Genomic DNA, 144,179 nt, shown 5'->3' with positions numbered 1-144,179 from the left:
ATGAACCACATAAATGAAAGTCTCCCAATCCCTTTAAAGGCTCGAAGGCGTATTCTTTCGTTGTTTCTGAAACATGATGACAGAAAAAGCGTAGGAGCTGATGATTTGCCGAATGCTTTTTGAAACGTTTTGCGAAGTGGATATCTTTATACTTACAACTTATACATAGAAAAGCTTATGAATCTCGTATGGTCCCTAATGCCTGGAAAATAGGTAAGGTTGTCCGGTACCTAAGAAGGGCAATCAGTCTAAGGTGTGAATCCACCTACCTATTTCTTTAACTTCAACACGTAAGATTTTTGAACATATTCTCAGTAGTCATGTGTCAGCCTTTTTTTGAGGAACACAGTATTATCAATGGTTGTCAATATGGGTTCAAGAAAGCTTACTCCACCATTTTTCAATTGATTAAGTTTGTACATGACTTATGGATGTTCATCAATTCGCGCAAACAAGTTGATGCTGTTTTTCTGACTTAAAAAAGGCTCTTCCAATCCAATACAATGTTACTGCATAACTTAAATGACAAGAATAAAATTGGTAGGTTGTCTTTCGTTATATCTAAATGGCCTCCTGCAGTTTGTTGAGTTCAACAGGATAGCAACTGCTCAGTTGCCTGTTCATTCAAGCTCCCCTCAAGGATCTGTTCTAGAGCCTTTGTTGTTTTCAATGTATATAAATGATATGGTCAGTGCTATAAACGTTAATATAAAATTACTTGCTGATAATTGTATTCTGTACAAGGAGGTAAGATCGTGAGATGATGCAATCTGTTTACAGAATTATTTAGATGAGATAACGAAATCGTGCAAAAAAACGACAGAAGGTCAACAACGAGCAAAAGTGTGTCAAAGTGATATTCACTCGAAAAACAAAACAAAATGTACTTGTAACCAACTATATGACTAATGACACCCGTCCAGTACAGCTGAAGCATTTAGGTTTGTTGTTTAGTGAAGATCTTAGGTGCAACCATTAAAAAATGACGTGCTAGCAAAAGCAACCGCCAGGCTGTGCTACCTACGGAGAACGCTGAAAGATGCTGACAATGATACGAAGCTATTTGCATATAAATTTTTAGTTCGATTCATATTACATTATGGTTCCGTAATATGGTATCCAGCAGCCCACATAAAAATTAATGACCTCGAGCAGATGCAAAGAAAAGCAATTCGTTTGGTCTTTAATAAATTTTACCGATATGACTCACCGTCACAGCTATTGGATGTGGCCGGGATTCCCACGTTCTCTCACACAGTAAGGGTTCAGCGTTTGAAGAGCAGTTGGTTAATTATGAATCATCAAACGTGCATCAATCCTTCGTTGTATATCAACATGGTGTGTAGAGGAAGCTCCCGCAACAAACACACTAAACATATTGAACAGTACCGTTTTCGATCGAACTGTTAAAAAAATATATTTTTTTAAAACTTCGATAACCGACTGGAATTCGTTACCAAACGAAGCTGTTGAATATGAATCGTTGCCCTCTTTCATCGCCTTTGTTGCACGATTTTGGTGTTGAGTGTTTCATGCGCCTTGTTTGATTTGTAAGGTTTCATAAGTGAAGTTGTGCCCGTTGTTTGTGCTGTTTATCGCCCCCCCCCTTCTACGGAATTTTTAAAATGCCAGAAGTATTCTAAATAATAAAGCGTACTCGGCCATTTTTGCGCTTGTACTGGTAAGCAAGCACTACCCATGTTGCTCTTCCATCCGAAAGTGGATGTGGAAGGGTTTCATCCCTTTACTAATAAAAAAAAGGGGATGGCCGACCGTTGCTCCTCCCTGGTGCAAACCTGAAGCGTGGCAGCCATCCTTAATCAGTTGTCGCGTGCCTGCATGTAGCACACGGAGGTCGCAAAATAGGACATGCAAAGAAGAAAACCTCCACAACTCCGCGCAGCAACAATATTACCTACAGTTCCAAATTTTAATTAATGGTTTGTGGTTACTTATTAATCTCGTAAACAACGGGAATTATCTGAAGCAGGCTCCATTTAAGGACAAACACAACACGTAAGCCTCCGAACGCCGAAGAATCAATGGAATCAAACAACTCAGGAAACAGGAGCTCATGCCAGGATATCTGACAGCATATATGACCTAGAATAGGAAGGCCTATGTTCGGATCCTGATCTCAGGAACTTTTTCCTGGGTTGTTTGATTTCATTGATTAATCCCCCTCGTACAAGTATAAAATGGATCTAGCATGTTTACCTCTACCTGCGTTTCAAGGCCAAGAACTTTTGCGAAACGGAGTAATCGATGGATTCACTGTATCCTTAATCACCGGAAAGTTTACGTAACGCCATATAAATAATAAAATAGAACTTCAAAATGAGGCTGGTTGATTTACCTCTACCTAAGTTACAAGGCCAGGTACTTTTACCAAATAGTAATCTACGGGTTCACTGTACCCTTAATCACCGACAAGTTAACGTTAGGTCAGACTCAAAATAAATCCGAAATGAGACTGGAAGTTTTACCTCTGCCTACGGTAGAAGGCCAACGGCTTCTACGAAACACACGGATCGATGGGTTCACCGTATTCTTCATCGCCGACAAGAAAACACAAGTATAAATACAAAATGAGACTGGAAAGTGTATTCCTAGACGAACGTCTCTCAAGTCCGGCTGTTGACCCGTGATATCGATTGCAGTTTTTAGGAAACTTCTTCTTGGAACTGTAGTACATGGAAAGAACAATACAGAAAAGAGGGATGAGCATAAGTTGATAAATAAATTAGAAAAAAACATGAGGGGAATGAGGAAAAATAGATAAACCTTCGGGTTCCATTTAAATTTTATTACAGGCTTTTGTAAGGTCCATTTTCCTGAAAAGGGTAGCGCCAGCGAGGTTGGCAGAAAAGCGTTGAATATTGGGTACCTTTCCCGCATTCTGTCAAAGTTGAGTGCTCGCCCGATAATGCTGTCATGGCCTCCCGTCGCTGGTCTTCTGAGGGACCACATGAAGTGGTGCCGACCAGTGAGAGTACGCCTGAGAAGCAACACCGGTGTTGACCAGGTGGTCGAATTCTTTTCGAGCAATATGGCAAGTTTTTCCATCGCCAAACGACGTGGATGTGTAGAAGCGGACCGCGGGTAAGGACACTTGGCAGGCCTGGTCCAGTCGAACGAACGAGTCAGTGAGGGGGCTCCTTCAAGATGTCGCTGTGTTTCGACTGGAGTTAGGGAAGGGTTGTACCTCCAACACCGTTAGCAATGAGGTAGATTGTCGGCCCTCTCGATGAAACTCCCTATTCATCATCTTAAAAATAAAGTAGTTGTGGTACCTCCAATCGTCGGCAGTGCGATGATGTAATGCAGCTTTGGCGAAGTGAGTGGTCTGGTCTGAAAGGCGTTGACGATATACGTAGTTGGAGATAATATACGTGTGTAAGAAATCGGATCCCATGGCCCATATCTTCAGCTTCACGGTACCTTGTAACGCGCGTTAAAGAAACTGTAAAGTGAAATATAACCACAATGCTTCAAGATACCACCATTTAGAACTTGACTGTGTGATCACACACACACACACGTCATCACCTCTCAGTTCTTCATAGTACTTACCGCACTAGTTAATTTTGAACACTTTTAGACACTGAAAGGTGGCAACCCTCAACTTTCGCAAAAAACAAAGTTGAAGTCGGCCCCGCATTGGCTCCGACGACTTGCTGGCAGGGCTGGGCAGGAATACTCAAAATTTGTATTATAATACAAATACTTGCTAAAAATGGTATTATAATACTAATACATAATACATTTTATTTTCAAGTATTATAATACGTAATACTATTACGTCCCTGTATTACTCAAGTAATACTGTAATACTTTTGTGCCGTGGCAGACAGTTATTAGAAAACGAATCCCAGACATATTTCTGAAGCCACCGGTCCGGTCAACGCATGTTTATTTGAGTTGATTGCACTTAAGAAGAAACATCTTTTCAAATACGCTATCTTCTAACGATCGCCCGTTTGGTTTGAGTAGCAGGTTCGCAGGTTCATAGCAGGTGTACGAAAACAATCGTTCAACCGGCGCGGACGAACATAAATTAGTGTTGAACTTTAAGTCTACGCGCTTGTCATCGGGGTACTTGAGGACTTCCAACTTCGCATGGCACAGTGCACAGCTCTCAGGGCACTCTCTCGCGGGACGCAGGTGTGTGTGTCTATAATCCTGCCTTATTTTCTGACGCACCGACCCTGACTCCGTTCTATGATATGACTCCCTAAGGGCTCCGGGTTGTTCACCCAGAGTGGAGAAGTTTCTCAGAAATTTGAGTCAGCCAGCTCCTGTAGTCGTCCCTTTGTTGCACGTTGAAGTGTGACCCTCTTTTGCAGAGCTAGGTCGTGTTCGTAGGACTGGAATAGTACCGAAAGCATACACGTGTAAGACCCATCATCTCAGGCAGGACATGTCATAAGTATTACGAGTTTTGCAGTAATACAATGCAACTAATACTCAATTTTTTGTATTATAATACGTAATACAAATACTCTAAAGTATTACAGTAACGGTATTATAATACAATGTATCTGTAATACTGCCCAGCCCTGCTTGCTGGTTATTAGAGTAAAATTTAATATGACTTGGTACTAACATGTACACAACAACGGCGACCCCTTTCACAAGCACATCAGCACGCCAGCACATGTACACAGGGGTGACAACAATAACACAAGACCAGTGAATAAGAGTATGTACAGTTCAGTAGATGAAGAAGACTACGTACAGTCCCGAACATGTTACCTCTACGCCAGCGAAATACAGCGGGAAAACATTCCGCCAAGTTTTTGGAAGTACTAGGTCGTTAGCAGTGGCGAAGCCAGACCTCCAAGATAAGGGCTCGATACGAAAACTCGCCCCCCTCCCCCGCTGATCCTGGGTGCGACAACACACACATACTTGTGCACACTGCCGGATGAGAGAAAAAAAAAAAAGATTTGGGCGTTCACAATACGATTCCATGTAGGCTGTCATGACCAATGAGGCGGTGTCACGCGATTTGAAGTATTTTGAAAAGTCGATACTTTGAAAACCATTCAAGAGCGTTGCTTAGATGGACGCCATGACCTGCAAGAACTTTCGCAATCGTCACACTGGTCCCCCCCCCCCCATATATTATTTTTTCCTCGGATTTGCACGATTTGCGTAGGTCGGTCGGTAGCAGGTAGGGGGGGGGGCTCGAGCCCCCCCCCCCCCCTACCTGCTACCGACCGACCCACGCAAATCGTGCAAATCTAGCCCTCCCGTGGCTACGCCACTGGTCGTTAGTAGGAATTTTACATGTTGTATCGTTTTGCAGGTTCGAACTTACATTGTGTCACCAAGCGCAACGCAGTGGGGTTTGTACGTATTCACGGTGCACACATGTGTTTAGCATTTGAATCAATATCATGCATCAAATGGATATACGAGGTGTGTTCAAAAAGTACGCGGACTGACGTCATAAAACTAAATGTACTTTATTTCGAAGTTACATGTCCGGGTCCCGTTCAAAGTACTCCCCTCCAGAACGGACACACGTATCCCAACGATGTTTCCACTTGTTGAAGCAGTCCTGGTACGCTTCTTTCGTAGCTTGCTTCAGCTCCTTCGTCGCATTTGCTTTAATCTCGGGAACTGTCTCAAATCTTCTTCCTTTCAAGGGTCTTTTGAGTTTTGGGAACAGGAGAAAGTAACAAGGAGCAAGATCAGGTGAGTAGGGGGGTGGGGAAGAACAGTGATCGAGTGTTTGGCCAAGAACTCCCGAGTTCTGAGGGCTGAATGGGGTGGAGCGTTGTCGTGATGGAAAAATCAATCGCCACTCCTCCACATTTCTGGCCTTTTGCGACGGATGGCGTCCTTCAGACGTTTCAATACTTCAATGTAGTAAGTCTGATTCACTGTGGAGCCTTGGGGGAGATACTCGTGGTGAACAACACCCTTGGCATAAAAGAAAACCGTCAGCATAACCTTGACATTGGATCGAACTTGGCGAGCTTTTTTGGGTCTGGGGGACGTTTCACTCACCCATTGGGATGATTAGACCTTCACTTTCGTAACCATAGACCCATGATTCATCACCTGTTATGATCCTTGAGAAAAAGTTTTCATCTTCTTTTGAACGATCAAGCAGTTCCTGGCAAACCTGGACGCGATTGGCTTTTTGATCGTCTGTCATCAGGCGTGGCACAAATTTCGCAGCAACGCGGTGCATCCTCAATTTTTCGGTCAAAATCTCGTAACAAGATCCTACTGATATCCACCACTCTTCAGCAAGCTCTCCGATGGTCAGACGTCGATTTGCCCGCACCAGGGTGTTGATTTCGTCGACGTGTGGGTCGTCAGTTGACGTGGAAGGACGTCCAGGACGCTCGTCGTCTTCAATCGACTGTCGACCACCCTTAAAACGTTCAGACCACTTGAAACATGCCGTACGCTTCATAGCAACATCACCGTAAGCCGTGTTGAGCATAGCAAATGTTTCAGTCGCAGATTTTCCAAGTTTAACACAAAATTTCACAGCAAGTCGTTGCTCCTTCGGGTTATTCCTTCTGAAATCCGACAAGCGAAAAAAACAGACTTCACTAAACACCGCGTAGCTAACCAACAAATGAAGATATCTCCAATCGGAAAACGGCGTTTCATCAGATGATGTATAGAAACATAGCAGCACCAAGCGGATTGCCCTGGAACCAACTAGAGCCGTGCAATTAAAGCAGTCCGTGTATTTTTTAACACACCTAGTATTTTAGCCAAAAGTTGCTTTAGTTTGGAATATCGAATAACTCGGCGTCAGGCATAGGCAACCAGTAGAAGTCTATGTTAGCCAGAATAGGCCGAAAGGCGAGCCAAACAGGAAGGCTCGTTATCAGCCAATTGGTATGCATAACGGTGTATTTTCATTGGTCATATGCCCAGTTTTGTGCAATGATATCGAACTATGGGCTCTATGGGGAGTTATTGGGGCCTGGTCTCGGCTCATACTATGACAGGATTCTTCAGAGAAGCGTCACCACAATGGAGAGAGCAACCGTAAAACTTTCAGTTTCGATTTCACTTTCAATGCACCTACAGCCGTCCCTTTTTTGGAGCAGACATGGCGGAATAAGTCAGGAAAAGACGGGTTATAGCAGTATGTAGCAGGATTCGCTTCTTGGCGCTGTGTGGCGCAAATGGCGCACCAGTTCCATTACTGCACTTCATATGTACGAGTTCAAGATTGGGAGTCACTCAGACGAAAATTTAATATGACATGGTATCACCGTGCACACAAGGGCGGCAACAAGAACACAGAAGCAGTAAACAAAACTGTACGGTTCAATATGAAGAAGGCTATGTACAGTTCAGAACATGTTACCTCTACGCCGGCGAAATACAGTGGCAAAACATTCCGCCAAGTTTTAGGATGTACTAGGCCTTTAGTAGGAATTAGACAGTGTGTATCGTTTTGTTTTGCAGGTTCAAACTTACAATGTGCGCACCATGTACCGCGCACCAATGTGCGCACCATGTACTACCAAGCGCAACGCAGTGGGATTTGTTCGTGTGCACGGTACACACATGTGTCAGCCATTTGAATCAATTCGAGATTGTGGCGCAGGATGGTGTCGGAGGCAGCCGCTCCAGGAGCGCCCGCGTGAACTCGATCGCGACGACGACCTTGGTCAGGGTTAGAGAGCGTTGGGCAAAGACCGTGGGTGTAAGTGTGTTAACGGCAGTCAAGTCGCAGAGTGAATGACACAAGTCAATGCTCCCATACACCGCTATCATATCAGATATCGCGTCACCCCCCCCCCCCAACTATACACACACAAACTGCCGCTGAAATGTAATTTGACAGTTAGTGCAGTCACAGAAAATCGGCTGGGCAGTAAACCATAGCAAAAAAAAAAAACAAAACAAAAAAAAACAACAACAAATGCATGCCGGCAGGAGCGGCTGTTCCTATTCACTACAGTGAGCTTATTTGTTAGACCTCAGGGCTCGCTACTTTCGCGAGCTTTCTTGTGACGCAGAATAGTGGGAAGAGCACGGTCGAAGAAAATTATGTGATGGAACAATGTGAAAAGTTGATCTGTTCCGTGATCTATGGATGACAGTGCGTCGTCGTATAAGCCTTTTTTTGGGTTTCCAAGCACTGGAGTTGTGAATACTCTCTATGAATAATTTGGTGACTTTTTTTGTACGTTTCCGAATCAGGAGAGACAGGAAGAACGCTGGCTTCTGCGCAGGTGTCCAACAGGAACTGGAACTTAGAAGGCCTGCCAACATTGACGAATGAGCATGGAGTGGTAATCGCGGGAACGCTCACCGCTAGTGATCCCGGTCCTGCTGCACGGTCAACAACAGAAAAGATACTTGTATTTATTTGTTTTAAGCTTGTGTCATATTTTTTGTTTTCTCATTTGTTTTGTATTTTGATCTGATGCAAGAATTTAGGGACACTTGGTGTTTTTAGAGGGTGTTCATTTTTATCCGTTACATATGTTTTATGTAAAGGAATGAAAGCAGCATAGATGACATTTTTGCATGTGGGTCTACTCTTCGGCCAGGTGGACATCCTAGATGAAGGTATCTACTTGCCCAGAATTCATTAGATAACTCATTAACTACGAAATTTCGGGCATACTCGAGCTAGCAGAATGGAAGACAATGAAGTCGAGCGGGAACGAGTCACGGGAACGAGCCCGTCCCGTGAAATATCCACCGCCGAATTTCGATATGCAAATGAGCCGAAACCAAAACCGCGCCACACAGCAGGAGTGCACGACCTTCGCCGATGGCGGCTTACCTGGGCCGCACAGCGGTTCATCTTGCCGGCAGATGAGCACCTACTCCAATCATGGATGCGAAGCACGTTGCCTTCTGACGTGGTATGAGTGCTGTCCTCTCTGTGCTCCCGGTCGGCGCTCGCATTTGCATAGCAAAATATTCGGCGATCGATATTTCATCTCACGTGCGCGTTTCACGATTATTTAAAAAATGGAATGGCTTTCAACGACGATTGTCTCTCATTCTCCTGTCTTGCGTTTGCCCGAAATTTACTGACTAAAGAGTTAATGTACTTGAGGTAAGTAGACATCTTGTAGTTGCATGATCTTTGTTCAATGTTTTCCAATGGGTATATGCCAGGGCATTTGACTGGCAAAAGCAGGACAGTGACTTCGTTAGTCCCTAGATATGCTCGGGTGGGTTGGCTCACCTGTATTGGAGCATAGGCTTGCTGGTAGACCAAGCCCTGGCGACGTCAACGACGAAGGAAGGAAGATGATGACCCTGGAAGACTGCCTCATAGACACTCAGTCCATTCTGCAGCTGATCAAAGCGACCTTAAGCACCTCCGTGATGTAGGAGGCGTCCCAGACCATCATTGATCCGCCAACCGAAGTTTCGTTTAGAATGGTCAGGCGGGTCCTTGCGCAAATACTTCATGTGGTGAAAGCAGCCGTCAGGACTGTCCTGGCTAAACATCTTACGGCTGAAGAGCACATGAAATGTGAAACTTTAGAAAGACACACATATGGGAAGAGATATTGGCCATTGTTCAGTCGGTGCTGACGTGCTGGATGACAAAGTTAACTCGAGTGCGCTTGTGTGAGTCAGTCAGCTTCGGAGCCCTCTTCATGACTTCCCGGACGATGTGTTACGGTGAATGACCCCCAGAATTTTCCACTTTGAGGCAGCGAGGGCCATTCCTTCTTTCAGCTGGTTTGCGGGTATGGTACAGTTTGCGACGCTTCGTTCTAACCTGGCGTCATCACGCGTGGACAGCTTTCTGGGCCTTCCGGAACTGAACTGCCTATTTTTACAACCATTCTTGAAAACACTGTCGGATGCAGTTGAATAAATGATGCAGCTGCGCAGCGATCTGCCGAAGACTGTGACCGGCTGCATGAAGGGCACGTGCTTGGCCTTGCTCATTCTCTGACAGACGGCGTCCGCCGTGTATTTTGGCATACGTATATGGATGACCGACGTGCAATACCATTACATAAATTCAGAAGACCCATGCGTAAACATTGCGCGTGAGGGCACATGTTATTCACCTCAATCGTAAATAGGCCCGTGGGAGTGTTTTCCTATCCACGGATGCTGTTGACCTATAATACTCAAGCACCCTTTCACACGTCATAGCTAACTCTTTAAATACCATGCAAATGTTGAGAACGGTGCCACAAGAACAGCAGACTCCGTACGAATTACGAGCGACACCCGCCGAGCGACACCCGCCCTGCGACTCCTCCCGTAATATTAATTCCTTAATGTTTGTCGATGAAGGTACTCTACGTTTTGATATGTAACGGGCGCTTTATTCGTATTGCGAATATGGCGAAGAGGCGTGTTGCACATCGAAGCTCTTTACGGATGACTTCTTTCTGGATGAATATTATGCAGCATCCTGCAAGTAGCAATGTAATTTCATTTCCACACAGTCCAATACGATGTACTGTGGTTTTCCATTCGAATCATACGGGGATTCAATGCCCGACCTGTCCAATACTCCAGCCGGAGGCCATAGAACACTAAGTCGGCGCGTTCAACGCAACAATAACATACAGTTTGCCCCAGAAAACGTGTCATTGAATTATAATAAAAAAACTACGCCACCTAGAATCATCCGGTCAACGGCATTTGTTCTTTCTAGGTTTTTGCCACCTCCTGGTGTGTTGGAAGGGTGTGGATGTCATGTATCGTAAGTTTAATTATGTAAATTTTTGCGAACTGAAGTCGGAAATTTGCCAAGGAAAGGTGACTTTTTTACCCCACCAATATGAAGAGCGTGCCGAATTCACTGAGATTCATGATAATTGACAGCGACATTTACGAGCTATCCCATCGGAAAAAAATAGCCGAACGTCATGTTTTTCGGAGCACCAGACCATAACGCGCGACGACTTTTTGAGCGCAATCGCTCTCATTCCGGCGAAAGGAGGTTCCAAACCCAGCCCACAAAGTGATAGTTCCTGAAATTGGGAGAGGGAAAGCATGATCCCAGCAAAAGCCGGACGCGATAAGCCATGCCTGTGTTATCTCTTTCTGCGATGCCGGTGTGGGCTGGGTTTCCAACCTCGGACTGACAACGATTGCTGTGAAAAATTCGTCGCGCCCTATCCTCTGGCAGCTCCCTAGAGCGTGATGTTCGGCTATTTTTTTCGATGGGATAGCTCCTGAATATCCCTGTTATTTATCATTAATTTGAGTAAATTAGACAAGCTCTTCACATTGGTGGGGTAAAAAGTGACCTTTACTTGACAAATTTCCGACTTGAGTTTGCAAAAATTTACATAATTAACCTTACGTTACACGCTATTCACATCAGGAGGTGGCTAAAACCTAGTAAGAACAAATGCCGGACCGCATGATTCTGGGTGGCGTAGTTTTTTAATTAGAATTCAATGACACGTTTTCTGGGACACCCTGTATAAGCGTAAGAATTGGGACTTATCGGTTGTAATTCATGATTAAGAGCCGTACAAACATTTCAGAGCAGTCCTAGTCCTACGATATACGTTTATTTCAGAAAGGTCAGCCTGACCGAAGGTCGGCTTGGTATTCCTAAAACAAAAATATGATGAAGCAAAATCAAATATAAGATGACGAAGGTGGGGTGAAGTGTAGATGACATGAAAGGTCAACTCATAATTTGTTCATGAGGTCTGTCGTCTGAAGGAAGTCGAGCAAAGCTGGAGTGACGCACCACTGACGGGAGTGTTGCACAGGGCCAAGTAGTACAGAAAGGTCTATGTGCGTGTGTCCCAGAGCAGTCATGCGTCCTTTGAGTGTCGTAACGTCTGCAGTGCAGTAGTAGATGCGCTGTGTCTGCTTCCACCCTGCAGGTTGCGCATGATGAGGAGTTCAGTTGGCCCATCTTGAATAGCAGTGACGGTGTTCGGGCTACGTTTAATCGTAAACGGTGTACGATAGTTTCTTCCATTCGGATGAGCCGCAGAGTGGCCGTGTCATCTTCGGGTCGATGGAGTGCAGGAATGTGTTTTCAGGCACAGCATTCTCTATGAAGTGTAGTGTGTTGCGGGCGCAGAGCCGCCGCACCTGAATTCTGCTTGCGGACGACGACATCGGTACTGATGCAATTACCTCACCTTCCTCATGAGCGCCGCGTGCAGCGTCGTCAGCATATGTGTTCCCGTGCAGGCCAATATGGCCTGGCACCCACTGGAACCAGACACTGTGACCTGAGGCGAGTAATTCATTGTAGCGCTTTGGTGATCCTTGTGCAGATGTCGTTAATCGTATTAGCAGAGTATGAGGCTATCATCTGTAATGCTGACTTGCTGTCAGTCAGGATCGTCCAATTGTCCGCCAATGAGCGCGATATGCATGACAATGCTGCGTAGATGGCGTAGAGTTCTGCCTCACTGGAGGATGTTTCACGTGGAAGCTGAAATCCTTGCTGGATGTTATAACTCGGCAAGTAGAATGCGGCCGTTGAACTGCCTGGCACCACAGATCCGTCAGTGTACACTTCCCTTCGTTGGTAGCGTGCAGTGTCTAAATGTTCCAGAACAAGTCGGTGCGCGATGATAGGGGGCACGTTACTCTTCTTTGCTAGGCCAGGGATGTCCGTATGTACTGTAGGGGTGCAAGGGGTCCACGTAGGTGGTGCATAAGAGAAGTGTGCAGTGGACGATGGTATGCAGCTTTTTAGACAGGAGATTGCAGCTCCGAACGTAGACGATGGGCAGTTCGACTCGATAGGCTGTAGGTAATGTGATTGGTGCCGGTTGAGAAATCGCGTGTAGGTACCGAGTGTCTCTCTATCTCGCAGGATATGCGCCGGTGGTTCCTTCGCTTCAGCTAAGACGGAGTATGTCTCAGTGGTCCTAGGAACTCCTAGGCATACTCAGATTCGTAGGAGTTCCATCTCTCATCTTCTACTGAGGCCGTGTAGGGCCGGCAAGCTGTACCTTAGGGTTTCTATTATGAGGGAGCTGTGTAGTTGACGCAGGTCAGCAAACGTCAAACCCCAGGATGCTCCAGAGACGTGTCGTAGCACGTTGGTATAGTTGTTGGTTTTGGTCAAAATTGACTTGAGGTGTTTCGACCGTGTCAACCCTCTGTCTAGGATGATACGCAAGTATTTATAATGCGGGACAAACTTCAGCGGCAGACCCCCAACATGTAGAGGGTACTTGCTTAAAAGAGCGGCGAGTAAAACCCATGGCTACCGTTTCGCTTGGTGAAAGCGAGAGCCCGCGGTCGGCGAGGTAGGATACAATAGTGCCTAGAGCGGGCTGTAGACGTTGTTGGATCGTATCGCGGCGGGCAGCTGAGGTCCAGATGCACACGTCGTCAGCATATATTGTTATGTGGATGTGTTCACGTAACTGTAAGGGGAGTGAAGCCATAATGATATTGAAGAGCAGTGGGCTGAGTGCGCTTCCTTGTGGAACGCCACGGTGAACGGGATATGTGGTCGTGTCTCCCTCTGAAGTGCGCACAAATAGGAACCCCTCAGAGAGGAAATCTTGGATCCATGATAGCGGCCGGCCCCCTATTACAGCCTTTTGGAGTGTGGCGACGATGATGTTGTGCAGCACGCTGTCGTACGCCTTCATCACGTCGAAGAAAACGCCAGCTGTTAGCTGTCCTTCAGTCCGAGCTTGCTGGACGCTGGAGACAATGTCTATGACATTATCGCCGATCTTCCTTGGCGAAATCCTGCCATGGCTTCTGGGAAATAGGCCTGGTTTCAAAATACCAGTTTAAGCACGAGTGGATCATGCGCTCCATGATTTTGCCTATGCAGCTGGTAAGGGCTATTGGGCGAAATGGGTCGATGTTGTGCGGAGACTTTCCTAGTTTTAAGATGGGAATTACCATGGCGGTTTTCCATGGACTTTGAACAGTTTTCGTGCACCAAGAGTGGTTGATTGTATTGAGGAGTGTTTGTCGTCCACTAATTCGGAGGTTTTGAATGGCTTTATATGTGACTTGATCTGCCCCCGGGGAGGTGTGCATTACGGAGTGTTGAACTGCGGAGCCAAGATCTTTGACCGAGAAGAGAACGTCTACAGACTCATCAGTTGACTCCAGTACGGTGGGAATGTTTTTTGCAGCTGCCAGTATGAGATTAGGAGTTGCAGTTAGGCGAGCACAGTACTCATCTGCAATCTGTAGCTCTGTGCGTCTCAAACTAATATAAGATGACGAAGGTGGGGTGAAGTGTAGATGACATGAAAGGTTAACTCATAATTTGTTCATGAGATCTGTCGTCTGAAGGAAGTCGAGCAAAGCTCGAATGACGCACCACTGACGGCAATTAATTACACTGACGGGAGTGTTGCACACGGCCAAGTAGTACAGAAAGGTCTATGTGTGTGTGTGTCCCAGAGCAGTCATGCGCCCTTTGAGGGTGTCGCGGGGGTGTCGTAACGTCTGCAGTGCGTCGCAAATGGAACACTCAGAAGCCTCGTGATGCGTACCGCAATTACAGCATATTTTCCTACTGGTGCAACACGGCGCTACATGGCCGTATCTCATGCAGTTATTATACTGTGTCGCTCGTCGCAAATAATTCCTGACTTCCATTTTCAGGTGGTGAAGACAGCTGCTTGGGAGGCGTGTGGCCGAGGAAAGTGAGCCTGATCGCCCCGGCGTCCTTTCGTATTATTTGCGCTGCGAGAGTGGGCGGAACAGACATAATTGCTTCCATTATTTGGTCGTCAGACAGTGATGTGTCTACTGCCATGATGACTCCATAGCACGAGTTAAATGGACGTGGCACGTAGGCGCGGGCAGCGGTTGAGCATATACGGTCCAGCTTCAAGAGGAGTGTCTTTGCACAAGGGGCAACAACGTCGACCGCAATTATATTTTTGGAGTAGTTTGGTCGTATCTCCTTGATCCTCCCAAGAAGTTCTGAGGTGAGGAACTGGGAAAGGTTAAGGTGGTTGAACTTGGCCAGGTTGGAATTCCGATCCACGGGGGCGAATATCACCGTAGTTCCTTCCAAAGAATTGGTTCTTAGCTGCGGTTGCTTCCCTTCCGGGCACGTTTCGGAACGGCTTGGAACGGTTGTTCCTCCTCCGAAGACGAAATCGTATAGTCGCCAGTTCGCACAGTTAAGGTCACCCCCGACCTTACTGTACGATTGCTTGCAGAGGAATCAGTGCCAATTTCACTTGCCTCTTCTGTGGAGGACGAAACGACCTCCATGGCTTGGTGGGATGAACCTGCCTTATGGTGCCACCTTCCGTGTGCAGCACCACGCAGTCTCCCCAGAGCAAAGATGTGTTTGAAAGGCAATTACTTAAATGAAAGTAATATGTAGCAGGAGCAGAAGAATCGTGCGAGCGTACATGTAACTTCTTCAGGGATCACTAACTGGAAGTACGAAGGGCCGTTACATAACACTTACGCTCGTCGTTGCACCATTAGGACGGTCTAAAACGATTACACCGCGAGACACTTCGACCGGCACATGAACGGTGTCAGCAAGAAACAGAAAAAATAAAAAAAATATACGAGGGAAAGGAGATCCCCTTGTCCGAACGTTCTCATATAGGTCTGACAACGCATGCGATTTGGAACAGTTTCTTCTCGCGTCCAGTTCGTCACGAATCCGAACTCATGGGAGGTAAGATCTGCACTTCTAAGCCTTGATTTCTACACTGCATCTAGAAGAGAGAGAAAGGAGGAGACGAGTGGTTATGAAAAAATATTGTGAATCATTACCCGAAAGGCCAGATGAAAAGAGATGGAGTTATTTTACTTCTAGTGTCTTTGGGAGTATCATTACTTGGCTTTCCATTATCGGAGAGATGGGAAAAATTACAGCATCGTATCAGGGGAAAGTAGGCTAGCGAGCACTGTAGGATGCAGTCGCTGCTTTATCCGACAGTGACAGCTCTGCGAAAGGTCGTAGAATTTAAATACCTATTTGAAAAATGTGCAGGAAATTCCTATGTCTCCGGGACCAAATCGCTCTTATGGAGATTACATCCCCTCGTCTAAGACGTCACTGTGCAATTACTGTACACCGCCATTTTGTCATACGCTACACATATGGTTTGGTTCACATGGAATTTAATCTTTATTGTCATTATTCGTGTCCTCGTGTCGTCGTCAGTCGTCGTGGAGGCCGAGGTGTCCCTAGATATGGTTGCGTACCCGCTCGCACTTCTTACGCATTTTTTTTTCTCGAATACGCGGAACGGCTACGCTGCGTCTAGAAACCTTCCAAATGCAATGTGGTTTTTATATTCGATGAAATTCAACGCTGCAAATATTTATCGTGCTCGCAGAACTTCTTAGGTGTATTTCAAAGATAATCTGGGAAGATGTTTTTGCATATGTTGCTGTTGTACATGCATTGAAGACAAAATTAAGCCCAGGTGAATCAGTTTGTAGCGGGTTCACTCACTGGTTCCAAGGTTGTGTATTCGAACCTGGCACAAACGGTACAGTCGTGGTAAACCGGCCCAAATTAATCGAATATGTCATCTTCCGCGAGACAAGTTAAATATGGTTTGCTGTGGTGGAAATTTCAGTGCACGTTAATGGCACTCAGAAATGATTTGTCTCACAGAAAAGAGGTTCCTGAACACAGACATCCAGAAGTTAATTGTTCCGCAAGCGCACGGTTTTCTAACGCGTTGACTACAACGAAGTACCGAAGTTCAGATGAAGTTGATACACACACGATGAGCAGCAGCAGCAGCAGGAGTGTCGTGTGGAGAAACTTGCTCATGTCACCGCTGTGCCTGATTATGTCACCGAAACTGTCACCATTCACGGAATGGTACGCCCATACGTTTGGCGGACATTCGCTGTCCGAACAGTGTGCAAACCCTACGGGAGGTGGCACTAGGAACACTCGTGTGCCGTCTAGTGGTGAAGAAGCGAGACACGCAAGGGGAGGAAAGAGGAACGTGGAGGGGAGTTCCGGAGGTGATTTCAACCGGAGGTACTAATTGAGAGACGACATACTTTAGCGAGGTTCCGGGGAGGTGTGTCACACCCATATCAGCTCCTTTTCTGGCAGTGTTTTTTTAAAAGTTTTTAGAGTTTTTATTTTTTTTATTTATTTATTTGTTTCCATCAGGTGATGGGTGGAGCCGGGCTAAAAGCTCATGAGAGCTTGAAAGGTATTTGGGGGAGTAGAGGGTACTTGCAAAGTCCCTCTCCACATTACCCCACAGAGCCTATAGTATAGGATAATTCACACAACACCTTGCACACAAAAGATTTTATGCTCAGAATGAGTTATTCGCTCTGTTAAACGGCCAATTCATACCACCAGCTGCGGTGTCTCAGGTCTTCCCAGGGTTTTCCGAAGGCTCTCCAGACAAAAGCCGGCACAGTTCCCCCTGAAGTCGGACCAGGACGCATACTAGCCCCCGTGTCCCCCACTTTTTCCTGCTGCCCTCTCTCTATCTGGTCACACCTGTACGCCGCTCATGGCCACAGTTGCTTCGCGGCGCTAACACGGAATTAAAAAAACGACCAAATCGAGAGTCTTCCACTTCGGCTGGTTCTGGCTATTCTTCGCGAGATCGAACAGAGGCGCCACCACGCGGCTGCTCCATGAATTGTCCTTAGTGGCGATGCGTGGCTGGGGGTGCGCTTTCGCCTTTGTTGTACTCCTCCAAAATGTGTGCGGAAGGCTGTATTTCTAGGTAAGCGAGTGTTTGCAATCCTTTAAAACGAGTGCAAAGGACGAGGACGACATAATCAACTTTTCAAATTTCCTGCGAAGCACTGAACATGCATTTCTTCCAATATGAAGATTTCATTCTTTATCACGTTGGCCACTTCGCATCTGCGTGTCAAACAAAATTTACCTAGAGGTGAGGTAATATTGTAACAGGATTGTTTCATCGAAAGTAGAACCATGTCACTGACATTTATAGAATTGTCTTTCTGTAAGCACTTCGACTCACTTCAGAATGCAGAGCTACGATATTCTACACGCGCTAAGCACAACTGCTATCGAATATATCAATATATGGAATGCGCGGAATATATTCGAATCAAAAATTCGAATTCGGAAGCTTTTCAACTCGTTTCATCTCACAGTATGGCAGCATTGACTTTTGGCTTTCACATGGAACGCGGGCATGCACTTGCTGCGCCGGATCATGCCGAATCCACACTAGTGGTGGTGGTGGTGATGGCGATAGGGCTTGCCGTTGTCGGCCTCACGTATGTGGGCAACGTCACGACTGACGCCCTGGGGGAATGTGCGTCCTGGACCGACTTCTAAGGGAACTGTGCCGACATATGTCTGAAAGCGTCTGAGGAAAACCCAGGAAAAACCCCAGACAGCACAGCCGGCACCGGGATTCGAACCCGGGTACCTCCCAGTCTCGACGTGACATGGCCAGCACGCTAACCACTGAATCCACACTAGCGCTCCACTGCAGCGCCACCTACAGTTGGATCTCGCGGCGAATGACTTTCATGCACGCGCATGCACGCTGGCTTTCATGCACGCCGTCCCGTTTCTATGCGATTCCAAAATAACTTTGATAGTTCCGACGTAAATAGGAACTCTCTTGATGCGTCGCATTGGCTCTAGGACGTCACACAAACCTGCACTGAGCCCTTGCCCTGGTGACACGTTGCAACTATGTCAAAACTTGCAAAGCACACACTGAGCCTATTCCTAATAATGAACAAGTGTCACATGAGTACGCACGATCTCGTGATGAGCATATTCTTTCTATGCGTGCCATACGTTAAACTGCGAGTGATGATGATGCATGCAAAAATTTGACAGCCCCAAATCAGTCGTTAGGCGAAGCGCGGTCGCTGATAGTAGAGAGTTTTAGTACATCGTACGCAAAGGCGATAGCGATATAGTACCATACATATAGCGTTGGTGATTCTGCACACTGCGCGAAGCTCTCTTACGGTTATGGGCGTGCGCAGAACCATGAACGATATTCCTTACGTACCCAAAGGCGATAACGTATGACCCACTAAAACTCTCTATTCACGTTTGCGGAAGTGTTGGCTCCGTCCAAATACTCTCCCTCCTGTGCAAGAAGAAATGAAATCACGCCACAATCACACATCTTGCCTTTATCAAGTGTCTGTCATGGGCTGTCAGTCACTGATAATAGCGGGATGCGTGACAAGGCCCTCGACCGTAATAAAACTGCTTCATTCTTTTCCACTTCCCCTCGATAAGGGCAGAGCCAATCGTAAATTTCACCGGACATGCTTGGCCGAGCGAGCGGTTTTCGCCTGTCATTTCTTTTTTTCTTTTTTTGCAGAAATCTTGTGGGAAAACGCGTGTTTTCAATCGGGATAGTGTGTTACAGTCATGGGGGCTTCCGAATTCATGGAGAAAAATGCTGCCTTTGCTTCGCAATTTGTCGAGTTTAATTATGCAAATTAGCTTAATTAATGCGTGACACGAATACAAACGGCCTCAGTCTGTGGCAAAACTTGTGTGAGTGTGTTCCAAGAAGTTTTATAGTTCTTTGAAGTAAGATCTATTTTAGGAATAGAGTTGACGTTCTCTCATGGGACACCCTGCATACAGGATGTCCCAGAAAACGTGTCATTGCATAATAATAATAATAAAACTACACCACCTAGAAACGTAAGTTTATATATGTAAATATTGGCGGACTGAATTCGGAAATTTGCCAAGTAGATGACACTTTTTTACCTCACCAATGTGGAGAGCGTGCCGAATTTACTCAAATGCTGGATAATGGATATTCAGGAGCTATCCCATCGGAACAAATAGCCGAACATCACGCTTTTCGGAGCACCTTGGCATGACGCGCGACCTCTTTTTGAGCGCAATCGGTGTCAGTCCAACCAAAGGGGGCTGGAAACCCAGCCCACAGAGTGTGTGGTGTACGATAGCTGCACAGTAAATCCAAAACACCCTTGTTCACAAAAGAAGGGTGTTTGGGAACATAAACACCCTTTTTCATTCCAAAAGTGTGATCAAAAGGTGTAAAAAGGGTGTTACAAGAGGTGTACGACGAACTACACCCACTTTTACTTACGGGTGTTTTCAGAAGGGTGTATATATATTTTTACACCCATTTTGTTCATTTTACACCCTTAAAGCAATGACGTTGACTAAAATGGTGTTTGAAGATGATAATTTCATATGGGCTCCGACACATTTGTTGGAATGCTTTACGCTTTCCTATGGTATCTGGATATAGTTGCAATGGAATGGGAGGAGCAAATAGACACATCAAGGTACAGTTTGCCTGTCTGTTTCATGCATCACATGTCCCACCTTTCTACCATTTGTTCTGTTGAGATTTCCCCCAACACTAGCATGATACCAGTGAACTTCAGACCAGGAGACTATTTTACAATTTCCGAAGGCAATAATGCGTAGCAAGTTGTGAACAAGGTGGTTAAGTCCACCGGCATGAAACCGCGGCATATTTTGCAAGGAAAGCATGTAAGTAACTTAATTATTTGAGCAACAACTTTGCTGGAGAAATAAACATGTTCCTGTACCCAACAGGCTTACATTCCCGTGTCAAATTTTGAGCCTTATGATAAGTCAGGTGAGTTCTTTTCGGAAGAGTGCTGTGAGTACGACACCAATGCTCATGTGCCCCTTGTATACACTCTAAATCCTGTGACGGACACGTGCCGGTTAAGAAAGTTTCCTCAGAAGTGCCGACACACAGCCGGTACACAGCCATAACCGGTCCATGTCTAGTTTAGCGGCGCCACTCGATTTCAAACTTCTAATCTACATACCTGGATAGAATTTTGCATGGTGCATCGTAATCCAAAATAATCAAGCGGCGGTCGGTTCCACGAATTCCTCCAGATATCAGTTTCCCCGGGAAAGTTTCGGCAGCGGCGACCAAGAATGCACGATGAAAGAACTAGATCTCGACGGGTATCATTTGTGGTACTCCTACGCATCAGCCATAGAGCTTGGTTTTCCTACATTTCCGATATTACACGCGGGGGGGGGGGGGGTCCGGGGGAGGCGGTAGCCCCCCCCCCCCCCCCCCGCAGTTTTTCGAGACTGTGCTGGCAGAAGACAGTGCCAATTTTGGCGCGGAGCAATTGCGTGAGGAGGAGGCCGACTGTCGTCCGATAGCCGAGTTGCTGTGCGTCTTAGCAACGAACAGGCGAAAGGCATGCTGGGAAAAGTGCGAGGTGTGCGTAAGCTATTGTAGGTAGCGTGTTCCAGGAAAGAGACAATGTTCTGGCTAATCCACGGGAACAACTGGCCGAGCGGCCCGTGCGCCGTGCATTTATTAGCGGGACCAATTTGAACGAGCGCTGATGGCGTTGCAGATTGGGCTGCTCGCTACAGGGCTACCCCTCCCCTTCGACTGGCTGAGGGGGGAGTTGGAGACTGGCTGAGGGTGGTGGCCCAAGAGACTGTACGACAGAGCCTGGGGTCCTGGTGCGGAGGTCGTACGTGGAGCAAGGAAGTGGTGCAGGAGAGTCGGACGCCATGTAAGCAGGCTTCACCCGGTCTAACGACTCCACCTGTTGGTGTCCGGCCATGTCGAGGATAAGCGTCTTGTCAGACCGGCACAGCACACGGAAGGGGCCGTCGTAGTGAGGGGCCAGGGGACGGCGAACGGCGTCACGACGCAGGAAGGCATGTGTGCAGGACTTGAGGTCTTGTGGAACAAAAACCGGGACAGTGGTGGGCAGGCGCGGAGGGGTCGGAGCAAGCTGACGGAAGAAGCGTCGGAGGCCGTGGACATAGTCGGCCGGGGGAACAGGCTGCTCAGCTTGACCGGGGCACCAGAAGTCAGCGGGGAAGCGCAGAGTCGTGCCGAAAACCAACTCTGCGGCAGAGCAGGCAAGGTCGTGCTTCAGGGCGGAGCGAATGCCCAGCAAGACTAGGGGCAGATGGTCGACCTAATGAGTCCCGGCCTGGCGACCGATGAGAGCGGTCTTCAGCTGGCGGTGAAAACGCTCCACCAGACCGTTTGCAGCGGGGTGGTAGGCTGTGGTCCGCAGATGGTGAATGCCGAGGAGCGCCATGAGTCGCCTGAAGAGGGCACTCTGGAACTGCCGTCCCTGGTCGGTGGTAATGCGGGCGGGGCAGCCGTACCGTGCGATCCAGGCAGAGAGGAGGGCGTGCGCCACGGTATCTGCAGTCGCATTGGGAAGGGGAACAGCTTCCGGCCATCGTGTATAGCGGTCCACGATAGTAAGAAGGTAGCGATGGCCGTGGCACGGGGGTAATGGACCAACGAGGTCGACATGAAGGTGCTGAAACCGTGCGTCAGGCAAGGTGAAGGGGTGTACGGGTGTCTTGGTGTGACGTGTGATCTTGGCCTTTTGGCAAGCGATGCAAGCCCTCGTCCAACGTCGAACGTCCGTGTTCATTCCCGGCCACACAAAGCGAGATGACAATAGTCGCTGCGTGGCACGGATCCCAGGATGGCTGGTGTTATGAAGATCTTGAAAGGTAGGGAAGCGTAGGGAGGGCGGCAAGTAGGGACGGGGAACGGGGCCGGAGAGGTCGCACCATATGTCAGACGACGAAAAGGGTAGAGGCGCCTTCTGAAGCTGTAGGGAGTGCTTGGACGTGTCTGAGAGAAGGTGACTAAGCGTAGGATCTCCCGCTTGCGTGGCGGCCAGAGTGTCGAAGGTCAAGGCAGCCGAACACGTGGCACCCTCGAGGCGTGACAGTGCGTCAGCCGGAGCGTTCTGATCACCACGAACGAAGCGGATGTCGGTGGTGTACTCCGAGATGAGAGAGAGACGACGGAGGTCGGTCGGGGAGTATGTGTCACGGTTGGACTTGAAGGCAAACGTAAGAGGTTTATGGTCCGTGAGAACGTAGAACCGCCGGCCTTCGAGGTAATGCTGGAAGTGCCTCACAGCGTAGTAGATGGCGAGGAGTTCTAGGCTAAAGGTGCTATACCTCTCTTCGGATGGCTTGAGCCGCTGAGAGAAGAAAGCCAAGGGGGCCCAATCATCGCCGGACTGCTGCTGCTGGAGAACGGCGCCAACGGCATGAGATGAGGCGTCCACCATTAGGCGTGTAAGGGCCGAAGACACCGGGTGTACGAGCATGGCGACTGAAGCAAGGGCCGCCTTGATGGTGTGGAAGGCAGTGAGAGCCTCTGAGGAGAGAGTCAGAGGGGAGTTCGCCTTGGTGTGCGTACGAAGCAGGTCGGTCAAGGGCCGCAAGAGGTCGGCACAGTGTGGGATGAAACGGCGATGGAAGTTTACGAGGCCGAGAAACTCGCGGAGCTTCCGCAGTGAAGAAGGCACGGGGAAGTCTTGAATGGCTTGTACCTTGGACGGGAGCGGTGAAATGCCGTCCGCCGACACGCTGTGGCCGAGGAATTCCAAAGACGGAACGCCGAAAAGGCATTTGCCGGGATTGATGACAAGGCCGTTGTCGTGCAGGCGCTGGAACAGCTGGCGCAGGTGTGCTTCGTGTTCCTCAGGAGACTTGCTGGCAATGAGTAGGTCCTCCAGATACGCAAACACGAAAGGAAGACCTCGTATGACTTCGTTCATAAAGCGCTGGAACGTCTGTGCAGCATTCCGAAGACAGAACGGCATTCGGACGAATTCGAAGAGGCCAAACGGTGTGATAATGGCGGTCCTCGGAATGTCCTCGGGCGCTACCGGGATCTGGTGGTAGGCCTTGACCAGATCGATCTTGCTGAAGGTGGTCGCACCAGCAAGGCCACTGGTGAAATCGTGGATGTGCGGCAAGGGATACTGGTCTGGTACTGTGCGGGAATTCAGGGCTCTATAGTCGCCGCAAGGCCGCCAATCGCCGGGGTCCTTCTTCGGTACCATATGTAGCGGTGATGACCATTGGCTGGACGATGGACGGATGAGCCCCAGCCGCAGCATGTGGTCAAATTCACGGCGAGCAATCTGGAGACGCTCACCGAAGAGCCGACGGGGGCGTGATACTGCGGGTGGTCCGGTGGTCTGGATGTGGTGCATGACTGAGTGCGTGGGCGTAACCTCAAGGTTGCACGGCTTGGTCACAGCGGGAAAATCAGCGAGAATAGCGGCGTAGCGGGACGCAGGCAGCACAGTACGAATGCCCGTAGAAGTCTGCAGCGCGGGCGAACCAGACACCGAAAGGGTGGTCAGGGTGTCTGTCAATTTCCTGCGCGAGAGACTGATGTCGAGTGCGAAATGCTGGAGGAAGTCAGCGCCGAGGATAGGGTGGGGTACGTCGGCGATTATGAAGACCCACCGAAAGAGTCTTCGCAGGCCGATGTCAATGGCAAGGGACCGCAGACCAAAGGTAGAGATCGATGAGGCGTTCACGGCTTGGAGGGTGGCGGAGGACTTGCCGTGGACTCGGTCGGCCCGTGTAGGAGGCACAAGGCTGACCTCGGCACCCGTATCCACCAAGAACCGATGGCCCGCGACCCGGTCGGTGATGAAGAACAGATGGCTTGCCGGTGGGCCAGAGTCGTAGGCCGCCGCTATCGACTGGCCCCCGAGTTTCCCGTCCAGGAGCACGGCTGAGTGCACTTGAGGGCACGGTCGCCAAACTTCTGGTGATAATAGCATAGATCCCCCTGGGAGGCCGGGCTGCGGGAAGGGGATCGGCGCCGACGAGAATGAGAGCGTCGGTACCGTGGGCGACCAGAAAGGTCTGCGCGCATAGCGGCAACAGCGTCCGTAAGCTCTTTGACTTGCGCTTGTAGGGCAAGGAGCGTACGATCAGACGGGGAAACAGCCGCGATGTTCTCAGCCCGTGTGAAAGGTGGCGCAGATGGGGCGGAGTAGTCGATGATGCGGTCCGCCAACTGGGCAAGGTTATCGAGAGAGACCTCGTCAGGTCCGGCCAGTACCAAGCGGACTTGCTGTGGGAGCCGCTGGAGGAAGAGCTCCCGCAGGATCGAGGGCTGAGCATCAGCCGAGTCTCCGAGGAGCTGCTTCATTCGGTGCCGTAATTGGGTTGGCCGCCGATCACCCAGTTCTTCCTCGGATAGAAGTTGGCGGAGCCGGGATTGCTCGATGCATTCAGTGCGGGAAAGAATAGCCTCCTTCAGCCGATCGTAGGGGTTGTCAGGCGGTGGCGAAGCTAAGAGGTAATCAACCTGTTCGGCGATCTCCATGGGCAGCGCGGACACAACGTTGAGGTACTTGGTAAGTTGGGACGAAATATGCCGAAGTGCAAATCGCGCCTCAACTTGGGAGAACCAGGCCCGGGGATTCTTGGTCCAGAAGGGGGGCAGCTTAATCTCACCGCCGACGGCGGCGATCGACGGATGGTCTCCAGCATCGTAGACTGGAGGGGACGTCGAAGCTGATGACGCAGTCCGTGGAGCGTCCATCGAGACGTCGGGTCACCAGTTTGTAGGTAGCGTGTTCCAGGAAAGAGAAAATGTTCTGGCTAATCCACGGGAACAACTGGCCGAGCGGCCCGTGCGCCGTGCATTTATTAGCGGGACCAATTTGAACGAGCGCTGATGGCGTTGCAGATTGGGCTGCTCGCTACACTATCATACGTAAACAATGGGCGCATGGAGATGACATGGTCGCCGCTGCCGAAACTTTCCCGGGGAAACTGATCTCTGGAGGAATTCGTGGAACCGACCGCCGCTTGATTGTTTTGGATTACGATGCACCGTGCAAAATTCTATCCAGGTATGTAGATTAGAAGTTTGAAATCGAGTGGCGCCGCTAAACTAGACATGGACCCGTTCGACGTTTGGAGGACTGTCTGGTGCATCGGATGGGTTGTGTGTCCGTGCAACGTGTGCACTATATGTGTGTGTTGGAATTAGTGAACCGTGTATGCTTTCCATTCGGCAAACGATGATGTACTGGATGCAATTTAAAGGTATGTTCAAGCCAGTAAAATTTGGTGTTTCAGTTCGACGTCCTTGGAGCATTTTCTTCTTTTCTTTTTCTTTTTTTTTTTTGCGAGGCCTGGTGGTCATTTTGCTGTTAGGGAACTCGAGAGGCACACTGTCTCGCGTATTAAGTTAGGCCTTTTACTTTTTTTTAATATACATTAATGACATAACGAGTAACATTGAATCCAATATTCCCCCAAGAACACGTTGACACCCCTTCACTCACCCTGAGGATGTCAATGTGGGACAGAAATGACATCCTGGGAATATCTGCACTGGATCCTCAATTTGTTAGAAAAGTGTTAGAATGAGACGCCAGAGATGATCCTAGGGACAACATCTGGGGACAAAAATGGGATAGTCTCAGGAGCACTACAGGATCATGTTCATCTGCATGTAGCTGTCGTTTATCTTCTTTCATTTCTCTTTACTTAGACGTTTACAGTAGAAACCAACTCTTTTTTCTTCTTTAACCTCGGCCACCAGCTTGTCATTTTCAGTTTGTCCTCCACGATTGTTTTCGATGACGAAGAATGGGCACAATGAGTGCCGCGGTATAAAAAGCAAAAATATAAAAGGTCCTGTGCCACTAAGGCAGCCCACTTTGAAAGAAATATGCAGCAGTGGCATTTCCTTTCGCAGATAAAACATATACCGTATATTGCCTGTCTTGCAAACTCCCGCATGTGCGAGCATCTCTAGCATCTCGGTAAAAACGGAGGGTGAGGTACCTAATTTTAATTCAATTTCATGTATAAGCAACACTGCATTGACGAATTCCTTGGAGTGTTAGGTTACAATCAAGGAAGTGTCCGTGTTTCCAACTTAGTTGATTTAAAACATCAATCAAAAGTCAAGCACGCGCTGTAACATGCCATCACTTTTCTGTATCTTCCACGGAAATGCTCCGTGTTGCATCCCGTCAGGGACCTTGCACGGATGATCATGGCAAGAAGATCACAATGAATGATCTAGCAAGCTATATTTTATCGCACATTGAACCCAGTGTATGGAGTTTCCATTGAAATCATTCAATTTGTATTTATACCCCTGTATTTTGATATTTTCTCTTTGTCGCATTTTTTGTAGTTTGCACCGAAGCAGCTTGATCACTGCTGCTTCAGTTGAATTTGGTTATGACAAACAAATCCGAACACTAACTAATGCGTGTAGACATTGCAATGCACAACGCAGTATTATACTAATTTACTTCTCCTATATGTGTCCTCTGGCTGACGGCCGTAGGTCGTACGCAAATGACTATTACTGGAAGATCCAATGATGACACTTTGAGGACGCCCTGAGGATCGCGGGTGTTCTTGGGGTCGGTTGTTTGCAGACGATTGCATCGTATATCGCAAAATTAGGGACGGCAATGACAGAAGAATCCTTCAAAGTGACCTTGACCGCCTTTGCGAGTGGTGTGATAGGTGGAGATGACACTGAATGCATCAAAATGTAATGTAATGCACTTTAACCGCCCCATCGCTCAATTTGACATACTTACGTTAGATCTACCCCCATTTCTGCAACCAGTGAGTACAACTATCTGGGTATTTCGTTTCAGTCAAATTTGCACTGGGAGGGACAGGTTAACAAAGTTGTTTCCAAGGCCAGCCGTACGTTGTTTTTTATCCGACGCAACTTTAAAAATACTCCACCAATAGTAAGGGAAACAGTTTATGCAGCATACGTTCTTCCTATTTTAGAATATGCTTCTTCTGTGTGGGACCCGGACCAAGAGTATCTGCGTAAGAGAATTGAGTGTGTACAGAATATAGCCGCTAGACTTGTTACAGGCAACTATTCTATGAAGATTCGTTCCCCTGGGTTGGTTAAAGCATTAGGCTGGGAGTCATTAGAGCTGCGTAGGAAGCACTGCCGGCTTAAATTAATGTTTGACATCCACAGTGGCGACACTGGCCTCAATGCAATTATGTTTCTTCGTTCACCTGTTTTCATGTCATCGAGGGTTGATCACTCCAAAAAGATAGAGCCGTACCCGTCTGTCACATCTGTCTTTAAACAGTCCTTCTTCTGTGAGACAATCCCACTATGGAATTCACTGCCGCGTAAAGTTGTGTCTGCCCAAAACGGCTGTGTCTTTTTATCTAAATTGAGATCAATGCGGGATTAGTGTGTTTTCTTCATTCTGTTCACGATTTCTGTATTCCTTTTTTTCGTGATGTATGTCCTCATTCCTCTGCTCTAATGCCCCCCGGCGCTGCAGGGTATTTTGCAATAAATAATGGGTACAAGTAACCCCTCAATAGGTCCGGTACATTGTGGCTCCTGGCGTTAGCAGGGATGTCGCACCAGTTGTTTCAGGGGGCACAGGGCACCTCCAGCTTTTGCAGGCACCGCGTGCCTCTTGAAATCATCTGGCAGCATCTTGATCAGACGGTACCTATCTGTCACTGGGTTTAGAGTGCAGGGCATGTAAACCTGGAATGTGGAGGTGCATCACATGCGTTACAGCATTCCATCACATCCTTTTGAAGGGCATAAAAGCTGCAATACACCTCCATTAAATGGCGTTTGAGGGAGTGCCACAAAAGGTGTTTCGCATGTACGCATGGTGTAAACTCATTTACACCCAAAAGGGTGCTTTTCGATTTACTGTGTGCCTGTTATCGCGATCAAAAACGCCCCAACACGTGTCGCTTTTGCTTTGTTGTTGATATCTTGTCATCTGTTCGCAAGCGGATCTATTTATGCGATCTCTGTCGGTATTCGGCAGGCATTTGCTCCGTGAGCCTGCCGGTTGTATTTTGTTCATGGTCTCGTACTGGAATAAAGCAATTCCGTCTCCACGGCAGCTATAGTTCCTGCATGCAAACATAACAGAGTCATAGTAGAAAAAGTGACAATTCCCGAAATTGGGAGAGGGAACGCACAATCCCAGCGGAATCCGGATGCGATAAGCCATACCAGTGTTATCTCTTTCTACGATCCTGGTGTATAGGCTGGGTTTCCAACCTCCTCTCGTCGGACTGACAACGACTGCGCTGAAGAATTCGTCGCGCGCTATCCTCTGGGAGACCGGTAGAGCATGGTGTTCGGCTATTTTTTCCAGTGGAATAGCTCCTCAATATTCCTGTTAATGATCATCAGTTTGAGCAAATTCGGCACGCTCTTCACAACTGTGGGGTACAAATGTGACCTTTACTTGGCAAGTTCCCGAGTTCACTTCCCAAAAAAATGCATCATTGAAACTGTGTCACATGACATTCACATCAGAAGGTGGCAAAAACCTATTAAGAAGAAATGGCGAAATTAGTATAGGTGGTGTAGTTTTTGAATTCTAAATAAATGACTCCTTTTCTGGGACACCCTCTATATATAATGTAGTGACGACAGCAGCGTTGCAGTGTTCAATCTCTTCCACTGATGCCCCTTTCTCTCAGTAGCTTTCGGTAAGTATTCTACTGCAAACACTTCCAATCAAATACAGTCACAATTCGCGCTTAAAACCCTTTCGGTCTCACTTTCAAAACTGTTGTCCATCTCCAGATGACAGGATCTTGAAAGTGCCGACTTGATCGCAGTCGTTACGATGCTTTTTACAGATTTTGTAATCTTTGGAATTGTAGGGCACCAATGGCTACTGGCACCTCTGTTGGTACTTTCAGCACAAGCGTCTCCCTCAACTTAAAATTCAGAAGTCTTTGACCTGACGCATGTAATAATTCATGTCATTTGTGGTGAAATCGAACGGGGCCGAACTCCTGACTTGTGCTATCTCGGCATCAGTCTTTCGTCCACGTATCGGAAGATCTTCCTAATTTCAAATCTATTTTTTTTATCAGCGCATACTCGACGCTTCGGTCGACGTTTGCTAAGACTTGGTGACTAATGTACGAGATATCTTCCAGCCGATGCACACATCCTTTCAAAGCAAAAACACGTTTCGTCCATATGCAACATAGGTGGACTCAAGGTATATTTTTAATGTTTGCCTCATCTGTTCAATACCACACCCTATTGCATTTTGAAACCCTGCGTCGCGAAAGCTTTCATGGTCTGACGATTCGACACAAATTTCGCCGGTTGGCAAGTTAAAATAGGAGCCCTTGACATTGAGAAGGGTCAGCTCCCAATAGCCATGTGAGAATGCGTGCAAGAATTCCAGTTCATAGTGAATTCCACTCACCATGAACATATGCAAAATGAATATGTGCATGTTGCAAATGAGGAGTTACAACGTTGCATGAGGAGTGCAAAGTAAATGTGTGCATGTAGTACCTAGGGAACAGATATGGTACGATATCTGTGTCGCTAAGTAGTCGCTACCAGAAGGAGACTGGTGTAAAGCCCAGACTTGTCAAGTTCTAAAAAAGCTTTTTTTTTTTTTTTTGCCCTTGGTGGCCTCCATCATGGCGAGCGGAGGAGAAACACAGTTCCATTTGCTTATCTAATTGCTAAAAAAGTTTATCTTGCCGCTGGTGCATTACTTATTGCCCTACGTCGCCGTACCACGCCCCGAGGGGAACATAAATTAGCAGTGTACATTAGTTTCCCAAATTATTCGGTTGCCGAAAAAAATGACGAGCTATTCGAAAACAATCTAGTCAAACTAGTCCGTAATAGTCTTAGTGATATGAAAACACGTAGGCTATGCACTATCTTTGTGTCTCATTGTTCGGTCTCTATATATTTTTATTTAGGAGCCTGTGGAAAGAGTAGGGAGCAGCTGGTTCACCCAGTACACGTGGACCTACTAAGTAATACTTTGCTAAAAGGTAATTAGATTGCAGTTGGATTTCCTGGATTCCAGGGCAACATATTGGAAATTTGAAAATGGTTTATCTGTATTGCCAACTGTAGGACCCAACAGTTGGCTATACAAATCAATCATTATCAATTCATTTGCCAGCTTCGTCAATAATCGTTCGCCTGCGCTGACACCAATAGATTCAAGATCACAATAGGCAATATATCTACTTTTTGTCTTACAAAGGCACATTGGCTCCGCTGGTTTACTGTTCAATTATGGCTGCCATTAGCCAAGCCGCCAGTCAAGCCGTCGATTATCGTAGGAAGCAAAAGAAAACGCTGGACTAGGGGCAACACGAAAAACGCACACGAACACCGTCTTGTCGTCAGTTGTCTGTGTTTCTTCATATATTTTCTTTTTTGTTATGTATCTACAACAACACCGTGCTTCGCACTTTAACAATCTTCGAGACCATTTCGTATTTGCCCAAACGTGTGATATTTGTTCAGAACTCTTTCAGTTCCAGGCTGCGACAGTCAGTGTCCCTTGGGATACGCTACGCCACTGGAAGCCATGAAAGGCCCTCGAGAGCGGATTCTGTACGTTCCCTGCATCGTGCCTTCGAAGGAACGCCCGGATTATCTGGCCACTGTGTGCATCGATCCCATGTCGCCTCTATACTGCAAGGTAGCGCACACTTTTGTTGGCTACTGCACAACAAGTGCGCATGCGTAGCTTATAAAACAAGTGTACCAAGAAAACAGTGTCACAGAGCCTTTCCACAGGTAGCCAGAGATAATTGCACGTCCGCTGAAAGGATGGCATGACTGGATACATTCTCAGTGCATATTTTAGGGTCCACGTTCACGAACGGAAAGGGGGAACAAAGAATGACGAGCACAACTTTAGTTATCGTTATGTTCAGAGTTGGCGCGCAACGAACGTTACAATACGGCACACGAAACCCCCGTGGGCAAGCCGTGATCGTAAATAAACATTTCGAGTGGGCATTCTCAAGGGGGCTCGTGACGAATGGAGGAGGGGGGAGAATTATGCATTTACCGCGTTGGTGGAATATCTTAGAAGTTCCAAATCAGTGCCCAGAACCTGCAAGTGCTTGTGTCCGACGCCAAATAAGCTTCAGAAATCAAATCGAGAGACCAAGTAGAACGAAAAATGTAGTGATGTCCGCGCATTGGTACGGTTCACTAGCACAACGCTTTTGTTTCCTCGGTTAGCCCGTCGTGACCACTTCCATTAGAAGACAATGCCGATTTGACCTGTTCATCAGAAGATGAGATGAAACTGTTGAGTTATGGAAGAAAACACCTGTATAAGTATAGCGCGTACTGGAGCATAAATGTTGACGTCTACATTATTAACTCATACATGCTGATGCATGCAATGATGCTAAGGTTCTGAAGTGTTTCGTGATGAAATTTCGTCACCGTCTGTACTGGCGCTGTCCTGAAGGCTTTCAAAATGTTTTTGTGGCTTTGTTTTGCGTTTCCGTACTATCCACACGATGTGACCGTGGCGATGCACAGAGGGATGGAGAGAGGACAGCATGAAGGAGAGCGAGACAGGGGGTTTTGTTGTGAGTGAATTTTTCTGGGACACCGTGGCGCTATCTTTGTTGGTAATGTGGTGGAAACCCGGAAAAAGCCTCGGTCACCACAACCGATGGTGAGGGTCGATGTTATTACACCATTCAGCGTGAGCTTGGAGGTATGACCAAAGAGGTGCGTCGCTGATACGTTCAAAACCAATCTCGGCAGGGTTCCCACTGGCGCACCCCGAATGACACGCACTAGCCCTTTCACTCCTATATTTGTACAAAGACAATTTAAACTCTCGGAGAAGCAATACTTAGAAAAAGGTTGCCGTTCGCTTAGCTAATCATTGACAAACTCCTCATACGTAGCAAATGCTTCCCTCCTTTGAAACAACAAGTCCATGGAAATCGCCGTGGGTATTTCGGAGAGGACGCCTCTCTACTAATATATATTGTACCCTTTTACCGCGGCCTTCCTGAGTCGCATTGCCGTTGGTTCTTGTTGTGACGAGGAGTTGAGCCCTATGGCGTTAACCCCATCACGCGACCACACCGCCTCACCTTCTAAGCGCACATTACGTGCTTATGCTGTGTCACTTCATTTAAAGGAGATGGGACATTTCGTCTCAAGTTCTTCCGGATAAATGTAAAATGCTATTAGTATCTGCATGGAAATAAACCTGCTTTCTAAGTTATACAGCAAATGGATAATAGACACGTTCAAAAACCAGCGCCGCGAATACCAAAACTCATGCGGCTTGACGGTGTGGCCATATAGGTCTGCATTTTTTTAAGAATTCATTCACCAGCACATCATGATGGGATTTCTGCACAGCCCATCATCCAACTTGAACTTCGGAACCCATCGTACACATGAAATGTCATCATCGGAATTGAACTTCAGATCCCGCCACTGTTTTCAACTTAAATTCCAATGATGGACTGTAAAGTCCGTTGCATCCTTTGCAACGCCTACTCTTTGTTTTCAGCTACGCAGTGCACGCTTAGGGAGTCATTGCGTTAAATGAGCATGTAAGGCACTTGGCACATTTATTTATTTTTATTACCGCTTGATATGAACACGTGTACAACCCTCAGGAACCGCGAAATATTTCTTTTTGGGAAACGGGAACCTTCAATGATAATTAATTTTAATTATCCTAATTATCTAACCATCATAAACTAAATATCCTCAAGCCGCAGCGACGTGGCCCAGCTACCCCATCGCGTGGTGATGTCAAGTCAGCGAAGCGCTTTTCGTTGGCTGCCAAGAGTCATCTGGAAGCGATAACGACAACTCGAAACGCGGGTCGTGCGGCGCGCAAAATACAACTGCAGAAAGTAGGAAAGAGAAAAGAAGGCACACGAATCATTATTGTGTGACTGACAGCCGAGGGAAGCAGCTTTTCTGACTCCCGAGATTGAAAGCTCTCTTGCGCGACAAGATTGCGCTCTGCAATCCTACTCGTTTTTGCGGATATTTCCTGGAGCTTGCAATCCTAGTATCTACTCGTCCTGATACATATATTTTTTTAGGAAGGGAGTTGCCTCAGGCAACTCCCTTCCTACATCTCTACCGGTTCGCTGGATTTCTACCCATATATTTTTTTAGTCCTTCCATCCTCCTTCAAAGTATTCGAATTCAACGTTCGTTCGCGCCGCCGTCACATAGAACCCAAATAGGTGCATGCTAGTCATCGATATGTTTGATGACCCGAGAATCTAGACGGTCATTCTGAAATTGGACAGGTACTTCGAATGAGCACAGCACACTGTCTCGGGGGTAGGAATCGTAGAGCATGATATCCGTGTTCCGTGATCAATAAGAGATTCGGAACCAGCGAATAGCGTGGAGGACAGTGATGGGCAAAGTACCTCAAAATTATACTTAAAGTAAAGTACCAAGTACCTGGCATCATTAGTACTTCAAGTACAGTACAATGTACCCAATTCCAAATGTACTTGAAGCAAAGTACCAAGTACTAGGCAAAGTACTTCAAGTACTCATCAAGTACATTGCCAATTTAATTTGTATCACTTTGCATTTCGCTGTTTAGTATCTGTGTCTTGCTTTTCTTGGTAAAACTTTTGCGAGCATTCTTGGAAAAATGCTCTGAAGCTAAAAAGTCCTAGGTTAAGTGCTAACCCGCGATTATGAACTTAATCAGATGACATAATTTGCTGTTACATTAGAGAGGTAATCAGCCAGCTGTGCTGTGATTATACAAAATAGTATTATACCCTGACGGATCCAAGATCACCCGCCAAGTGTGGTGTTCCGGTACTAATCTTCTGCTAGAACAGGCTAGGAAATTTCAAGAAAAAAAAAGTACAAGCCAACAGAGATTATATATTTCTGGGCATTCCTAGCTGCGTTTTGAGATACAACATGTTAAAATAAAGATTATGAAGAAAGTTAAACGGGATGAAGCACGATCTAAGCCTTCGCTTTTATACGACTGTCGAATGTTCATCACGTAATGCAATCACACATTGTGATATAAAATGATTAGTAATTGCTAATGAAGGAAAAAAGCATAGAACATTGCATTGGGAGAACCCAAATGACAACTGACCAAGTCATTGTGCTGCCGGTTGCAGTGTCATAATGTGTGCGTGTCTTTGCATTCCATTCGTTTTACATAATCATAGAAGCAATGGTACTTTTTCAACATTTCAAGCCTCTCAACAATAGGTTTGCTTCAACAAATATGCTCTTTGAAAGCACAAAAATCCTTTTTGGTAACATGTCAGACTGGGGCTGTTGATACTGCATCCCACTAAAAGCGCAAAAGTGATGGCAAGAACACGAAAACACACAGAGAGCGCTATCTGTGTGTTTTCGTTTTCTTGTTGTCATTTTAGCGCTTTTATTAGGGTGAATTTTTTATAATCTTGTGATTTTTTGTCTGGAGTCCAAGTTTGGGTACTTGAGTACTTGATAAGAAAGTACTTGGAAAAAAGTACTTTAAGTACGGTACAAAGTACACGGTTTAAAATGTACTTAAAGTAAAGTACAAGCAAACAGAAATGTACTTAAAATACTACTTGAGTACTTGATACTTCAAGTACTGCCCATCACTGGTGGAGGATAGCTAGTTGACCAACAGGTGAACGCGAACACTTGTTTCAGCCAACAAGGAACGAACATTTACTGCTACGAAGAAGCTGGAAAACGGTACAGACATGCTTCACATGTGAGGGAGCTGCACGTTTCACTGAACTCAACAAAGGACAACTGAAACAAGCCACACATGCGAAATCAACAGCAAAACCTAGACGCCCTAGAGGTGATGACGGTGCATTCATTGAAGATGCTATACTGCTGGACTCATCCCAAACAGTGGACTACAGTCTCAATCACGATGAGCTTATGGTGACCCTTGAACAGGACAAGACTCCATTCAACATGATGTATTACAAGCAAAAAAGGAAGTATGGCATACCGGTGCTCTTCCGCCCCGCGTACCCAGACAAACCCCTTTGGTCCGTGAATCCGAAAATGTTAGCCCAAGAAATCGTCGCCAAACACCAAGAGAAGGTGCTGTCCCATCGTTTCAACAAAGATGGCAGTGTTGGTGTGGCTGTGCTATCACTTGGAGCTGCTTCAAGTATTTTTTCGTTGGGTTCCCTGGTCGAGATACCAGTACAACCAACCATCATGCAGTCGTATGCGACGAGCAAAGGAAAAATAAAGGAAGTTCAAGGCTTTATGAAGAAGCAGCACTCCTGCAGTACCTACGAGACTACGGGGTAATCTGTGCTAAGCGTGAGAAGGCATTTCATCCCCGGGAAGACGGAACAGTAGATCATCGGGTACTGTCATGTGTGCTGTTAATATTCCGTGCAGAACTATACCTCTCCTTTCTTCGGTAAAACGAGGCTTCGACTTCTTCGCAGTGCAGGAGTGCATTGAAGGTCCTCCACGGTTTCAAAAGTGCCAACGTTTCGGATATTTCTCTGAGAATTGTAGAGGTAACCTACGCTGCCGAACATGTGCCGACCCCCATAATTATCGGGAGTGCATAGCTCGGAGGGAGCCCATATGCGCGAATTGTGGCGGGCCCCCCATGTAGCATCTTTTGTGAAGTGTTCAGTGAAAAGTTCCGCTGCACTCAATCGGAGGCTCGAGGTTCCGCAGGGCAAAGCAGTCCATCGACACGCTCCCCCATTTAACGACGACATGTTTGGTCCACCTATCACGACTACGGGATCCACCACCGCATCCTTCACCGCAAAAATTCAAGCATGCCACCAAGCAAGCGCAATGAGACATTTTCGGGAAACGTATGCTCACGGAAGAAACTGACAAAACAATCTCGCTGTACAGGGAGTGCCGGCTGTCCGGCGAGCCGAATGTCAACCTCGACAGAAGCTTCCTGGGCCACACTTCTGTCCTCACGACCAACACCTATCCCGGGAAAGAAGATTGGTTCGAATCAGTCCCAAAAGACTTGCTCAGAGAATCAAGTGCCTCCTGTGTCGTTCTCACAAACCGTGGAATTGCAAGGCAATTTCCTTCATCTTTTGTAACAAATGTTTGACATCGCTCTCCGTTCTATTCTGGCTGCTTCTCCAGCTGCGCAAGATCTACAAAAAAAAAAAACACGCGTTTCTGGCCATGGAGTCCGTGTTTAACAGGCAAGTGTCACTTCAGGGCACAGTACCCCACAATAGATAAAGTGTACAGGTCTGCTACCATTGTGCAATGGAACACTAGAGGTATGTTTGGCAAACTCAGTGGTTCACGTGATTGCCTTTACACTTACCAGTTTCCAACCTTCGCCATCAGTGCGGCAAGGGTAACAGGAACATTCTGTATCTCGCGGTGTGCTACCTACACCTCTCAGCGGCAGGTAGGCTTGAGCCGCACAATGCTTGGTGTGCGGCAGGATCTAGCAGCGATATTAGTCACTCAGTCACGGAGTCCTGCGAGTTCGTGCAATGCAAAGTGTGCGTCGGCAGCGCTGTGCCGTTGACCATAGTGACTGTTTATCTACCTGCAGCTACCGCAATTTCCGAGAGTGATTTGAATGGGATCTTAGCCGGACTGGTCCCTCCTTTTGTAGAGTGTGGCGACCTGAATGCGCACAATTCTTTGTGGGGCAGCGTTGCAACTGACTACAGGGGTAGAGAGCTGGCTCACATCATGGAGAACCTACGTTTGTGCATACTTAAAGACGGATCGCCTACTTATCTGCAATTCCTCTAGCTCATGCTTGGACTTAAAATTTTGCTGTCCGTATAACCCCACTGCGTCAGTAGATGTGGAGACGTGGCGAAGAGACCACGTCCCGGTACTGATATCCCACTCCCGCTTGATGACATCTGGGACGGGAAGGCAAGTTCCGCTTACTAGCTGAAAATAATGTCGCAGCTTCATCAAGGCTAGTTCTGCAGCGAGGTTCAACGGTGACAGCTTGGCTGGCTCTGTCCGTGGCTATGACAGCACTACTACGTTGGTTAATGTCCCAAAGGCACTGTACTGTAGATCCGGAGTTCCAGCTACCTTGCGCGCTCCGAAGACGAACCGAGAGAAAGGCCCGACGCTCTGGTCTTCTGGAAGATATACTAGAGTATCGCAGAACACATTCTATGGCAAGGCGGCACATGAACTTCTTAGATTGCAGACGATGCCGGAACTTCTGCGCCTCCCCCACACCGTTGACGCCTAGGTCTCGTATCTGTATGGTGGTCCAAGGTCTGCAATCGCAGCCAGCGCACAGTTCTCCGTTCAAGATTCTAGCTGTGCATCGTGGGGTACCAGAAAACTTGGTCGCCAATGAGCTCTGCCGCTACATAATGCACCCTTCGGAAGTTGCCCTTCAACCCCGCTGCAGAGCCATCGTTGCTGATATGCGGACACATGATCCCACAGTGCGTTCTGCTCACCCACCTCTGAAGAAAGCCTTTTCCATGGCTGATCTACGATCTGCTCTTCGCCACTCGCAGAATCGCACTTCAGTGAGACTAGATGGCATCTCCTACGCCATGCCGAAGAACCTAAGCCAGTATGGTATGCGCTATCTGTTGCCTATCATCAACCAGTCATGGTTTTCTGGAAAGGTACCTGTGTCATGGAAAGACGCTATTGTCACTCCTTTGTGAAGAACATGGAAATCAACTCTGGCTATGGCCTCCTTTCCACCAGTCAACCGTGCGTCCGTGACAAAAAAACTCTCAACGTGTCCCTACTCTGGCCCTGTTTTTCACGCCTATGGCTCGCCGTGTAGGTGCGCCTTTTCACACTACCGAATTATTCGTCCGTCTGCATCCTGATACTGATAAGAATAACAGATAAATGAAGAAGGGGAAGAGAGTGTTCTTCGACGTAGGCCACCGTCAAGGACAGCGGCCTTACAAGATAACCGAGAATGCAGTTCCTGTTGTTTCTGTAGAATTGTAAGGTCCGTCTTTTTGGCATGCGGTTTCGCCATTCCGTGATTTCAAGCTATGACTCTCAGACCTGCTCACGTCGTCATTTTTGCCTGCCGTTTCTGTGACGAAGGATTTACGACAACAAACGTTGCAAGGAGGGAACGTTTCTTTTATTTCAGTCTTTTGTCAACAGAGCCAAAAATACAACTTGTGCATATGAAATATATGTAAAAAATATCGAAATATTGCAATATTCATGATATGACCGCTAATGGAGCAACAACAATATGCACTTGAAACAGAGAGGTAAACAAAATTCCAACGTCCTGATATCGTTCAGGAGCGGGAGCGACAGAAGATGCAACCAAAAGGAGGGGGGGGGGGGCGAGAACCACGGGCAAGAAACGGACATGCAGTAATTTTCAAGGAGATGGCACACAGGCTCCGGCAGCAATGCTGGTCCGTTTTGCTACCCGCTACAAATTTCGATATGGCACGGAGGAAAAACTCTGTAGTCTGGAAAGGCACGCAGTTCATGACGAGTTTGTTCCGCGAAATCGCTTAGAATGGGGCGCGGGGGAAATGTAATGTCGCGATCACGCTACCCGCGAGGAAATACTGTAGTGCGTATGGCCTACATGAACACGAGTGGAGCCTGTGAAAAGTGAAAAAAAAAAAAAAGGAACGGACTCGGTCGTGTCCAAGCCGTAGTGTTTTACATAAAAACGTCACTATCTCCGATTCCTTTGCTCGGTTCTGACTCCTCCACGGCGCTAAGCTCCCCTCACCCTTTCTGGATGCAATCCATTTATTTTTGAAGTCACTTTCACACTCTCACAAGTCGAAGTTACCCAGTTGGTAGAGGATAAGGGCTCGCTGTGAGCCTGGCAATTGAATTTGTATTCACTGCTAATGTACTTTGGCGCTCCCGTAACTCTCTCGATCGCACGGTGCCAGATTTCGGGGGCTTTTTGGGTTCCTCTCTAGCCGCCCTTTCGTCTGATTGTCGTTTCCATCGATTTTGATCATATTTTGTTTTGATATATGCCGACATTCTGGCAAAAGTTCGATATTTCAAATTTGCAACTTTATAAACTTTTGGTTATTGTTTTGATTCCAATGTCGCTTAAGGCCCAGATAGAACCTCTCACGCGCTGTGCAACGACACATCGATCGGCGACCTAGCTTCACGCGTTCGCGAGATAGTACGCGTACCCCAATAATTCCGGCTCTCTCGCAGGCGCTCGCCACGACCACAGATTGTGTCACCAGTCACAATGACCTTGTTTGCTAGAATTTTACACGTGTAAGCTATCTGGATTTAGCCGGTTATCTCATACCGGTTCATTATTCACCGAGTTACCGGCGTCATGAAATTGGGCATGATATCGTTGCATCGTAAATTTTGACCTGATTACCAAACCGATCTTACAGACGTTTTCACATAAAAAAATAATCAGTCTAACTTCATTCCATGATATTTCGCTACACTTGAATGAGACATAAGATACGTTCATCGCTGTGCTGTGGGGGTTGCAAGCATTTATTTCACACACGAGAATTTTTTCAGTACCTTGAATGGGAGTGGAAGCATTCATATCTGGGAATAACATAAACAGTTCTTCGCTTATTGGGTATTCCGCAATATGTGAAGCCCGTAAAGAGGGAGAGGGCAAAGTATATGAGGCTTTCTTTTGTGGGAAAGCGCTATTGCTCATCTAGTGTTCGTGTTCGTGACGTATTTTCAAGTTGTGCAACAATCCACACTCTACTGTATGTTTCCCATCCAATCAGCTAATTCCGTTTTTGCAAATTCGACTGCAAACTATCGCAGGTGATCCACCGCACGCCCTTGCTTTACGAAGGTGACGAGCCACATCACATGAACTGGAACACGTGCAGTAGCTGCTATGGCATTCCGGGAAAGCGAAGGGACAAATTGATACTACCGTGCATGGCTACCGACAGGATTTATGTCTTCGATCTAAGCGTTGACCCTCTAGCTCCCAAGATTCACAAGGTATGTCGTTCCGATGCACAGTTTTCAGGCTTGTACAGATTGAAACTTGTGTGTATTAACTGCAATGTTATCAACTGTTTTTATCAATAGCGATGTTAACTTACCGGCAAGGCACCATGTCGCTTTGGTATCATTTCTAAATAACATGCTGTTAATTTTGTTTTCTGTATACTCTAGCGCCGAAACCTTTAATCCTGATGCTATATACCTGATAGTAGTGCATATGGTCACATGCTCTCATCAACAATGCTACTATTTGTTTTTGCCGTGGCGGTAAAACAACAACAATTACAATAGGCATACTATAGAGAGAAGGAACCTGAAGCACAATTGGCTATATACGCTTTGTATAATATACATAATTTGTCAATGTGCACTTTCGCAATCCGATATGCGTGTGGTTCGCTGCTGTAAATTGTACCGCCACAATGCTTCACACGTCACATATGCCAAGTCCTGCGTTGAAACCTAAGCGTTGTAAACATAACTTTAAAAAATCTGGCAGACATAATGCAAGTGATAGTGGCATCAAGTGAACGACAGCTACAGAGCTGTATATGTAACCGTGGCGTCTCCCTCGAGGTGAAGCCAAACGCGCGTCGGTAGAGCCTCTTCGTCAAGGTCGATGTGCTTCAGGATGGCGGTGGCTACGTTTACCATCCCGTCCGAGACATCGAGGTTGTAAGTGATCAACGGTAAACGAGATAACAGCTGTCGCTGGAAAATATCTCGCGATATTTATTATTTCGTTTTTTCGCTTGATCTCGTAGGGTTTTCGTCGAAGTGACGTACAAGACGGTATCTTCACGAAATTCAGCCCTTCACAGCTGCCGCTATAAAAGTGATGGAATAGGTGACTCGCGTAACGGCATGCCCGACGAAGCACAGCAACTCGTCCTAGAATCGATTCCACGAATGGACAGAAGACCTACGAAGTGATGCTCGCCCATGCCGTATTGATTGCTGCCCGCAACTTATTTGCATCGGTTTAGGTACACAACCTTGGGTACTAAAAGATCTCTCCATAAATGTTCAGTTGGGATCATGTCGAGCGATTGTGGTCGCCGAGTATTCGTCAGAGCTCAGCGGAGTGTTCCACGAACCAGTTCTCTGCAAATTAGGCCTGAAAACACAGTAGAATTTCGTGCTGGACGACCGTTCTGGGACCACGATCTGCAAATGGTCAGCGAACAGTGCAACATAGCGGTTACCGGCGAATGACTTATTTTGGCAGAACAGCTCACCAAATCCATGTCATGTAAACGCGCTCCCACACCTGCATGGAACCATAAGCCTTGTACAGTGCCTCGGGGACAACCTGTGTCCATGGTCTCATGGGGTCCACGCCACACTCGAACCCTGCTATTAGCCCCAAAGAACTGTGACCGTGACACATCGGACAACGCTATATGCTGCCAGCAGAGGTCAGGACTTCTGTCTCCCGCTCACTGAGGCCCACTCGCTTGCCGCTTAGCTCTCTGTCTGCTCACTCATGCTAACCTCGTTCACGACATTAACGATGAGCGAGCATACTGTTGCGACATGGGTTCCGAGTCGACGTGGTAGCGAGCCGACACAGCCAGGGAAGGAAAACTATACAGGTTTATTTACAGTGACATGTCAGTATGCGAGTGAGCAGTACAAAATGGCGCGTAGCGCTTTTAAAGGCTTGAACAAAGGAGCCACCGTTGACCTTCGCTGGATATGGCACCACGGTTTCCCAGAAATCCCTTGGAGCTGCGGAAGCACTTAGACTGCGTCCCTTTCTTTCCAACTTGGGGTAGGCCTTTGTTCCTGCGTTGGTTTGGATCGTGCAGATTCCTCAATGGGGATTAAAAGCGTCTGGCAGGTGTGCGTCCTTGTCGTCTGGCCGAAGGTTCGAAGGACCTCTAACTTCTATTCGTTTCACCTTGGCTCTTTCGTAACATCACCCCGCCGCCGGGTGGTCCATCAAGAGAAGGAGCGATCTTGAGTCTTGCTCCTTTGGATTGATGCAGAATCGCAGAAGCGCACTCTATTGGCCAGGACGTCCAATCGTGGCACGAAGTAATTGGATGCTCTGATGCCGTGCTTTCAATTTGCAGAAGTGTTTGGCGTCGGATAGGCCAGACCAAGAGACCTCCCTGCTGTTTTCCTTCTTCGAAAGGTGACCCACTTATATAGTAACTGCAGGTAGAATGAGCACACAACAAAGGTAGAACAGTGACAGAATCGACCACTCCAAACCACAATCCCAACACAGACAAGTGCCGGTTTTGTCGCATCGTCTGCCAGACTTAACAACATAAGGACAAATCCTACGATTTATTCCCAGCTATCCCAAATAATCAAGAATATGTCCCATCAGTGCAGATCACAGCCAATCCTCCCAAAGTGAGACAGTTGTCTGTCAAAGCGCGTCCATGCTGGATCCTTTTCACGCAAATGCAAAAATACAAACATTTCCTCAGATATTTACAGATTTTGGTCCACTTGGAGCACGTCTTTTGAACTAAAAAGAGCGACTTAACCCGTCAGCGTTACCATTGTCAGCTCCCTTCTTATACTTTATCTCGAAATTATAAGGCTGTAACGCTTAGCTCCAGCGGAGCAGTCGACCATTCTTCGCGGACATGTTTTTCAGCCACGTTAGCGGGCAGTGGTCAGTCTCAATTACAAATTTGGACCCGGACAGATAGCAAGAGAGCTTTTGGACTGCCCAGATCAAGCATGCGCACTCTTTTTCTGTGGCGCAGTAGGCTTCTTCTCGCCCCGTCAGTTTGCGACTTATATACAGAATTGGTCTTTCACGACCGCCTTCATCTAACTGACAAAGGACTGCACCAATGCCACGATCGCTGGCGTCACACTGCACGAAGAACGTGCGGTTGTAGTCCGGGGCCTTTAAGATAGGCTTGTGTGTGAGTGTCTCTTTTAACTCGCGGAAGGCCCTTTCCTTTGTGTCATCCCACTTGATGACATTCGGTTCAGTCTTCCTCAAAGCATCGGTTAGGGGACTAGCGATACTGGAGTAACTTCTGATATAATGCTGGTAGTACCCCGCGAGTCCTAGAAACGCTCTGAGCTCGGTTTTGGTAGTTGGTCGCGGGTACTCTGCTACAGCTGCGATCTTCACGTCGGCTGGACGGCGATATCCCTGTCCTATCACATGCCCTAAATACGTGACCTCGGCCTTCCCGATCTGACATTTTTCCGCACGCACCGTGAGTCCTGCGTCGCGAAGCCTTTCCAGTACGGTTCGAAGATGCCGAATGTGTTCTTCCCAGCTGTCCGAGAAGATGGCGATATCATCTAGATACGGGAGTGCGAAATCTCCCAGCCCTTTTAGCACGCGGTCCATAAGGCTCGAAAAGCAAAAGGGAGCGTTCTTTAACCCAAAGCTGAGCATTTTTGGGCGAAATGTTCCCAACGGGGAAACAAAGGCGGCATATCTGCTTGCGCGCTCCGTTAAAGGGACTTGCCAGTACCCGCGAACGAGGTCTAGGGTGGAGATGTACTTCGCCTTACTTACGACCTCCACCCTTTCCTCGATATTCGGTATCGGATACGTTTGATCCCGGGTAATGGTATTCAACTTCCGATAATCTACGCACGGTCGGGCGTCCTTTCCGGGCACTTCTACTAGTATCAGTGGGGATGTGAAATCGCTTTCCCCAGGTTCGATGATACCTAGATCTAGCATGCGCTTTATCTCGCTCTCCATGATCTCTCTCTGCCTCGGCGATACTCGGTAGGGCTTGGAACGAACCGGCTCATCACTAAGTAGCTCGATGTCGTGTTCCACCAAATTCGTTTTTCCCGGTCTGCTCGAGAATACGTCCTGGTATTCTGAAAATATCTGTTTTACGTCTCTCAACTGGTCTTCAGGAAGCGTCCCACTGTTCACTACCTTTCGGAGGAGTTCTTCAATGGTAAATTCTGGGCTACCAACTGCCGTGGGTATGTCCTGTGACATCTCCTCTGGCGCGTTCAGAGTTAGATTTACCACTGCCTCGCGCTCCCGGTACGGTTTCATTAGATTACAGTGAAACAGCTGGATGTCCTTACGCTTGCCTTCCATTTTTACGGCGTAGTTGGTCTCAGAAAGCTGCTGTACTACGCGAGCTGGGCCTTCCCATCTTACATCCAATTTGTTTTGTTTAGACGGTTTCAGAAGCATGACCCTGTCGTCTACTTGAAAGGTCCTTGCTTTTGCCGATCTGTCGTAGTATTTCTTTGATTTCACCTGAGCAGACTTCATGTTTGCTCTTACTACTTCTCTAGCTCTGTACAATCTGTCGAGCAGATCTAAAATGTACTGGACTACATTTGGGTCTTCTCCTTTTCCCTCCCAAGACTCCTTCAACATTCGCAAGGGTGTTCGTAGCGAACGCCCGTACACAAGCTCGGCCGGACTAAATCCCGTGCTCTCGTGTGCTACAGAACGCAGCGCGAACATCGTTGCCGGAAGGCATGACTCCCAGTTAGTCTTGTGCTCGTAACATAATGCTCTCAGCACTCTTTTGAGGACGGAATGCATCCTCTCCACGCTGTTGGATTGAGGATGATGCACTGAGCTATGGATTATTTTCATGCCACATTTCTCTAGGAAGGTAGTCGTGAGGTTGCTCGTGAAAACACTGCCATTGTTGCTCTGGATTTCTGCGGGGAAGCCCACCCTAGCAAATATGGAGAGGAGCGCGTCTACCACTTGCACGGAACTCAATTCCCTTAGAGCTACGGCCTCGGGGAACTTCGTGGCTGGACACAGCGCTGTTAGAACGTAGCGATGTCCTTGCTCTGTCGCGGGTAAGGGACCGACAATGTCAATCACCAGCCTGCGGAAGGGCTCGGTGATTATTGGCACGAGACACATTGGGGCCTTTCGCTGATCTGTCGGCTTTCCCACGCGTTGGCATGTATCGCATGATTTCACCCAGTTTTCGATGTCTTTCCAGCAACCTGGCCAGTAATACTCCGCAGTTAGACGAGCCTTAGTCTTTCGAACGCCTAAGTGCCCTGACCACGCATTGCTGTGAGACAAATGCAGGAGATCTTCCCTGTACTTTTGTGGAACGACTACTTGGTCAAACACTCTACCGTTTTTATCCCTGTATCGCCGATACAGCAAGTTCTGTTTTTCGTAGAATGAGATGTTCTTTCTAGCAACGCATTCTTTAACGCTATCACACATGTTACGTATCGATGGGTCGCTCTTTTGCTCTGCTGCCAAAGCAGCTTGATCTACTTTCGCCAGTGATTGGAAACTGTTAGATACTGGCGCCAAGATTGCCCCGCACTCTGAATTTTCAGTATCTTTACTAGACTGCATGTCCGAGTTTTTCTCGCTAACTTCGATATCGCTGGTCTGATCTGACTTCGGCGATTCGTCTGACGTCACGGCGTTCGCATTTGTCTCAGGAGCGCTTTTGTCGGCGCTGTACGTCATCTGTCCGGCTAGCTCTCGCGCCTTGGAGCGTGTCAACGCATGCACTAGTTCTAGGGAAAAGCACTGTCCCCTATCCCGCAGCAACTGATCCGATTTGTTGGAAAAGAGGTACGGATAGTGCGAAGGGAGGTTCGCGGAAACGGCTGCTTCTGTTGCAAGTACTCCGAAAGGTCCCTCAATCGTCACTCTGGCTACAGGAAGGCATACACTATTCTCCTCTACGACTTGCTTAATCCACGCACAATCACCTGTTAGGTCGTCGGGGCGAATGTACGAGGGATGGATTACGTCCATCGTGGCAGCGGAGTCACGAAGTACTCTGCATTCCTTCCCGTTTACTCTAAGGGTTTTCGTGTACGGATCCAAGAGCTTTATGTTTTCCTCGCTCTCGCTCACATAGGAAAATACCATCTTTCTCTCACACTGGGCTGCCATGTGACCCGGTTTCTTACAGTTATAGCAAACTTTAGGCTTTCTGGCTTCAAATACCCTGGTGTTCTCTCGACTGGGTCTAGTCTCGACTTCCCTTTTCGTGGCTACCGTTTCGTCCGTCAATCTCTCTTTGCTTGACGATCTACGCCCTTCTTCTTTAGCACGCTCTCCTCGTTTGAGAAACTCTGTCCGGTTCTCCCTACTGTTTTTAGACCGAACAACTTGGTCCTCTTTAAGACCTCTCCGAGTCGCGTATTCCTCTGCGTATTCGGCCGCCGTTTGGATATTAGGTTCTTTTAGCCTGTCCTGAACCCAAAATTTGGCTTGCTCCGGGATGCCACGGTAAAATTGCTCTAAAGCAACGCACTCGACCACTTTGTCGTGATTCCCGTACGCTTCCGCACTCTTGAGCCATTCGACTAAGTTGGCTTTAAGGTTGTACCCGAACTCTAGATAGGACTCACTCGTCTTTTTCGTCGCGTTACGAAACCTTTGCCTGAACGCTTCCGTGGACAAACGATACTTCTTTAGGAGCGCTGACTTTGTCTTATCATAGTCGGCTGCATCCTCTTTACTCAGTCTGGCGATCACATCGGCCGCTTCGCACGGGAGTAGGGTTAGCAATTTTTGAGGCCAGCAATCTTTCGAGAAACCGACTTTTTCGCACGTTCTTTCGAAGTTGACGAGGAACAATCCAACGTCTTCGCCTACCTTAAACGGTTGCATCAAGTCTTTCATCTTGAAGCTCTCTGTCCCCCTCTCACTAGACGGGGTGGTAGCACCACTACTCCCTTGGACCTCCAGACGTTTCATTTCCAAGTCTATCCTTTTTGCTTCGAGTTCCTGTGCCTTTACTCTTTCCTCGGCCTTCTGCCTCTCTACCTCAGCCCTCTGCCTCTCTTCCTTTTCCTCCCGCTCACGCTTCTCTACGATTAGCTCCCAACATTCTAATAGCTCAATTTCCTCTACGTCTGATCCGCGAATGAGCTCTATCAAATGTGGTTTTCTTTTTGCCTTCTCTATGTTGATTCCCAAATCATCACATAGCGCTAGTAGGTCCGGCACGCGCAGCTTATTAAGATCCATGTCTCACTCAGAACTGGCTACACTCCGCACTGTACTTTTTCCTGACTTTCGGTTTCACACAGTAATTACCACACAGGTACTATCACACAGCTATCACAAAGTTACCACACAGGTATCACACAGAAAGTTTCCAACTGCCGCTACAATTTCACACAGTCTATGCAGCTAACAGCCTGGCAAACGAGCGCATAAAAACCAAGCACTCACCCACGCTAGAAGTCATGGCCCGACGAAGTCAATCCCGACGCTGCCAACCAGTTGTTGCGACATGGGTTCCGAGTCGACGTGGTAGCGAGCCGACACAGCCAGGGAAGGAAAACTATACAGGTTTATTTACAGTGACATGTCAGTAGGCGCGTTTACATGAAGGCGATAAAAGTCGACTGGACGAGACAAGTCGATTGCTCCTCTGCATATAAACCGGCGTACATCGACTTAAAAGGGAAGTCGACACAGAGGAAGGAAGTCGCTACGATGGGGTGGTTCAGACGACAGCTGTCGACTGAAACCGGTCATGCAACTCATCCATCAGGTTCCACTAAGCTTCAGTCGAGCGCTGTGTGACCTTGGGAGTCCCAGCCGATTGTCATGTACACCTTCGCCATCCGACCTTGACGATTAGTCGACTGGGGCTTTCAATCGATTTATCAGTCCATGTAAACGCAGTTAGTATGCGAGTGAGCAGTACAAAATGGCGCGTAGCGCTTTTAAAGGCTTGAACAAAGGAGCCACCGTTGACCTTCGCTGGATATGGCACCACGGTTTCCCAGAAATCCCTTGGAGCTGCGGAAGCACTTAGACTGCGTCCCTTTCTTTCCAACTTGGGGTAGGCCTTTGTTCCTGCGTTGGTTTGGATCGTGCAGATTCCTCAATGGGGATTAAAAGCGTCTGGCAGGTGTGCGTCCTTGTCGTCTGGCCGAAGGTTCGAAGGACCTCTAACTTCTATTCCTTTCACCTTGGCTCTTTCGTAACAATACTCATGAGTGTGAGCTTTGTCAAGTAAGCAGTTACGGACATATTCGTCGGGAATGCCGTGTTCCTCCGCGTAGCGGAGCTCTTGGCGCTTTGGCCATGATACTGCCCTTTGCCCACGGTCTTATGCTGCCATTGTAACTATTCAGGATGCCCGGAAGGACTTAATGCGCTACGATGACAGGAAGAGAGGGACTCGCTTAGTGGCCCTCGTCCGTTTGGTCTGCATAGCGCTCGTAATAATCGTTTCTTTCGTCACCCCTCACCCCAGCTTTCCATTTGTTCATTCATGCTCACTCACGTGCCGCTCTACTCTACGTTTGCTCACGCATTTTACGCCTCCCCAGCTCTCTGTTTGCTCACGCATGCTCAATCATGCCTTGCGCAGCTCTCCATTTGCTCACTCATTGGGGGGGGGGGGATGTTTATTATAAAAAAAAGAGGGAAAGGTTAGCCAGCTCTACGGCGGCTTGCTATTCCCAGCACGGAAATAAAAAAGAAAAAGAAAAGCAAACAAAAAGGAAACAACCACGAAATTGATCACAGTATACCCAGAAGGCTTCATATCCTCAAGAACTCAAGAACTGAACAAGTGCCTTGTCACCTGACTATGTTGTGTGGGGCCTAGCAGCGTGGCTAAGGGAAAGTCCGAAATCCTGAGGCGAGCGATGCGCGACCGTAGGAGAGGACCATGTTGGCGGTAACGGGTGCAGTAGAGTAGCAGGTGCGGGATGTCTCCTTCGACATGGCAGGTGGGGTAGTTGGGTGACGAAAGGTGGCCCATCTTAAAGAGGAGCAGTGGAGTCCGCGCCACATTCAGTCAAAGCCTGTGGAGCAATGACTCTTCCCCCCTGGGATAGCGGCCTTCCACTGTGTGGGTCATCGTAGGGTCAATGGAGGGCAGAAAAAAGTTCGTCTTGACAGCGTCTTGGAACAAAACCTATTTATGCAGTATCGGCGAATCGCTAGCCGGCAGACAGACGGGGTAAGCAGGGCAGAAGTGATAGACCGGGAGACTCTTTTCGGCTGTAGTTCGAGTCACACAGGCTCCGCCTCATGGCGTGCGTCATATGTCACGTGAGGAGGGAAAGAGAGAGCAAGGGATGGAGCAGGAAGACCAAAGACGGGGAGGTCAGATTGGTATGTGCCCGGCGGAAGGACTGTTTGCAAGTAGGGCAAATTATGCGATTTCTTTGGGAGCTTTAACTTTAAAAAGGTATTGAGAGCGGTTATATGTACGCAGCCCGTCAGACTGAGAACAGGATAAACATTCCGTTAAATGTTCCGTTGAAACAGTCGGCACTTCCAGCACGTCATGAAATATTATTTACGCTGTTGCCTTTGCACTGCTGTCCGAGGCATGTTATCCATTACAGCTTCTCGAATTCAGCATTATGTATTCGATGCGCGGCGATTTTCACATTTATTTTACTTTACAAAATAGTATAGATTATCATATCTATGTGTAACTTTTGTACGTGTTTCCTCTCATACTAACCTCTGTGAAGGTCCTGTGGCTACCAGGGGTAAACAACCCATGTCATCATAACTTCTCTATCATTTGTTGTTGTTGTACGTGGTTCCGAATTTGGAGATATAGATATTAACAAGAACAGATACAGAGAAACTCTTTCATTACATGGGATACATTAATCATATGTATCTGCCTCTCAGTCTATTCTTTTGCTATTTTCTTTTATTTTATGTTTCCAGCGATTTCAGCACACATTTGGATCACACATCACAGGCCCAACTGCTTGCTCACACCTGTCGCACTTAGTCTAAATTTTATTATGCTGCAGCCGTGCGGGTGTTAAGGAAACGTGACAGAAGACGAAAGTTCAGGGAGTTCAGAACAGTCCTCTTGCGAGTTGTAGTTGTTGATCGAAGTTCAGCAGCCGGCACTTGTGTTGCCGTTCGGCAAACACTAATCCCCATCTTGCGTTTCCTCCGTCTTTTTTTCTTTGGTCTGATACATATATATCCCCCCCCCCCCCATCTTGGCTGCGAAGAAAGGACTAGTCAACGAGTAACTCTTCTTCTTACAATCTGGAATGATATGCTTGGTTTAACAAACGAACAAAAGCTTTCCTTGCCATATTTTGAGCGCCAGCTACCCAGCGCTGTCGCCGATCGGCTTCCCTATTTTGGCCGGGGCAATGCCGTGTATTACGTCTCTGGCCCGGGGAAGCGGTGAAACTTCAGACACTTCTCAGTTTCGCTCGAGAGGAAGAACCAGCTGAATGCACCCAGTGTAGCGAACCTCTGTCGGTATTACACAAACTCATCTCATGTCCATTCAACAAGGCTATGCAGTACTACGCATTTACCACACATTTACCTTATAAAACTGCGAGGACATGTCCACATTCCACATCTCTCCGCATCTAGAAGAATCCCCAGCGGCCAGCGCGCGGGCAGAAGCGACCTTCTCACGTGATATATGACGTTCGCCGAGAGGTGGAGCTCGTGTGACTCGAACTACAGCCGAAAAGAGCCTCCCTGACAGACCCAGCTGCACGAGCACACCTGGCCGCAGAATCGGCGAGGGCATCCCTCGAGATACCAACGTGGCACGGAATCCACTGGAACCAGAGACTTTGGTCTAGAGACGACAGTATGGCGTGAAGGCAAAGGATTTCCGCGTTGACCACTTTGGGCGAATACGATGCCAGGGTCTCCAAGGCTGACTTAGTATCCGAAAGAATAGTCCACGCTCTTGGTGTCAACGAAGAGATGTACCGCAGAGCACATAATATAGTACACAGAGTTCAATTAGCAAACAGGTTTGCCACAACGAAATCCTCAAAAAATTGCCAGAGCACAGTCAAAATCGCGCTAATTTCCCTTCTGCATAGGTAATTGAAATCACAAAAATTCGGGGTAGGTAGTAGTCGGGCTACTCCCGCTAGGTTTTTCCGTGAATACGTCTGGCGTAAGACAGTCACGCGACAGATATCGGCTTACAAGTGTGCCTTTATTTCACAGATATGTTATAATGATCCCTTGGAAGGTAAAAGTTAGAATTGAGACTGATAGACAACAGTCGCGTAACGGTTAAGATATCACAGTTACAATGACATCTGTAGAGGCGGTGCACCATACTCACTTAACTCTTAAACAATAACTGAAGTAGCTTACGTAAGGTATGCTGCTCCCATTCACAGATGTCACAAATACCATGTCACCATGTCACAGATGTCAAATACATTCGAGTATTTGCAAGCGTAATCAGCGGGGTCTCTATATGTCTTAGACTACGGAGCTACAGCACACAAGGACAACAGGAAGAGGACACCACGCCGCTCCGGTGTGGAGCGGTGTGGTGTCCTTGGTGACGACTCGAGCATACTGGCGTCGTATGGCCAGTGTACTCGAGTCGTTCTGCGAAGCCGCTCTGGTCCATGAAGCCATGGTGGCTATCATGGTCACCAGCATGAATGTGCAGAGTCAGTAGCACACAGCAGAGACATCTGCACAGATGTGATACTCCGAAAGTCTGAGTACCTCATATGCAACGAGACTTGGATGTCCCACGAATACCCCATTAAGCTTGACGGATTCGAGAGCAGATGTCGAGAAGCACTACAGCAGCTAAGAAGTCGTCCACCTCCTCCGGAAGCGTTGGCAGCTTGTAATTCAGCAAACGGCAGTACTCATCGTGTACCTCTTTAACGTTGGGAGTCGTACTGCTGAGCCTGTGGTGGAATCTGAAGTCGCCTTTTTGGTTGTTGAGATACAACCCGCCAATGGATACCACTCTGCTCAGGGCGACGTACACGGGTTGATTATGCTGAGACTTGTCGTATTCAAACACGATATCGCCGAAAGTGCCACCCTGCAACATCTGTATCGTTATGAAACAAGGTGGAACCAGAGGAAACTGTGCCCGTCTGCACTTGACGTTGCCGTAAAGCGGTATGTTGGCAGTTCGTCTGGCTCCAGGTTGGATCCAACGCACCAGCAAAGGAGAGCACGAGCGATCGCGCTTTCACTCTGACCTCGGCACTCATAGTGGCATCTGGGAAGGCAGGCCACAAATGCATCAAGCAGTCACCTTCGTATGTGTCGCCCCATAACGGCACGGTCTCGATGTGCTTGAGAGTACCGCTCGCTCCGCTGACCAACTCATCTCGACCTCTATGTTAACGGTGATCATGTACGGAAATCCGCTGGCTACGGTAAGGCAACCCGCCGCATTCTACCACACTCATCCCGTGCAGTTTGCAGTGGTGTGTAGCCGCCTGAGCAGAGAGAACCTAGAGAACGCGTCTGCAAAGTTTGGTCAAAACCAGACATTTGGAACGGTGCGCATCGCTGAATCATTCAGCTTTTGAACATATGTGCACTATGAGGAATCAGCGCGCTATTAGCTGAACACGGGCGCGATCTCTACTACAAAGGTGAGCTCAACAAAGGTGAGCTAGTTTATTTATTTATTTATTTCAAAAAACCCCAAGGGTCCGGAGGACGTTACTGGGGGGTGGGAACATTTGAGGCAGTTAGGGTGGGCGCAGAAAGAAAGATGTGGTGATGTTGACTGCAGTCATCTTGCCTTCACTACCCCTGTGGATTTTTGCTACAACCCCACGAAATTTATGAGATTACCGATACATATGCCCCCATGGAAGCTCAACACCCTCCTTTTCTCGCCTTAGAGGTCTATTACTGGGGGAAATTGCTGGTTGATTGTTCACCAAGGCAAGTTTAAAGAGCATGATACCCACTTTGTGCTTATGTGTCCTTCTTTAGCGGGATTTGTCACTGCAATTTTTTCATAGCACATAACTTTGTCGTCTTTTGTTTTTATGTGCTCCCATTGCAGGTAATTGAGCCAAAGGAGCTTCATTGTCTCGATGTCTGCGCTCCCCATACGCCGCACTGTCTGGCAGACGGACGTGTAATGATCAGTACCATGGGGGATGGCGATGAAAATGGAAAAGGTAAGGACTTTAATGCATCATCGTAGTGATACACTGTACGTTTATGATTTGTTAGTGTATTTGTAGGTGGTGTTTTCGTTGAGCTTGGAGAGAAAACACAGAACGCAATAGAAGAGGATGACAGCCAACGCAGGTCCTCTTCCTTCTTGTGTTGCGCTTAATGTTTTCTCTTCAAACTTACAGTGGTTGTGACATGTGGCCTCAAATTGAACCAGTTAAATCAGAAAGACGTCTGTCTATTCCCATCGATGTTCCACGTTCATCATTTGAACGGGGTTTTTACCATGCTTGTTTTTAAAATGCGATTTTTTCGAGCCACCGTCGACGGTGGCGGCGGACATCGCTGAGAGACGCGGCAGATAATTGTGAAGTTATGTTTCATTCGTGCACGCTTGCGCGAAGTACCCGAAGGTCACCATGTTGAAGACGGTTCTCCGTGGGCCGGCTCCCTCTTTACAACCTCCTACGTCGTCATAAAAAAGGAAAAGTACGCACTTCCTTTCTCCACGGTAAAACGTCCCCCCAAAACCCCTGTTTGCAAGTTGAGTATGGGTCTCATACTCAATCTCTATAGCCTTGGCAGGGCATTGAGCACGCACCCGGTGCTCGCACAGGAAGCTCAGCCAAGGCTATTGGGATGAGACTGAGACTCGTGCTCAACTTATACGCAAACGGGCAAAGGTGAGGAGTTGAGAGTAACGGAGGAGCTCGCCCTGCGCGTTACCTTCGGAGTGCAATAGCTTCGTAACGCGGAATCGCAAAAACATAGCGTTTTGATGTGCATGTTTAGTACACATAAATCAATATTCACAACGCAACGTTATTTCTGGAAAAGAAAATGGTTTCACAACCCCTTTAAGGTAATAGGTAGTCGTAGTAGACTCCTCCGCTGAGACATCACATCTTCCAAAACGTAAGCAGCTTTTAGTCATTTTCCACGATTTTCCGGAAATGCATATTTTTTCCAACTTATGATCCTTCATATCCAGATAGGAAGCGTCTCAGTATAGACTCGTTCGGCTGCCCAGGGGGCGCTCCTGTCTTCTGCCATCAGCGCCACTTCTAGCGGTAGCGATAAGCTTTTTAGAGTAGTGTATCCTCTTATCGCCTATGATTGCCAGTGGTGTGTGTTCGTGTGCGCTGTTGTGAAGATGATTAAACTTTACTGCGCCTTCAAGAAGGTCAATGAAATCGAGGATTTTTTCCCGGTCTCATGTTTGACAAAAGGCAATCGTCTACGACCGCATGTTTTCGCCGTAGAACAACATGTTTTCTCCGACAGGTTGGTCGTACAAGGCAAATGTGTCTCCCAGGTGCGGGACAACGTGGTGTACGACGTAAACATTCTTGTAAGTGGTTACTGTTCTCCATGTATTTCGCGAATTAATCGGAGGGCATTGAGATTCGTTAGTCCCTTTTTGTGCACTTTTCAGCTTGACAACGCGAAGCAGACGATTGTGTCTGGCAGGTGCACTTGCAAAGCCGGCATCGCGGGTAGATGCAAACACGCTGCCGCACTTTGTGCCCACGTGAATAGTGCAGACGACGAAACATGCACGACAAGACCACAACGGTGGGGAAAACCCAATGGGAAGCCAGAGAGCCACAGAACCGACGCATCGCGGATCTTTTCCCAGGTTGTAGTACTGTGTTTCTTCGATCAAGTGTCACGATTCTCAGATTTTTTGAACACGCTAGCATCCCTAGTGGAAATGGTCTGCAATCCCAAGTGGTTTATGAAACCATTTCCGCTTTACACCGCTTACGTACAAAGTGGTATTAAAAAAAAGAAAGTATAAAGTAAACCACTTGGTATTAAAGACCTTTTTCACTTGGGATGGACGCTGTAGAATTGCTGTAGAGTCGAAACTGTGCCTGATGCAGGAGATACGTCAGCTAAAATTTGGGTGAACTGGATATAAGCGCACAGTACTGCGAGCCTAGTTTCACAACATTACTTTCCTTGCCATTGCAGCTAATCTCCTATCATGCAACAGCAGCAACATTCCGCCTGCACCAAAAGACACCATCATGAAAGGTTATGGAGAACTAAACTGCTCAATGATGAAGGTTTTGAAGGCTATGCAAAAGACTGAAGTTGAGTGGGAATGTGAGATGCTCTTGGAAGATATAGTCAAGCAAGTCGCAGATAACCATGAAGAGGAGACTCTGAATGACATCCTTGGCAGAATGCAGTGCAGACGTATTTCGAGGTGTCTAGAGTATAAGCAGACTAATGGGGCACTGCAGAGTGTCCTTGCACACAAGGACTTTTTTGTTCACCTGGAAGCAGAACTACTGCAAATTTACAATGAAGTCGTGGAACTGAAGGGATCTCCATGCCAACTGGCACTTGAGACCCGCGGACAAGCACAGAACAAATGGTAATTAGTGAAGCTACCAGTCACTATTCCTAAGAATATGTCATGCCATTCTACAGAGTTTCCTTAAGTTGCATGACTGTACACATTCATAAAATACAGTTCAATTTATTACATTCTACATACAATCCTTGCAGTTGGACAGGCCACGTTATGTAATAAAATGGAAACTGCATTGCCAGATTCTGCTGTTACGTTGGCTTATTTTACTAATTTGGATTTCCTATGACTACAGATGACATGCAGAACGAAAAGTAAGGATCCCCAGCACAAAAGCTCATCAGATAAAAACAAGACGTGACAACTTCCAGGCACTTGCTCTAAGAATGGCACAAAGTAAGCCATTTAGTAATGAGGCAACGCGTTATGGTAAGTCGATACATAACCGTCATCGTGGACAGGTTGTTTGCACATTGTTTTGTGTGCAGGGCATTTTAAATGTGAAGCATTGCATATGAAAATTATATTAAATTGTTTACATCTTAAACTACCCTAAACAAGGAATTTCCAGTGAGAACCTGGCTCGTGAAGCTCTTCAGAGTGAGTACAGGGTACCAACTCTTCAGGTATGTCCAAAGTAATTAAGGTCTTCTTAGACGATATGAAGTTCACATATGTCACTGTACCTACTAATCATGTTCTCCACATTCTAGACTGGCCTCATAGTCATGCCAGAACAGCCGTGGCTATGCTGTAGCCCTGATGGTATGATAAACCTTGGTAATGACACTCTTCCTATAGAGATCAAGTGCCCGCATCGCTGTAAAGAGTCACTGCTTGTGGACGAAGACTCACAAAAGTGTTATGTCGAGTACCTTCATTTCCAACGAGGGGAGCTGTGTCTCAAGCAAACACACTGTTATTATACGCAGCTGCAGGTACAACTATACATTCTTAACGCGACCAAGGGATTATTTTTCGTGTACAGCCCAAAGCAAACAAAGACAATTCTAGTGCGACGGGATGATGCCTTCCTTGCAGTGGTGATCCCTAAGTTGGAATTTTTCTATTTCACGTACTTACTGAAGGAGATTGCTAAAATGCTCAGATAAATGAAATTATGGTACATAATGCTAACACCTATTTGTGAACAATATATGAGCTTGATTTTCAGAGTATAAATAAATTTTACTATGCAACTCATGGTTTGTCTCTACCTAACTCATCAAAATGATTGATAACATTATAGCACAGCAGTGGTGTCAATCAGGTGTTCACATGTGGAGGGTGGACTAAAGTGGTACACAGCACAGTACCTCGTCACCTCACGCAGATCTGTGAAGTTTCACAAAGTTCTTTTGTTCTGAAGTTTATCGTGACCCATACACACAAATACAAACTAGAATACAGTAAGTGAAAAAAGCGATAAAAACCGGGCTGTTTGGTGCTTCGTCTGTGTTGTCTCTTTGTGTCCCCTGCACCGGGGTTTTATCGCTTTTACAGTAAGTGGACATATGCAAATAACCTGCAAGTGAGTGACACATCAAGAAGTTCCGGAATTTATAATGGGACTCTGGGGATTTACTATGCATGCACAAATGTGCACAACTTTGTCCATATAAGGGATGAGTGTCAAGGACACAAGATTGTTCAATACATTGAGTAGCTTCAGTCTCCGTATAGCCCGTTCAACATGAACCCTAACCTGAGCAATAACAAAAGTGCTCTCCATGTCTTTCACAGAAAGCTGACCCCTCCTGTGTTGAATGGTGCCCCCCCCCCCCCCCCCATGACAAGCACAGCTCCTTTCTCTGCAATTGTCGTTCTGATTTGGGGGAACCCCTTGTCACTTAGCACAAGATCTCCTGGCAAGACATGTTCGAGGAGTGTGCCTTCCTCCGTAAGACTTTGACAAGAAGGAAATCATGCCGTTCGGTAGGATCCCTATAGGCCACTTCAACGTGTACCCTCCTTTATAGTGGGAGTACAGGTAGTGCTGCTGCTCTGGGTCCGAAGGCGTCTCTGTTTTTACCTCGGTACAATCAATTATAAATGCACAGTCAGGATAATTTTCTCTTTGATGCACCTTCGGGGTGGCACAAAAATCCATTCTTTCACCCGGGCACTCAATTGATCTAAAGTGATGTGGAACACGCGTGACGCTGTTGATTTTGTTACTCCAAAAAGTGTGCCGACAGCTGTTAGGCTGACTCCTAGCTCCAACTTCATAAGGAACATAGCAAGCTTGTCCTCTCGAGAAACATCTGATTGCTTCTGAAGCTGTTGTGGGAGAAGGTTCAAAAGAATAGAAAATACAGTCATTGTCACTCCACAGAGATCTTGCAGGGCTTTTTCTGAATTGGTCAGGGTTCTAAAACCTTCAAAGCCGCACTTTCTTTTCCATGACTCTGGAGACGTCACCTGAAAGGACATACACAACTGCTTAGTTATGACAGATTTTGATAAATGTACATAAAAAATAGCAGTGTTGTTTATTATGTTTCACTGGACCACACCACATTTGTGCAATATCATTTATTTATTTATTTATTTATTTATTTATATGTGTCTACTAACACCCTAAAGCCTTACCAGCAGTACACAATAAAAACACAACATAGGAATGTATTAATACAATAAAATTAAACGTTCATAGCACAATGAAAAAGCATGCAGCTCGCATTGGCCGTACTTATACAAACATCACAGTTCACATGTGCGACGAAGAGCTGATTGGACACTTCTCATATTACTATTAAACAAGTCAACGCAAGCAGAACTAAGGTTACTTAAAATCTGTATTCTTAATGAGGGACATTTTATAGTTTTAACCTATGAATTTGTGGTATGAACAGTGCAGGTAAGTCATAAGAGATCATGCTGGCTATGCATGATGAAAACCAGAGACCAGGGGAAATAAATAAAAGGCGCACACCAGCAGAATTTATTTACTCTCGTCTCTAGTTTTAATCAAGCAGTAAAAGAGTTGACTGGCTGTACTGTGTCTACCAACCTGAACAGCTTCTGGGACACTGTGTTTCTCAACTTATTTGGGATGGGTGCTCGTGGGGTCATGCTCATCAGTATGATCAACCTGGGTTGCTCCATGTTCAGAGTCTGTGACACACAGAAACAGCTTCAGCGCTCCTGTGCCTCCTAACGCATCCGTTTGTGTTTCCTGCGGTAAAGAGTACCACTGTAATCTGTATACTCAGATACAAAAAGTACCTTCTCAGTTTACACACCATATGTACATGTGTAGGTACTTTTTCAGTCTCTGCTGCCAAGTTGGCAAGCAGAACCAGACTTATGTTGTCTTCTGCCATCTCCGAAAGAAAAGAGTTGTCCATGGAAGGCACATTCTCAGAGCTTTCGTTCCTTAATGCTTGCGTATCTTCCTCTACGGTCACATTGCTTGCTTTCGTGGCCTGCCGTTTTGTCCACCTGGAGTTCAAAATTCGTTCATTTGAACAAAAGTTTTCATGCATATGTAACAGTAATCAGTCGACATCTAATCCTAATGACAAAGGCCCTAATAAATGTCTCTGAATATAAGCGAAGCAACGTATGATCTATGTTACAAGTGTACATTGTTCTTATGAATGAGAATTATGTTCTACAGTACGGCTGAGTGCGACACAGTCGCGCATCCCGACAAGTACATTGCGAATTTCCTATCCACCTTTTGTTTCTTGAACCGTCAGGAGCTTTCCGCTTGTAGATATCAGGAAAGATCGTTGGTACGTATGATGGACTGGGACTGAACGTTGCTCACGTGGCCGTCGACAAAGTGACGGCTACATATCACCGTATACTTCGTCGGCTGCCACGGCGTCCCGTCCAGACTGTGAAGCAAACAACCATGATTACAATTCCGTTTATTGCGCCCCTTCAACAGAATGAAACACTGACAAAATACACTTACTTTACACGACGAACAGCAGCAATCCATGCTTTTCTTCTGTCCTTTTCGTACCACTTACCCGGAAACGAATGGAACGTAACGGGAGGACTCTGGCCAGCTGTGTTTTTTGTGCTGTTTGTACACTTTACAACACAACAGTGCTGCGGTCCCGATTTTTGTTTAGCCGGTTTCCTAAGCTTCACAGTTTCGGACATGCTGAGGCAGGACAAAAGCAGTTGAATCACATGGAACGCGTTAGCGCTTCATGCACGCGTGAAGGAGCAACGGACGTATCTACTCGAGGACTTTTCCATCGCGTGCCACCAGGGCAGAGACGCGGCGCTAGTATCGCCGGGCCAAACTCTAGCCGAACGTCCCTATGAGGCACTGAAAACAGGTTACAACGAAACTGCTATCTTCCAGCTTATGTTTCCTAACAGACGGGTTCTCTGAAGGAAACTCGAGACGTTTCTTTAGGTCTATCTTATTTATTACACTGTCAGCATAAAACTACTAGCTTATAAATCAATCATCAGGCTAACTCTTGAGTACGCGAGTCATGTTTGGCACCCATATAAGAAGATCCACGTCAAAAAAATTGAGATGATTCAAAATCGCGCTTTGAGATTTATACAGGGTGTTTCATCTAAGGTGATAAAAAATTCTAACTGGCGACGTACTCGCCGGAGGATTGTGAGACTTTCGGCAGTTACCTCCTAGCAACTTTTGCCACCATTTAGGAAGACTTTGGACAATTTTTAATTCAGGGGAATTTATTTTGTTCAATTGAACTTTGAAAGTTGCCAAGCGAACATCACTTTTTTTTAACAGAAATATGAAGTGCTCCACGGATAACCGCAGACCCAACAAAAACTATGCACAGTATAGCAACAGAAATAATCGAAAAAATTAGTGAAAATTACGCTTTAGCCCCGCCTGCTTGATTTTCGCAAAGAAGAGCGCGCCGTAGGTGCGTGGAGAGGAGGAAGTGTCCCCGCCTCTTGTTTTAACTTTCGTTCCCCCGCTTTGACCTTGATGCTGGTGACTACCGACTTATCATAAAGAAAACAAAATAACCGTCTTATCACAAGGAAGGAAAAACAAATGAAGGCGGGGACACTTCCTTCTCTAGACGCACTTATCGCGCGCGCGTTTTTGCGAAAATCAAGCAGGCGGGGCGAAAGCGTAATTTTCACTATTTTTTTTCGACTATTTCTGTCGCGATATTGTGCATAGTTTTTGTTGGGTCTGCGGTTATCCGTCGAGGACTTCATATTTCTGTAAGAAAAAGTGAGGTTCGCTTGGCAATTTTCGAAGTGCAATTGAAAAATAAATTTCACGCAATTGATGATTGTCCAAAGCCTTCCTCAATGGTGGCAAAAGTTTTCAGAAGGTAATTTCCGAAAGTTCCAGAATCCTCCGGCGAGTACATCGCCAGTTTGAATTTTTTATCACCTTACGTGAAACACCCTGTATACTCTGCTTATGGCAGACACGTTTCAGTAACGGACTTAAGACATCAAGCAAAACTTGAGACGTTACAAAAATGTAGGAAAATAGAGAGATTAAAAACATTTTGTAGGATAATGAGCGCTCAATTAGGGATTGAGGCAAATCACTGCACTGTTCCTGAGGAACAGGGAATGGCACTGCGGTCACGTCACCACTATTCTTTAAACCCTTCCAAAGCCGAATAAATATTTTTAAACGTTCATATTTTGTTCGTACTCTAGAATATTGGAATAGGCTTCCAGGAAATGTAGTATAACACCTACACAATTTACCAGCTTTTATTAGGGCATTAGAGGGCTTTATGTGACTCTGCATCCATGAGCTCCATTTTTCGTTTGTTTGTTTGTTGTTCTTCCCTTGTTGTTTCTCCTTTTCTATATTGCACGGGTGAGTGTTTTTGGCGTATGCAGGAACTGCAGGTTTTGTATTGACTTTATTTGTGTTTGACACTGTAGTTACTGTACTTAATATTTACTGTAGTTAATATGTATGAATTGTATCTCTCCTGCTATGGCCCGTCAAGGGCCAGCAGTATTTATAAATAAATAAATAAAGACCCTATGGTCGATACACGAGTGGGATTCCGGAGAAAATGGCCCCGAAAAAAAAAATACCAGCAACCAGCGGCAACCAGCAGCTCCCCGATTGGACTTGTCCGCGCAAAAGGGCGCTCTATGATTGGCCTTGTCCGAGTGGCGTTTTCTCCGATTTTCAGAGAAGGAATTCTGCAATACTCTCAACATCCGTCGCTGCTCTGAACATGCGTTACATAAAACTGCACTGGAACAACTCCACCAACTATGTACTACTATACCTCACGGAGCGATGGATGGATGCCTCCCCGGAGAAGACAGTCTACTTATCCTTTACTCGCAGGCTGCTACCTACGTTCCACCTGTATATAAACGGTGCCGCCTTCAGAACAGTGAGCCACCCTCGGTTCCGTGGCGTTATTATGGACCGCGCGTTGTCCTGGAACGGTGAAGTCGGGCTCGTAAAAGATCGTGCAAATCCGAGACTAAACTTGCTTCGACACCTTTGCGGAACTCGTTGGAGCTCGACGTCCCGCGCTCTTCTCGGTCTTCACTCATCCCTAAAGGCGCAAATATAGTCCAAGGTTTACGGCGTCACAGTCAGCGACAGCCGAAGTCAGACACGCCAAGCAAGCGATCCGCGAAATATGCTTTTATAGTCAGACGCGCGTCAGCAGTGGCCTGCGACCGTTGTGCATGCGCAAAGTCGCTCTGAATGCAACAGCGCGACTGCGACTGCGCTGATCTGACTGCGCGAGCTCGGTCGGCGAAAAATAGAACATGGTCTATTCTGCGCGGCCGCCGTCCTAGCGCGTTGAATGCCGCCGGCCGCGCTAGCCACTAGACTATAGAGGGTGTGATTTCCCCCGGTGTAGTGCAACTGTGCAGCGCGCGTACGCGCAGCACAGTTACGTCGGACTATATCTTCACCTTTATTCGACATATGCTGGCGTATCACGTTCCTATCTTGACTGGCTTGTGCCCCTCTGCTGAAACTATTCTGCAGCGGGTCCTCACTAACAGTGTAAAGCTATGCCTCTGAGTCCCTACCGCAACGTCCAACGTTACAGCCTTAGCCGAGGCGAGGGAACCACTCATACCTACACCTGGAAATCTTGAAGCCCCACGCCATTGGACATTGCAGCTCCTCTAATTTTTTAGACTTACTGATGTTTATTTCCAAGTGTTTTGGAGTAGCCGGCTCGTGTGTTTTGTAGAATCCACCATATCCATATTTTTTTTTTCTCTCATAACCACCCACACCTACACCTGGAAATCTAGAAGGCCTGTGTCATTGAACATTGCAGCACCTCTAACGTGTTAGACTTACTGATATTTATTTTGAAGTGATATGCAGTAGCCGGCTCCTGTGTTTTGTAGCCAGCCACCATCTCCATATTTCTCTTTCCTAACTACAACTGTCGTCTTGTAACCCGTCACCGACGTCACCCGCTTATCAGGCCTATCCTCCGTCGCACTAACCCTGGGGTATATAGGCTCGTAATCCCGTAGCTTCATGAAATTCCGCGCCACAAAGCGTTGCGTATCCAAAGCTGCCCCATTGGGTACCACCAATACTACAGGATCTTCTTGTGCGGTCGTCTTCCTGGGCTCCAGTGTCCACCATGCTGTGCGGTATCGCACCAGACGTCTTCAACGGCTGCAGAGCTGTACGCTGTTCTGAATGCGGTCTGGTACATTGCCAACCAAGCCACACCTGGTGTTTGGTCAATCCTTTCTGATTCCAAGGGCGGCCGTCATGTACTACGCGCACCTGTGGCCTCTAGTGCTCTTGTGGTCACAGTGTACGACATTATCTTATCGCACATTGTCGCTCTCGCAAAAGGGCGCACAATCGAGCTCCAGTGGATCCTCGGTCACATCGGCATTGCTGGGAGTGACGCTGTTGACAAGCACGTGATGCTCGCCAACGCGGTCCCGCACAAAAGATATATTTCACTTCTGAGGATGCACAACATGTGTTGTGCATCATTGAGCGTGGTTCATTTTGGAGCCAGTGGTCGAGTTGCGCAGAGCCGACGTCGCTGCTGCGCAGAGTTGACCAGTACCTGTCATACCGAATCCATCCGTGGATGTCCCGGCTGCTCGAAACTTTGCTGAGTATACTTCGACTCTATGTCCAATTTGCCAATTGGCATTTCTGCTCGAGATAGGCGCTCAACATTCGTCGTTGTACAAGAGATAAACTGATGCTCTGATGCTCTGGTAGAGCCCTGGACCGGTAATCCAGAAGATGTGGGTTCGATCCCTACAGCTGGCTAACCTTTTCAGTGACTTTCATCTTTCTTCGTCGTTGTGTTCAACATGTGGTGTGATTGAAGATTCGGAACATATTCTCTTCAAATGTGCGCGGTTTCACACTGCCCGTTTGGAACTTCAGAGATCCCTGGACAGTCCCTCGTCTTTTTCGAAGTCTTATTTTTCTTTTTTTCTCTACTAGATCTGGAGTAGTTTGTCCCGCCGTGAGCGGGCTCACATCTCCTTATTTTTTCTTCTGCCACCATCATCATAATCATCCACTAATTGGCGTCGGATTTTGGCGTTATTGTGAGTGATGAACGTCGAATAAAAAGGCACTATAGTTTCGGAATCGACCAAGACGGATGCGACACTCTCTTTAAACGTAGTTTAACCGTAGTGTAGTCATTAAACATAGTATAATATCAAACGCTTAGTATAACGCTTGGTAGAAGCCGTCGTGTGACTAGAAGAATGGAAGCAGGGGTTGGCTACAGCAGTAACTCCTAGTGCCTGTGAAACCTCCAAGATTTCGTATAGTACACATTCAGCACTCAGAAGCCTGTCTATTCTTCTTGAAGGTGTTGGCTTTGGCGAAAGCATGGTCAAACATTATGCCTTCGTTTCATCTTTTTACCACATCGTAGCTAGTTATTGATGACTCGATGAGTGGTCGCTTACGGTGGCAGTTGCGCCACTTGATCATAGGGAAAACTGCTCAATCCGTCGCGAGTAAGCCGACGGAAAAGTTTGACATTGGGATTCGCGAACATACCGAACAAACTATACTGTTATTGAAACAAAACACACAAAAAAACAGTATCGTGTTCGAAAACATTCGGAGAGGAAAACAATTAAATAGACAAATGGCACATATGTATGTGCTATGTGTATTAAATTGTCCTAAATGCGCATCATCTCAAGGTCAAGTTCAATCTGGAATAATATACCTTGGCTGTAAGCAATGGCATATTGTATACTCCAAAAATATTCCACAATTTTAGACAAATTCAGCAAGGAGATGCCTACGGTAATGTGTCGCCTGTAGAGAAGGTTATGTAATAGCGGAAAAGTAGTGGCATTGTATCTACGCTACTTTTATTTGGTAGCAGTAGCAGTTTCACGTTACTTTTTCAAATTTGTAGCGACGCTATAGTATTGCGCATACTTTTCTGTGCAGTAGCGGTATTCCGTTACTTTTTTTTTTCGTTACGTTTTGGTAGCGGGTACAACACTGTATCTGGTACACACGGCACACGCACGCTATCCGATCGGTTAACTCCGCATATACAGCTGTTGTTGCAAATGGTCCCTGGTTGCGTGGGCGGAAATAATGGTCCCGTAAGGTTCCGTGAACCCAAAAATACGAGAGCGACGATGAAACGGATCACAGCCGAGCAAGCGCTATCATTTGCCCTCCAGGTTTGTTGAAATTGGGAGAGATAGGCTTTTTGTGTGAATAACGACAATAAAAGCATCACGCCATTCAATGATGAACATAAAAGAGATATCATTTGTTGCACCTGTTATATTGAGCGGATTGCGTCTGTTCCTTCTCTCTCTCTCTCTCTCTCACTTTGTAAATCCAGTGGAGTACAGAAAACGCGAGAAATCTAGGAAGAGATTCAAAAAGGAACTGCTACCTTCTGCGTATTTGTGACAGATACGTTGGAAAAATGGTCCCCGCGTTCTTATACAAAAGGAAATGTTACAGAAGTGTGAGCAAAAGAATGGCACCGTTTCGTTCTGTATTCGTACCAGTCAAATAAAACGCAAAATAAACGCTTGAAACTGGGCTCACTAGCTTGAGGCTCCGACATCATGATCGCTGTACGGAGGGGCGCCGGATGTAATTCCCAAGGGGACCTGGATGCTAGTATTTTTCTATTGTTGGTCAGACACAGACGTTACAGTTGTTCTCACATATTTTCTATGTCGATGGACCTAATCTTCAGCAGAAGCGGAGTTGTCAGGACAATGAAACAATGAATGATAGTGCGTGCAGCTTTGTTCTGCATAAACATCGACACACAAAAACTGCAAGGGACAACTGACCCGTGTCTGACCAACAATGGAAAAATACTAGCGTCCAGGTCGGGTGCAGCGAATGGCATCGCTTTTATGGTCCTCATGGAATGGCGTGCAGATTTTATTAGCCATTAACAGATAAAAAAAAACGTCTCCCAATTTGAATAAATGAGGAGGGTGAATGGTAACACTCGGTCAGCTGTGATATGTTTCCTCGTCTATCTGCAACCATGTCCTTGTATTTTGGGGCGCACAGGACCCTGTGGGACCATTTCTACCGCCGACACAACCAGTGACCACTTTTTCCGGGACCATATTTTTCCTACACCACGTCTGCTGCGCTCAAATGCACAGTTTCTTGGGAAAGGCCGTTCCATTCTCTTGTGGTCTTCGGGAGGAAATATGTCCGCGTGCACTTGTTCAGCACCGTTCGGACTTTTAGAAGGGGAAGGGGACTTCTATAGGGGAAGAAATATAATCGGGAATAGGAAAAAGGTTGACCTCACGGTGTGATTGTAGGGAAATATTTTATGAAACAACGCTGAACGAGATATCTTATGTCGAGCAGATAGAGGTGGGAAACCCGTGGAAGCTTTCAGGGATGACATACTTGAATAACGTGAATACTTGTGTACTGTGGCAAATGAACGCGCCGCTCTATTTTCGCGGCCTTCAGGGACGCAGAATGAAAAGCTTGAAATAACTCAGCCTTATTGAGGTTTAGCATGAACAAGTCATAGGATGAACAGGGTCGATAAGTGTTAAATACTCCAAGCGGTCAATCCAAGGGAACGGCTCGCGTCGGAGGTAACCTTGTTGATATGGGCGTTCCAAGGAACATTGCTGGATATGTGAACACCTAAACACTTGTGGGAGGCTATTGTTTCTAGTGACGGGTTGAGATTTGGCCTACTGACGAGTTGAGGGGGAAGGAACATTCTTCACAGTTACTTGTTGAAATCAGGGAATAGGAAACTACAAAGCCATGAAAAGAATTGAGGATCGAGAATCAACACGTATATACAGGGTGTTTAAAAAAACGTGTCATTCGGACTTTATAAAAAAATGGGGCGACGGAAAAATACGGGGTAAAGGGCACTTGTGTGGCAACTGAATTTGCCATCTTGCAAAAATATTTTCATTTGATTTTAATTAAAATAAATTGAGTTTCTTTAATTGAACTCGAAAATTTCACAAGTCAACCTAACGTTTTTTTACAGAATTTGAGAGCCGTAGCGAACTTAGTCAGATGCACCTAGAAATCTGCTCGATATTGCAAATGGAACTGCCAAAAAAAAGTCCTGAAGTTGAGGCTTCAGAGTTTCGGGTATTCAAGAGTGCACCAAATCAGTCGGAAAAATGCGCGGAGGGCAGGACATGCTCCTGCCCCCATGAAGCTAGAACAGTTTATCGCCAAACCGGCGTGCAGCACAAGACGCGCAGATAACAAGGCAGGTGACATTCCACCATACGTTGATAAGCGGCAAACAAAAATGATTCCGCCTCTTCTTTCCCGCCCTGTGTTTTTTCGACCTTCTATCTTTCATGGGGGCAGGAGCATATCCTCCTCTCCACGAATCTTTGCGTCTGATTTGGTGCGCCGTTGAATACCCGAAACTTTAAAGCCTCAATTTGGGGACTTTTTTTGGGCAGTTCCATTTGCAATATCGAGTGGATTTCTTAGTGGATCTGACTAAGTTCGCTACGGGATCTCAAATTCTGTAACAAAAACGTTAGGTTGACTTGGGAAATTTTGGAGTTCAATTAAAGAAATTCAATTTATTTTAATTAAAATCAAATGAAAATATTTTTGCAAGATGGCAAATTCAGTTGCCACACAAGTGCCCTTTACCCCGTATTTTTCCATCGCCCCGTTTTTTTATAAAGTCCGAATGACACGTTTTTTGAAACACCCTGTATGTACTAGTACTAGTAATAGTAGTAACTCTTTCTGCGATGCCAGGGTGGGCTGGGTTTGCAACCTCCGTTCGTCGGACTGACAAAGATTGCATGGAAAAATTCATCGTGCGCTATTCTGTGCGACCTCCGTAAAGCATGATGTTCGGCTATTTTTTCCGATGGTATAGCTCCTGAATATCCCTGTCAATTATCATTAATGTGAGTAAATTACACACGCTCTTCACATTGGTGGGGTAAAAAAGTGACGTTTACTTGGCAAATTTCAGACTTAAGCTCGCAAAAATTTACATAATTAAACTGATGCTACACTACATTCACATCAGGAGATGGCAAAAACCCAGCAAGAACAAATGTCATTGACCGCTTGACTCTGGGTGGTATAGTTATTTTATTATAATTCAATGACACGTTTTCTGGGACACCCTGTATATGTGCTAGTAAAATATGAAACTAGTAATATATTCCAAACAGATGGTGATAATCATGCCTCCGCAGGAAGTTTTATACTTCTCGAAGAAAGCACATTTAACCTCGTCGGTACCTGGCAACCTGAACCCGAATCTGCGCCTTTCGGCTACGACTTCTGGTACCAGCCACGGCACAACGTAATGGTTAGCAGTCAGTGGGGAGCACCGTTAGCATTCCGCAAAGGCTTCAAGTTGGAAGACGTACAGAAAGGTGAGTTCGATCTTCTGTCTCTTATTTTTATAGTTTATAGCTTCTGCGGGCGCCAAAAGTGGTGGTTATACAATTATTGTGTGATTATATAAAATATGATTTTAGTAAAAGAAACTGGTTAAACGGTTAGGAGCATCAAATTAATAACAACAAGCTTTCGTGCATCAGTGTGCGCTTCACCAGGTTACAGAAATAGTTGTCTGGAACGCATATATACTAAGACATCAGGGAACGCGAGGAATGGAGCTGTCATTGCTTGGGCTAAGTGAAAAAGGAAAAGAAATATACAAAAAAATAGCAAAAAAAGACACACACAGGCAAAAATGGGCAAGACGAGGAACATCAATACCTCTACGTATACAGAGTGTAACAAAAGAGACAGTATATGAAAAGGGGTAACCGGACAATATAAGGCAAATCGGGGCGCAAGGAAGGCCCAGATGTGGGCCCAATAAACATTGAATAATTGACTTTATGACAGGGTCCTCTTCGAGTATTATATGGCAACAACGTGTGTACTTTTGTCTCTCATAGGTAAAGAAAGAGGGACGAACAGTGGGCCGGACGGGGGCAGACGTCTGCCCAACCAAAAATAATAGGCATAGATGAAAAACGCACAGCTGTCAATGGGGACGACGGAGTAGGATTAGAAGTTGAACGACTGTAAAGCCTAGCAACGTAATGTGATTTTGACAACGTTTACTAATATGGTTTTAGGCAAATATGGTACCAGTCTTGTTGTATGGGACTGGACAACTCACCTCAGGATTCATACCCTGGACTTGGGACCAGATGGGCTGATGCCATTAGAAGTCAGATTCCTGCACAACCCTAATACGGCGGAGGGATATGTCGGCTGTGGGCTGGGAAGTACCGTCTACCGTTTCTTCAAAAGTGAGGTTCGTGATGTTTATACCTTGACTTGTTGAACCACTAACAGCATCACTCAGCAGGGTACTGCCACCATGTAACGGTACAAGTTGATGATCATGACGAGCATGATCAATATGAAGATGGAAGGTGGGATTACGCGACGTTTTTCCGAGTGAAGAGAATGTAGAGAGCCTTTTCTATCAAAAGATCCGTACCTTATGCCGCGAGAATGTGCATGCTGGTATCAGTTGTTTCCTGCAGACGTCCCTGTAGAAGCGACCACTGCTCCTCTGCTAATCACAAGGACATGTCATCTTCACGGGTGCTGACACGAATATCACACGGAATAGTCGATTCCGCGGCTGACACAACAAGATGCAGAGGCCCAGTAGCCCCTTTTGGGAACTCATTGCATCCTGTATAAGAGGAGCATGTACGGCATGACCGCTGCTAACAGTGTCATATGGAACATGGCGATTGTCATCCCCCGTCTACCTGTTCCATCACAAACTGGTGACAATAAGCCAATAACGTTATCATAGTTCTTTGAGCCTACTAAAATTCTTGATAAAGCAGAGTGGGAGCTTAAAGTAAGAGCACCCGTCCAATCTCTCCAGCATATGTCTTTCCATTGCCTTTTCAGTAGCAGTATTTGATGCTGGTAGATGAAAAGATTCAAGAAGATTGAAAGGGCTTGGGATTACACCTATGTGTATGATACATTAAAGTGCCACTCCGGACTCGGAAAACGGCATTTATCTTATTTAGTTCAGGAAAAGTGTATCTAGTTATTCTAGTGTCTCTTTTCTTCTTTCTCTCTCTTCCTTTCTTTTCTTCTTTTTCTTTTCCCTTTTTCTTTTCACCTTTTTCCTTTTTTCTCGGAATAGCAAGCCGTCTCTTTACCTGACTAGCCATTCCTTTCTTATTTTTCTTAATAAACATATATCCCCTCCCCCCCCCCCCCCATGCAAATGAAGTACCCCAAGGATCCTATACGCGAAATTTCAATCCTGTTTGCGAGAGTTGTGCATTTCTGTCAAATTTTGAAGATCTGCTGGCCTCCACGAGTTTCGCTGACGCGAGGAGCAGGTGACGTCATGTTCTCGAGAGAGCGCTCGTCTCCTTGCAACGACGCCTGCGTCGGGGGGGTTGTGATGTGGAGAAGTCACGTGAGGCTGATGGAAAGACAGGGAGAATGGGAGAGATGCCTTCCCACTCCTCGCGCTTTCTCGAAGGTCGGAGCGGTCGGAAGATATGTCACGTGGGGCTCCGCTAACTGAGTGCAAAAAGTACGGAGGAATGAAATAGAGGAGGGGCCCTTTTGCACCGAAAAGTGGAGCCGAGATTGGGGGCCACTCCAGTGACATCACCGCTCCCTCTCCGGTTACGGGTACATGCATCTCTATGAGAGCCCCCAACGCATAGTTTCGGAATACTTGGAGAGGTGTGGTGGTAGCGCACCGAAGTGGCTCCCAAAGTGGTGTGTGCAAACAGACGTCATTAGGCTATTCAGGTAATGTAACCCCGCGTGGCTCCAAAGCAGCGACAGCTCATCTCCTATTCTTACGTCACTTGCCCCACACTTCTCTCTTCTGTCGAAGAGCCGTTGGGGCGCCTCCTTTTTCTTCTTTCCTTCATGGCAGAAGGTTAGCCCCCAAGGAAAACGTGTAGGGCAACAACGTTGCCACGTGAGAGCCGGGCAATCCCTCGGAGCATAACATGACGTCACAGTTCTGCACCAAAAATTAATTTTCTCAAACTTTCTTGTCACGTAAAGCCAAAATATTTTGCAGGAATGTAAAGTGAGCCAAGATTTCAGTAACATAACTTTGGTAGGGTTCTGAAGACACGGGATTTAGTCCGTAGCGGCACTTTAAAGCGCTCACAGAACAATGTAAAAACTACGATTAGCAAGTTGAAAATTGCTTTGTGTATGACGCCATTCGGGAATTGGCTAACTTGTAACGCGTTAAGTTGCCTCTACATGGCAGTGACCAGAGCAACTACTGGAGTCGGTAAAATATGTCTCCTGTATAGTTGGTGCAGAGAAGAGGAGCTGGTGTCTGAAAACCACTCATATAGCTTGAGCAGAAGTTTGTGCGACCATGAGGAGAATGCTTTATACATCCTAGTCCAACTTTACAGCATATTTTAGCTTTAGAAATTCACTACTGCTCTTAAAGGAGTACAGAGGGTCATCCAAAATATTTTCAGTTTAAGGCGGCTGGTGAAAGTATGTGCGTCAGTTTGAAGGATATCATAAAAGTTTTTGATGTATGCGTTTCTTTCCCAGGAAAAAAAAAAATGTACACAGCGGCGCGCGTTCGCTCTCGACTCGTCCCACGACGCGTAACGAGGAAGCAAAGGACAATGAGCATGTGACCAATAACGGCATAATGTCAGCTGTTCCCTTTCACTGGTCAGTCGCACAGCCGATGTCAGAGCCTGTCCTTTGCTTTTCGTTTTGAGGGTTTTTTTTTCTCCTTTTGTAGTGAGTAAACCACGTAAACCTGTTCCCTCCTGGGGATTCGGGTGTGAAATGGTGACCTTGCGCATGGAGGGTTTCATTGTCCCGCCGGAGTTTCCCTGAGGGCAATGCTTCTTGAGAGCCGTGAACAGATAACTATCAGACGACGTCTTTGTGAACCGCATATGACGACAGCGCTAGAGCCCTGCACGGACACGGGCCCCTTACTGGCTGTGCTCTCGGGTCCGGGCCGAGACCAGGCCGACGGAATACATCGCGAAAAAACAGGAATCGGCTCAGTCGTGTCCAAGCCGCAGTGTTTTACATGAAAACGTCACGGTCTTATTTTCTTGATCGGCTCTGGCTCATTCACTGTGCTCAGCCCCCCCCCCCCCCCTCCTGGATGCACTCAGTTGTCTTTGTAAGTCACTCTCACACCCGCTCGAGGCGAAGTTGCCCCGCTGGTAGTGTGTAAAAGCTCGTTGTGCGCGCCGGCAGTTGAATCTGCCTCCACCGCTAATCTTCTTCGGCGCTTCCGTAGCTCTCTCGATCGACCGGTACTGGACGTTGGGGTCTTTTTGGGTTCCACTTGAGGTACCCTTTCTTCAAGTTTGATATTTTATGTTTGCAAATGTATGCAATTTTTGTTATGTTGTTGAAGCCGACATTGTTAAGGTCCAGGTAGGACCTCTCAGCACTCTCCAAAGTTACATGGATCGGCGTCGTAGCTTCACGCGTTCGCTAGATAAATTGCTCGAAAGGTACGCGTACCCCTGTATTTCCGTCTCTGTCGCAGGCGCCCGCCACACCCACAGATTGTGTCAGCCGCCCCAATGACCCTGTTTGCTTGAATCTTACACGTGTTAGCTATGTGGATTTGGCTACTTGGTTGCTATAGGTTTATTACTAACCGAACTATTGCGTCATAGGCATAGATTCGTTGCATCGTAAATTTTGGCCTGCCTACCAAACCGAACTTACAGACGTTTTCACGTCACAAAGAAAGCAGCAAAAAATACCGATACACGAGATACACACACAGACACACGCACACACACTGCTGCTACTCACAACTGACAGAATGTTTAACACATATTCAACAAACAGGGGTGGTAAACATCACAGATAACTGGTTTTCAGTTAACTGGGTGTGTGGGACGCGATAGCGCCCACCTTGTACCCCAAGCGCACTGACGCAGGATCCACGTCGCGCGCAACCGTGAGTAGGCAGCGATTGTGATCGACCTCATGTGCGGACTAATCGAGTCTTGCTGACAGAGATCAACAACGCAGGTACTTGTTAGAGTCACTAAAGAAGCTTCGTTTCAGGGTATCGACACTGATGTACAAGGGACAACAGGAACGCCATCATGTTTCCGCACCACACCGGTACCATTCCCATTTGAGGATCAAAGACGGCTAACATAATGCTCCCTGTGGGCCAGGGAAGCGTGAATGATTGTTGCGCGATAATCGATGTATTGTCAACCAGAGTGTCCCGAGGATGTCAAGGTCAGCTCGAGGCCCTCAATTGCTGCTTGTAAATGAAAGTAACATTTCACCCGTGCACGACAGATGGCATCGTGCGCTAACGTGCACAGTGCGCGTGCGTGTGGGTAGCGTGGCGCAGAAACAAGATGGCGCATGCTCGCTCTTCGAACTCAGTGTTGATACTCTGAAGCGTAGTGATTCTAGCACTTGTCCCCCGTTCGCGAACATGATTGCACACTTCAACGAGGGTTGGCGCAGGCGCAGTGGCTTTCTTTCACACTCCGCTTCCCGTTACTCGCACTGCCGGTTCCGGGCTGGCAACATGGCGGCGATGGCAATCGCCCGCCCATGCTGCCCATGCTTTGCGGAGTTTTTTAGCCTTGTGGGAATCTGTCTTACTTTACTGCCCGTCCCGTTCCACACTTACCCGTCCCCTCATTTTCTCACCGGACGCACAACGCTGTGGCATCAAAAAAATTTATGAATGTCACTGCAGCTTGAACGCAGAAACACTTTCGGGTACTAGAAGCGGCCGCACTAAAACCGCGCGGATGACAATTCGAAACGGGATTTCGTTTTGAAACCAAGAAAGCAGGGCAACCGGAAGCTGGGAGATTATCATGTATATTTACAAAAACAAGCAAAGGACACGGGATTATGTGTATGATCCGACCCTCTAGAACAGGGGTGCCGAAGTGGCGGCCCGCCTGTGGTTGAAGTCCGGCCCGCGTGGCCCCTGAGCAACAAATAGTAAAATATGACTAACAAATAATCACTTTCACAAGATGTTGACACAAGTTGAAAAACAAAGGGTGCCAAGTTTCCTCATGACACAGCAAATAGAAGGGATAGCCGACCCTGTGATTGAGCAACGTTAAGTATCAAGAATATGTACGTTTTATGTCGTTTTATGTTCTGTGCTGTGTGGTCTATATCAGAAACAGGCCACCCAAGGCCGTGGTATGCGGCACGCATAGTTCCTCCATGGCTCAATGCAGCCAGCGGACATGAATGAGTTCGGCACCCCCTCCCTAGAACCTTCTCAAGAACCTTCTCAAAGCCACTTCACATTGCTCCTGACTCCTCCCATCTTTTAGAATCACGTTCCCAAATCTTGGTGAGAGGGGTAGGGAATGGGAGAAGGAGTTTTGTCGAAACTCTATCTCCACAAAAACTTGTACTGTAACGATAACGAGCTCGCCCGCGTGCGTTCTGGATTTAATTTGGTCTCGTGTTGTTGCTATGTTAAACCGCCAGTTCTTGTGTGTTTGTGACCTTCTCTTCTCTTCTTATCAATTTACTTAACTTGCTTGATAAGCGCTCGAACCGCGTAAGTCACGGCTGGAAATACTACGCCGAGTTACCGGGGCGGCCGCATAAAAACAGGAAGGCCCGGGCCGTGTCGGCCAATTTTTCCATGCACCCGGGCCCGATCATGGCCGGAAAAGCCGGCCCGTGCACAGCTCTAGTCAGCGCAAGCTCAGACAATAGTACTGCTCTCCACCACTCTCGCGCACGGTCGCTTTGTGTGACGCAATACGCTCTGCAAGTAACCGAGCGTTCTGCGCATATCTCCTCTCCCAGTTACTCCACTCGGGAAGCCCCATTGGCTAAGGCGCCGCCGTCCCTCTTCCCTCTCACTGCCTCCTCTCATGCGCAGAGACGCACTTGCACAGCGTATAGACCTCTACCTGATTGTAAACAAATGACGTCATAATGTTCGACAGCGCCACGAGTTTGGTAGAGTTGAACCACGTTCAATGCTAGTGGCGAACAAGGTCGCGCCCGATAGCCACGTTCTTGAGGGGATTACGATGGTCTTTGAAAAGGACGCGACCTTCTGTCGTACTTTTCTTTCAATAGGAGGCAGCGAACAATTGCCCATTCGTGGAACCCAGCTCTCCCCTTCCGATCTGTTTTGGTTTCGGTGTGTCTCCCAACGTCATGATGGCGTTTCTCGGGTAGAGGTTTATTTCCACGACAGGAGGTTTCCACGACAATTATGACTCTGTGGGGTGAATTCCTTGTCATGGTGCATTTTAATCGCCTGCTGAATAGTGTTACAGAAAGAAGAGAGCGTGTTGAAAATGACCTCTGTGCTACTTTAAGATAAGAAACAAACAAACGACTCTATTTTGGGATGATGAATGGGGAGTTTCATCGCAAGGGGCGATTAAGCGACTTTAGGGCGCTTTAGCGACAGGGGTGACTTCAAGATTGACCTACAAATATGCAGTTCTTTTTTTTTTTCATTTGTAACTGTTACTTTGCAACAACAGATTACAATATGACAAAAACTCTCGCTCTTTTCATCATAACTTGTGATGTCGTGTCCTGCGCACATTGCAACACACATACTGTAGCAGAAGCTGTCTTCTCTTGGCACCTCTTAGACAATGCCTCCTTTTGTGCGCAGAAAAACATTTGGGAAGCAGAGAAAGTGATTAGCATTCCATCAAAAAAGGTGTCGGGGTGGATAATGGACACTATGCCAGGTAAGTGCTGAATGAAAGCAATTTCATGTCACTTTAAGTGCACGTGAGGAGTAGTAATAGGGGGTATCGAGGGAGACCAGATGTCAGTACGCTCCATAGGTGTCCGGTTCGAACCCCACAGCGTCTGGGACACCGTCGCGTGTGCGGAGGGCGCGGCGCCTGTGCGGAGGGTTGTCCGAGCGCTTATCGGCGGGGGGAGGGCTGCGTGCGCGCTTACTAGCTCACATTTTTCAGCCTGGGCCAACTTCTTTCATCATTTTTCAATCTGCGCCGAATTTTTTCGCGACTTTTTCCCGTGCGCGACAGGCGGCGCTCGCGTGGAGGGCTGCTGCGGTGGGCGGAGCGTGGCCGGAGGGTTGCGTGAGCGCTTACTTGCTCACATTTTTCAGCCTGGGCCGACTTCTTTCATCATTTTTCAATCTGTGTGCACTTCAATGGCAATTTATTTCCCGCTACAGCAGGTGTGCAGTAGGCGATTTACATGCAAAGGATAGCCATACACAAAAGTACAAGTGAAAATATATTTATTAAAGTCATTAGTGTCAGGAATTATGTTATGACTCCATGTGAAGGAGAAAAACTCAGCCAAAAAAATCTGATGCAATAGCATTGATGTGGTATTTTATTAGTGATAATCACGCAAGTTTTCAATTAAACAGAAGGAGTAGCACATTTTAATAAAAGAAGATATTTTTAATCAATATGATTACAATCAAAATTAAAAGTTTTATTATAAAAAGTCTAACATGACCACCATTGCGGAGTTTTAATTACATAGTTCTAATATGTAACTTCATGCACAACAGCTAATATTCCATTATGATACAGTTAATCAAAGAATATATTTTTAATCAATATAATTACAATCAAAATTAAAAGTTTTATTATAAAAAGTCTAACATTATTATACGTGTCCACCGTAGTGGAGCTTTAATTACAAGTGCCGATAGATGTATGTGAACAGCAGAGAACCTGGAAGACCATGGGACGCGAACACAAGAGGAAATAATATCTATAACACTACAAAGAAGATATTCTTAATCAAAACAACAGAGGAGGAAAATAATCTATCATTTTAACTATCATAAAATCATCCTCGTGGCTTCCCCATACAATTTTTGTTCTAAGAGACACTACTTTGTTTTATGAATTCAACACAGAAAATATATTAAAAAAATGAACTTCAACACATAGCACGCTCCTAGCCAACAATCAGCTCTAATAATATCTGCCCTGATTTGTTGAAGACGGGAGGCGTACACCTGACAGCTATGAACATTTTCGAGCACAATAGGGAAGATTATTCCAACATTACACAATTAATCAATTTCTTATTAAGTAAACAGCATAGACATACGGAAATAATGAGAAAAACGATCAACAGCTAATAGAGAACCAAAACACATCACATAAACAACAGACACATGAAGGAAAATAAATGAAAAATAATCTATCAAAACGATCAACATGCACGGATGAATGGCAGAGAAACACTTTGAACAGTACATGATGAATAATTTAATACAGCACAGAGCTCACGCTGAATAGCAGAGAAACAATCTAAACGGCACATCTGCCAACATGTAAACAACAGACAGGAAAATATTACTGAAACAAGATCAACAGCTAATAGAGAGCCAAAATCCAACACGTAAACAAGAGGTACAGAAAGGATAAATAGTTGAAGAACAATCTAACAAAACAAGAACATGCACGGATGAATAGCAGAGAAACACTCTAAACGGTACATCTACCAACGGTAAACAACAGACAGGAAAATAATTGAAAAAGAATCAATCGAAACGATAAACATGCACGGATGAATAGCAGAGAAACGATTTGAACGATGCATCTGCCAACATGTAAACAACACACCGGAAAATAATAGTGAAACAAACTATCAAACATTACAATTTGAAATAATATATCTTTTGAACTATCATAAAATCAACCTTGCGAGCTAACAATATAGAATTTTCATCCTACTCAGGCACTATAAACATTACCTTGACAGAGCTATCCAAACATGCACCACAGCTATGCTTTACAATAATTACAACCAGACTTGAGACCAGGCGGGGTCACTCTCTCCATCTATACAGCCCAAGCATGGAACCTGTTGTCAATCTGTGGGGGTGGGGAAATCCTCTCTCTTTTTCACATTCTTTTCTCCAAAAGAAAATATTCCGAGGATCGGTGTACAGAGACGAATTTTTTATTGATCGCAAATAGACATTGGAATTATTCGACTCTCAAGAACACAATAAGAATTCTATCAAAAACAATAGAACGCAAAAAATCTAAGAATAGACTTTCTAAGCAAACGAGAAAATATTATTGGTGCAAACAATGCTCAACGAGAAACGTTGCATTTAATGTATTTCAGATCAGACACAACTATTAGGCAATCATTATTCTCAACTCACAAAATATCAATCGAGTGAAAGTCAAGTTTATTCAATGACAGAAACAATACTCATTCGAAAACGAGAATCATATTTAATTACGTCGTTTTATGTTAACTTTGCAATACATGCAGAAGCCACAAACAACTCATCTGAAATGCAAATTATTGTGTTTGCTATAGCGGAAATCAACGCACACAACATTCCAATCTAGTAGAATATTCTTATTAATATCAATCGAGTGATCATCTGAAACATAGTCAAAGCAGTAATTAATTTAGGCAAACATTTTCCTAACCAAGTGTGCAAACACATCACAGAAACACGTCTTTTTCATTGAGGACCCAATAGTGGAAACAAAATATCAATCGAGTCAAAGTCAAATTTATTCAGTGATAGAAACAATACTAATTCGAAAACGAGAAACAAATTTAATTACATATTTTTTATGATAACTTTGCAACAGTAATTTCTACATGCAGAAGCCACAATCAACTTTTCTGAAATGTAAATTATAGTGTTTGCTACAGCGAAAATCAACGCACACAACATTCCCAACTAATAGCATATTTTTATTAATATCAATCGAGTGATCATCTGAAACAAAGTCAAAAGCAGTAATTAATTTAGGCAAACATTTTTCGTAATCACGCAGCGCAAATATACATCACAGAAACACGTCTTTTTCATTCAGGACCCACTAGTGTAAACGAAGTGAGAGAGGGAGCTGAGTTCCCGTACACTTTCGTTAAGGTTACACCCGCCGGGAGCAGGGGAATCCAACAACGGCCTTGGTATACAAAGCCATAAACCGACTCCAGCAAGTCAAGTTAGGGAAGGATGGGCTCTAGCGCTGTCTTGTACATAGAATCATTGAAGGCAAACATTTTTTTCCTTACACATCACATCTTTTTGTAAATTGAATTTCATAATTCTCACGGCAGGTGGAACATTCTAAACGCGATAATAAATTTTGAATAAATAATATTACCACCAATATGATTTAACTAAATGTCGAGGCGCACTTCAAAACAGAACAGACAATTGCTATACATTGAAGAAATGGACGGATTTTGTACTCGTTACCATACGTCATGGGAGGACCTGATAAAAAGCTGCTTCGAAAAGGAGGAGCTGCGAAACGATTCATTTATCGCTGCATTTCAATACGTCCTTGACATGGTCGTATTCGGAGATATGGCACAAATTATGGAATTCAAGATGCGAGAACTTGTATGTCGAATCTACGATAGTTATAAAAATATTTGCACGTCAACATCGGAAGGACCGTTTGGATTGATGGTGGAGTTTTTGAGGTTTGCTAACGAAGAATTGAAATACACTAGACCAAACGTAATTGTAATCATTGCAATGGGCATTGCATTAATCAAGAAAGCAATCAGATCAAATTATCATATACAAGCAGTCTATATCGCACGATTCATTACGGATTTGTTGAAATTACACCTAACGGTTGAAATGGAAAGTACATACAAAATCTTATCACGTGGTATATTCCACCCTAGAACCTCTATACATTTATTTTATTCTAACAGTCAAGGATGTCGAATGAACAGAAATTCAATATTGTCGTGCAAGGTCTGATGTATCATCACTTATTGAAACTCAACAAACATATCAATTGCGGTGGGCCACCGGACGATTTTCATCTAATACTCTCTTGTACGCCATTCAAGAATCTTCATACAAAGAAAGGAAGCATCAATAAGAGACTGCGCAAGTTCGTCGCAACAAAGTGCAAGTTGTTGAAGCAATACAAACACGGCGACAACATATCACCTGCGTTAATCAACGCTGGATTCAAGCGCCCAATAATCAGAATAAATTACTTGATGTCTTCGGAATTCATCAATCAAGACAACAAACGAAAACTTCGGAGTTTGGAATAGAATTGTAATTTATCGAAATAAACAAGTGTATAATTGAAATAATAATTGTATTCTTTGTCATCATTGTAATGTATTCTACACAGCGCAACGAAAACAGCTTATGACCAGGTTGAAGATTGCTAAGGAGACACTACGTACAAGGATCTTCGCATGGAATCAGCGCTGGCAATCAAAGATATTTTTACACGACCACACTCTATACAACACCGACACCGGAAGGAAAGAATTGTAGAAAAATCGATAATAGAAATTTAGAGGCATGTTACATCAATATTTGTTTACAAAGAGGATCACTAATATTTTGCGAAAGCTTATTTTACGAATTAAATTGCACAGTGTATATATTTTCTCAAACTATTTGACAGTTGACAATACTATATTGAAAGGAATCTATTATCAAATGACGCGATGGTGGAGTCTACAATTCTAATCATCATAACATGCGGCACACAATTCCAATAAGATTTTGGGGGAATCGAATCACACAACTGTCATCAGGAATGTTTAACCGATGAAGATGAGCACTATGCATAAGATATGTAATTATAATAAGTAAATATTCATTTTGCAAACTTAACCAAAGCAGCACACATAAACGTAGCTTCAATTCACAGAATGTACCTGAGGTTTTTAATTAGCCATACTGAAAAACTACGAGTCTTATCATTATGTCACGGCATATGAGGCACGACAAAGGACATACATTAATTTTAGAAGATTTTAGCTCGCAATGAATCAAAACGTAATCTTCAACACCAAAGGCTCGTGTTTAAATTTTCAAAGTCAAAACTGTACACTCTTTCTTACAATTTTTTTAAGATGTAGATTAAAAAGCTGTCTATACAGGGTGTTTCAAAAAACGTGTCATTCGGACTTTGTAAAAAAACGGGGCGACCGAAAAATACGGGGTAACGGCATTTGTGTGGTAACTGAATTTGCCACCTTGTAAAAATATTTTCATTTGTTTTTAATTAAAAGAAATTGAATTTCTTTAATTGAACTCCAAAATTTCCCAAGTCAACCTAACGTTTTTTTTACAGATTTAGAGAGTCCGTAGCGAACTTAGTCAGATCCACCAAGAAATCCGCTCGATATTGCAAATGGAACTGCCCAAAAAAAGTCCCGAAGTTGAGGCTTCGGAGTTTCGGGTATTCAACGGCGCACCAAATCAGCCGCAAAGATGCGCGAAGGGCAGGACGTGTTCCTGCCCCCATGGAGCTAGAACAGTTTATCGCCGGACCGGCGTCCAGCACAAGACGCGCCGATAACAAGGCGGGTGACATTCCACCATACGTTGATAAGCGGCAAACAAAAATGATTCCGCCTCTTTTTTCCCGCCCTGCTTTTTTTTCGACCTTCTATCTTTCATGTGGGCAGGAGCAAGTCCTCCTCTCCACAAATCTTAGCGTCTGATTTCGTGCGCCGTTAAATACCCGAAACTTTGAAGCCTCAATTTCGGGACTTTTTTTGGGCAGTTCCATTTGCAATATCGAGCGGATTTCTTGGTGGGTCTGACTAAGTTCGCTACAGGCTCTCTAATCCTGTAAAAAAAAACGTTAGGTTGACTTGGGAAATTTTGGAGTTCAATTAAAGAAATTCAATTTATTTTAAATAAAATAAAATGAAAATATTTTTGCAAGATGGCAAATTCAGTTGCCACACAAATGCCGTTTACCCCGTATTTTTCCATCGCCCCGTTTTTTTATGAAGTCCGAATGACACGTTTTTTGAAACACCCTGTATAGTCACACATTGTATACAAGATATTTGTTTGTACATTAATTGATAAAATTTATCAGATCACATTCCGGAGCAGTGGAGACTATCAGTAAGTGTTTAGTTAAAATTTGAACTGCTACCGCAATTTACGAACTGAGTTGTAGAAAGCGTAATTTCACAGCTTTAGCTGGCTCACTTTGATACGCGAAGGTTTTAAGAACTCTTTTGCGATGACAAAGAATTTAATCGAGTGTATTGATGTTTTCTATATACTCTATAACGTAATGTGAATTCTCCACGACGTGGATAGTAAAAGTTACGAATATTTTTCGAACAAAATTTACTTAAAACTCGAAGAAAGGGTCACTCGCGTCGTCGAATGCGTTTCGGCAACACGCCGGGCAGCGTTTCCCGGACACCCTTCCGAAACCGAACGCGATTCGGCGCCCAACGCGTTAACGCGGCACCCCACGCGTGCGTGTTGCTTTCTTCCGGAAACAGGTTCGTCGACGCAGGTGACCCTTTCGATTTAAGTAAATTTTGTTCGAAAAATATTCGTAACTTTTACTATCCACGTCGTGGAGAATTCACATTACGTTATAGAGTATATAGAAAACATCAATACACTCGATTAAATTCTTTGTCATCGCAAAAGAGTTCTTAAAACCTTCGCGTATCAAAGTGAGCCAGCTAAAGCTGTGAAATTACGCTTTCTACAACTCAGTTCGTAAATTGCGGTAGCAGTTCAAATTTTAACTAAACACTTACTGATAGTCTCCACTGCTCCGGAATGTCATCTGATAAATTTTATCAATTAATGTACAAACAAATATCTTGTATACAATGTGCGACTATATAGAGAGCTTTTTAATCTACATCTTAAAAAAAATTGTAAGGAAGAGTGTACAGTTTTGACTTTGAAAATTTAAACACGAACCTTTGGTGTTGAAGATTATGTTTTGATTCATCATGAGCTAAAATCTTCTAAAACTAATGTATGTCCTTCCATTTGTAGTGCCTCATATGCCGTGACATAATGATAAGACTCGTAGTTTTTCAGTATGGCTAATTAAAAACCTCAGGTACATTCTGTGAATTGAAGCTACGTTTATGTGTGCTGCTTTGGTTAAGTTTGCAAAAGGAATATTTACTTATTATAATTACATATCTTATGCATAGTGCTCATCTTCATTGGTTAAACATTTCTGATGACAGTTGTGTGATTCGATTCCCCCAAAATCTTATTGGAATTGTGTGCCGCATGTTATGATGATTAGAATTGTAGACTCCACCATCGCGTCATTTGATAATAGATTCCTTTCAATATAGTATTGTCAACTGTCCAATAGTTTGAGAAAATATATACACTGTGCAATTTAATTCGTAAAATAAGCTTTCGCAAAATATTAGTGATCCTCTTTGTAAACAAATATTGATGTAACATGCCTCTAAATTTCTATTATCGATTTTTCTACAATTCTTTCCTTCGGGTGTCGGGTTGTATAGAGTGTGGTCGTGTAAAAATCTCTTTGATTGCCAGCGCTGATTCCATGCGAAGATCCTTGTACGTAGTGTCTCCTTAGCAATCTTCAACCTGGTCATCAGCTGTTTTCGTTGCGCTGTGTAGAATACATTACAATGATGACAAAGAATACAATTATTATTTCAATTATACACTTGTTTATTTCGATAAATTACAATTCTATTCCAAACTCCGAAGTTTTCGTTTGTTGTCTTGACTGATGAATTCCGAAGACATCAAGTAATTTATTCTGATTATTGGGCGCTTGAATCCAGCGTTGATTAACGCAGGTGATATGTTGTCGCCGTGTTTGTATTGCTTCAACAACTTGCACTTTGTTGCGACGAACTTGTGCAGTCTCTTATTGATGCTTCCTTTCTTTGTATGAAGATTCTTGAATGGCGTACAAGAGAGTATTAGATGAAAATCGTCCGGTGGCCCACCGCAATTTATATGTTTGTTGAGTTTCAATAAGTGATGATACATGCGCTGTGGGGTTCGAACCAGACACCTATGGAGCGTACTGACATCTGGTCTCCCTCGATACCCCCTATTACTACTGTGAGGTTAGTTCACACTTTAGTTCATGTTTTGGCTCACACAATTGGATAAACTTTTTTTCGCAAGTCGACCATCTAGAGGTTGAATATATTTCAGTTGGAGCTGACCAATCGTGTTCAGGGTATTTCACATCTCTCGATTTAATGAAACTTATGATGTCGCATTTTGCGGGGATTAATGTAAACATACTATATTCTACAGGGTGTGTTTTGTTCGTTACAACTCTCTTCGAGAGAATGTCCGCTTGCCCGTACAAATTCAATTGCGAAAACGGTGCCTAGGTAGACACCTCGATAACTTTTGCCTAAGAAGACTTGAACGAAAAAAAAAACTGTTTATTGTGTAGTGCATGTCATGTATATATAGCAGTATATAGACGTCTACCTTTTGCATGAGCTATTTTATATGTCCACTGGTAAACATGGTGAACATAATGGTAAACATCCTGCCGAGCGGAAGGTCAGTTACAGCAAGAACGTATTCTCGCTAATCATTACACTGCTCCAGATGACAAGCGTTTGATACAGTGGCGTTGCATGCGCGCAAGACAGCTGCACGAGGAAAGTTCCACAGAAAAGCTTTGTTACCGGTTTCAATGTGAAATTCTGTCGTCCGGTATATTTGTGGCGTAGATAAAGGTAAACTAGTTTCGTTTGGTTCGCCTACATTAGGATGGAACAGTTTCAAGCAATCGACGCGAACACAACACCAAACTTCTCATATTTCCTGTCCTTTCCTTTTGGCCCAGCCTTCTCGGCGCGAAAGGTACGTCGCAGCGGTTATCCATGAGAACGGAGGCCACCTGTCCCACAGAGAGCTGTTGAATGAGTCATGTCTCAAATCATTAGATGAGAAGAAGAGTGAAAGGAACCCTGTGTATATATAAAATACGATTCTGCACGCTTCTGTTAGAATGCGCACTAAGAAGTACAATGCACGATGCGTGACCTCCAGGGAGCAGCGTTGGTACCTCATGGTGAATTCCACTGGTCGATCTGGAGCGAGCACCTGAATCACCTGAACCTGAGCACCTGCATGGGCTACCGAAATCCACCCGCGAAAAACGCACTGGACCCTGGCAGAACTCACCGCCTGCATCCGGGAAAGTTCGCGCATCCAACGCTCGCTGTTTCTCGGTCTTGCAAGATATCGGGCGGTTTGCATAAAAGAAAACGGAGATGAGAACGGTCTCACGGTGAGTTCGTACTCAAATGAGTAAAGTCTCAGATTTGAGGCAGAGACGATTTATAAACAATTTTGTGACTATTCCCGTCTCATACTCACATGAGACCGAACCTGAGATCGGCAGCACGGCAACTGGCGAGTGGTACTGGCGTCATGTGCTCAGCCGGCGTTCACACGGCGCAAACCAAACCAAACTCAAACCAAAGTCTTTCGAGCAATTACGAGTCCGCGTTCACACGTAGCAACTCTGTAGCTCCACCCACAAGCAACCTTATGGCGACCGGAGAATGTGGGTTCGAATCGAACTGGTGGAATCTTTTCTTTAGCTGCTGTTTATCAAATTTCAGTCAGTTTTATTGCCCCAATATATCATTATTACCTTCTAGAAATGGCAACTGATATGCTTACGTGAAGTTCGTAAAAAAAGAAAAAGTTATTTCTCAGCTGCACCTGCAGGATTTGAACCCATAAATCCACGAACAAAATCCACAACGCAATCGGGAGTCACGTGGCAATGCTCCCCTCGCTGATTGGCCGGTGCACGAGCAACTTCTCAAGTTTTCGGTCGGCAAGCAATTCGCAGCAACTCTGAGCAATTCGAGTTGCTGGAGGTTGCCGGCTGACAGCAACTCCAAAGTTGCTCATAGTTGCTGGAAAAAGTTGCCCCGTGTGAACGCTGCCTCAACGGTCCAATGTCATGAAGGACAGATGTGCTCCGTACACTCGGATGTCGGAGCGGGTTGCTTTTACGACACTCGGAAATTGTTTACTTCTTGTGGTTGTCGGTCGTCGTCTTTTGCCTCTGAGTGTCAGCCGCGTCAAACTATAGGAGGTAGGGTCAAATATTACTGTATCGCGCATCTGTGCAGTGCAATATGTTCGCGCAGCATCGTTTCATCTGCGGAAGGCATATATATATACAGCTCCGCTTTTCGAAATGGTGACAGGTTCTGTCGTCTGCGTTTCATTCAGTGCGTGAGTTGATACAACATCGTGAAGATTTGCATTGATATTTCAGTAGCTTCACGAGATTGTAACGTAGTTCTGTTCAATAAAATGAACACGAAGCTTCGTGTGCTCTGTTATTTTGCATTTTGCAGACGGCAACTATATGCGTCTGTACCTCATCGCTGTCTCTCAGCGGTTGAACAGCGGTGAAAGGGAACCCGAATAAAACAGAAGGAAGGTTATAACTGTCAGGTGAAGTTGAAAAACGAATAGGTCAAACATTTCAGAACATATGCGACGAAGCACCATGGTCCATTACAAAGCAACTGGCTACATGCAAGTGACAGATCAAGAAGGTGTACCGCCTATCCACTAAGCAGAGTGGTTATTCTCAAGTTGAGAACGCATTTGAGCGTGGTATGTACCTGTGTGAAAATCTGAGAACGCTATACACGAGAACGTGCTCATGCGCGATCTCAACTTTGCTCTCAAAATTGCTTTATGCGACCGGCTCAGACGATGAGTACGAGCTTGAGATCAGACTCAAGTGTGAGACCCATCTCAACGGGTCCTGGTAATGACAACAGTGTCTCTCTGGTGTTCATGCTGAACCTAAGCTCCCTTGAAACGAAAACAGGTTTCGAAAAAGAGCGTCTGTCGTTGTGCGAGTGCATTGGGAACATGTCCCTGAGCCTGGGGAAAGACAATCAGGCAAAATACACATATGAACAGCAAGTCTTGTGCTTTGCGATTTATGTTTTGTCTGTTTGATTTCCCCCAAGCTCAGGGACATGTTGCCAACCTCAAGTGTACACCAGCTCGCTTGCATTTTACTTCTTTATTCAATGCTACACCAGGTCCAAGTTCAAACTGATGTGCGAGAAGCACGTAGGCTTTATTTTGGACGCATACATCGTGATTTCTCGTCTGGAGGCTTCAGACACGACTGACTCAACAACTCCCTGTGCCTTCATTCTCGCGGATAGTGCGGCTGTTAGGGCATTTGCTGAAGAGGTTGAGCGACAAGGGAAGACGACTAGTTTGTGGGAGCGAAGTCGCATGCTTCAAGAAATACTCTAGTTAAACTTTGCAGGTGAAGTTTGAGAAGTCGACGGTGAGAAATCTGGTACATAATGAATAATTGCAAAATGATTTCTTTCTGGTCAGGACGTTTTCTAAATTTTATGGCGCTGATGAACACGCTTCTACAGATGAGGCACCGTAAGATGCGCCCCGGTAGTATGCTGATCAAAAATATTGCCTGCACTGGACTAAATCATGTAGGGCGGTCGTCGAGAACCGAGAACGCTCACTTCGCCACCCGTTCAAAATAACGAGAAAGATTAACACCGGTTTTTGAAGAATGCTTTTTCAGATCTCTTTCCCTCGTACGTCACAGGAAATTAAAACCTTAAACATAGATCTCACAAGTGCATGCCAACCTAATTATGTTATTCTTTTCACATACAGGCGTGATCACAGACATTCTGATCTCTTTGGACGATCGCTTTCTCTATCTTACATGCTGGCTGTTCGGTGATGTCCGACAATATGACATCACCGACACAAGACGACCTCAACTAGTGGGCAAGGTAAACGGATCAACTATAGTAGTATTGCATGTTCTTCGATCGAGCTGTTCGTTATGAGGAATATCGCTGCATTTTAGGTGGATACAGGCGGTTGCATCTACAGGGGAGGTGCCGTAACTGTCACGGAGGACCAAGAACTTGACGTAGGCCGACGATTTAATGGCATGTTTTTCTCTGTGGCGCGCATTAAAACGTATCTGTCTGGAAACCAGGTAGACATATGCTGAGGCCTTTAGAGCAACCATGTCGCACTTTCAGGGATGGTAGCACTCATGTTGACTGCGGTTACAATGTGAGAGCAGTACTTTGTGACACTGCGAGGTCGGGATGAACTACTGCAAAGAAGGATAGAGTATCAGTCCTGATTTAAAGAAGCACGGAGGCGCTCGAATAGAGTTGTCAGGAGATGTACAAACTAGGATTACAAGCACTTTGATGCATATTAGCACATAAGGTACGAGTATAGCCTACCGTACAGCCTACCGTACAGGGATTGCGTAACAAAAAGCTTATTTTTGCAAAACGAAAGAAACAACCCAATCAAAATTTATTTTTGGACAAATTTGTTAAGACAGCGCTGATTTGTATAAGAAAGACGTAGGGATTTTTGGCGTGATTTACTGGTACTCTCGTCCACAGACTGCCCAGTAGAGTTCGTAATCCACTTCGCGGCAGCCATATTTGTTGACATTGCACGGTGGTTAAGTGTTACCGGCGAAATCGCGAAATACTCGCAGTAAAGCACTGAATAATGGAAGACAAAAAAGACAGGGCATCGTGGTCTGAGATAGAAACCTATGCTATCAGAACATGGGAGGACCAAGCGAAACGCGAAAGTGTATGCTGACATCACGGGCCAGTTGCACGCGCAAGACGTAGTAAACACCACCAAAGAGGTGAAGAAGAAGATTGAAAATTTGTCAAATAAATATACTTGTGTTGGTTCGCAACAATTATATTTATGACGTTCAATCGACTTCAACTGCGAAGAAAATCTTTATGAAATGTTTCTGGACGTAAGAAAAATGATTTTACCAAGAAAGCATGGCGCACTCCCCGATGTTAGGTGGGAGTTCAAGCTCGCCCATCGTCATCATCATGACTGCTTAGTGACACTTACTTATGCCGTGTAGCAGGAGTCTAGTGAAAGTGACATTACAGGACGGAGTGCACTTCAAATAAGTGACACTAAATTAGTACGTCTGACAGGGGTATTAGTCAGCTAAGCAGCTAGAATAAAGCGTTCGCCGATTATTCGCCGTCTTGGTCGTCTGTTTTCATCCGTGACATTATGATAGTCACATTACCAAATAGTGTGATTGCGAGATGTATGAACAAGACCACAAAAAGAAATCAATGAGGTCGAAAGATAAGAGAATTTGGAACGTCGCGCTTCAACGGTCTATTCCAACTGCGACTGCGCGATGTAGAAATCACATGGTTGTATCAGTGGAGTGCAGCTGTAGCTTCCACAGTTTCGCCACGAAAACCACCGCCCCCCTTGGCCACGTGATCATCCGTAGCGAACCGCGAAGAAGTAGCCGGAAAACGGCGCCAAAAAGCGCGCGCTGACTGATCTAACTGCGCATGTGCACTGCGTACGCAATCTATACCCTCTCACTCGGATTCTCCCTCCCTCCTCCTTCTGTTCAGGGCGCTTCGCCAGCCGATCTGCTAATATTATCGAGGAGGAGTGTCGTTGGGAGGAACCCGAGAGGTCTGCCTGCCTGATTAGGCGGCATGTTTCTCGGGAAGGGAAAGGTGGTGGAGAGGAAAGGGTGAAGTGGAAGACCGAGCGGAATCCGCTCGGGGGGAGGATAGCTGCGTCCATGGGCCGACTTCAGGGGAACTGTGCCGGCATACGCCTATTACACATGTGAGGGAAACCCAGGAAAAACCCCAGACGGCACAGCCGGCCCGCGGATTCGAACCGCGGACCTCCCAGTCTCCAAGCGCACGCGTTACCGCTGCGCCACCGGAGCTGGTGCTAATATTATCGGGAAGCAGAAAACGAGAATCCAGAAGACGAAGGAATTCACATGTACAAATTTATTGACACGGTAAACATATAAACAAGAAGCAACATTTGAATGCAAGTAAATCTACACGATTATTACAGAATACTGCAGAATAAATACAGAAAAAAATACTGCAGAACAACAGAAAGCGTGACTATCATATAATCCAATCTTTAAGGGAAACTATTCGGTTTGGAGAAAGTAGATATTATTATACACATATATAGCACGTAATGAGACGCAGGAGTCATTCGCTTCATCCTAGCACAACTGTATAATTTTCAGGTGACAGGGGCCACATGCTCTCGGGAATCGCAGGGCCACGAACAGCTGTCGGTGTCTGAACGCAAAAAAAAAAAAAAAGGAACCTATTAATCATATGGTAAACCAGAGTATAGGTAACGCTAATTGGCTTAATACGCTATGTAAGACATGCTATCGTTACGCGCCAACATGTCGACTAATGACAAAATTCAAGGAGTCCGGCGTACGCGATACATGCTGTTTTCCTTTTCATGCACACCAGTGTATTACACATCAGACATATTCAAATAGCGGAACAAAACGCAACTACAGCTTTTTCCGCCGTTATTAAGCCTTTTGTCGTACATTTTAATCCTTATACCATGACATTTAATCCATTTGCCATCGGAATTAACCCTCCTTTCATTAATTTTAAACCTCATTTCACATAATTTAATCAATTTCTCATGCAATTTAATCCACGTGACTATGTGTGGGCTACGTGACTTTTTTATTTATTTTGGGACAGTTCCCATGTCTACGGGTATTGCACATGTTTTTCATTATTAATGTGGGTTTCTGCACCCTAATGGGATACTGTGGGACTGTCAATCTGGATTATTGTATTTTGGGACTATTCCCATGTGTGCGGGTATTACCCATGCTTTTCATTAGATATGCGGGTTTTTGCACTGTGATGGGATACTGTGGTACTGTCGATCTTGATTACGATATCCTGGGTCTATAAGGGCGTCTACGGGTATTCCGTATACTTTCATTAAACAAGCGGGTTTCTGCACAGTAATGAGATACTGTGGGACTGCCAATCGCATTTACGATATTGTGGTACTATTCCCATGTCAATGGGTATTACCCATGCTTCTAATTAAAAACGCGTGTTTCTGTACTCTAATGGGATACTGTGGGACTGTGTATCTGGCCTACGTTTTGTGGGACTATTCCCATGTGTGCGGGTATTACCCAAGCTTGTCATTAAATATGCGGGTTTCTGCACTGTAACGGTGTACTGTGGGACTGTCGATCTTGATTACTATATCCTGGGACTATAAGCATGTCTACGGGCATTCCCTGTGCTTTTCATTAAAAACGCGGGTTTTTGCTCTCTGATGGGATACTGCGGGTCTGTCAATCTGGATTACAATAGTGTGCTACTATTCCCATGTCAATGGGTATTACCCATGCTTTTCATTAAAAACACGGGTTTCTGTACCATAATGGGATACTGTGGGACCGTGCATCTGGACTACGATATTGTGGGACTATTCCCATGTCTACGAGTATTACCCATGGTTTTCATTAAAAACGTGGGTTTCTGCATTGTAATAGGATACTGTGGGACTCTGTATATGGATTACGATATCGTGGCACTATTCCCAGGTGTACAGATATTACATATGCTTTTATTAAAAATGCTTTTCATTAGATATGCGGGTTTCTGCACTGTAATGGGATAATGTGGGACTGTCGATCTTCATTACGATATCCTGGGACTATAAAAAAGTCTACGGTTATTCCCAGTGCTTTCCATTAAAAACGCGTTTTTTGCACTGTAATGGGATACTGTGGGACCATCAATCTTCATTACGATATTGTGGGACTATTTCCATGTCTATGGGTATTACCCATGCTTTTCATTCAAAATGCAGGTTTCTGGAGTATAGCGGAATACTGTGGGATTGTCTGTCTGGTTTAGGATATATTGTGGAACTATTCCCATGTGTGCGGGTGTTACCCATGCTTTTCGTTAAATATGCGGGTGTCTGCACTGTAATGGGATACAGTGGGCCTATTCCCATGTGTGCGGGAATTACCCATACTTTTTGTTAAATATATGTGATTCTGCACTGTAATGGGATACTGTGGGACTATTCTCATGTGTGCGGGTATTACCCATGCTTTTCGTTAAATATGTGGGATTCTGCACTGTAATGGGATACTTTGGGGTTGGCAATCTTGATTGCGCTATCCGGACTACAAGATATTTATGCGTATTCCCCCTGTTTTTCATTAAAAACGCGAGTTTTTGTACTAATGGGATACTGTGGGACTGTCAATCTTGATTACCGTATTTTGACACAATTCCCATATCTACGGGTGTTGCACATGCTTTTCATTAATAATGCGGGTTTCTGCACCATATTGGGATACTGTGGGACGGTCAATCTGTATTGCGGTATCGTGGGACTGTTCCCATGTCTACGTATTTCACCCATAGTTTTGATTAAAAACACGGGTTTCTGTACCGTAATGGGATACAGTTTGACTGTCGATCTTCATCACGATATCCTGGGACTGTTCCCATGTCTACGTATTTCACCCATAGTTTTGATTAAAAACACGGGTTTCTGTACCGTAATGGGATACTGCGGGTCTGTCAATCTGGATTACGATATTGTTGGACTATTTCAGTGTCTATGAGTATTACCCATGCTTTTCATTCAAAATGCGGGTTTCTGCAGTATAACGGGACACTGTGGGACTATCTATCTGGTTTAGGATATTGTGGGACTACTCCCACAATAGTCCCATGCGTGCGGATATTACCCATGCCTTCATTAAGTATTTTTAATTTCACATTAATTTAATTTCAGGAATTTCTGCACTGTAATGGGATACTGTGATCCAGATCGACAGTCCCATAATATCCCATTTTAGTGCAGAAACTCTCATTTTGAATTAAAAGCATGGGTAATACCCGTAGACATGGAAATAGTCCCACACTATCGTGATCCAAATTGACAAACCCACAGAATCCTAGTACAGCGCAAAAACCCGCGTTTTTAATTAAAAGCACGGGGAATACCCGTAGACGTGGGAATAGCCCCACAATATTGTAATCAGGACTGACAGCCCCAGAGTATCCCATTACAGTGCAGAAACCCGCGTTTTTAATGAAAACCATGGGTAGAATCCGTAGACATGGGAATAGTCCCGCAATACCGCTATCCAGATTGACAGTCCCACAGTATCCCATTAGTGGAAAAACCCGTGTTTTTAATGAAAAGCACGGGCAATACCCATAGACGTGCTTATAGTCCCAGGATATCGTAATCAAGATTACCAGTCCCAAAGTATCACATTACAGTGCAGAAACGCATATATTTACTGAAAAGCATGGGTAACATACGATAACATGGGAATAGTCCCACAATATCCTAAACAAGATAGAAAATCCAGCAGTATCCCGTAATACTGCAGAAACCTGCAAAGACACGGAAATAGTCCCACAATATCGTAATCCAGATTGACAGACTCGCAGTATGCCACTACAGTGCAAATAACCACGTTTTTAATAGAAAGGAAGTGGAATACCCGTAGACATGCATATAGTCCCAGGATATCGTAATCAAGATCGTCAGTCCCACAGTATCCCATTATGGTGCAGAAACCCGCATATTTAATGAAAAGCAGAGGTAATACCCGCACACATGAGAATAGTCCCACAATATCGTAAGTGAGGTGGACAGTCCCACCGTATCCCATTACGGTACAGAAACCCGTATTTTTAACGAAAACCATGGGTAAAATCCGTAGACATGGGAATAGTCCCACAATACCACAATCCAGATTGACAGTCCCACAGTATCCCATTATGGTGCAGAAACCCGCATTATTAATGAATAGCATGTGCAATACCCGTATACATGGGAATTGTCTCAAAATACTCTAACCAAGATTGACAGTCCCGCAGTATCTCATTAGTGCGAAAACCCATGTTTTTAATGAAAAGCACTGAGAATACCCATAGACATGCTTATTGTCCCAGGACATTGTAATCAATATTGACAGTCCCACAGTATCCCGTTATGGTGCAGAAACCCACAATATTAGTGAAAAGCATGTGCAGTATGCATACACATGGAAATTGTCCCAAAATAGACAAAAAAGTCATGGCACACACACTCAGTCACTTGGATTAAATTGCATGAGAAACTGATTAAATTATGTGAAATTAGGATTAAAAATAATGAAAGGAGGATTAATTCCGATGGCAAATGGATTAAATGTCATGGTATAAGGATTAAAATGTACGACAAGAGGATTAATAACGCCGGAAAAAGCTGTAGTACAGGGTGTTCAAAATTAATCTTTCACGAGCGCTACGCAAACACAGCGATGACACGAAACCGGATGATAACTTTACGCTACTTGTGTAAGAAACAGGTGCTGCTAATTATGTAGCACTCGTTTCTTACTCAAGGAACGGAAAAATAGCAGCCAGTTTTCTTTTGTTCGCCTATTTATAAAGTGCTAGTGAAAGCTTAATTTTGCACACCCTGTAGGCAGTGAAATAGTGCCACAATCTCGTAATCCAGACTGACGGACACGCAGTATTCTATTACAGTGCAAGGAACCGCGTTTTTAGTGGAAAGCGGGGGGAATATCCATATACATGGATATAGTTCCAGTATAGCATAATCTAGATCGACAGTCCCGCAGTATCCCATTACGAAGCAAAAGCCCACACATTTTATGAAAAGCATCGGTAATACCCTGACACATGGGTGTGGTCCCACAATATCGTACTCAAGGTTGACGGTCCCACAGTATCACATTACGGTACAGAAACCCGTATTTTGAATGAAAAGCATGCGTAATACCCGTAGACATGGAAATAGTGCCAGGATATGGTAATCGATATTCACAGTCCAACACTGTCCCACTATAGTACAGTAACCCGCAATTTGAACCCGTAGACATGGGTATAGTTGCAGAATATCGTAATCCAGATAGACTGTCCCATAGTATCCCATTAAGGTGCAGAAACCCGCATATTTAATGAAAAGCAGAGGTAATACCCGCACACATGAGAATAGTCCCACAATATCGTAAGTGAGGTTGACAGTCCCACCGTATCCCATTACGGTACAGAAACCCGTATTTTTAACGAAAACCATGGGTAAAATCCGTAGACATGGGAATAGTCCCACAATACCACAATCCAGATTGACCGTCCCCATAGCTGGGCGGCCTCACTCATGAGGACCCTCATGAGGACGCCTCACCCTCACCTCACGACGATGAGGTGAGGGTGAGTGAGGCCAGACCACGCTGAAAGTTCCTCATGAGGACAGTCGTGAGGCATTGTCCCTCATGAGGCCCACCGTGAGGGACCTCATGAGGCCAGTCGTCGTGAGGCCATCAATATGTGAGGGTACAACGTATTCCGTGAGGAGCCTCACGGTTGAGGCCGTGAGGCCCTTTGTGAGGAACCTCGCGGTTGAGGGCATGAGGTCCTTTGTGAGGAACCTCACGGATGAGGCCGTGAGGCCTTTCGTGAGGAACCTCACGGATGAGGTCATGGGTCCATTCGTGAAGAGCCTCACGGATGAAGGGGAAGCCACTGTATCCCCTCGCTTGGAGAAGGTGTGCGTCAGATGACATCACTCTGCGCGAAGGGCCAATGGAAATTCGAAGATCTTCGAGGATCGCCATGTTCCGTTCTTAGGTTTCATTCCTCCACATACAGGGTGGTCCACCAACCATGATAGAAATTCATAGTAAAAGACGTTGGCCCGGGATGAACATGCGGTCAAGGGATTTTTTTTTCTGCCAATAACTTCGTGCCTGCCACATATTGGTATAATAACTATACACAATAACTGCCACATATTGGTAACATTTTTATTTCATTTTAATTTACGGAAAGTTAATTTCTTGAATTGAATTCCGAAATTTTCCAAGGCAACCTGTCGTTTTCTTTGCGGAAATGGGTTCCCCGTGGTCATTTTTCTCAGTATAGCACATAATCCCACTCGTAATGCAATGGCAATTGCCGAAATAAATTCGTCGAAAATTCGTGGAGATGAGCCCTTGGCTCCGCCTCTTTTTTGACGGCTCTAAGTTTGAGCGCAAAGCTGCGAAGAAAGGAGGTTACATTGACACGCCACACGAGGGGGGAAAGGGTTACAAGCCTTTCCCACGGAACAACACCCGCGCTGAGTGCGGGAATCAGAGCTATGTTATCAAACATGAGGTCACCCAACGTGTTGACAGGTAGGGAAGGAAATACATTTTTGGTACGTTTTGCACTCCGGTCTCAGTGAATGCAGTGAACGAGTAAACGGCAGCGATGGCAAGCACCGTGTATTCCAACCAAGAAAAAACAAGGATGATCATTGCTCTGGGGTCTGCAGGTAGGGACTATGACAGAGCAGTCCTCAAATACAGTGAAATGCTTTCAGGAACTAGGGTGGTGAGCTCTTGTACCATAAGGCGTGCATTTGTGAGACTGTCCACAACAGGAAGTTTCCATTCAGGTACCCAGAGCCGGTCCCACCCAATCTCTGCCAGTGAGTCGACACAAACAGACCAGGCACTGAAAGAAGTAGGAGATGATCTCCACGTAAAGTCTGCGCACCCTGGCAAAGTGAGTACAGACATCAAAGTCAAGTGTGCTGAGGATACTACACAAGCACAAATTCCACCCATACCACGTGAGCCTTCATCAACATTTCCAGCCGGGCGACAACCAGAAACGGCTGGATTTCAGTAACTCGATCCGATGTCGGACCCAGGAAAGCAGAAACTTTGTGAACAGGGTCATTTGGGCTGATGAGGCCCACTTCTGCCATAGCGCTCAAGTGAATCGACACAACGCGCATTATTGGAGCCAAACAAACCCACACTGGCTACGGGACTTGAAGCATCAGTACGAGTGGGGATTGAATGTATGGGCCGGGATTTATAACGGAGCCATTATTGGGCCAATCTTTTTCACGGGACCCCAAAATGCCAACCGCTACTGTAGCGAAATTTTAGATGCCGTGTTCAGCTTTATTGATGACGTGCCTCTTGCTGAACAGACCCGCGTGCGGTTTCAGCACGATGGGGCTCCACCTCACAGCGCGTGGCGTGCAGTACAGCTGCTCCGTCACATGTTCCGGGAGAAGTGGGCTGGCCGATTTGGTCCAGTGTCATGGCCCGCCAGGTCTCCTGACTTAACGCCGATGGACTTTTACCTCTGGGGTCGCATCAAAGACGAAGTATACAAAAGCGAACCACGATCGCCGGCTGACCAGCAGGGGAAAATCATTGCTTTCTGCTCGTCGCTTTCCAGATCCGAAATAAAAAGGACCGTGGAAGATACAATTCGGAGAGCCCACCTGTGCATTGCAGCAGATGGCGACGCTTCGAACACTTTTACGCTAATGATAACCTAATCAAAGTACACAGGAGGTGTGTCGAATGTGAAGAAATCCGTAGCATGTTGAAACAAACGAATTGAAAAAAGAAGAGAGCTGACAGGCGTTCGCGCATACAACTCTCTCTCTCTTTCACACACATACACAGGTTCATGACAATAAGGTGGTGTAGAAAAACTACGAGACCGCTATCAGCGGTCAGAGTGAAAACGGCCGCATACGCACCCAAAAGCAAACAAACTCACTGAGCAAAACACGAATAAAGGAAAAAGAGCGCGACCCTGAAACTGACGTGGGCAAAGCTGATACCTGGCAGCGGAACTCTTCTGTGGGTTGGGTTTGTAGCCCTTTCCCCCTCGTGTGGCGTGTCAATGTAACCTCCTTTCTTCGCAGCTTTGCGCTCTAACTTAGAGCCATCAAAAAAGAGGGGGTACCAAGGGCTCTCATTTCCACGATTTTCGGCGAATTTATTTCGGCAATTGCCATTGCATTAGGAGTGGGGGTTATGCGCTATACTGAGTAAAATGACGACGGGGAACCGCAAAGAATACGTTAGATTGCCTTGGAAAATTTCGGAGTTCAATTCAAGGAATTAACTTTCCGTCAATTAAAATGAAATAAAAATATTACCAATATGTGACAAAAGTTACTGGCAGAAAAAAATCCCTTCACCGCATGTCTCTCCAGGGCCTACGTTTTATACTATGAATTTCTATCAGGGTTGGTGGACCACCCTGTATGAAGGCTACCATGAAGAATCTCACTTCAAAGGGGCATGCGACTTTTTCATTAGTGACCTTACAGACAAGTCATGACTCTCTTAGTCTACAGATAAGTCATGACTCGCGGTCACATTATGCTGTTGCATAAGATAAAACCCCGAGAATAGGGAACACGATTTCGAAGTCGTGTTTTGAGCGCCACACTACCTCTTGTGGATTCGTTTTTCTGCCTGTTCACTGGAATAGCAGCCTCGTTTGGGGAGGCCCTGTACCGCGTTTTCGAAAGCGCGTGCAGCTGCTTTCCCCCGCTAATTTCGATTGATTGCAACTGGACACACGCGTGCTGTGTCGTGCCAAAGGTGCCATGTGCAGTGTTTTGGTATTTTCTTTTTAAACAAACGTTACCGCTGCTGGGAATGTAACGAGGCTTTCTTTTAATTTTGACATCTCTTGTTCTTAACAGCATAAAGCTGAATATAAAGCAGCCTTTACCGGGCTCCCCAAAGTCTGTGCGACAGCAATAATGAAGGAAGTACTAAGGAAGGAACTAACAAAGCAGAGCAATCAAATAACAATAAAAAAGATCTATGATGAAAAACCCGAGACTGGGGAAGAGACGAAAAACAGACGTTGAAATTGAGAGTTTGTGTGCGTCGTCTGTTTTTCGTCTTTTCCCCAGTCTTGGGTTTTTCATCATGGACTTGTAAGAATTTTCAAAATCTTTTTTTGTCTCCTCAAAACGACGCCAGGAAAACTGGAATCCCCGCGACTGTAGCGCGCCTTTGAAATGTAAAAGAAGGAGAAGAAAAAAACAACAATAAAAAGGCACGACCTGATTGCAGGTGCGATTAAGTACTATCGTTGTGCCCAAACACTTCAGCTGTGAGCGCATCCTCCGATTCTGGCAGCAGCGTCATACGGTTCTGAGAATCGAGTACAGGATCTCTTCAAGCACTATTCCATCACCCGATCATTTCCGTAACGGTACATCTGCACTGTAGTATATCGGGCTCCACTTTACTGATACCAAACACTAACGTTAAACCTCACTGTGACAGTAACAACTGTCGGCACATTTATCCAAGCACAGCACGAAACCCTGTAAACAGTTTAATGCCGCGCAGTATCATTAGTACCAACTACCGACACAGTAGATAAACGCCGACGTCTCATGTGAACATGACGGAAAGTTCTTTTGAGGCTCACGTACGTGTCTCCTAGTGACCTGAACACACATGAGGCCATGTGGGCCCTCATCAGGCGAATGTACGTGAGGCGCCGTGAGGACATGAGGGTCCTCATGAGGTGAGGGCACGTGAGGATGAGGACTCCTGAGGCCATGAGAGCCCTCATGAGGTGAGGACAAGTGAGGATGAGGACCCTCATGAGGTGAAGATACGTGAGGCCATGAGGGTCGTGAATAGCCTCATGAGGTGAAGGCATGTGAGGATGACGATGGTGAGGCCTTTCGGGATCCCGATGCCCTGAAGTGAGGTTCGTGAGGGAAAAATTGGAAATGGAATGTGAGGGTGAGGGCGACTGAGGTTAAGTTACTGGTGAGGAAAATTTGGTGAGGGTGAGTGAGGCTGATAAAGTCCGTGCTTCGTGAGGTGAGGATGAGTGAGGCCGCAGGAAAATGCCCACCTATGACCGTCCCACAGTATCCCATTATGGTGCAGAAACCCGCATTATTAATGAATAGCATGTGCAATACCCGTATACGTGGGAATTGTCCCAAAATACAAAAAAAGTCACGTAGCCCACACATAGTCACGTAGATTAAATTGCATGAGAAATGGATTAAATTATGTGAAATTAGGATTAAAATTAATGAAAGGAGGATTAATTCCGATGGTAAATGGATTAAATGTCATGGAATAAGGATTAAAATGTACGACAAGAGGATTAATATCGGCGGGAAAAGCTGTAGTAACGCCATACAGAATAGCACATCAACCAGGTCATGACTGATAACCGGCAGAAAGTGATGTAATACAGGACAAGGCGTACCTCATTTATGCACACTGTTAGGCGGCAGTATTAAACGTCTGATCATTGACGTGCATCATACGTTTGTTTGCTTAGCTTTCATTCCGGCGTTCGTGTATGTCTCGAACATCTTGGAAATCCACGAAACGAAATCACCTTTTGCCCACGCCAGCTGTACAACGGTCAGACGGGTCGGCGCCTCAGAGGAACGCACGCGAGCGAATCAACCGGTTAAATGAGCCTCAGCCAATCACGAAGCCATAGAAAAGTAATAGCCGGAATTTGGCGGGAAATGCCAGCGGCGACACTATTTTCGTGGCGGCGAAACTCGCTTACTGTGCCTCCTCTGGTTGTATCCTCTTCGCGGCGGCATTGTCCTGTGCAGGAACTCCACCGCAGCGCAAGAGCGTTTGAGAGCGCGGGCTGACCGGCGGTGCAGGTCAGGAGAGAATCCCATTTCTCCTCACTCTCTTGTTTCTCCTCACTCAAGCAAAGGGGAAGCAGTCGGGAAAATGTTGGCGATATCCGCCAGTTCTTAGCCAACGGTCCCATTGCTTCTCCCGGTCGGCTGTGCTGCTTGGGTTGCATGCCAGCGCTGCCTTGCGTGGATGTTGGGGCGAGCTGGGGTGGAGACGCTGAGGCCCTGCTAGACGAGCACCCCCTCTCGATGGGGACTCGGCAAGCACGCACGGATCACCTACTAGTTACCTACTCTGCAGACATTTCAGCGATAAGAAAATCAGTATGCCAGTAAAAATATCAGTGTGCCCTTGGAGTATTTGCATCCACACAACCACATTACCAAATCTTCCCTCACCACCATGAAACAAAATAAAAATGTCTGTGATAACATATATCATAATGAACAGAACGCTCAGAGCATACATGGGTGAGCCTACAGCGTTTGCATACGCCTCAAAATTATTCCATAATATTGTGCCCCTCAAGCTCGCCCTTCCAGAAACCGGCATTTAGATAAAGCGTGGCAGATAACGCACACACGCGGTTACTACACAGCAGGTGATCCATCCTACTACACCGAATCTCCGAAGCTCATGCTGTCGAGAGGAGGCGCTCGTGTACCATGGCCCTACAGTCTCCACCCCAGCATCGACACAAGGCGGCGCTGGCATGCAAGCAAGCCACGCGCTCCCGTATTAGTCCCTGCAAATCACAAACGGCAGCCGATGCAAACTTGTAGCTGAATTTCAGTGTCTACGTATAACTTAGCAAGAAATCTGAAATTCTCGAAACACATGGGAAATATATGTTCTAAGGCTATAGAAGAAAGCTCTGCGCTATCCGAAGAAAACTTATGCTAGCACCGATAACCGTGAAGTTAAATGCATACAAAACACTAGTTAGACCAGTATTGGAATATGCATCTGTGGTCTGGGACACATACGCTAAAGTTGATATCACAAAAATAGAGAAAGTTCAACGCATGGCGCTACGTTGCATTTATAATAATTGCCGTAGGACGCAGTCTGTCTCAGAGCTATTAAACATATCTGGTCTTTCACTCCTGGAATATAGAAGGAAAGAGCATAGGTTAAGGGTTTTACATATATAACATAATCGAAGGTTCCTCTTAGATCCCGAGCGCTGCATTACGCAGTGGCATCGTCGTCCTGTGCGGCAGTCTCGTTCGCACGAGCTGACACCTTTTCAGTGCAAAACAGATGTGTTTACACGATCTTTTTTGTCTTTCCAGAACCGTTATGGAATGGAACGCCTTGTCGGAGAATTATTTCCAGCTTAATTTTGTCAACTTAAGTTTGTGTCTTGCATGCACAAGCACCTGCATATGTATTGCGCTAAAGTGTCCTTTTTAGAAGTCAAGACAGGCTGATGTTCATTTTTTGGAAGACACGTTTATTATGTAATTTTTTTTCGAACAATTGGTACGCAAGACATCACCACTTCTGCTTGGTGGGATGTAACAAACGCCGAGAGTAGCGTACGTACCAAGGCACACACGACGCTTGATCCCAACAACACAGAAGAACTGAATAAGTACAATCACCGTAGAAGGCAAATCTTAGCATCCACAGGCTCGTGAACAGCCAACTCAAGCTGATATCCAACAGGGTTGTCAAACATGGCTGCCCAAATGGCAAGCAAAAAAACAATAAAAATCAAGCGCTTCGTGCCGTGTTGTAGGTTTTATGTTGGATCACACTACAACCAGCAATGGGGAGCGTGTCGCCTCTGCGCTGAAACTCCTAATTCATTATCTCAAAATAAAGTCGTTGTTTGATGTTTTATGGAAAGTATCGGAAGGGGTGGCGGTACTCGAGAAAGTGTCTGCCGGTGGGAATTTGTAACGCTAGTAGCTTTTCCGCTATCAATTTAAAATCTAGCAGAATCGCTCCTCCGCTCCTGAAAAAATGAAGCGAATGATTCAACACTGCTTTATGTATTTACCATTTCGTCTGCAGAGCCATGGTTTCATGTTATCTTCGCGTGTCGATTGCTGGCGTCCCTGAGATAAATTTCGTGATAATTTTGGACTGATGTGTGTTGCACTACGTTTTCCAGGATCAACCCGTAAGACTGGTTCTGAAGAAGAGGCCACTGCAGGGGGCACCTCAGATGCTACAGTTAAGCTTAGACGGCGAGAGATTGTACGCTACCACGTCACTTTATGCAGCTTGGGACACGATATTCTACCCAGATATGATACAGTGAGTGACTTACCTTATTGCATAGACAGCCACGCCGACCCCAAAAATGTAACATGCGATTACTGACACTCGTGAGTATCGCGCGAAGTATAATGCAAGCGCAAACCTTACAAGAGCACGACGAATTACAAAGACCGCTTGATTACCTTGCCCCTTGGCACCAGGTACACTCATGGTTTCACGTCAACCGTCTGAGTGAGAATATGATGCACTGGTAGAACGTAGCGACTGAACAGTAGTGCACAAACGCTAGACATGCAAATGCTCGAAAAGAAACTAAAAACAATGAAAAAGACTTCTTTGCCTCTTTGTCCCTCTGCGTCGTTATCATTGCCAAAAATTTCCTACCCTCCCTCACAAAAAATCTGATTTAAATTTCCGCAGCTTTTGCGTCTATAGCACGGTATTTCTCAAATTCAAGATGTATTTGTCCTACGATCGGCGTACATAGGGTTGTCAATCGGGATATCCCGAATACCGAAGTCCCGGGATCCCGGCCAATCGTTGACGTCCCGGGATTTCTTCCGGAAAATCCCTGGATTTCGTGAGACTGACAGGAAAATCAAACACTTGTAGGCCATCAGTCACAGACTCACTCCTTCGTAAGGAAATGGCACTTTTTATGACTGGAGGTGGCAGAGGACAGCTGCCTGCACGCGCGTTCAGATATTTGCTGACTGTTGTTTCTTCTAGCACAGGAGCTGAACGGACCTTCAGTTCGGCAGCCGTTATTGGCAAAAAAAGTTCACTCCGAACTCGGAGACACCACCCTCGACGTTCTGTGCTTTCTCGGGTTGCGTGTTAATCATCGTACAATGTGATAAGCACGCAACGACGGTGTTGGAAACCGTTTAGTGTTTCGTTTCTTTCCTTTCGTTTTTGTTGTTGTTGTTGTTGCTGTTCTTCATTCAAGCGGAATGTTACACCGTTTGAGAGAATTATAAAGTAATATTTCTTGCTACTTCAACCCAAGCAGCACAATGTACTGAAAGTCGAGTGCAATAGGGGTGTGCGTTATGTGTCTTATCAGTGACTTCGTTCTTTCATCATTATCAATGTTGTTTAGTTTCAGGAGTCTGTTCGGGGTCTTCGACCTACCCGTCCACCCCTATTGCACTCGACTTTCAGTACATTGTGCTGCTTTGGAAGTGTAGCGGGACTCGCCTTCTTTTCACGCGCAACAGTGAATTGCAGATGACTAAAAAAGGAGTGGCATTATCATAGCAGGAAAAAAGTGTAACCATTTCGCCGTCACTGGTTACGCTGCAATTTTCGAGTGCTTTCCTTCAAGAAAAGGTAGAGTTGACAAAGCGCACGTGAACTGCGCACAACACGCCGATAGAGTCACTTGAGCTGGGTAAATTGACTTGGAAGTAGAGCGCTGCACGACCCGTGGGACTTGCAGGTGACCCTCACGTTGTTGCGGCTGGCAGGTCTAGGTTTTTGGTGTCGTGCGGGTAGCGGGTCGGGTGCGGGCGTCATTGATGACGGCGGAGCGGGCAGCGGGTCAAGTGCGCTCAACTCATTTTACAAAAAACACCATTAGAAAGTACACAGAGTTGCTCAATTACTTACACGACTGTACTGCAGTCGCTCAAAATATGACGTTAAACGTCGCTGACAAGAGCGGAGCAAACGCTCACACCATTACGGTGCAACAGCGCCTGTATGTCCTTCTTTGTCCATGTCGCGCTACGTATCGTCATGCACAAACCAACACACGTTTGCACCTTTTTACCCCCTGCGCTGATGTCGAACAAGACATCATACACACAAACACATCTAATCACGAGACATAAAATAGGGAGTATACTCTCAGTTTACTCGTCAACGTTCATCGCGTTGCGGGTAGCGGGTCGGATATGGGTGGGCATTCCGAAAAAATATGCGGTCTGCGGACGGATGCGGGTCTGAATTTGTAACGGGACGCGGGTTGCGTGTCGGGTGCGGATCTGAACATGCGTGTACGGGTCCGTTGCGGGTTAGATAATTCTGACCCGCGCAGTACTATACTCGGAAGCACCATCTGAACTCGTCCCAATCCCGAAATCCCGCCCCGGGATCCCGGAATTGACACCGAAAAATCCCGAAATTCCAGGACTGCAAAAATGACTTGGGATTGACAACTCTAGGCATACATAATCATTGAGGTGCAACCTTGTGTACAGCACTGTGCACACTTAACAGTAACACGACCTCCGTACAATCGATGGCCCCAGTAGAAAGTGCGCAATAGTTCCCGACAATGCAAGTTGCAAACATGAAGGTCAGGTTTCGACTTACATGTTTACTACTGCGAACCCTTGCGCACTTTCTATTGGGGCCACCGATTGTACGGAGGTCGTGTTAGTGTTAAGTGTGCACAGTGCTGTACTAGTAGGTATTGATTACGACATTGACTATGATGTGTCCGAGATCCCGTACGTGTATCTCGCAGCATACAGGTATGCGGACGCGGTGGAGACAGGTTTGCGGAACCCGCGCTGCGAGCGGTGTACATTTTAGCGCTGCACCCTAGCAGCGGGCGGAAGCGGTCTTGTCCACAGACGATACCACACCCGTCCACCCCTTGAACGAGTGAGCGAGTCCGCTGCCGCCCGCAGCTGCGCTGGAGGCTGGAAGAAAAGGTGCATTGCTCGCGCGTTCCGTAAACTTTTGTTGGGATCTGTACGATTTCCCCCTTGACAGGAGTGCAGGAACATTGGCATCTACGGTAAGATAGCTCTGTGTTATCGGATATTGCCATACATATCTTCCAGACTAAAATATTGTGAAAGTAACAGAAGCTCGTAAGTGGTCGCATCTTGCAGCTTGTATTTTATTCAGGTGTTATAGCATGTTTTTCACTACTCTTTCCTGGAAATTTTGTGTTCGAAAAGTCATGTCAGTGTCAGGTGATAGAGACATCAAGCAGATACCTTTGCAGAGATTTTGACTATTCTTAAAGAGCTTTCCCAAATTATAATTGTGACATGAGTGCTTTTGTTTCGTTTTTTGTTTTCAGGAAGGGAGCCATGCTGATGCAAATTAATGTGAATACGAAGACAGGCGGATTGGATGTGAATCGAAACTGCCTCGTAGACTTCGGTGCAGAACCGGAAGGACCAGTGCTCGCCCATGAAATACGTTTCCCTGGCGGCGATTCAACGTCAGATGTATGGATTTAAGAACGAAGCATCATTACGCATTGTTCCAACTTATAAGAAAATGACTGTATAATAACTCTCTCAGAGCGAATACAAAAATCATTTGACACGAACTGCAAAAATATCTGCGTCAAAACGATGTCCAGCTCTGAGCTGCCAACGAGATGTTGTGCAATATCATAGCTAGAGAACGGATGTCCAAGCACAAACGGACTTCGTTTTAGCCACCTATAATGGGCAATAAAAGTGTCAAATAGGCACATTTACTGCTCACATTAGGAACGTCTACGGTGTATTCAAAATGTGAGCAACGGCAGAATAAATACTAGGGATGGGCGAACCGAATCCTCGAGTCCTAGGCAGGGATTGGAGATTTGGGGACCCGAATCCCAGTGCCAAAAACGCTCAATCGACTCTTCCGAATCTACTAACCACGTTTGTTTCTGTCTTCTTTAAATTGGCGCCACCGGTGTCCGCCGAAAGCCTGGTTGGCCGGCCTGCCACGGGGCTCGCAAAAACCACAGCATAAAGCTCTGACATTACAAGTTTAGAAGTAACATGGTTTTGCTTTTAACTGTTTCTTATATATTTGGAAAGAATTCAGCCTCGAGCGTTTATGTACTTCCCGTGGCCGATGAACAACATGTTAAATAAATTACACTTAAGAAGAACTATATGGATATGTTTTCTTCTGAAAACAAACTGTTAATTAATTTGTTGTTCATAAAACAAAGGTATCAAATTCTCCTTCAAAACACTTTTCGGTAGAAGTGTCTTTCTCCTGGCTGTTTGGACTCTTTATTAAGAAATGATTCGAAATATTCGAGATTCTTAAGATTCGTGAATCCGCAGAACCTTCCTTGGATTCAGATTCGGGAAATTCTGGATTCGTCCCATCTCTAATACGTACGTTGTGCACTGTCATACCTCAATTTCTTCAGCCAAAGAAGAGAAGGCAAAAAAAAAAAAAAAAAAGCCGGAGGTCTTTGGTCCAGTACTGGCACGGACGTTTGTGCACTTTCAAACAAAAGGAAGAGGAGGAGATTCACAAATTAGGCTCAGTTCGTTGACGTCAAACCTACTTTAGGTCTCCTTTCCAAGCTGTCGGGTTGTAAGTTGTGCCTCTTGTCACCCAAAATGAAGGGTCAGCGTCCACTGACATTATTGGTGCATATGAGACCGTCGGTTATGGTCGCGAATCGTTCGTTCATATCAGGTCGACGTTCGCGGTCAGTGCAGTGACACTGGTCTCAAGTTCCCGTATGGTATTGGTCACCAATGTGAAATGGCCGCTCAAACGCAGGGTCCCCTCTAAGACGTTGTCCAAAAAAGAAAAAAAAAGAAGCCGCTTTTGTCTTTGGTCTGTTCAGGTCTCTTGAACGCCCTTTAAATTTAAGAGACTACCACATCCATTTCGGTCGATCCCTGAAATTCAGTACCACGATACTCCTTGGTGATCTCTGACAATGGCAGGGAAAGCCCAAATGAATAGGTCGTGAATGGGTTTTGGGTCGCGTAAGGTCGCTGAGCAATATCTGATTAAATACATAGTAAGAGCAGATGACGCATTCCGGAAACCCCTCTTCTACGAAAAACCCCCAAAACCCCGAAAACGTCACGCGCAATTGCACCAATGAGAGCACGTCTTCCCGCGCAGCTCATCGGCGAGTGTCGAAAAGGCGAGCAAGCCGGCGAGCGCCGGTTATGTCAGGATCGTCCGAATCTGAAGGTGACTCCGCTTCCCTTAAAGGGACTCTGACCAGAAACTGTGGGAGCTCTTTCGTACTTGTAGTCGATAAAGCACCCAACAAGGACTCTCCATGTGAAAATTCACGCATTAAAACCCCACGGTTTCTCTAAACTCGAATTTTAAACATTCGACTTCATCCGAGTGCAGCACGCCTAGCGTCAAACCGAGAAAACATACGTTTATATAGAATATCCACCCCGGCCCACCATAAAGATGACGTCAACACGGGGGCCACTCGCAACACCCACAATTGGCTCAAACGCGTCACGTGGTCGCGCAATATCTGTCAATTTCCTTCATGAAATGGCATTTCTACGTTAATATGTTTTTGTTACAGAGCCTCAAAAAGAAAAATATACCCTGCATTTATCACCTGCAACAGTTTCTACGATTTTCTTTTCAATCTGTACACGGCGTTCGATATATGCTTCCGTATCCGGTCAGCTGTAATGGATGCTGTATGCCGAGCTTGCGAACTGCGAACTTGTGTGACTCCCGGTTCATCCTCTTTGTTCGGGTCATTGGGTTGGTGTTCGAGTTGGTCACCATATTCTGAACGTTTCACCTATCGTTGCGGTGTACTGTTCTTGATCTGCTGCGAAGCGACGAACCGCAACGGCAGTCACTCGCCTCAGCGAAATTCTGTCTGCTGCATCTCGAAGGAGCATGGGGACCGGATGATACCTTCAACTAAAGAAACCAAATGTGCTCTCGTGTGGTCCTGACGGAAAAGTAGCATCAACAAGGTTAGCACATTTATTTTCAGTTCCAAGTCTACGTACTGAAAACCATGCAGATGCAGCCGATCATTCTCGTAGCTGTCGTGTAACGCGTATGCTTTCTTACATATCCCACAGAACCCTCCACTTTTTCAACCAAGTTATCTTTATGAGATCCTTCTGATGGCTTCTTACTAGGCTATGCCGCTCCGAAGCATTGAGATGACGAAGCGTCGTGGTAGCTGCACCTCTGCCTTCGAAAGATGAATCAGTCATTCCACACTGTGCTTACTGGCTTTGTATAGAATCTGGCAGATCTGACAGACTTTGACTGCCTTTTTCAAGAAAGTTTAAAATGTAAGTATGTGTATATTGGTTTCACATATCCACCACATATTGAGCGTGTGTATGATTGCATTTTATATGCTACAGCGTACATTATTATTCAACACGTAGTATGGCAAACTCCACATCAGTCACACAAAGCCAACAATTGCCTTTTCTTCCATTGCTTATTTTTATCATATCATGTTTTTGTCTATATCTCAATTTTCCAACCAACAAAGTTTATTATTTTAGTATAATTATCTGATATTTAACAAGTCACAGTTTTACCATGGTTTTGGCGCACTATAGCCCGAGTTGCTTATGCGCCATTAAATTGGATCATCATCATCTTCAACTGCCATTATTCAATTGAAGTGCCAGGTGGATATAATGATATGGCGAGATATATATTTTGCTGTTATCCTGGAATTGCTCATTTCGAAAGAATAATCACCGTGAAGTTTGTTTTCATTTTCGGAAACATTAAGAGGACTAAAACCAAACACTTTTCTTTCAGAGCATCCCTTATGCACCTGCATTTCAATTCCAATCTGTATTACAAGAACGACAGACCACTCAACAGAGATGAACGTCTGAAAGTGAAAGAGCTGGAACGAAGATACGTTAATCTGTGTCAAAGGTTCTTAGTATGTGTGCGAGTCGAGGACATAGGTCTCAAGCTAATTCCTGTCTTCAGAAGAGGTGACAACTATGCTCCTTCTATCTATTAACCAGCTCCACTTTTTAGGGTTCCCTGTAAACTAATGGAGCACATCCTGTACTACCACGTTGTCAAACAAGTTGAGTCTGTCGATTTTTTTTTTTAATTCCAGCATGGCTTTAGAAAAGGGTATTCAGGCAAAACTAACGTAGTGGGATTCGTTCACAGCATTTCAAACTGTCTTGATTTCTGGGTCCACGTAGATGAGGTATTTTTTTATTTTGTAAGGGCTTTTGACACTGTGCTCTATGCTCGCGTGTTGGCCAAAGTAGCGTAATAAAAATTTGTTCCTGTTACCTGGATATGCAGTTTCTCCGCTAACCGTAACCGTGGCGACAACTCGTGAGGAGAACCTATCATATCGCCACCATGCAGCATTTGTTATGTTACAGTCGCTTCACATTTTAATCTAGCCAAAGCAAGGCCTTTTGGTGATCGGTCTTGTATGATTACGTGCCCCTCCGTTATGTAACACCACACTGGGTTCTTCAACCTATGAGATATAAATAAATATATTGCCAAGTAAATTGTCTACAAGGCTCGTTATTCCATTTCGCCACACTACCACAAGCAATTGTTGTTAGAGTAGTGGCCCAGGGTATGAAGCTCGCCACTAATCATCATTCAAACAAAGTTCATAATGTAAAATCCTTTACTCAGAACACCGGCTTAACACAACAATTAAGAATAAAGAGAGTAAACATTTCATTGCCTATCCAGGTGGCATCATCCCTACAACAGAGAACAATCAAAAACAACATCAAAGGAGTCAAATCGGTGGTCCGCATTCCTTTCATCCAACGTATTTCATACGGTATTTGGAGGGCACTGTGCCCATCAGGCATTTTGACTCTGCATATCAAGTTGAGTGCATAGAATGTGATGCAACCTACATTGGCAAAATAGACAAAAGATGTGGGACAAAACTAAAAGAGCCAGTTGCCAGGGCTACTAATGCTTAGCTTAACTAAACAGGACCGAATCAGTCTACCACTGCTGTCCTAAGGAACATATATTTTGATGGTGTAGTAACCTTTGCTCATGACTAGCGATGGGGCCCTAGACAGTTCTTAGAATCCTGCTTTATCAGGCGTGATGCTTCGGCCTGTAATACATACCGTGGCCCCTATCGGATGTGTAAGATTCCCTCTTAGATAGGCTGATGTGCTCATCTTTGGCCTCTGTTGTACTGATGATGCCACCTGGACAGGCGACAAAACGTTTACACTCTGTTTTTATTCGTTGTGTTGAGCGGTGTTTGCAGTAAAGGACGCTACATGATGAGGTTGTCACCCGGATTTTGGAATATATTTTCAAATAAAGTTGTTGTTTTACAAAGCTCAATACATTGCAGAAATCATTCTCATTGCCTATTGTTTTGGGGGTGCCATTCTTGCAGTCACATGAAGCACTGAAGGGCCAATTTCAAAAGTAAAGGCAGTCTGATTTATGTTCTTGCCGACATGGCACAGCGTATGTACGAGGTAGCTCCATTTCAGAAGCCTGAGAACACTCAAAGCAATTAGTGTGCTAGCATCAGATATGGTGTACAGCATTACATATTTGCTGTTGCTAGGGCAACTAAGAAGGGTGGATAGAAAGGCAGTTACAACCTGTTTCCACAAAAGACACTCAGATTAGATAGATAGATAGATAATTTATTTCACACTCAAGGTGTTGGAAATCAGGGCAAAAAAGCCATGAGGCTTGACTAGGCCCTGACTCCCTTACATTACATTCAATACTTCATGAAAACAACAAAGAATCGAAAATCCAAGCAGTCTAAATGACAAAAATACAATGAAAATACAACAAAACTACAATGTGCAACCAGAAAAAAAAAATTATACAATAAAGAGCTGTTTCATAGATTAGATTTCATAGTAAAGATTCATTAGCAATTTCCTCCAAGAGAGCCAAGGCTTTCTCTAGATTACTAGAACGTGGGTACCTGGTTATAAATAACAAGAATTCATCTACCAGAAGTCAGTGTTTCACACACCCTGTTTTCCATGAACAACCTGCTTTCCTGCAATCAAGGGAATCTATCACTGAGGCTCAGAAAAGCTGTTTTCCATCGGGATCCAGCACTGAGCCGTGAGTAGCCCCGTGAAAGCACCAGGGTTTCTTCGAATTTTAGATGTGCCAGCGTTTGTTTTCCTCCCCTCCTTCTTTTTATGTAGTAGCTGATTACTTTAGCCTTGTACTGCTTTGGAGATTGACGATGTGGAGATGATGTAAGAGGTTGAACGAGGCTTTATGCAAAATGAGGCAAAGTGTGACTATGTACAAATCTTCTGAGAATGTTTAGGTATCATTCACACAAAGAGAGGATACGTGTTACATCTTTTTCCGGTTTTGATATTTATTTATTTATGAATATATCTCAAAGGCCATTGCAGGCATTATATGAGGGGGGACATCAACATGGGTCACTTAACAAATACGGAAGTTACAAGGAACATACATATTTGGAAGACAAGACTATTTTTCGTTCGTTCATTAGTCTTGCTCAAGAAAGCGTTCACTGTAGCGATGGTACACAATGTCACGAAAGGAGTGCTCATCTATCGTTCCGCAAGACTCATTAAAAAGGACTAGTGTTGTGTTTCAACACAACATATTGAACTGATGAGCCATGCATCATCCTGAGAGCTATAGATCATCCTAAATACATATGCTGAATTATTTTAAATGTGATAGACGAGCTGTGCGAAGAGGTACCCCCAGTTAGGATCTTGGGTACTTGAAGCCTGTGGCATTTTCTGTGGGAAAGGCTTGCCAGACCCTCTTCACTGCACAGGCTGGGATGACCATGATCTTGTTTTTCCCAAGCTTGTGCCATACTCACCTTGCAAACTGGCGATACGCAGTGTATCTGCATCGTCTACACAGATGTACATAAAATATAGTTTAGGCAAATAGGTAACCGGTTACAGTACAGTGTGTGTGCAATGTCATTTCTACATGTACCTGAGAGCAACTGCAGTTTACCTGCCCACACCTTATACATTACTACACATGCTGTGTTCTTTTAGAACCCAACATTGTTTTACTTTTCACTGAATCGACAATCAAGAACACTCAATATCGCTAGAAACCTACGCTAAAACCTTATGCTCAGGGCAATACATAAAAACGTGACTCAGGACAGCACACTGACAATTACAAAATTGCCTATATTGGTTTTCTCCAGTTTAGAGTTGTGTACTGTATAGCCTTTTTATGTGCTGCGCCCTGTACTGGAGTTTTTAACGACTTTATTGCAGCACCAAACCAGTTTTGGGCGCCCAAATTTTAACATCGTTCGACAAGGACACATGTGACTTACTTGTGAATATAGTCGCACATAGGTTCGCGCTGCCCACGGAAGTTCAATATGCGACCTTCAGGACAGTCATATTGAAGAATAGAAGTTGGAAATCTTTGTGGGTTGTAATGCACTCATACTGCAGTCATTCGGAAGTGTTTTCGAGCTCCTTGCAGCACAAGCATTCGATCTCCTTCGGCATTATGACACACCAGCCACACCGGCACCATGAACAGCAAGTGCGCATGAGATATCAGAACACGAAATTTCAGAGAACGTTTACATGTTCGATCACAGTGTGCGTTAAAAAGATCATCGCTTACCTGAAGACAGGCGACTCATGCTGTTTGCTTCATCTGTGACTGATGTTCGTATAGCTCTAACTTCGTCTCGCATTCGCGGTATCGGCCACGTTTCGAAAGCCTACCGAGCTGTTCAGCACGCAGAATTTTCTTCTCGATGGCAGAAAGGTCAAAAAGAAGTTCCGGGCTCGAAGTCTCCGCATTTCTTCCTTCGACATCCATATTGAAGATCGCTTTCCGGACGGATGCCGGCGCTCTCACAAACTCACTAACAGCAGAACTTCCGGTCCGGGCGCCCAATGAAACGTGACCCTCGTGCTTTCGTCACGCACACAGAAATTGGCGGATGTCCACTGCAAAGAGGCTAGATTTCGGCCCCGATTGCGCGAGTTGAGGGGGAAAAGCGAAGCCGGTTTTCAGCTCCCCGTTTGGCAAACTTTGCCTCCGCGCCCAGCCAAAATATTTCGCGTGTGGCTTGGAGGCATATTATACCTTCGTAATAGATGCAAACGAAATATTTGTCGAACTTCTGGTCAGAGTCCCTTTAAAAGCGATTCGGGGAGCACAACAGTAATGAAATTGCGTTAGATGATGACCCTTCCCTCTCCGACACCGTCCTGTCGCAGGTGAAGGTGCAGGTGAGTGCGCGAACCAACTCTCCTAGGATAGGTCGTGTCCGCTTCACGTCTGATCGCTTATGATTGTGCACAGTCAGCAAAGCGTGTTTACCGTTGTCCACTCGAAAGTGAAAGATGCCTGTGTGCCCCAGTGGAACCTTACGAACACCTATGCTGTAGTTCTTTTAGCTACGTGTCAGATGTATTTGACGTGTACGCTACGCACCCATCTTTTGTTGCGATGACCGCAGCATGCATCCTCTTGATCCACTTGGGCGATTTCACGCGAAATGATCCAGCGGACCAGGGCTCCGATCTTCAACTTTCACATAGCGAGCGTTATATTTCAATTCGCGCGCTCCAACACCGCTTTGATAGGCCCGCGAGAGAGCTCGTGGCTGGTTAGCGTGCTGGCCATGTCACGTCGAGACTGGGAGGTACCCGGGTTCGAATCCCGGTGCCGGCTGTGCTGTCTGGGGTTTTTCCTGGGTTTTCCTCAGACGCTTTCAGACATATATCAGCACAGTTCCCTTAGAAGTCGGCCCAGGACGCACGTTCCCCAGGGCGTCAGTCGTGACGTTGCCCACATATGTGAAGCCGACAACGGCGAGCCCTTGCACCATCATCAGTACCACCACGAGCCGAAATGATGCAATTAACGTGCGTTATGAGAAAACCACAAGTTCAAGATTGGGCCCCTTGTCGGCCCTCACAAAACTATCGCGATTTTTTTACGAATTTCTTTTTAGCAGTCTCGAATCCCGGTTGTCATGCTGAAACCGGTGCTGGTATACACAGGCCGGAAGTTTCGCAATTTTGCTCCTATTTCGCGATTTCTTCGGAAAACCAGTAAATTTTAATGAATATTTTTTTCTTCCAAGGTCTCATGGAATACTTCAACAGGAAAAATCGCAAGACACGTAACTTTCGTAGTCATTGCAGGAAAAATAGGGGAAGTGTGCGATTTTTCCAACATTCGCTACACTCGAGCATAAAACACGCAGTGAAGAGGTCGGATGAGACGTCTGAAACCAACGCAGTTTTATTGAACGAGCCTTCCTCGACAACACATTAAAAAATCTCTAGTTTTTTGTTTTTTTTTCGTATGCAAGAGAATTTTTAGTAGAGGGTATTACAGCCACACTGACCCACGTTGCATGTATCCGTTGGGGCGCTATATTTGTTTCTTGGACTCCTGATTTAATTCGTATAGTATTTTCGATTTTTTGTGGTTGGTTTTCAATATGACAACAATTCTGACCAAAGGAACATGGCTTCACCTGAGCGCTGTGGAGGTCCAATTCACCAGCATGTACATGTTTAGTTGATCAAAGTTTCCTTTAACTGTCACATTTAAATGCTGAACAATTCAGCAAGAATATTAACCACGAAAAGTCTAACAAATTATAACGCAAGAGTAAAAGACGAACATACAAAAACGTCATTTACATGGCTGAACTACTGGAGGCGACGGAATCTCGTGGTGGTGGTTCTCGTCCATGTTGTCCTAGGCTCCAGTGAGGCTAACAGCTATAGAAAGCCTTGCACCATCCGCGAATGAAAGCGTATACCCACGGATATCCGCAAGAAACATGCGTGTTCGGATGAAATATGGACGCTTGTTGTGATACGTGGATCGGACGCGGATGGCGCCGGATCAGGAGCGGGTTCGAATCCGGAGCGGGTTGGATGCGGATAAACCGCGAGATTGCGCCATCAATTTTCTTCACGCCAGGTACCGAACACAGAGTACAAGGTGTTCGCAAGCTGCTCTCGCGTGTGCGAGATCTCTCTTGCGTCTCGAGTCGAGGTGCGCGTTCGGCGCCGATCGTGCGTTTCACTTGCAATAAACTCTACCTATTCTGTTTGTTGCAAAATGTGCTGCTGTGCTTGGTGCCGTGTATTCTTTCGTGTCAGCTAAATCTGTGCTTCCTGTCGTGTATCCTTTGGTGGCATCATGGACGCTCAGGACCTGTCCTCGCTACAAAAGCTATGCCACTCCTGGGTTTTCACTGTCACAACAAGAGAGAGGAAGTCGCCCATGTGGATGAAGTTCGGTGACAGCTATTTCTGTTAGCCTTTTTTCTGTGCTGCGTTGTGCTGAAGAAAAATAACGTTTATTTCCTGGAAAATTGGCTCAATATGCCGAGTCCAGAAACTGAACTATGCCTGCGTGCCGTTGGGGCCGCGGATTTTTCGGATGCGGATGTCAAAAAGCTCATCCGCGCAGGGCTTTAGCAAACACGACAAAAAATTATTACTTAGACCTGGCCATCACCGCTAATCCCCAATCTACGTTGCCGGCACCGTGCACACCGGAAACATCGTCATAAACTTAACCACGCAGGATTGCAATACGCGCGTTATGCTACAGAAGAAAGGAGTGTAGTAACCTTGCAGAAGTCTGTGCCACAGCACATTGCTTGCACATTAGACCCAACCAGACCAGAAAAAAATTGAAATGAATAGAATGAAAACAGGAGCCCAGGAAACAAATATAGCTTCCCACCGGATTCATGCAGCGTGGGTCAATGTGGCCGTAATAACCTCTACTACAAAAAAAAAAGAAAAAAGAAAGAGAGAAAAAAAAACGCGGCGACGGTGATCGAGAAGTTGTGGCTTCAAACCCACTGAATGTCCTCACCTGTCTCGTTGCACCAATGAGCCACAGCAGCATATTTTCCATTGGAGTTGTTCTCCATTTCTATTTGCCAGTGGTTTATCTTCATTTTTATTTTGTGGCATAGTCAGACTACATGTGTACAGCTTCCTGACTTCCTGCAAAAATAAATTGGACTGAATGTGACTTGGAAATTTATTGGATCAAGGCACTATGACATCACAGCACATATTCCGGCTTGGGTGTAATATTGTCAATTGCACTATGCCTTCACAGATACGCAATGCTTGACCAATAATAGTGTCATCCATCATACAGAGATGGATAAAAAATCTAAAAGATGTAATTAGCAGTAGCTGGAGCCGCAACCTCCTTCACTCCTGCTTCTCCTCCGGAGAGCAGCTCATGACGTCATATTCCAGTGTAAGCCGGACACTAGATAAGAGGTTGCCAGATATCGTGGTATGATAAATGAGTTGCCTTCTTAATTTCTTAATTTCGTGTTAGCGCCGCGAAGCAACAAAGGAGTTGCCACCAAGTCTGAGGCAGACATGCTTTTATCTCAGCTTTGGTGTGGTAAAGGAAAGCCGGACATGAATAACTTCCTTGGAATATTTGTAGATGATGCAAAGGCTACTTTCACTGGCGTGACATCGAAGACCAAGTCGGGAAGCGTAGTTAAAAGCAGATTTATTCGACTGTGCTGCTGTGTCGACTCCGTAGCTGGACCTCCCATGCAAAACAATGTTGCGTTTCGCGGGTACTACGGATGTAGTTGGTGCTGCCATAAAGGAGTTCTATGCCTCAGTCATGAACCCTATCGCCACTGACACCCGAAGAGGACTGAACGGACTGATGAAGCAGGAGTGAGAGAGATGCAGCAATCATTAGACGATAACCACCCCGTCTCCGAATTTAAAGGACCAGCTTCACTAATAAACATGCCATATCTTGGAATCGGGTTTGGATTTGTTCCAGATTACATGCATAACGGTGCTCCTGGGCGCTGCACGGACGGTCACAGGTGCGTGGCTGTCTGAAGCCAAAGAAGCATTCTATATTGGCAAGAAAGAAACAATCAGCATCATCAAGAGAAGAATAATGCAGACTACTCCATAGCTATTTATCGAGACTACCTTGCGACATCCGTGAATATCGCTTTTAGAAGGCCTCAGAATGAAAAACCTGGATATTTTCCCGCGGCCTTCCATGTCTGCAGAGTATACTTGCTGAAAACTACCTGAAACAATTTGCATTCCTTTCAACTGATATGTTCACTCTCCTCAAAAACTGTGTGACAAGGGCACGGCAGACTATTTCAGCCTAGTAAAAAAAAAAAAAAAAGAAAAAAAAAAAAAAACCAGCTGGATCCACCTGGAATTTCCAGGCTGTTTTATTGGACTGGATCCAGTCTTGACTAAGTGGATCCAACCCGGAAACAGGCTTGGCCCTGGGTAGAAATACGATGGAACCAGTTCAACAACGGACGGCGGCTGGCAGAATGTTTGCTACGCGGCCTGTTTCCAGTTGGATTTTCGTATCACGATGTTGGTGGCTTCCGCAGGGGCCATTGTTGCCTTCTGCCGGAACCTACGTTCCCAGACCGAAGGCGACATCAGATCACGTTGAAGTAACTGATGCAATATAAATTGCTGCACGAGGAAAGATAAAAGGTTCAAATGTGCTACGCGATTAACAAGTGAGAATGAACAACTAATTGAAAGGTGTATTGTAACGTGATACTGTTTGGCTGCAAACGAAGACACTGTCTATGCAAACTCGTCTAACAACAAGAAATGAAGATGTATAAAGAAGGTAGCCAAACCAATGAAAACACGCAGCCCTCTGCTTCATTAATTTATGATCAACTCTAACACCCCATAACAGGTATATGATACCAGATACTGAGATGTGCTACAAGTATTCAGTGTACCTGCAGCATCAGTGACAAAACTATGAGAAAATAATGTCATATGCTCTTTTTCAAATTCTTCCACAATCTCCAATTGCACCCTAACTTCATACAACCTGCCTCATACATTTCCGCAGGAGTGGACCATACCTTAAAAGTCACCCTACTCCGGTGTAGATCGCTTCATTTCTCGTATTCGTTTTTCCCAATGACCATAACCGAATGGAACTCTCTTCCCCAGGCGCTGGTCACCATTACACATTTTTAAACCTTCTAGAATATACTTTCTCAATACCTAGGTTTGCAAACGCTGAGGTTCATTTTTATTGTGATTTCTCATATTGTAGCACATTGCTCTCATTGTACTCACTGTAAATATCTTGTTGCTTTGATGTGATTTTCTTCTTTTTTGCCTTCCCTCCCGCATGTAACGCCCGCAGGGCCTTTGAGGTACAATCATAAATCATAAATAAATAAATATCACCCAGTTCGATGAAAGTCTGACACATTCATGTGCGAAACCAGAGGCCACTTATCAGTCGCTCTTTCTCATTTTAATTGTCCGACAAAACAATTGCGTCCCATGTCACGGTCCCATGGGACGCATGACACATCATGAAGGCAGTTCAGATAACTATAGATAAATATCGGGTCACTCTTATACCTATTGGTTCAGATTTGGGACTCGAGGATCAATCGGTACTACACTCTTACAAATGAACTTCACCGCATAGCACGCTCCTAGCTGACAATCATCCCCAATGATATCATTAACTGCCCTGATGTGTTGAAAACAGGAGGCGTAGGCCGTTTTGTGATACTTATGCTGGGATGAGAGCATTATGATAATAGTTTCCGTTTGACAGACTGGGAAAGCTCAAGTCTAGCAGCGCAAAGCCAGGAGGTATTGTATCGCACAATATTTTTATTTTTATTTTTTTTGTAAAATTTTATTATTTTATTATCTCATTTATTTGTGTTGTTTTGTTATTCGTTTATTTTATGATATTTGAGCATAAATTATTTGCGCAATTCATTTTGAAAGTCTCTTCTCTTGTTTTTCTTCCTTCATATAAGCCCCTCTCAGCCTATATCTTCACAGCCTGGAATCTCGCACAATCCTGCGCACTAGCTGGAACATCCCATTTCCAGCTCGGCTCCAACATGGAACCACCCTGGTTTTGGAATGGAAGCTGGATGGTTTGAGAATGGAAGTTCAAACTGCGCCAGACCCAGAATGGAAAAAGCCTCGTTCTACAGTGGATCCAGGCTGTCTTTTTTTCTTCCTTTTTAGTAGGGTCAATCTTAAGTTTGTGTGTGAAATGGAGCTTCTCTATGGCAAGTCGTCAATGTCCTTCAATGTTCATTGTTTTACTCACATTGGAGAAAGTGTTGTGAATTTTCGACCTCTCTGGGCACACTCAGGGTTGCCATATGAAACTGCGAATGCGCTGATTTTGGACTTGCTCAAGGGAACCAAATCTGTAACCCTTTAGGTGGCTCAAAACTTCATGCTGTTTAGGAGGGTGCCCTATTTCCGTGGCCGGTACAAAGTACAAACATTTGTCTTTGATTATGCTGAGCGTCTGTTTCAGAGGTAGAGCATGTTGTCGACAAAACTGCTTCTCCCGATACCTGCTCCTCTCAAGAAGCTTTGGTAACGTGATCGCGACATACAGGGTGTCCCAGGAAACGTGTCATTGAATTATAATAAAAAAACTACGCCACCTAGAATCATGTGGTCAACGGCATTTGTTCTTACTAGGTTTTTGCCAACCCCTGATGTGAATGTCTTGTATCGTAAGTTTAATTATGTAAATATTTGCGAACTGAACTCGGAAATTTGCCAAGTCAAGGTCACTTTTTTACCCCACCAATATGAAGAGCGTGCCGAATTCACTCAAGTTCATGATAATTGACAATGATAATCGCGAGCTATCCCATCGTCGGGGCGCGGAAAAAGCTCACCGGACAAACGCACACCGGAGAAAAGCTCACCCATTCAGCATCGAAGCAGGACAAAAGCTCACCTCATTTGCAACGGCGCTTTCTCCCTGTGCGATATATATTTTGCAATTGTATTATGAATGATTAATAATATAAATTGATAAACTACTCTTCAATTGAGGTTTTCCTGCAAAAACTGAAACAGCAGAAATGTGTATTACGTTTATTATTTTATTTGTTATCTTTTTTTACGCTTCAGAGGCGGATGCAGCTTCCCACCGCTTCCAGGTGCCTCAGGAGAACTCCATGGTTGAAATAGTCCTAGCGAAGGTGCTTGAGTCTCGCTTGCAGGCGGATGGTCTCTCGCCTCACCCTCTTTGCTGGAGGATTTCCGATAGTCGCTTGGAGCGGTGTTGTGTCGGCAACAGCCCGATCGTCTTGTAGGCATTCAATTAACTTTCAAATGTGTGGGTGAGATTGTCTGACTAGCTTTGCGAAGCCCTTGTTCCAAGCTTTGCAGGCGTTGTTTGTTGGGTCTCCATCTTGAAGTCAGCCAGTGTGTGATACTTCTGCTCCTGTGGGGGAAGTGCGTCCTGGGCCCACTTCAGAGGGAACGGTGTCGCCGACATTGGTCTGAAAGCGTCTGAGGAAAACCTGGGAAAAATCCGAGACGGCGCAGCTGGCGAGAGGGATCGCCTCCCAGTCTCCACACGGCGGGCCAGCGGAATGAATAACACAAGATAGTTCTCATTTGTGTTAAATGGGCAGTTACAGGGCATAATAAACAAGGTCAAAAAGGCAAACTTACGAGCTGCATTTGAATATTACAACTTAAAAGTTGTCGTTATAAAGGCTAATTGTTTGGTTCAAATTTTAGATGGCTAAAAAATTCCTCGTCATTGAAACATGCACATTTTGTCTTTCAGTTCGAGCCCGTAGTCTAACACGCAAGCGACTAGCGTTCGAGGGGCCCCACCTTTGTTCGCGACCCCAAGTGATCGCATGCATGTAGTTGAAGGTGTGACCGGTTGTCCAACAATGATCAGACAGTTCTGACTTTGATCTTGTTGCGTTTGTGGCTCTTTCTCCGTTGCGTTTGTGCTCCGTGAGTCGAGTGCCTCTTTCCGGCTGGTTTCACCTATGTAACTGACGTCACAATCATTGCATTTCATTTTGTAGACAACTCCACTTTGGGAATCAGGATCAATGGGGTCCTTTGGTTTCGACAAGAGGTCCCGGAGTCTAATGTGTGGTTTGTAGGCTGTTTTTACACCAAGTGGGTGGAGGATACGTCGGATTGATTTTGACACACCTTTTATGTACGGAATGGATACGGTGCCCCGATTCTCAGTGGTTTCTTCATGCTGTTTCTTTTCACACATGAGTCTTCTTGTTGTTTCAATGAACTGTATTGGATAGCCACGTTTTCTGAGTAACCCGTGAATGTTATTTTCTTCCGCGGCACGCTGTTCAGGAGTGGAAGAAAGATGCTCATCCCGGTCGAATAAAGTCTTTACAATAGTCCGTTTGTGCTCTTTTGGGTGGTAGCAACTGAAATTGAGGAGATTGCCCGTGTCACAGGGTTTCCGAAATACACTGGTCATGATTTTTCCAGCCTGATCCCGATGTGCCGTTACATCCAAGAACGCTAGGGCGCTGTCTTGTTCAATCTCACGGGTGAATTGAATAGAAGGTTCAATGCTGTTTAATAGTGTGGAAGTGCTCTAGGTGGTGTCGGTTCAGGATTACAAACGTATCGTCAACGCAGCGGCGATAGAATTTCACGGGGCAAGGCGCCTGTTTTCGAGCAGTTTCTTCAATGTGTTCCAACACGAGGTTAGCCATAGGACACGGGACTCCCCATAGGACACCCTCTCACTTTATGATATATGTTACCTTGGAAACTGAAATAGCTCTGATAGAGGGAAAAACGTAAAATAATTATATGAGAGAAAAGTCTTCCACGGTTAGTGATGTACAAGAAGAGATGGTGTCATCAATACGTAGCCGTGTTTCGGCCACTTTTACAGCAACAGTTGCGGGTAATATACATTCGAGAAGAGGGAAACCACATCAAACGACACCATCAAGTCATCTTCCTGCAAGGTATAGTCCGTGACGAGTCCCACAAATTCTCGTGAGTTGCGCACAGTCAAGCCGTTTCTCCTGTCAATGGGGGAATGATTTCGGTCAGGTACTTGGAAAAGTTGTAGGTAGGAGAACCAATGAAGGATACGATCGGGGGGCGGTGTGAGCGTTCCTGCTTATGAACCTTAGGGAGTCCGTATAATCGGGGAGTGCAGCCATCAGATGAGAAGAGGCGGCGGTATGAGATGTGACCTAGGTGGCCACTATTTTTTAGTCGTCGGAGGTGGTCGACTAGGGACCGTTCAGATTTAGGTGTCGGGTCGTTGGGAAGTTTCACGAAACTCATTGCGTCGTCCAGAACTGTCTGCATCTTAGCGTCATACTCTTCTTTGTTCGGAATTACGGTACCTTTCCCTTTGTCTGTAGGCAGGATAATGACCTATGTGTCCGACTTCAGCTCCTTCAAGGCTACTGTAGAAGCTATCATATCACGTCCATGACGGTCTTCTTATCTCGTAGCACGTAAACACCTGCTACACGTGTCATGTCGTCTCCCTTTCTGGTATCGTAGTTTCTGCGCAGCGCGCCGCCGCTATCTACTTAAAGAAATGCCGAGTGTACCCGAGAGTGTGTTTTTGGTTGTTCTTTGGAGTTGCAACGTGTTGCTGCCGGACGTGTTGCCTCACCGGCTTGTGCCTTTACGGAATAAAGCTTTTCCGTTTGTTACTTCCTCTGGGTTAAGTTCCTGAAGACACAACAGCTACTCGTCCTTGATGGCTCAAATTCGAGGCGGTCCGCTTGGGGTTAGCTAGGGTGGTTGCAATGCGGCTGCGTGCCAAATTGATCCCTGTTGTTTCCTTGAGATGGCGAAGTTTCTCCTTAATCTCTATTACAAACTTGCCGTTGGGGAACGTACCTGGCGTAATCGCCAAATTCAAGCCTTTGGCGAGGAGACTTACATGTTCATTGGAGAGTTGTTTCGATGAGAAGTTAAACACCGTAGCGGAGTCAACATAAGAGGCATCACGTGGAAGTAGTCGGGAGAGATTGCTGTTGTGCACCTGGGTGCATGTTGTCTTTTCTTGATTTCCGCCCGCTTCCGCGCGTCATATACCCGGTGCATGTCTTCTGCTCCGAGTGTTCGCTGAAGTTTCCTCTCAACTAGATCCAAACGTTTTCGATGATCAATCAGTTTGGTTTTGTTGTCAAGAATTCTGGCTTTTACACACTTCATGCTGAAGTCATGGGCAAGTGTACGGCCGAAGGAGGTATTCACACGGGGCCGACATTGGAGGCCACGAGGAAAGACATTGTGTGTTACACACTAACGGTTGAACATTTGGTGGCATTCTAGACGAACAATCCTGGTCGACTGGTTGACGTAGTCCCTAATACCCCTGTTACACGGGCAGCTTTAACCGCTGTTACGCTTAACAGCAGTTAGTCGACCAAACCGCAGTTACCGTGAACCACGGTTCGCTGCTGTTACACAAAAATCAGTCAGACCGTTGACGAAGGTCACGTAGTTTTCTGGTGGTTTCCTACCTCGTGCATTTAATGCCGTCTTCCTCAACTGACTTTGTTGTTAGCTCGGAATTGATTGACGATGTTTGCTGCATGTTCTATTAAGATCCTCAGTGTTATTGTCTGCATCATATTTTTGTTTCTGCATCCTTAATTTTGTGAGTTAATGTGCTGCACTGAAAGTAGACGTGCGGGCGTTGCAACACAGCGTGAAAAACGACATTAATAGTGATAAAAGCGCACACAAAATGACACAAACGCTTGTCATTACGTCTGTGCTTTGAACACTTTTAACACGAATTTGCACCGACAGGCCCAATGTTATGTCCTTAAAGGGGTTTGGGCACTTTCATGGATGTGGTTCATTATATCTTGGGTGCATTGTGCTGCACTCCAGAATACTTCAGAAAAGAATTATTCTTCTACGTGTCGTACTTAGTGCTGTACTCAGATGGGTAGAAATCCAGCGAACCGGTAGAGATGTAGGAAGGGAGTTGCCTCAGGACAGAAGCCGCCGATATTTCGAACAGAGACTGTTCTTACTGCTGTACTCGTGCGTTGCCTCACTGGGGGCAGCGACGGCTGTGATGTCGGAGTCGCGTGAGTTTCGGTATTCGCGGTGCTGATTTCCTCCACTTCTATTGCCCTCTTCTCCGTGAAACTTCAATGCACGTTCACACCGGCACAAAGAACCGTCTTTACGTTTAGCTGGCGTAATCTAGGATGATCTGTCGCAACCCCTTTGAAAAACGATGGCGCAGAGCACTTTGCATGACAGCGCATATCAGGATGACGAAAATGAAACCGTGAACCATATACGGCCCTTCACCGGGAGGCAGCCCAGCATTTAACAGTACTGCCGTTCGAGTGTGATTACGCGTTTTATGTGTTGGAGCGTAGCGCCGATAACTTATGTTCCCAAATGCGTATAAATGCTTCTGTCGTTGCGACATGTCAATTCACATGATTTGGGGAGGAAGACTCACCGGACTCACACACGGTCGACACAGATACTGCCATATTGTCGGTTACCCAGAACAAACCGAGCTTGCCAAGTGAGGTTTACGCTTAACGCGGCTAATCGGGTAACTGCCGTTGCGTTCGCCGTGTAACTGCGGCAAACCGTAGTTACCCGTAACCTCGGTTAGCTTAACCGCTGTTAAGACTGCCCGTGTAACAGGGGTATAAGAAGGCCTACGGCGACATCACCGTACAAGATGCGTATCGATGAAAAAATCTTATAAAAGTCGGGATTCATCCCGAGTATAAAGTACCTGACCAAGTACCTGACCAAAATCACTACCCCATTGACAGGAGAAAACGGCCTGACTGTGCGCAACTCACGATAATTTGTGGGACAGGACTATGCCTTGCAGGAAGATGACTTGATGGTGTCGTTTGATGTGGTTTCCTTCTTCTCGAATGTACCTATAACTGTTGCTGTAAAAGTGGCCGAAACACGGCTACGTAATGATGCCACCATCCCTTCTCTCATATAATTCTTTTACGTTTTTGCCTCAATCAGTGTTATTTCAGTTTCCGAGGCCAAATATATCATCAAGTGAAAGGGTGTCCTATCGGGAGTTCCGTGTCCGTCCCTATGGCTAACCTCGTGATGGAACACATTGAAGAAACTGCTCGACAACAGGCGCCCTGCCCCGTGGAATTTTATCGCCGATATGCTTGTAATCTTGAACCGACACCACCTAGAGGACTTCCACGCTATTTTAAACAGCATTGAACGTTCTATTCAGTTCACCCGTGAGATTGAATAAGACAGCACCCTACCGTTCTTGGATGTAATGGTACACCGAGACCACTCTGGAAAAATCATGACCAGAGTATTTTGGAAACCCTGTGACACGCGCAATCTCCTCAATTTCAGTTCCCACCACACAAAAGAACACAAACGGACTGTCGTAAAGACTTTATTCGACCGCGCTGAGCATCTTTCTTCCATTCCTGAACAGCGTGCCGCGGAAGAAAATAACATTCATGGGTTACTCAGAAAACGTGGCTATCCGAGACAGTTCATTGAAACAACAAGAAAACTCATGTGTAAAAAGAAACAGCAGGAAGGAACCACTGAGAATCAGGGCACCGTATCCATTCCGTACATAAAAGGTGTGTCAAAATCAAACCGACGTATCCTATTGTATAACTTGCGCGAATTTTGGCCTTTGCCTATGTATCTGTATTTTGTAATTTTGACTGGTGCACTGCCTAGAAGGCCTCTGGCTGTTGGCAGGTACCGAACAAAAAATAAACTCACTTATCACTTATCACTTATCCTCTACCCAATTGGTGTAAAAACAACCTTCGAACCACGCATTAGGCTCCGGGACCTCTTGTCGAAAGCAAAGGACCCCATTGATCCGGATTCCCAAAGTGGAGTTGTCTACAAAGTGAAATGCAATGATTGTGACGTCAGTTACATAGGTGAAACCGGCAGGAATCAACGCACTCGACTCAAGGAGCACAAACGCGTCGGAGAAAGAGCCACAAACGCAACAAGATCAAAGACAGAAGTGTCTGATCATTGTGGGACAAGCGGTCACACCTTCAACTACATCAATGAGCTCACTTGGTGTCGCGAACAAAGGTGGGGCCCCCGCAAATTCTTGGAGTCGTGGTACATTCGGGATGGCAAGACTGTATGTAATGTCAACCGTGGCCCACTTCTCGAGGTCTACGCTGACCTTAAATGAGACGACTGTTTTTTTCGAGGAAGCTTGGAGAAGGGGCAAATGCCGAACAAAGCATTGCTGCCATGCTCCCGTACGTTCACGAAAAAGCCTGGTCTATCTAGTGGACCGGTAGAAATCCAGCGAACTGGTAGGGAAGTATGAAGAGAGTTGCCAAGGACAAGGGCCACCGATATTTCGGACAGGGACTGCTCTTTTTCTATAGGCACCGTCCTCATCATTGGCATGGTACTTGAAGGGTTAGGTATCATATGTTCAGGTTCGAATTGTGGGTCAACACCAAGGGAGGGGGGGGGGACAAGGGTCAGTACAGGCTATTACGGCCGTAGTGAGGCCTAACTAGTGTTCTACAACACTGGATATGAACAAGTGAAGCGACGTACTGGAGGTATAATGCTCGGTCTCTCAGCGTCCATAAACGCATGATGCGTCATAAGCGCTGTGCGCGGAGGAAAAAAAAAAAACACGCTCCGCAAAATGCACTAGCTAAATTAAAATTTATATGTATGTACTGCACGTTAGCTACATGCGAAGTGCTCACACTATGGCTTTATTGGTAGAGACACAACAAGACAAGTTTTGTCTCGGCAGTCGGAGTGAATTACTCCCTCTTCGGTCTTTTCTCCTTCTTTGGCTTGTTCGCTGCAGTGCGAATTCTTTCAGATGGTTTGATACATTTCTCTTCAATACACATCTGCATAGAAAACAGGGGATATGGATACATAAAGCACCAGTATTTGTTAGTGGTTGATAAATGAGAAGTAGAGTTTCTGGTTTTAGGAGTTTACAAGTGTTTTTTGAACATATCTGGAAACGTGTTTTTCGAAATCTTTTATTCCAGAATTCTAATTTTTTTGCGTTTTCACAACTGAGAAACCCGAAGAAAAACAGACGGCTGTGAAACGACATACTCAGAAAAAAAGTGAGGAGCTACCCTGCAGAAACGCTCATGGCATGCGCCAGAACTTTCAGACCACACTCGTATTAGAATCACCTGGCCTCGGGAAACCCTAGGCGAGGAACGCTTTCCATGTACACATCGGAAACTACCACAGCGACCACAAAATGCACTTAGGTCGAGTAGGGTCACGAAACAGACCGTCCTGTTTGGTGACTCCAATACGGACTATTTGCGCAGTACTAAGTGAAAGGGAAACTAAATAGGCTAGGCACATGGTTACGTTGTCTCAAATTCCACCTCCACTTAACCTTGGGCTAATAATCCTGTTGAGGCTATGAAAGAGACGAGTTAGCTCTACGATGTATGACGGTTTAATGATAGGGAATGGCGATGCAGCCGAAAACGAAACCTCGCGCCGCGGGGCAGGTGCGCAGGAGGTATTGATGGTGATGGTTCGTGTGCTGAAGATGCCGTGATCGCTACATGGCTCCCCCCCCCCCCCCCGGAGAGGAGAATGGCGGGACGCTTGCTGGACGAGGACAGGAGACCAGCGTACGTGGCGGAGGGGTCTCGTCGCGCTGGGAGACTGGGGTGCTGAAACGGTGTCGGCTGAACAGACTCTACCGAAGGAGACGGGCAAGGGTCCAGGTAGGGTGGCTTGAGGCGGTCGACCGCAACTGAGTCCGGACCTCGGGGAAGGAGCAGGCGGAAGTGCTTCGGCGACCGCGACAGGACATCGTGAGGCCCGCTGTAAGGTGGCTGGAGCGGTGGTCGCACGGCGTCCAGGCGCAGAAACACGTGCGGAGCCGTATCAAGGCCGGGCGGTCTAAAAGTCAGGCGTGAAGACTGGTTCCGGGTCGGAGTGGCCAGGAGGTCTTGGAAGGTGGACCGCAGGCGTGCGATGTAGGACGAATAGTCCGGTACAGCGTCAGCGGGGACTGGGGTAAAAAAGGAACCGGCCAAGCGCAGCGTGGTGCCAAGGGCCAACTCGGCAGGGCAGCATCGCAGATCCTGTTTAACGGCCGAACGCAGGCCCAAAAGGACCAGCGGGAGACGATCAGGCGGTATCACACATTGCAAGTTGTCCTATTTGAAAGCAAAGATGCATTGTATGAAATATTGACAGTGTTCAGGGAACTCAACCTGCAGTCAATTTTCTTTTGTAGTCGTAATCCCTAAGGTGGAATACCTCACACTGTCGTGTAGATCTTGTTGTTGCTGGGAATTGGAACATCCAAACCCCGAAAGATGAAGCTGTGGCTTATATGAGTGTCTTCTAACTGATTATTAATCATTTATGTTAAATGTAATTAACGTAAAAACATCGTCCTACACGCAATATTAAACCAGAGACATATTTCACAATGTGTACGAATAACGCCCTCCTCAAGTAGATCTGTACATGAGCATTCTTTATTATTCTAACTACATGAAACAAAATACGCACGGCGTTAGGGAAAGGTGACCTATGCACGTGCTAATTTTTATTGGTTAGCTCACGATGATGCGGGTTTGCCAACACTGTACGCAGAGAGAGAATGAAATTTGTGGCGTACATTACTGAGGTGACAGGGGGCTTTCCTTACATTGACCAAATTGCAATTGAGGCATGTAAAGAATATCCGGTTCTTAGAACCATCAGGCCTCTCAAATGAAGCCGAAGCGGTGATTTAAGATATGTTAAATGATTATTTTGTTTATTTATGTTTTTATGTGCCCTGGTGAAAAGAGACCAAACCCCCGTCGAGTCACTCGATGCAGATGCACAGAGTATTTTATAAATAACGATAAAATTGCAACATTGTATCGTGAAACAGTCGATTGAAACACCCTAGAAACCTCCGAACATGTTGGCGAAAGCTTAGTCACACATACTAGAAACAAATAAGCAGACGAAAACATGTGCAATTGTATGGAGGAAAGTGACACAGTGTCTCTCCTTGAAGAGGTCCATATTCCAGGTTATAAAATACATCTAGATAGCACATCGATAATCAGCCGCTCCCAATGTGTCCCTGCGACCTGTCACTTGCAAGCGTTGTGGCAGTAAGGCAAACCACCACAACTTTATTTAGAGATGATGAATACGGACTTTCATCACCAGGGGCGGCACTCTACCCGATTGCTGATGGTAATATAGGACGTGAAATAATGAGCCCCCTCACAATAAGGATCCAAGTCCAAAGAGCTTTGAGGCAGACCGTTGGTGGGCTGGATTTGTCCAGGGACCAAGATATTTTGAGAGAGGGGGGGGGAGTCCAGCTGATTAAGAGACCCGGAGAGTGCGGTTCGGGAAGGTTGGTAGCGTGGGTATTGAAGAAGCATGTGCTCTAGATCTTCTAGAGCTCCGCAGTGACAGCACCTGGGAGAGATTCAATTTGTCTCAAGCGGTAACGCCACTCAGCTGCAAAAGTCACATCCAGTCGCATTCTATGAAATAATGCAGCATCTCGACAAAAGCTGTTTTGTGGCATGCGGAAAGTGAGCGTTTGATCAAACCTTCTCAGCATAGTTTGGGGGAGAATGTCAGTTGTCCATTGGCAGGAAGCCAGGGGTGCCACGAGGTGAAGAAGAATGGAACGACGGTCTCCTCTCAACAGCGCAATACTCATCCGTCTCCGAGACGAGATAGCTGTTTCTGCAGCGTTGTCGGCCTGTTCATTCCCCCACGACACCACAATGGGCTGGAACCCACTGGAGAATCTGCCTCTGCCATGCATTGTACACAGGGTGGTAAGCCATTAACACATCTGTCACTATAAGGGTGCGGATGAGCTTTGTACGCCAGATTTTGAATAGCCTGCTGTGCAGGTTTTCAGTCAGTGAACACTGCCCACTCGGGGTAAAATCAATAATGTGCAGCAGAAAGAAAAGGATAGCATGGAGATCAGTAGCTATTGATGAGGTTGAATGCCAAAGGCGTCGTTCTTACACTACGCCTACGGATGGTGTGACGAATGCCGAGGCGGAGTCGCAATTTCTGGATGCGCCAGGCAGCAATGCACAATGCCATATGAATCCGAATTTTCCATGAACGTACAAGACTACGAGACTGCACTAATTAACTTACAAACAAACAAACTTTCTCATTTCTTCGTTTGTAAAAGAGCACCCGCGAGCTGGTGAGGATTAGATACATTAGAAATCTTCTGGCAGGCTTTTACGCCTCCAGCGGAGTTTACTTGAGAGTGGACTATAAAAACCATCATGCTCTTTGAAGAAAATGCATAGTCGCTGGTTACTTTAGTACATGACAGATTGCCTAAGGGAATTAGGGATAACAATTAGCGACATTTAAACGTAGAGAGCCTCTCCTCCTTACACGCTGGCAGTTCACCCCTGTCGAACTCATATATTATACCGTAAGCTTTGGGCCATCGTCATCCATCCAATCGTCATGCATGCAGCTGTCGTCGTTGTTGGGTATTGCAAGGTCAAAAAGATGACGTCATGGCTTATACGAGGCTGCTTGGACTGGTTATTAGCGATTCCCCTAAATACAATTAACGTGAAAACATTAAATCGTCAGAAGTACACACAATACCTCACAATGAAGATGCATCACTATATGCACAAATAAGGCATTCCTAGAGCATGAACATTCCATATTACCTCACACGTTGAGAAATTCGTATTTCCGTTTGCGAACGCCCTGCAGTATTTGTCATCTTCGATAACTTCTCCAGGCTTCTCCAGTGTAACGTTCTCGTAGATTGGCTGCAAAGACCTCTGCTCACATTCCAGATATTGTTTGTACTTGCTCGTAGGAGACAGTGACATTTTCCATCATCAAATGACAGCATGCATTCTTTTCTTTTCCGTTCAGCGAAATTATATGTTAGACGTTATTTGGTGGATGAGCTCAATGGGCTATTGACTACTGGAAAATGTAAGATACACGAAAGCCAAGCTCTCACATGAGGTTGTTGTAGATACCGCCACTTTTCCTTCCCCGGCTGAAACAATCAACATTCAATACCGTAAAGACCACGAAAAGTGTCGGAGTAATCAGACATCACATTTGCCCTCGGCTTGGAACAGCCTCGGTGGATCAGTCGGTATTGTGTCCGGTTAGTGGTCTCAAGGTTGCGGGTTCGAAAACGGGCGTGGACGCAAGCAACTTGGTAGGAGCGTACAACTTGCTTGAACAAGTCGGTTTCAGCGAGAGACGTTACGCACTGTGTGCCGTGCCGAAACGCTTCGGACAAGTTAACGAGCCGTCATTCGAAAATTGCTTTTTGGACTCGGATTATGGACCGCTGCGTTGTGAACTGCGTCAGTAATCCACAAAGTTATTTGATTCCATATGCTTCACATGCACCTGGTATTCGATGTCAAAATACAGTACCGTGTGACACACGCAGAGTGTTCCGAAACGTTATATGCTTTCTTGATTTTGAGAATGACGTCATTCTCCGACCAAGGCCAGCCCGTCCCATTGAGTTTTTTCTCTCGCAAGCTCACGGCTGCAGAGAAACGATGCAGCACTTTCGGCCGCGAGCTGCTTGCCGTCTACCTAACCATAAGGCACTTCCGCCATTTCCTCGAGGGACGACCCTTCACCGTTTTCACGGACCATAAGCCGCTGACTTTCGTCATCAAATCCTCCAGCGCCTCGCTTTCACCTCGTGAGATACGGCATCTCGCTTTCTCGCTTTCATCAGCGAGTTTACAACCGACGTTCGCCACATTTCTGGCCAATCCAACCAAGTAGCCGATGCACTGTCGCGTCTCGATGTATCGGCGGTCACATCATCTCCACCTCCAGCCATTGACTATGCTGCCCTTGCTCTGGCACAGGCTGATGATCCGGAACTCAAGCAACTCTGCGCGACGCCGAACACCCTAGCCATCAAAATGGTCCCAGTGCCTGTCAGCGCTCAACCCCTTCTCTGTGACACTTCAACGGGAACGCCCAGACCGCATGTCCCTCAGGCCTTTAGACGCCAGGTCTTCGACGCGTTCCACTGCCTCGCCCACCCCGGTATACGCGCCACGCAGCGTCTTATCTCCACCCGTTTCCTGTGGCCCAGCATGCAGAAGGACGTACGTCACTGGACCCGCACGTGTCTGGCATGCCAACGAGCCAAAGTGCACCGTCACACGTCGACGCCCTCCGCTGCCTTCCCCGTACCCGAAGCCCGTTTCCGGCACATACACATCGACCTCGTCGGGCCCCTTCCACCTTCTTCGGGTAACACCTACCTTCTAACATGTGTTGACCGGTTTTCCCGATGGCCAGAAGCCTACCCCATTCCCGACATTACCGCCCCTACTGTCTGTGGTGCATTTCTCACCACATGGGTATCCCGGTTCGGGGCGCCAGCCACTATCACCACTGACCGCGGACGCCAATTTACTTCCCGCCTTTTCGCCGCGGTATGCAGATTCCTGGGAGCCCAGCACCGTCTCACCACTGCATACCATCCCTGCTCTAACGGGCTCGTAGAGAGGCTCCATAGACAGCTCAAGGCAGCCCTGAAGACCTCGGAGTTTCCGGAACGTTGGTCCGAGCACTTGCCCCTGGTTCTGCTTGGTATCCGCAGCGCCATCAAAGACTGCGGTGTTTCTGCAGCAGATTTGCTGTACGGCGGCCCGCTTAGCCTCCCCGGTGAATTCTTCGCTCCCGGCGCAACTCAGCCCCTGCCCGACCCGCAAGATTTTGCCACCCGACTCTCCTCATTCTGTGCCACCCTGCGGGCGCCGTCTTACCGACCCTCATCCGATCGTCGCGTCTTTGTGCACCCCGACCTGGCAACCACGACACATGTCTTCGTACGCCACGACGGCCACCGGCAGCCCCTGCAGAACCCATATGACGGTCCCTACCTCGTCCAAAGTCGCCGACCGAAATCCTTCACACTCCTCATCAATGGGCGCTCCGAGGTGGTTTCCACGGACCGCATTAAGCCTGCATACATGGACATTCCGTCTGGCTCAGCGTTTTCAGCCCCCGTCTCTTCGGTCCCCTCCCCCGTGACCCCGGTTTCCTCCCCGTCTCGCCGGGTGCACTGGGACTCGAAACCGCCTACCTGCCTTCGGCCTTAGACTCTTTATGTGTGCTCGCTCTCCGAGCTTCTAGAGGGGGGAGCCTGTAGCGCCACCGCCATCTAACGATGGTCACGGTCCTCGAGGACTGCTTCTTCCCTCTTGAGCTGGCAGTTCCTTTCGCGCAGTGTCGAAGTGGCATCACGCAGTAAAGACCCGTAATGTGTGGACACGTTTCCTTAGACTTCCACAGTATGAAAACATGGCAGCAGGAAATAAGTTCCCGTTTGCTTTCGCAAGGAAATTTGCTTCAAATTGTTTCCAACAACAGGCATCATACAGCGACATCATGATCAGTGCATTGGAATGAAAAAAAAAATTGTGGAGCATACAGATTTTGCTTCATGATGTTCAGGAGTTCGTACATATATCACATTCAACTGCAAACCATGTCTTTACATGTGCCTCTTTTCTAGCTTTTTCAACAAAGCAAAGTTACTGAAAGGGATAGTCACATGTGCAGTGTAATGTTTCCATTCATTTTTCGTAGTTTTGTGCAAGTGTGATGCTCCAGCTCTTAATGTCCAGTGCTCTGTTTGTATATTACTGGAAAAACGAAAAATCAAATTTGATTAAGATTTCAGAATTTGCAGGCTCTATAAGACCATCCCCCTAATTAAGGAAATAAAGAACACCATTGCCCCATACAGCTCATCCATTGTAACATAGAGGTGAACGAAAAATATTCTGTGCCCTTCACAGGTAACTTAAACTTTCAGCACTTTTCGTGATTGAGGCTTCTTTGCAAGATTTTTTACTTTTTCATTTGCCTCACTAAGTCGCCTAGTTTCATTGGTTAAGAATGGTCTGGTAAACTTCCGCAGGGTTAGACGTACTAATGCTTCTGTGTGCTCCTTGCTACCACCACTGTGAATGAATAATGGGTTGTTCCCCACCACTGGTACCAATGCATTTACAAACTGCTTCTGTGGCTGCTTAGTCAGTAACATTTTTGCAGCCACCTTTTCTGCTACCAAAATCAGTGTCCCCACAAAACCTACAAACTGGAGGTTCGGGTATGAGAGACCTCCACGATCTAAGTTCCATATGATGGAGGTTGTAGGAGACTGTGTTCTGGGTGCTTCCATTTGCTGTATGCATTTATGGCAGGCTATGTTGTCAGAAACTGCCCGCACTAAGTATCCGGCAATAAGGATGATGGTGGTGGCCTTAATGCCTGGCTCTGGGGCAACTGCAATTAAAGAGTTAGACTTAGTTTTCGAACATACTGTGAAAAGAAATAAAACTAAAGTGGCACTGTACTACATGAATGAAAATATTTAAAATTTTACCTGGTGGAGCTTCCAATACGGGAAGGTACATGGCAAGGGCCTGATGTAAGTCAGCACATGCTGTTCCTCTGCCATCATTTTCTCTATTTGTTGTCCTTGTTTCTGACCTAGAGCTTCCTAGAGGGAACACGTCAGGACCGGTGTTGCTGCTGGCTGAGGAATGTAGAATGCCCATCGTCAGAATCTTCTTCAAAGCTGACAGTGCAGAGTAAGCGTTTGTTTGGTCGTTTGCACTACAGGAACAGGGTGTTGTTAAGCATGTGCTTTGCTATATGTCGGAGCAAGTCCTGATATTTCTGCACGTACCCATTCACTTGTCGGATTGTTGAGAGCAAGGCCTCAACACTGTCACTTGAGAACTTGGCCGTGAGCACATACTTGTGGCCATCACTCAGCAGCTGGCGAGTACACTTGGCAGTTGAAATGCTTGTGACAACTAGGGCCTCATAGGTCTCTTCTGTTATAAATGCAGATTTGTCAGGAGCTACCTTTCTCCAATTGGTAAAGTCGTTGACGAATTCCTTTTCCAACCAGTCGAGTCTTTATAGAAAGAGCTATAAGTACTAAGAAATTCTAATATATGTTTAGGATTTGCACCTTTCATCCGTGCTGCTACTGAAAGGCATCCGTGCTGCTACTGAAAGGCATCCGAGTTGGGTCCCGGGTTACAACATGAAATGTGGTGTTGCGGATGTTATGAATGGTGAACCATTTAAACACCATTTCCATGAAGCTCACTGTAGGGAGGCAATCCTGGAACCCTGCAATGCCAAACCTAGGGCCATACTGGTGTAAGTACCGCAGTGCTGATGTCACCTAGTGAAAGGTAGTAGGTCAAAGGGAAGATGTTTTCTCTTGGTTGAAGTGGTCACGGTCATGAATATCACCATACATTTACACAAAATTCATATTAAACTGGTCTGGTACTGGTAAGCTGCTACACAGTACAGATCATAACATTTGAAAGCACTTACTTGTGGGGAGAAAATGTCGATAGCTCTCTTGACATTCATCTTTTCAAAACTGGTCGGGAAAACGTGCTTCCTAGAGAGGCACCTCACCAGCTTGAACGCCCCTTGTCGTTTTGTGATGTCGTATAGGGCCCGGACATATTTAGGACTGATATATTCGCCATTATTGTTGAGCAATCGCTGTGATGACAGAAACTGGTTACGAAGGTTTTTGAGGATGTGGCAGTGATCGAAGGCCAAATATAGGCTTCGTTGGTTTCCTATAGGGTGGCTGGTGGAAATGAAAAGCATAATAGTTCATGTTAAGTTTGTTTCAGGCTTGTGGAATGTGACCTCGCCTTGTGACAGGAGCGATGCTTCCGCCACCCCAAAGTAGCGAAAACATCTTGCAGTTAGATGCATGGTTGTCGGCAACAAGGCGTACAACTTCAAAGCCTGCTTCCTCAACTGCATTGATGACTTTTAAAGTGAGCTGGTGCAACTGATTTCCTGTAAGGCCTTTTGTAAAATAATATCCAACAGGGAGCCTGTGCAATAAATTGTATTTTTGTAAATACAACAAAGTATAACTTGAAATGAAAATGGCTTAGATGAGCTATTTGTTACCTGTAATGTGTTGAAAGCCCCACGTAAACGAATGCTAGCAAGTGTGTTGCAATTTCATTCTCAAGGCCACACTCGCGTTCGATGCCCCCAAGTTGCACGAATCCATGAATTCTGTCACTGCCACGGTCATAGCAGGTCTTTGGTGCAATGGACATGTCATCCACGACAAGTGATCCTTTCCGGGCCTGTAAGTGGAATGAGTTCAGGCCCATTGCATTCTTGTATTGTTCAGTGCACAATACCTGATTGCAAGTATGTAGTGCAGCCTCTTGTAGCAGGCGTTGCTTCATTAGTTGGGAAACAGCCTCGGCAGAGCATGCTCCTACATATCTTCTTACGGTCCTCCCACATGGCAGTGTGACACAATTGGATTCCCTGATGACATTGTAGCAGCATGACGACTTAGCGTTCCAGAGATTGCAGTTTCTGGTTGTTGCTTCTGACCATTCATGATGAGTCTTGCCAAGGCATACAAGCTGCTCAAGCAGGAAAGCAGCCTTCTCATCATTGTTGTCATGAAGCTCCTGGAACATCAAAGCTTGGACATGGCTACAGTACATAAACTACAAGATGTCTCAAACATTCCTTATATCAGCCACACTCATTTTCTCTCTTGGCTAGTAACCCATAGGCACAGACGGCAGCAGAGCGTGCTGTACTTGCTTGATATCTAGAACTTTCTATCATGCCCCCAAATTCGATTGACCCGATTGACCACACCCTTATAAGTTGTAGTTGACTTGTTAGAAATATTGGACAAATACACTAGAGTGAAACTGCCTTTCCTGCCTCACTTGACAAAACCACATAACAGGGTTTCTACAAGCCTATGTGCCCAGAACATGCTCCATTATCTTCCCACTTAGACAAGGTATTGCATGTCTAGTTCATTACTTATACGTAAGAGCTGGAGGTCTGACCTGTAGAAATGAAACATTAATACAGCTTAACAACAGCTACAACATTCTATGTATACACACCCAAAGCCGGAAATTCCTGGTAAAATACAAACAACCCCAGAAAATTTTGCCTTTGACACTTCACTTTGTGAATGCATATCATAGCATTTCTACAAGTCTGCATGTGCTTCATATTTTATTTCTACTCAGCTTCAGGCATATTGTGCCTACGTATATACTTACGCATGTAAGCTGCATGTCTGCCTGTCAAAGCACAACATTTTAATGCTTACCAAAATCTGCAACTTATCAACTTGTATGCATGAAATGTTATGCAGGACAGATGTCATACCTGAAGTGTTTGTATGTTTGTCTTGTCCACAATAGTCTTCAGGTGCACTACATTTTTCCGTAGTTGTGCCAGCTCCGTGCGAAGGGCCACATTTGATTGTTGCCACTTTCGGCATTTTCTTTGGAAGGTTCGGATTTTTCTTGTCAGTCCATTTATATATTTTGAAGTTGTGGTGGTTTGTGCAGAGACACATCGTGTCTTGCGATTCCTTTGGTGTGCTACTGGGGTGACTGCTGGACACTGGTGAGGGACTGGTGGTGCTGGAGATGGGTGAGGGACAAGTGGTGGTAGTGGCTGGTGAGATACAGGTTGTGGTGGTGACCGGTAAGGTACTGATGACTGATGAGGGACTAGTGGTGGTAGTGATTGGTGAGGTACTGGTGGTGGTCATGATGACCTGTAAGGGACTGATGACTGGTGAGGGAGTGGTAGTGGTGGTGACCAGGAAGGGACTAGTGGTGGTGGTGGGACTGGTGTTGAAATCCTAAAATAGATTAATAGATAACTTGGAAGTACCACTTCTGTTCATGGACAGAATATAATACCTTGGGCTACCACATTGCAGGGTGTTGCTGTCAGAAGGTTCTTCAATTGAGTTTTGAGGGAGTTTTTGAGGGAGTTGAGTACATTGCAGTTGTCTGCCTGAACTGAGAATGGCGATGCTCCCACAGTCACTAGTGGTCCGTGCTGTTGCGGACCTCATTGCCTTTTGGGATGGTTCACATGCGTGTTCCCCTAGCTCTATGGGCAGCCTACGTTTCTCAGGGTGACAGTGGACCTCAAAGGGGTCTCCTGAGACTAGTGCTGAGGGAACAGCAGTCTTCTTTAGCCTCTTGACAAGTGCACCACTGCGGTAGTCATCCAGGCGAAAATGCAGGCTGCACACCAGGGATCGGTCTCGTGGCCTCCACTGTGCCCCACCCTCCTCTACCGTATTTTTAGTTAAAATGAAATTCATTCAATCATCAATATAGGATTATACAGACTCTTCATTTATTTACATATACTGCAGCCGCTACTTGAGGCTGTGGCAGTAGCGGATCCTAGGGACTAGTGTTGCTTGGGCAATCGCCCCCTCAAAAAAAAAAAAAGAAAACGTCAGCTTATTCATTGGTTTTCTCTCTCCCCCCTTCGAGACTACGCGCTGAGATAAAGGACCCCCCCCCCTCCACTATCCCCCCAAAAAGAACAAAACAAAAAACCTGATGGTCTGGATCCGCCACTGCATGGGCTGTGGCTGAGTTCTATTGTCAACTGTAGGATGGGACAAGCAAAAGCTTCCCACATCACATTTCAAAAATAATACTGCTCTCGCCCTAAAAACGACGAGCAGGCAGGCAGGCAGGCAGGCAGGCAGTTGTTGCTCAGCCAAGTATTCTTTCTTTAGTGCACCATTACTAAGACGTACTGCTCTTCAGAAGCATATAATAGAGTTTCAGATTGACATTCTTGTTGGTGTGCAAACACCGCACACGCACCATGCAGTTGTGGGTAACTTAATTACTGAAGATGCAACTAAGTTACAACAGTTAGCCCATAGAGACAGTAAATGTTACTCTTGTAAAATGTAGATAGTGACAGCTATGGTAACCAGGTTAAAGTATAGTCATGTCGCAGTTATTAAAAATGATAACGTGAGGATTGAGAGGTAGCAAGCGAGCTGGTGGTATAGAGCTGGTATAGGGTGGTATGGAGCTGATATATAGCTGGTATTTTGAGACCCTGTCTGTGTTTGTCGTTTTTTTGTCCCCTCGTCTCCGGTTTTTAAGTTACGGATTAAAAATGAAACTGGCATATGAAATGAAAAGCGAGAATACAGTAGTATACGAGTGTCAATTAATCTTGTACAGAAGTAACTATATAGTTCCTGAAAAGTAACTAGTTACAGTTACAAGATACTTCTAACTGTAACTGCATGAGACTTCAATTTGTCAGCCCGTTGGACCTCAGAGAGTCTCGGTGTGTTTTGCTATAAATTTTCCAAATTTTTTTCTTCAGCGGCCTGAAACCACGTGCCTGAAACAGCGCTATATGACACGAAAAGTTAATTAAATGAATGGCATACCTGTTCGAGAAATGGCCTCTATCCATTTTTCCCGAATTTTTGTTGAGGGAAATTCGTGAAAACTTAGTCCGATACTCCTGCCTTTTACAGATTTGCAGCCTAGCACACAACAGTGCTCCATGTTTGAGAACAACACTTTCTTCTTTTTCGTTCTTTTCTTCTTCTCTAGCCACGATCTGAATTCTTATCGGGTTCAGGACACGAGGTTCAGAAGCGCGCAACATCTTTTTCTTCATCGTGAGCGATGCGGTGGTTTCGGTTTCGGTTGGGAAGTCACGTGACAAGCAATAGTGCGAACTAGCGCCAAATGCTATAGCCTGGCGGCAACTGTCGGTACTACTACTGCGGTGCTGGGACACTAGCGGCTGTCCAGGTCTCTAGTATAGAGTAGGTCGTGGTTTTGACAGACACATCTGTGCATGATGTCTACGCGGAGGGCCGTTCAAAAGGCCTCTGTGAGCAGTTTGGTGGAAAGCAGTTACGCGACCTTTCCGATGCTTCTTAGTGTGATTCACGCGCGACTTACGGAAGTACTTTCGGTGGCACACGAGTCTTAAGAATCTTAGGTAGTATCGAAATGTTTTTAAAAGCCGTCAACTTTAAAAGTCGTAGAATCCCATTCCACTCCAGCTTTACTCACAAGGAGGTTGGGGGAAAGAAGATCTGACTGAATACAAAATAAAATTCTAACAGTGCAAACAGCCCCATAACGGTTAACAGAACTAATTGTTCATGCGATTTAGGTAATTATAGTGCTGTACAAACAGTCCGCGTGTAACATTCATCTCCCTCATCCATTCTATACGCTGAGCTCTCTCCGAGAAAAGTAAATATGTTGGAAATACTTACAGCCTCTTCAGACTGCGGAACATGTCACCAACTTTGGAGTAACCCCTGTTGTATATAGATGCGGCTAGGCCTTTATGGTATGTACATATACCACCGTAGCCAGCGAAGGCTGCATAGCGATTCAAATTCCATGACGCCAAACCTCAATTTCCACAAAGGCACGCAAGAGTATTTTAGCGCACTGCTAATTATTCAATCGTTCATTCAAGAACGCGACCTCAATGTCCTAAACGACGGCTCCCCAACGTTTGTGCAGTCGACTCTCCTTTCGTCCTGCTTGGACCTGACTGTGGCCTCGGCCTGCATTGCGCGGATCCTGATCAACATTCGGCACTCTAGAACGGAGCGGTGCTCCGCACGATGCGTCAAGCGTACTGACTGGGCGTTCTACAGATCTACTCTGGAGGCCGACTTCGCAGACTCCCGGCCGATGAATGACAGGGACTTCTGTCAAGCAGTCGTTCGTCCCGCGCAGTCCTCCACCAGCGTTGCGCGGACACCGGAAAAGTTCACTGCCGTCGATGCTGAGTACGAGAGGCTGCGCGCGCTCCGCCGCCGCGCGGAAGGACGCATTCACTCTTGACCTGTCCAAGATATGCCGCTCCTCGGACTGCTCGCACGCACCGCCTATCTGCCCTGGGGCACAGAGACCTCTCTTTGGCCACCCTACTGGGCCCTGTAGGGCAGAAGCAATGGGCTGTTACCAGAAGCGCTATTATGCTTCCTGGGTGACTCTGAGCTCCTAGAGTGCCTCTGAGCGATCGTGCATTCATGACCCCCTGGTGCCCATGTGCCGCTTGCGTCTTTTTCTTTTCTGTTTCTGTTTTTTTTTAAGGAATAGCAAGTCGACTTCTGTCTGGCTGACCTTTCCTTTTTGCTTGTCTTTTTTTTTGTAATAAACATATTTCCCACCCCATTCATTGATCCTAATGAATGGCTTATTTAATTCGGGACTCAGCTTCACGCAACCGAACATGTGTATGACGCCAAGTGAGGTACAAGACATCATTGTTTAACTACTGACATTCCATGAGCGATGCGAGTACTATAGTTGTGAGTCACGTGCCAATTCACCCAATGCGACTTTGAGAACTCCATGCGTCATCCTACTATCCCATTAGGGCCTGACACTTCGTATTCGCGCGTGACCGACTCAAATGGGGATTGCAAGTTGTCAGACTGTTCAGACGCAACCAAAGATGTAGCGCTAGCAGGGTGTGAATGTTCCCAAGAGTTTTATTCTTTTTAATCAAACGAAAGCGAAAAGAATCGTGTTGTCCCTTAATCGCAGTCAAATCAACAGACTGTTTGCTACGTGCGTTCTTGCATTAAGTAATGTGCCAACATTTTCGTGCAATATCTGAACAAAAGAAACGCTGATAGCTGAAGGGCGTAAAAAAGGGCAACCGAAGTTGCGCGTATAAGAGGAAAGGTTTTATACGGTGTACGCACACACCCTACCTTCTGAAGCAACCATCTAATGATATGCCTAATACATTGCCTTGTACAGCTCTCGTCAACCTTAATAATAAGACTGGAATAAATATCGTCTCGTTTGCGAGCGCCATTACAGCAACGCCTGGGGCCACAAGGAATTCTTAATTGAACAAAATTAATTTTAATGCAAGGATTTTGTTCACTTGACATTCCGCCAGTACCCCCCAGGGTGGCAGTTATCACGCTCGTAAATGAGACCAAATTTGTACCACTGTTATTATTAAGGTTGACGGGTGCTGCACCTTATGATACGAGGCGGCCGACTTTGTGGAAACCGGTACTTTATAATGCAGTGAGGAAAATTGCCGGGTCTACATTGTATTTGTCGGGTACAATTTGATAAGGGTAAGGTACGTTATAAGGAACATACCTTAAAAGAGAACTGAGGGGACCTCCAGTTTTTTTTTAAGTTTTTCGCTACGGCGTGTTCTACGAATCATGTTCATCAATCAATTCTATCAACGAATAAAATGAGCTCCTGCAAAAGAACGATGAGCGCAGGCGACCTACAGAGCAGGGCCTCCGTTCCGCACGCCTTTCAAATATCCTCCCCTCTTGAAAAGAGCGCACCGCAGACCGTGAGGACGTCCTGACGCAAAAGGATCCCCTGGCACGTGAACTGTGACGTACAGCGGCACAGCTCAAAGCTATATAAGCGGCGCGTGAGCTCAGAAGAAAAAACAAACAAGGGAAGGCTAGAGAATCTCTCTCCCCGTCATGCGAGGACCGTGCCGGCGTCCGCGGCTCCTTTATCCGACTGTTTTTGAAAATTTGATTGCGCAGCTATAATACACCGCAGAGCTGAAATATTTCGCATGGTCACCCCTGGTGGACAGCTTGACAGATGAGGCAAAGTTTCGAGCCACGTTAAACGTCGCCTCATTGCACACTTAAGAGTGCAGAACCTACTACGTATCATGGAACGTACTTACACGTATAGTAACGTCCGTCTTCGGGGAACGGATCTGTGCCAAACTTGCTGTTTAAGAACAGGTAAACACATTTTATTCTCACTGTCGCGCATTGGTTATGAAAATTTAATGAACACTGCAGAACTAATTCATATCTCTCCCGGATACGAAGAACACGACATCTGTTTTGTTCACCTCGGTAGTTGTGTTTGCAAGAATATAGTGGGACATAGCCGTTGAAGCGACTTGAGGCCACAGACGGGGTTTACTATTGACGCTCGTCGAGAACCTTGCATCGGACTTCGGACATCGGAAACGAAAATACGATGAAAAACGAATACTGTCTTTGACGCTTCCGGTATTATTAATATCCTTTTAACATTTGCCGGCTTGCCCCTAGTTAATGAAATGTGTAACTGCTTTCGATTACTCGCTTTTCGGACCGCATGGTCTGACCAGTAGTCTGTAAATTATCAAAGGGCGACACAGAGAATAATAATTACAGTACGATTTTGTATTTCTAGAAACTGCAAGTAATAACTAGGAGGAGAAGACACCGTCCGAAGTATCTCGTTTCTGCCCTCACATGCTACTAGGGCTGTGTGAACTGTCATTTTAAAACTAGCGAAAAGGAGCGAGTACATACATAGCAGGAGCAAATAGGAAGCGAATAGGTGAGTAACTAACTTGTACACATACACAGTATGTGCGCGTGATACAAGTATGGAGACATTTGCATAAAGCAGCACTCACTTTGGTGTAAATCTGCCTTCTCGCGCTTGCGGGCACACGCGTGGAGCTTTGAAAGTATTCGAACACATGTATTCAAAGTTCGAATGCAGAATTCGATATTTGATTGGGAATTCGAATAGAATACACATCTATACGTGAAATAAATAAAGGTGAACGAAGCACACAAAGAAGAAAAATAATAATAATAACCAGCTTTCGTGCAGACTCTGCTCTTCTACAGGTTGTAAATTACTGGCGCAGCAACAGGTCCATACGGAGGCACATTGTGAAAGGGGAAGTACACGCAGAGTGTTTCATATTTGTACCGATTTCTTTTTCTTTTTTCTCAAAGCTATGAAAGGAGAACTGATGACATTTTTGTAGGCGGCTATGCTGACATCCTCTGGAAAAGCGCATGTAACTGCTGTACATACTAACCTAAAATTCATTCATGAACTTTTCAATTAGATATTTGTCGGGAAAGTGCGACACAGCAGAATTGGGAGCAATCTTTATTTGAATCCACCCTCTTTTTTTAAAAACAAATTGAAACGGGCAAGTGCTTCGATATATAAACCGTAAAATCTTGAGAGGCAAATGAGCTGAAACCAGAACCACGCACTTCTAGTGCACAGGAACGACATGACATTCGGCTTACATGGGTCGGAAAAAGGTGGTGGAAAAAAATGCTGAAAAAGCTCGCCCTTGTCGGCCTCGTCACGACAAAGTTGCTGGGGGGAACGTGCATCCTGGGCCGACATCTAAGGGAAACGATCTACCTGCCCATCACATCAGCGTCTTCTCCAATCAGCTCTGTCACCACAAAACACAGGGCCCTGTGATGCGAACGCCCGTCTTTCGTTTTGCGCTCGAGAAGTGCGAGGTTTCGAGATTACGGTTTCGGTTGCGAATTTGTC

At 45.9% G+C, this 144,179-nt stretch overlaps 3 protein-coding genes, 1 long non-coding RNA gene and 1 pseudogene across 4 annotated transcripts; 1 reads left to right on the top strand and 4 right to left on the bottom strand.

The window, feature by feature from the left end:
- Window positions 1–21,276: 21,276 nt before the first annotated feature.
- Window positions 21,277–25,247, bottom strand: LOC135384277 (uncharacterized). Its single transcript, XM_064613488.1, has 3 exons — window positions 24,607–25,247; window positions 21,903–24,562; window positions 21,277–21,815 (listed from the first exon to the last, which is right to left on the bottom strand). The coding sequence occupies exons 1-3, from the start codon at window positions 25,245–25,247 to the stop codon at window positions 21,277–21,279; spliced, it is 3,840 nt and encodes a 1,279-aa protein (XP_064469558.1).
- Window positions 25,248–40,262: 15,015 nt separating this feature from the next.
- On the top strand, window positions 40,263–106,257 carry LOC135383041 (methanethiol oxidase-like). The gene is made up of 9 exons (XM_064612681.1): window positions 40,263–40,442; window positions 53,186–53,303; window positions 68,276–68,458; window positions 69,176–69,357; window positions 75,706–75,784; window positions 87,505–87,626; window positions 87,704–87,769; window positions 102,306–102,451; window positions 105,456–106,257. Exons 1-9 carry the CDS (start codon window positions 40,305–40,307, stop codon window positions 105,616–105,618), a joined length of 1,197 nt encoding a protein of 398 aa, XP_064468751.1. The 5' UTR covers window positions 40,263–40,304; the 3' UTR covers window positions 105,619–106,257.
- Window positions 57,168–58,950, bottom strand: LOC135386397 (uncharacterized; annotated as a pseudogene).
- A 27,206-nt stretch (window positions 106,258–133,463) lies between the features above and the next one.
- On the bottom strand, window positions 133,464–135,393 carry LOC135384276 (uncharacterized). The gene is made up of 5 exons (XM_064613487.1): window positions 135,355–135,393; window positions 134,997–135,196; window positions 134,687–134,920; window positions 134,381–134,613; window positions 133,464–134,280 (listed from the first exon to the last, which is right to left on the bottom strand). Exons 1-5 carry the CDS (start codon window positions 135,391–135,393, stop codon window positions 133,796–133,798), a joined length of 1,191 nt encoding a protein of 396 aa, XP_064469557.1. The 3' UTR covers window positions 133,464–133,795.
- A 1,697-nt stretch (window positions 135,394–137,090) lies between these two features.
- Window positions 137,091–138,238, bottom strand: LOC135383040 (uncharacterized). Its single transcript, XR_010419626.1, has 3 exons — window positions 137,754–138,238; window positions 137,209–137,692; window positions 137,091–137,120 (listed from the first exon to the last, which is right to left on the bottom strand). It is a non-coding gene; the product is annotated as an uncharacterized LOC135383040 (long non-coding RNA).
- Window positions 138,239–144,179: the final 5,941 nt, after the last annotated feature.

This window comes from Ornithodoros turicata, chromosome 2 (assembly GCF_037126465.1).
Source record: "Ornithodoros turicata isolate Travis chromosome 2, ASM3712646v1, whole genome shotgun sequence".
NCBI lineage: Eukaryota > Metazoa > Arthropoda > Arachnida > Ixodida > Argasidae > Ornithodoros > Ornithodoros turicata.
The sequence above is the reverse complement of the archived record's forward strand: the minus strand, read 5'-3'. Positions and strand labels throughout refer to the sequence as shown.

Excerpts from the sequence above, each read along its gene's own strand:
- LOC135384277 (XM_064613488.1), bottom strand. The coding sequence starts at position 25,247 with ATGGACGCTCCACGGACTGCGTCATCAGCTTCGACGTCCCCTCCAGTC. Across the intron at positions 24,563-24,606 it reads ACGCTCCTTGCCCTACAAGC|ACCTTTCTGGTCGCCCACGG; the intron begins GCAAGTCAAAGA and ends CTATGCGCGCAG. Across the intron at positions 21,816-21,902 it reads CTACCACCCCGCTGCAAACG|TCTTGCTGGGCATTCGCTCC; the intron begins GTCTGGTGGAGC and ends ATCTGCCCCTAG.
- LOC135383041 (XM_064612681.1), top strand. The coding sequence starts at position 40,305 with ATGAACTGGAACACGTGCAGTAGCTGCTATGGCATTCCGGGAAAGCGA. Across the intron at positions 87,627-87,703 it reads GACCTCAACTAGTGGGCAAG|GTGGATACAGGCGGTTGCAT; the intron begins GTAAACGGATCA and ends GCTGCATTTTAG. Across the intron at positions 87,770-102,305 it reads CGGAGGACCAAGAACTTGAC|GATCAACCCGTAAGACTGGT; the intron begins GTAGGCCGACGA and ends TACGTTTTCCAG.
- LOC135384276 (XM_064613487.1), bottom strand. The coding sequence starts at position 135,393 with ATGAATGTCAAGAGAGCTATCGACATTTTCTCCCCACAA. Across the intron at positions 134,921-134,996 it reads AGCAGCACGGATGCCTTTCA|ACTCGACTGGTTGGAAAAGG; the intron begins GTAGCAGCACGG and ends CTTTCTATAAAG. Across the intron at positions 134,614-134,686 it reads ACAATCCGACAAGTGAATGG|TGCAAACGACCAAACAAACG; the intron begins GTACGTGCAGAA and ends CTGTTCCTGTAG.